The sequence below is a fragment of the Equus quagga genome, chromosome 10, assembly GCF_021613505.1.
Source record: "Equus quagga isolate Etosha38 chromosome 10, UCLA_HA_Equagga_1.0, whole genome shotgun sequence".
In the NCBI taxonomy this organism is placed as follows: domain Eukaryota; kingdom Metazoa; phylum Chordata; class Mammalia; order Perissodactyla; family Equidae; genus Equus; species Equus quagga.
The window spans coordinates 33,417,013-33,561,191 of NC_060276.1; the positions used below are offsets into that span (position 1 = coordinate 33,417,013).

At 41.1% G+C, this 144,179-nt stretch overlaps 1 protein-coding gene across 4 annotated transcripts; it reads left to right on the plus strand.

Moving 5' to 3' along the window:
• Nucleotides 1-9,605: 9,605 nt before the first annotated feature.
• Nucleotides 9,606-69,150, plus strand: AMOT (angiomotin). 4 transcript variants are annotated; one of them, XM_046673838.1, is made up of 14 exons: nt 9,606-10,018; nt 17,578-17,655; nt 24,016-24,164; nt 26,074-27,007; nt 33,370-33,883; nt 37,558-37,702; nt 38,559-38,651; nt 41,176-41,321; nt 55,618-55,767; nt 56,491-56,681; nt 64,341-64,463; nt 65,234-65,466; nt 66,591-67,295; nt 67,658-69,150. In XM_046673838.1, exons 4-14 carry the CDS (start codon nt 26,136-26,138, stop codon nt 67,753-67,755), a joined length of 3,270 nt encoding a protein of 1,089 aa, XP_046529794.1. In that variant the 5' UTR covers nt 9,606-10,018; nt 17,578-17,655; nt 24,016-24,164; nt 26,074-26,135; the 3' UTR covers nt 67,756-69,150. The 4 variants fall into 4 exon arrangements, with proteins under 4 accessions (XP_046529794.1, XP_046529796.1, XP_046529798.1 ...); XM_046673842.1 differs by lacking the exon at nt 9,606-10,018 and adding an exon at nt 17,143-17,202; XM_046673841.1 differs by lacking the exon at nt 9,606-10,018 and adding an exon at nt 17,191-17,277.
• Nucleotides 69,151-144,179: the final 75,029 nt, after the last annotated feature.

Here is a 144,179-nt window from a genome sequence, read left to right on the forward strand (position 1 = left end):
GAGGAAATTGAGGCTCAGAAGTACTGAGCTACTCCCCCAAGTTCACACAGCTTGCGAGTAGCAGCGCCACACTCAAATCTCTCAAGATTCCAAATCCAACGCTACTTTTACACTATTGCTAGTGTTCTTAGTTAGAAAACACCAAGGTGAGAAAACGAAAAGAAGTACATCCCTGGGAGAGGTGACCCGCTTGGGAGCTGGAGAGGGTGGGACAGAAATGAACAATTAGGCGAGGATGGTGGAGTCATGAAAAAACTTAAGGCTTTCAGAAGGCTGGGAATTGAAAAGCCTTTTACATTGAAAAGTTCTGAATCCAGAGTGCACTCCAAGGAAACAGGGAGATGAGGTTTCAAAAGGTTGACAGTAACCTGGGAAAGCTACTAAGATGGGGTTGGGAGGGCTTCGAGGGATTTTCACCTGGGGCAAAGGGATACGCCAAATGACTTGGCCTGCTCAATTGATCACAGATGCTGAGAAAAATAGATTGATTTTGTATTTAAACACAAAGTAGGATGGGGAATTGAAAAGGATTATAAACGACTCATTTACACAAAAACCTGTGTCATGAAATACATGTTTCCTTCACGCAACAAATACTTCCTGCGTACCCACTGTGTGCCAGGTACAGCATGTGCTAGGTGTTGGGAATACAGCAGGAAATAAGACACTGTCCATGACCTCAGGGGAACCTAAAGTCCAGTTGGGAATCCAGAGAATAAATAGCTACAAAACAATGTGATAAGTAATCTGATAGAAAGAGGGACTAGGATGAGAACAGAAGCCTAGGGGAAAAGGGAGGAAACTAGGGATGACGTGCTGCTAGCCCACAGTGCACCATGCTTCCCCAACACCCTGACTCAATGCCTGCCCCACTCCCATGGGAGGGGAGCGGTAATTGAACTGCTGGAAACACGATAGTGTATGAAACATGACACTTTGTGAAATGAACTACACAAATTCTGAAATGTAAGTCATGGCTCTATTGTTCTGTAACAAGGTAAGAATTACGATCTTTTATCAAGCTAGAAACTATAAACCATAAAAAACTATGAGCAGCTTTCCCTTCTTTTCCCCCTTCTGACACTACACTTCTAGAAAGGGGGCTATGGGACTTACGTTAAAAATTTGGTTGGCTAACGTCACCTGGGTAGGAGGAGGACAGGAGTGGGTTGTAGGGGAACATCATGATCCTAGATTTATGCTCTTTGATCTCCTGGAGATAACGAAGGAGGAAAGTTTATCCAAATGAAGGTTAAATCTACTAAATTTTGCCACAGCAGAACTGCTACTCAGAAAACCATAGTGGAGAGAAATATTGCCATTTATGATGGAAAAACTCATTCAAGTCACCCGCTATTACTATATTGCAAGAATCTCAAGTACTTTGTTCAAGCCATCTATTATCTCTTGTGGAGAAATTACCTGGCTTCACCTGAGTTTTCTTGTTTCTTTTTAACAATGCTTTGTATAGAAATTTGAGTTCGTGTAGAAATTACCTGGCTTCAAAGATGGTGATTGCTTTATTAAAAATATAATAGTAATAATAATAGCAGCTACTATTTATTGAGTACTTACCATGTTCCAGGACTGTGTGGACAACATCGTGAGTCCTCACAGATCTTTAAATGTCTACCCACCATTCCCACATCCCCCCAAAATATAAGTTCCATAAAGTCAGGGATTTTGCCTGTTTTGTTCACCAATATATCCCAAGTGCTTAGAACAGTGTTGAGCACACAGTGGATACTCAGCACATATTGGTTCAACCAATAAATTATAAAATTGAGACTTGAGAGCTTAAGTGATTTATCCAAGGTCATATAACCAGTCGAATGTGGGGATCTTAACCAAGTTCTATCTGAGTGAAAAATCTCTCTGTTTCTTCCACTATACTAGTCTGCCTCTTGGTAAATCTATTCCTAGTTTATAGTTCCAATGGGGGTACAAGAAGCAACAGCATCCATAAAGTCATCTGGAACCATCTTCTTGCCATCAAAGGCATTGAGCCAGCCACTCACACTCTATTTAATCTTCTGCCTAGTGCTCATGCCTGCACAGTCTTTCTTCTGATCTTGTAGCACTCACTTGCTACGCATCAAATAAACATATCACCTTCTACTTAAATAGTTAACACCCACATTTCCTCACTACATTTCAAAACTCCCCGTTATACACCAAGATCATGGAACTAGGAGGCAGCAAGTTGTGGATAACACTTCTGATATAGCTCCCCACTTCAGCATTCAGAAAACTTGTCAGCATTCTGACAACCGTCAGCAGTCAAGAGTTGCAGGGAACCCTAAAGGTTATCTAGCTCAATGTCCCCACCTAACACAGGAATAACTCTAAAAAATTACTAACTTGGGCCAGCCCATGGGTATCCCTAAGGTGGTAGGCAAGAGGGTTGCAGGCTGTATACAAAGCTAGAGGATAAGCCTGAAGCTTCTTCCTGGACCAGTAATTTTCTAGATTGAGAGACAAAGTTAAATAATTTACCTGTTGAATAATTTAAATATTATTTTATATTAAAACTACTTCTGATATAATTTATCACATAGAATACACAATTCACAAGAATGTTTAAAGATAGACAGGACACTGGGGTAGAGGTTACTGCTGAGGGAATATTTCTCTGAAGAAGTCACATTTAACTTGAAGCCTGAGAAATAAGATTGAGTTAGTGAGGTGAAGAGTGGGGAGAGAGTGGAGTGAAGGGGGGTATGTATAGTGTCCTTGGCAGAAAGAATAGTACGTGCAAGGGTTCGAAGGTCGGGAGAAAGTGTGGAACTCAAAGAGCTGGAGGCCTGAGTGCCCCAGGCCCACACTCCACAGCGAGGATGTTCTATTATCCCAGGATCTCCTGCAGCACCTTCTAGGAGTCCCTCTTCTTGCTCACATCCTGCCAAAACACTGTGAAAATCTTGGGGGGAGAAGGTCCAACAGCCTGGACCTGAGATGTCTATAGCACCATCCCAAATTTCTTAGCCAAGACCAGGAAGCCAGGAACATATAGTTGTCATTGCTTCAGGATTTTCAGCACTTTTGCTAAAACCATTCACTAGTTTAGATTAGTTTAGATTATACTGCTTGGTATAAAAGTAAACTTCAGTTGGCCCCCTGCATAAAATATTACAAATAACAATATCAGCTAATATTTGTATATGGCTGTCATTTTATCTTCACCACCACCCTGAGAAATAGGTGCTGTTATTACTCTTATTTTACAAATGAGGAAACAGGCCTCAAATGTGTCCAAAGTCATATAGCTAGTGAGTGATAGAACAAAGGCTATGACACTGGGTCCTTTCGGTGCTAAAGCCCATGTGCTTAGGACCACACTGCACTGCTGAGCAGAGTGAGTGGGGAAGAGTGATTATGAGGGCCTTAATCTCTGTAGGCCACTAAGCAAACCCATTGTCCTACCCCCTGGAATTCTCTAAGAAGACTGAATGGAGGGGCATAAAAGAAATAAACTGTGTTAAGTGACTACTGAATGCAGGCATCATGATAGGACCTCTAAATATGTCAGTTCATTTAATCCTCACAGCAACCTCTCATGGTGGAGAAATTATTAACCCCATTTCACAGATGACGGAACTGTGGCCCAGGGCGGTTAAGTAATTTACCTCATTGGAGCTGCAATTGGAATCTAGGCTTGAGTAACTCCAAAAGTCTATACCCTTTCCATCAGAGCACATCAAAGATGGCTTAATATTTAACCCTTCCCAGGTTACCTATTTGCACTTTAATAAGGGTCTTTCCTGTGTGAATCTCATGGGACCGTGGCAAATCTGAAGAAAAGGCTGATTAGGGATCGCAAGGTGGCCCTGCCTTCAATCACACCAAAATGGCATTGACCTACCTTCTTCCTGTAGTTCCTGAAGCGGGGCAGTGTGCCAGAGAAGATAAATCTCTACTCCAGTCACAACCTTCTTCTCCTCCAACTGGGATAACAACTCTCAGACACTCTGGCAACTAGAGAAACAGAGAGCACGCCGAATCAATCAAGAGTTTATTTGCAAAGGGTAATGTCAGAGGATGAACTTCCTTTCAATCCTGCTAACTTTGTACATTTAAAGGACTACTGGCTCAGGAATTTGAGTTCCCTCTGACTTGCTTTCAGTCATTTGTTTTTGATCATTGACTAAATCATATTCTCCCTCTCATCGCACCACCTTTTAGGGTGTAGACTTTGATGTGTGTTCCTCGGTTTCCCTACCTCCTTCTTGCTCCAACTAACTTAAGACTTTGCAAACAAATCCTACTGAGAAGTATGGACAGTCTGGGCCTTTCCAGAAACTCAAGCTGCTGAAGGAGATATGGTATTTAGTTAAGCTGAAGTGAAGCCCTGCATAAATCATAAAGAGGCAAACCCAGGTTACTCAAACAGGACCCTAGGAGGTACTTGGGGAATAGACTTGCAGGCAGCTTTATTTTTCTACAGCCGAGTTACTTCCAAAATGCTGGGGCCCACAAGTACCACAGGAGTAACTTGGCTCCCAAATGCTGGAGCAGGTCTTGGCCTTGGAGCACAGTTCTGGTGCTGTTTCCTGAATTCCCACATTGCTGTTTTCCACACATGGATCAAGCTTCAAACTTCCTGTGTCTGGACCGTGTGTGTGCGTGTGTGCACACATGTGTGTGTGTGTTTATATGCTTACGAAGGTTGGAAGGGGGGGAGGTAGGGGATACAAAAGGAAGAGCATTTAACTCAATACTTTTGCTGCATATATGTCCCTTTGTTCCTTTCCCATTCAGATAAAGCTGATATTTTCTGATCAGCTAGCTTCTGCATGTGCAGAGCTAGTATCCTCGTGAATAAATAGGAAACCGACTTTAGGAGGTATCCTGGAGAAGGCTGCTTTTCAGGGTCTGCCTGATATATTCGTAGGGTGTTTTTTTTGGGGGGAGGGGAGAGTTATGTGGAGCCATAAATCCTTAGGATTTAATGTTCCCTTGTGTATGTGCTTCCCTCTGCTTTTGTTTCTAAATGCATTTAAATGATTTAGTTGTTCACCAGGCAATTAGAGGAAGATGTGCTCATTTCACACTTCCAGCTGACTTGGTGGGTGGGGGAGAATGTCATTCAATACAGAGCACTATGGTTTCGTGGTCTTTCCTTCTAGAAGAACCTAGCTAGGAATTGAGGAATAGACTACAAGCCATGTTCTATTTCCTACTTTTCCTGTATATTGGACAAAAATATTGCATGCAAAGGACAGACTTTTTTTGTTAAAATACTTATTAGTTGACAAAATTAAAAACCAGATTTTACATTAATACATTTGACTTCTGGTTTCTCTTAAAAAATCAGAAGTCCTGTCTACACTGGGCCTGCATTTCCTATGGTGTCGACCAAGTTGCCCTCTTTATGTGGGTCCTGCCTTCTTGGCAGCCTCCATCACTGGTCTTATCTCCTGACACTGAGCCTGAGGGTTGTTACCTTTAAATTTGTTTTTATTGTGGTAAAATATACATAATACAAAATTTACTATTTTAACCATTTTTAACTGTACAATTCAGTGGTATTAAGTACATTCAACATGTTGTACAACCATCACCACTGTTTATTTCCAGAACTTTTTCATCATCCCAAACAGAAAGTGTGCTCATTAAACAAAAATGCCCCATTTCTCCCTGTCTTACGCCCTGGTAATCACTATGCTACTTTCTGTCTCTATGAATTTGTCTATTCTAAGTATCTCATATAAGTGGAATTATACCCTATTTTTTTCCATTTGTGTCTGCCTTCTTTCACTTAGCATGTTTTTAGGGACACATTGATTTTTTTAATTGACTTTTCCTGTTTTTTGAGCACAGACATTGTTTTCTATTGTATGTTAAAGGAGGAATTGCATTTTATTGAAAAAAAAGCCAAACAGGACAGGTAGTTTGGGGTGGAGATTCTTGAGTTCTAAGCTTAAAATGATCATTGTATCTACTATCGATATATGGAGGTGCTTAATGCACTTAGGCAACCCAGTCTCTTTACACAGGTGTTTTACAAGTAGTGGTTAATTCTCCTGGTATCCCCCAAAGGCTTCTCCATATTTTACAGTCAGGATATGAAGACACAGGGATGCTGTGGGGATTAGTTAAATGTGTGTGGCATACTTTGCTGTATAAACTCACTCTCTGGAACTAGTTTTCACTCCTTGCTCTCAACTTCCTCGGCTTTTACTGTCAATCTCATTCATTTAGCACTTAGCATACGCTTGTTAGTTGTCTTTTTCTGGATATACTCTTGAAGGCAGGAGTCAAGTCCCATCCCTCTTTGTTTTTTCAGTCCTGTCCATAATAGCAGTTCAAGTGATGTTTGTTGATGTTGGCCTCCCCCTCCCCCTTCCTTTTAAGTAGAGCTGGCAAAGCATAACTTTAAATTCAAACTCAGTTTAAACAAACTGAAGGGTTTTCAGGGTAAAAACAAAAGGAAGTCTTCTGTGGCAGGAGAAAAGGAACACCTAAAATGCATAGAAGACCTGGGCAAAGCTGAGGTACCAAAAAACCTGTTGTTTGCCCCCTGGCTAAGAAGTGACTCACACACAGCCTGATCCAGCATTAAATTCAGAGCTGTGCTCACTCTACTCCATCAAAATTCAAATTTGGAGGAGAACAGTAATGACCAAGGCAGGATTTGAGGAGGGGGTATTAAAGGAATTAGTGTTTTAGGAGTTCCCATTGTACGAAGGCCCCAGTAGCTGTGGGGAAGGCAGGCTGGAAGTCTTTTGAAGGCAACTGCAAACCTGGGGGCAAGCTTTCTACAAACCGGGCCTTTGCTACTAGGATTTTTTCCCCAGCATCTTCTGTAACGGCAAAAAAATGAGAAATGGCCTAAATCATCTCTCGCTAAGGGAATGAGTAAAAGAATTTTGGCAAATCTATGCAATGGAACACTGAGCTATCATGACAAAGAACGAGGAAGTTATCCTGCGATGGAAGGATATTTAAGAGACACTGTTGAGTAAAGAAATACAAGGTGGGCTGTAATTGATGATCCCACTTGTAAGGGGCAACAATGGAATATATATGTATATGCAAATAATATATTTTGATGATTACATACAAGCATAGAGAGAAAGGGAGAAAGGGACTATTAGAATGGAGTGGTGGAGAGGAACTCTTTATTGTACTCCTTTCAGTACTGTTTTAATTTTACCCCGAGCAGATTTTATTTTTTTTCATTTGAACAGCAATGTTAATTTTACCAAGTATCCTGTTGCCATTGTAATCAGTAGTAGTCTGCAGCATATACGCACCCTATCTAGTTCTGCTGTCCACCCCTCCAAATAACAAGGCTGGAATAATCTTCCCTTGCTTCACAAACCAAGTGTCTCCAGGTCTTTAACGCTTAAAACCTCACCTTCCCTGTGAAAAATTACCCAAATCACTTCACTTCACACATAAACTGAATCGTTCCAAGAATCCATGTTGCCCACGCTCCTGTTTCTGAATGCTTCAGCAGCCCCAGCAGAGCTTTCTGCACACTGGGGCTACCCTCAGCATGCCACCGGCCCACTACTTTTCCTGCACCTGATTATATTCTGAGTCCCTGTTCAGGGTGAGCTAGCATTTCCTTTGAGCACACTTCCTCTTGCCTGCCTTGATACATGGCCCCTCAGAAGGCTCCCCTTAGGCAGGCTTGAATTGAATGTCACTTTTTCACTGGCATGAGTTCATTATAATAGCTCTGTGTTGTCAAGGCCTTTACATTTAGACTTGCTTCCTCCTTGTAGCGTTTTCTAGGAAATATGGATCTGTAGAGAATGGTGGTTTCCATGGTAAATGTTCCCTCATATTTGTTTACTCAAGTTCACTTCGGAGATACACAGCATGATTTCCTCTTTCAGTACCAGCACCACAATAGATTTAGGTTGTGGCGCCACTGCAGAACTGTTTAAAAAGAAATCTCACCCACCCTGGTTAGAAAAAGGGCAATTTATTATTCTAACTGCAGGGAGCCAACTTCATATCCACCACCAAAACTGCGGGAAAAGAGTGGACTTTTTAAAACAAAGCCACAAAACCTACACACCTTGGATGTAAATGCTTAAAACAGATGAGCAGAATATTTGATTCTCAAACACATGTGAGACTCTCCACTATGTGACATACACGAGTAGGAACACATCTATGTGGGGAGTGCTTTGTGGTTCCGAGTTTCCACACACGATTCATTTTATATTCATATACCAGTGCCATTGAGTTAATACATCATGCTTACAGCCTTTCTTTACAGATAGGAAAATTAAGGCTCAGAGAAGTTACGCGACGCAACAGAAGGCGCACAACTAGCTGCTAAGTGCTAGAGTCCGAAATGAGTTCTTCCTTTAGTTCCAAATTTCATGTCACTCTGCTACCCCTACATTGTTTCTCTGTGCTTTCGTTTCCCAGATGTAAAATGGTAGATTTTCAGTAGATTTTCCCAGGATGCTGTTCTCAACCCTCTGTGTTCTTAAGCAATATCAATTTTTCGCAGCCAGGAAATGTGAACACCAGATTGACACTTTACGTACTTTTTTCGCCTCCTGGCCTAATGAATTAAGGGGAGAGAAAAGTTACCTATTACCACCGGGCCAGATAGTGCCATAAAGGTGTACCGGAGCCTGCCGACACACTGTCGCACTCTTAGGAGACTTAAGAAACCAAGCGTCTCATCTTTCTCTTCTCGGCAGTACCTTGGGGGAGAACCCAGAGAGAGACAATAGCCTCTTGTTTAGTTTTATTAATTGCGAGGGCGGTGGAACAAAAGGATCCGAACGACGACGCAAATGACCAATCGCAAGCGAATCCTAGGCTAGGATTCGCCAACCGGTAGCTGCAAAAGAATGGTGGGCGGGACTTACAATTCTGGGCCCGCTCCGCCCAGGCCGGCCCTCTCAGCCCGCCCAAGAGGCGGAGGCTCCGCAGAGCCCGGCCCACGCCACCTCCCCCGCCAGCGCGGCCCGCCACTGGGAGGGGGTCGGGGACGCGCCAGGAGGGGGAGGAAGAGGGAGGCTAGGGGGAGCGGAGGAAGAAAGGAGGGTGTCTCGCAGAGCTGCGACCTGGGTGGGGGCCTGCTGGTAATAGGAAGCAAGAGGGGAAGGAAAACCAAGGAGCGCTGCTCCTTCCTGCATTATTTTAAGCAGGCTTTGCGAGAAGCTGCTTTTCAGCATTTCTATTTGTTTTTCTTCCTCCTGCTGTGGGGCGGGGAGCTGCACTGGCTCTCCCACGCGACTCCGTTCTGCTGTTGCCATAGATTATTATTTGTAGTCTTTGCAAAACCCTTTCCTTCCTCCCAGCCGGTTCTCGCGTAGACTCTCATTGCTAATGTAACCGCGTCGTGCCACGTTAGTAGGAGGACCAGAGCAAGGTCCCCCCGCTTTCGCCCGAGCAGCCGGACTCCGCCGCTCAATTGTTTGAAACTTCCACGCCCCCTGGCCCCGCCCCTCCCCCCCCAGCCGCTCTCTGCCCCCCGCCCCCCCTCCCCCCCCCCCCCCCCCCCCCCCCCCCGCCCCGCCCTTACCCAGGGTCCGGGCAGGCTCCCTCCCTTCTTTCTCCGCCCTCTACTCCGCCTCCCTCCCTAGTCCATCCCCCCTCCCCGCTCCTGGGCGGTCCTAGCCGCACACCGCAAGAAGAAAAGCCACCCCTTCGTCCCCCTCCCCTACCTCCCATCCTTTGCCCAGGAGCTGCCTTCATCGCAGTCACGCCCCTTCCTTCCTAGGAGCTTTCTGGCTGCCCAAGCTGGTAGACCCCTGATTTATTCCTCCATCTCCGCTCTCTTTTGCCTCATCTTCTCTTAGTTCTCACCGCCCCCTCCACCCCCACCTCCAGGCTGTCTCGCCTTCGACCATCCGCTGCTCCACCCTCTGGCCCGGTATCCTGCCTGTCCACTGCCACCAAGAAGAGCCCGGACGGAGCAGTAAGGAGGGGAGCAGCCGGGAGTCGGGGCTTCCCCACTGCCCATCCCTGGCCTCCGGCCCGGGCCCGAAGCCACTTGAACGAGCAGAGAATCGTCACCTTGTCTTCGTTGCCTTCAGGGGTAGGAGACGCGTGGTTACTTTTCGCGGGGAACTGGGGCAGGAATCCATGGTGGCATGAACTTGATCGTGCCCTCAGAGTGAGTGAGTCGATCTAGATGCGTGTGGGGATGCCCCTGTGTTCTACTTTCTTTGCAGCTGGCCATGAGTTTTCTGGGATATGCAGCAAGTTAAATTGGTAAAGAGTGTGCACTCCTTTTCCTTTCTACAGAGATGCTAGTGGGTACCACTACTTGATGGTACTTTTACTCCCTTGCCTCCTGGGGTCCTTGTAGATCTCTAGGTAATTAAGCACAAAAGGAATTAAAGACCCGAGGGAACTTGAGGTCTACATTTAGCTCAGCAGGAATGTCCGGGCTTATCTCAGATTGCTAGATGCGTTCCTCCTAAATGCTTAGGATTGGGGTGGGGGCTCACACTCCCCTGCCCCGGGGGCCGTGAATTCTAGAAGTCTTAAAGTCTGGGAGTAATCTACAACGTTACTCTCTTTTTGGTAGTGGTGGTGGTGTGGAGGGGGTTGTCCCTTATCTGGTTTATAGATGTTAGTAACAAGGTTTGCGGGATCATGCAGGCGTCTGGAGGGTCCCAAGCCTGGGTCTGGGTCGTTGTACGTTGGTGCTTCAACAGCAAGATGGACTGAATATATGAAAATGAAAAGAAGGCAATTTGAGAGAGGGAAACTGACAGTCTTTGTAGAGTGTGAGAAGTCCCTGGTAAATTGCCACTAATAATAGTATTATAATAATTTGCAAGGGACTACATACAATTAAATGAGAGAGGAAAGGGAAAGTTTGTGAGAAGCAGCATTTCCAATCTTTAGCGTGTATTTTAGAAAGAATTTTCTGACACCTTAAAGTGTTCAATTTAGTTCTCACCCCCCCCCCCATGAAGAGTGGAATTTGGGAGGCAGTTTAAAACTTTTTAAAATATAACCCTCTTCTCTCATTCAGAGAGGAATTAGTCACCATAATCTTCAGTAATGGAGGGCTAAGGGTATTTAAGTCTCCTTGAACTAGGCTTTGTGAAAAGCCCTTTCTTGGGCCAGCCTTTGTGAAGTTAGACCTTTCAGCACCCTCATTTGGTAGCTAAGAATAATTTGAAATGCCATTTTGGACTCCAGATAAATCTTCACCCATCTCCCACCTATCTCCACTTGGGCAAACATGGCAAACTTATAAAAATGGGGGTGTTCAAAGACCTATTACCGAGGTGTCCTCAATCCATTGCTTATTTGGGAACAAATCATTTACTTATATTTTTAGATAATTTTGTTGATTGATTTTAATAGGGGAAAGGAAAGCAGGAAAGGAGAAAAGGAACGTTACAGGGTGACAGTTTTAAAGGCTATCATGTTTCAGATCAGCTGGGAGGGAAAAGTTGTCCTGACCAAACTACATTTTATAACTGGCCTGGGACACTTTACTAGCCAGGTGGTTGTAGAGTAGTTGCATCTATTTACAGATGATAACTCAGGTTCCAGCTATTCTGTATGGGTTTATCTGGTGTCATTTACCACCACTTTCTGGCACTACATCATACTTAATTTTAAGATACTTCTTTCTTTGGAAAAGTCTGTGGCTCCCTAAAGTTGAAAGTGCTTTTTCTAACTTCATAGTCTAGATGTGAGGTATACCTCTGACCATGCTTGTATGGAGAGTAACTTTTACATGAAAGTTCTGGATCTGTTTACTTATTTAAAAGAGTTTATAAGGGAATTTTAAAATTTGTATTCAATACTGTTTTGGATTTGGAAGGTGAAATCTCATTGCTGGTTTATAAAGTAGGGTTTATTGGACTAATGCATAACCAAGGCGTTTTGTGGAGTTGCTTTTTCTGATGTGTTATAAAGAACGGATCAGACTCTTTCTAGAATGCCTTAAGAACAGTCTATTCAAAAACCAGAGGGATGGATACTATGACCTTGAGGTCCCATTGAGTGCCAGAATTCTAAGTGGGTACATCTGCTTCTATGCCTCTCTTAAGAGCCCTCTCCCAGGGCCTGCGCCTCCTTTAAAAGGGTGTCTTTGTAATTAAGCAGCCCTTCTCCCCCATCCCCCTTTCTTCCTTTGAGCCAGCTTTTTAAGGCCCTTTTTCCATTTGGAGACAAGAGGAGTTTCTCACACTCTCCTACTCCCCTCTTAAGGTTTCTTTTCCTTTTCCCCCAAAAAAGTCTCCTGAAGTTCTCGGGATGGTTAGAAGTTGTTTTGTTTTGTTGGGGAAGGAGTGTTACCAATGAGCAGGAGTAGAGGATATATTCCCTCTTGGGAAATGCTTGTGACCAGGTAGCCTCCTCCATGGAGACTGAGCATTTGGAATGCATGAGAACAGTCTATTCTTAGGGAATGTCTGGAAGAAATTGTCCTTTGCACCCATTAAGCCCAGCTTAAACACGCTGAAAAGGGTGGAGAGAGGTGTGTGTGGTCATGGCCGAGGCTTTTAGGATAGTAAATGTTCCCAAATCTCCTATTACATCACCTCTTCCCCCATGGATTCGGTGGGTTTGGAGATCTGCTTGACAAGTTAATTAGCTTGGGACTAAACCAATTTGTTTAGGATTGTGCTCCATTGATTTCCTGTCCCCACGAATTTTTGTTGTTGGTTTACTGTGATGCGTTGTAAGAGTCTTGCTCACTTCTTCGTTTCTTGCTGCCTTTTCTGGACTTTGGTCCAAAATCTAGGGATCCACCTCCAAGTCAAAGGTTCCAGTTTGGTCCCAGGAACTAAGGGGGCATTAAACAGGCTGCCCATACTGCATTACTCTCCTCCATGGTGGGCTTCTGACCCCTTTTAACCCAGAGAAAGGAGGGAAGTCACCCCTTCCACACACAACACACAAAATCTGAACTAGAAAAAGGAAAATAGGAGGTCATTTGCTTTGTAAAAGAATCTACTACAAGTTTCTTTGAAAAAAGTAGCTTTCCTAGTTAGTGCCTTTGAACTATAACTTGATATATACAAATTCACTATAAGTGGGCCTTCTCAGAAACATATTTATTGCATAAAAGAAGACAGAATTTTGAAGTAATGATTATTGTTTGAATTAAGTGAGGCCATTATTTGGTCTTTGAATCTTGTTATATGGGATGAAGTTAATTGTCTAAGTCGTTCTAGTTTGTAATGTTGCTGGCTACGTTTAACCCGAGCCTACAACCACTTGTAGAAGGAGGCTAGTATGACTTTCTGGAAATAAATCAGGTTTCACAGATTTTGATAAGTCTAAGGAGAGGACTCTCTACCCCATATAGGTAAAAGATTTTAACTCCAGTTATATTTGAGTAACCCAAGGATTCAGAAAATTGTTTCTGGCAAATAACAGCAACTGATGCCATTTTTAATCGAAGAATCTATAAGCTTTCCTAGTGAGCCTATTTGTGAGACAAACCTGAGCTCTGGAATCACCTCTAACTCAGTTTATCACCCTTGGCAAGTTTCCTCCTCTGTAAATTGTCGGGGGACAGACAGGGTAAATTTGAGAACCTGTTCTGAAAACTTTACGGTGCTCTTCCTAGGCCTTGATTTCTGGTTGAATGTGAATGATTCCTACTAGAATAAGGTGCAACAATTGTTAGAAATACAATCATGTAGTCATCTGAATGTAAAAAAAAAAGCCTGTAAGGATATATCAACATAAATGCATTGTGTTTTGTATTTTAACAACGTATCAAGTTAAAAAGGTAAGACTCTGTCAAAACTTCATCAAGAATCCCATCATCCTTACAGAATGTCTGCTTTCAGTTTTCCTAGTTCAAGTCCTTGTTTCTGTACTTCCATGAATTTTACATAGTTGGGATCATAGAAATGTACAATGCTGCTTTTAAATAAGAACCCACCTATGACTTAATTTTGAAAACCTGTGTGGAGGAATGAAGTCAGAACCTGACTGAATAGGCGTGAAGCATCACATACGTTTTTTCCTCAAATGCCAGAAGAGACTAACAGAGTTAATAAGTAATCCCTAACCTCTCTCTGTGATTTAGAGGTGTTCATGTATCTAGTGAGGCTGTTAATTCTACTCCCTTGACCTTCTGTTACTCTCCCCCATTCTTTTTAAGCAAAAAGAAAACTAGTGTTCACTGTTTACTTTGTCTAAATCATTAACAATGATTCTTAAATCACTATATCATCATATCCTATCAAGAGAGTACAAATGGGTAGACTATGAAGTCTCCCGAACAAGAAAGGAAAAGCAGGAAAGCACAAATGTTTTGTAGCTTTGAAAATATGTTTCAATTAGACTAAAAAATAATAAGGAAATTAAGGATTTTAGACAATTAAATAAAAGACATGTAGGTGTAGCGGAATGACCCGCATGTAATGGGTTCTTCGTTTGAGGCCTTCAGCCTACAGTCAAAGTTCAGTTACACAGTCCTTTAATTTTCCTTTGATAGAGAAGGTATGATATAGATAAGATATCCAAATTTGGATGCACTCATTCCTGGAAACCAGTGGCTCATCATAAATTAGATTAAAATTTTTTAAACAGAATAGAAAAGTAAAGTGTGAGTTTTTAGTACTTCCGGAGTACCAAGTTAAGTACAGGAACATTTTTTTATGATATGTGTTCATGGCGAAAAGGCAGATGGGTATATTTGCTAGCATCTCCTAAGATAATTTTTGAAATCTTTTTTAGCTCTATAGGCTGCCCCTGACATTTGTAAAGTCACTTTCACTATTGCCTCAACTCCATGAAATATCATTAGACTGCGTGACTTGAAGCCAGGATCAGGGTTTCTCTGCCCAGCCCTCTCTAACTTGCCATGTGACCAAGGGTAAATGAATTAGCTGCTCTGAGCTTCAGTTACCCTTCTTGGAAGCAAGGATATTAATACTTCACAGAGGTGTTTAAGCATGCTTCATATTGGGCAGATGCTTTGAGATCCTTGGATGAAAGGTGTCTGCATGATGGCAGAGCAGGCTTATTATAAGGTCCTGAGCAGGTGTTCACTTTTAATGAGCTTTGCTCTCTTATAACATACAGTGCCCTTTGGTGCCCCATTGCCTTACTGACTGTAATTGATTGTCTCAACATTTGTATTATCAGCCCTCTTGGCTTTTAAAAAAAATTAAACATTTTCATTCTCTGTGGTAAGCTGAAGTTCAAATAGGAAGACTCTAGCATCTGCCACGGTGATGAAAAATAGCTTCGAAAAGAGACATTAGTTGGAATGTGCCATAGAGATCAGTGAGTTCTTCAAAGCTCTTCCAAAAGATTAAAAAGGGTAAAGCAAATTTCTGTGTGTGTCTGTGTGTGTGAGTGTGTTTTAAGGGAGAAAGTTTTGAGTAATATTTGCTTGTGACACATACTGATGATAGCCAGTAACTGAAACCCAGCCATTGTAGTGTTTTATACGCAGCTGGTTTTTATTAATGATGGAATATTTATGCTTGCTGTACAATTCGTGGCTCATTTCCATGTGTATGTCAGAACTTAAATACCCCCCAAAGTAACATTAAGATAAGATTAAATATAAATGTGGCCAAGCTAGAAAGGGTGGATTTTGCGGGGGTCTCCCTTGTTCTTATTGGTGTTGCTTCAGATCACAATAACTGCCCTCCAACTTTAGACATAGATGCTGATCTTTTTTTCTTCTTTATATATATCTCATAGCAAACTTCACATTTTGATCCTTTTGATATGGACAATCTTCCCCCCTTTCATAATGCAGATGAAACTGATGTATGTGTTTTTTAAGAGCATATTTTCCCTGCACATGCTTCTCATTATCCGAGAGGCCTGGACTCAATCAGTAAAGGAGCAGAGAAACCACATAATTGAAAGGAGAATGACGGTGGTGCATACTTGGAATATTTGTGGGAAGGGGATTGCTGACATCAGAAAATGTAGTGGCCTGAGTGTTAACAGCATGGAAGAGAAATAAGCTTTCTGTGTTTCTGTGTATTGAGAATTATTTTTAAGGGGATAAAAATATGGGCCAGGTTTGACATCCTTTTATGAAGTTGCCCTGGAAACTTTGATGAAGGTTGTTATAGAATAGTTCAATTAAAACCTTCCCCATTAGGAAGCTAATTAGTACATCACTTACTCATTTTGGTTGTTTTCAAGGGGCATGGATTTGCATTGAATTAATGACATTTTTTTCCATGTGATAGCAGACTAAGATAAAAATCACAGATGGGGAAAATTATTCAGATTGCCTATTTTGAAGAAATCTAATTTCCTCTTTATTACATTTAGGTTTTCAGTTCAGATTTTTGTTTCACTCTGTTTGTATACAGTGATCACATTTTAGTTTAATAGTCAGTTTTACTTTCTGGATCATGGGCTGTAAACCAAAGCTTATTAATTTGAGTTTCCTGTATGGATTGGAGAAATACGGCAAATGACAATAAACCATTTTATTAAGGTAACATTTGGGTTTTTTTCTTCTACAATTAGTTTCTCTTCGCTGTGTGTGTGTGTGTGTGTGTTTGGGAGAGGCAAATTGTTTTTTTAAAGTAAACAATTTTTGAAGCTAAGAAAATTTTGATGACCCCCTTTACCCCCAAGAACATTTTGTCTGCCTCAGGCTCTCATTTAGGCTTCCATTAGGACAATGTGATGACTTTTCTGACCTGGTACGTTTTGTGACTAGGCTAAGCAGTTCTCCCTTGGCAGCCTGAAGGAGAGTGGTTATGTTGGGAAGCAGAATGCAGGCTTCCTAGCGCATTCTTTCTACTGAACTCCATCTTTTTTAGGGGAACAAATACTCGCTCCTGAGATTTCAGGGCCACTTGCAATAGAATAAGTGCTCTGTAGCTAACTATGTAATATGAGTCCGCTGTGGTCCTCCTTTTCCCTGTAACTAGTAGCCAACAGTCATTCTGTGCATATATTTCCTGGTGCTATGCCCATGGCATACACCTGCACTAGTTTTGGAAAGTGGGACGGTTGACTGGGTTATATGATTTGCAGTTTACCTGATTTCACCCTAATCCTTCCAGTGAAGGCCAATTCTAGATTTAGTTTTGCAATGGCAACTCAGTCAAGACAGGTTCCTGGGGCTTGCAAGTCAGCGGGAGGAGGAGGGGCTGCCTTTTGGGGAGTGACTCAGGCCCTTTGGTATGAAGATATGAAATGCTGGCTCCTGTCCATGCACCTGCTGGATGCCACACCTGCAGTCAGCACCTGAGCCCCACTCAGGCACAAAATCCAGACTGAAGGCAGATGGGGCTCCCTTCAAAAGGGGTACAGCAAAAGAGGGAGCTCCCCATTATCTTAGTGGAGCACCACTGCGAATTACATTTAGACATTCCACTGTTGGTATGGGGAAACATCTGAGATATTTTCTTCTAGGTGTAGCACGCTCGCTTGCTTAAGATAGTGTTGGAGTGCTGAGGGAGTTTGTTTGCCTAATGAGTTTCTTTTCTGAACTGTTCTCATTTGTGTAGAAGTTTGTGTCTAGTAACCGAGCACAGGGCAGGAAGTCACAAGACCTGAGTTCTGATTCTGGCCCCGCAGTGAAATCTTGGTCAAATTAGTTATCATTAGCTATCTGTTCTGAACTTGAGCTTCTCCAGTAGTAAAATGGAATTAATCACGTCTGCTTTTCTTTCCTCACAGAGCTGCTGAGAAGGACAAATAAGATAACAGAAGTGCAAGAGCTTTTGTCTCCTTAGAAGAAAGGCTGAGAAATTAAAGGTAATAGTATTGTTACTGCTATTCTGTGTCTTTCATTCCTTTTCTTTTTATTGCCTCTAGCAATGTCTTTGGAAAGTTGTTATTTACTCAGTATACAATTATTAAGCATATTTTATGCACCAATTAATGTTTTATGTGCCAGGAAGGATACAGTGAAAAATCATGCACCCAGCTCATGCCTTCTAAGATCTCACAATCTAGTAACTTCCATTTCCGGCTCAACTCATGACAGTGATTTCTGCCTGGGTATTTAAAAGACAAGAATTAACTTCATTTTTTCTCTCTGCATTGCTACTTGGGACTTTCATCCCTGGAGCAGTGTATTCCCAGGTTTAGATTGAAGGTATATGGGTGGGGGGAAGCCACGAGGTAAATAAAAGAATTTCTTTCTCGCTCTCTCATTTGCAAAGTACCTGACCCTTGAATGATCACTTTTTTCAGGGGTCCAGCCTTGGTAATCTTCTGTTCCTGCTCTGTGTGATCCAGTCCACTCTTTGACTTTAGCTGTTATCCATATGCTAATGATTCCCAAAGGCAAATCTTAACCTATCTTTGACTCCTCCCTTTCCAACTTCCCCACCATCAAGTTGGCTATCAGATTCCATGTCTCCCACTCAGCTCACAGGTCTTTTCCTCTGGGAAGCTTTGCTCAGATGGCCCTGAGTTTTTTGTAGGGTCCTCTGCATTGCCAGAGCTGTCTGCTCATACCTCTGGTTTCTGGTTGGATTGTGCCCCCTCTGCTTGATTGGGAGCTCCTTGAGGGCTGGGCTGTATTTTATTTCTCTTTTTTCTCCACTCTAGGACCTATACAGTGCCTGGCTATAGTAAGTGCTCAATAAATGTTTGTGGAAACTATAGTGTGATAAGTGCTGTAATAGAGATGTGTACAAAGTCCAGTAGGAACACCTGGAAGAGCAAATTCATTTTCCATATTGAGCAGAGTTGGGTACAGGGGGAACATGGAGAACGATTAGGGAGAAACCTTCAAGGAGAGGGTGGAAAGCGGAACTGCCCTCTTCTGAGAGTTCTGACTAAGCAGGCCAGGAAAGAATGCCTGTTGTGTCTGCTCTTGCTAAGCCTGGGGCATCTCTGGCCTGTTGCCTCCCCTGCCTTAGGACTAGATGACTTTTATGGTCGGGTCTGCAAATAAACCTCTGTCTATAATACATTGACCATTTAAGACAGCTGCCACTTAGTCATATAATATTAAACAGGGCTGATCTTAACAGTGCCACCTTAACTGTGGCTGAAAATAGAGGTACACACACAGGCTCATTAGTCATGTATGCTTAGTTCTGTACAGCAAAATACTCTTAAACTATGTTGAACATTGGTATCTGAAAACTAACAAATTTAATTCTCAGAATGTAACAGGTTGGGTCACTGGAACTGAATGTCTTTAGCTGACTCTCAGATCTTTCCAAGGGCGAAAATGAAACATGATATAAGCCATTACAGGCCATGAACCTGTTCTCACCCACCTGATGCTTTTACTAATTAGCTTCTTGGCTGGGTGGCAATTTGGGGCAAGTGCATGCAAGCTGGATTCACAGGGGAGCCCACATTCCACTCTGCCATTTCACAAGCCACTGGGATACTAGACTGCTTCTCTTGGCTTCTTTCCCTCCCAGGAGTCCTGCTCTGCCCTGGTGGAAGAATGGGAGCACGAGAGCTTTTCATTAAATGAAGGAGAAATTTCATGGGGCTTTGGTGTTTTGCTAGTTTTATTTTTTTTAGTGGATTGTCTAAAAACATTCATGCTCCTTGACCCATTAATTTCACTTCTGAGATTCTATCATTAGGAAACAATCCAAAATATTGAAAAAGGCTAAATCACAAAGATGGTTTTATGACATTATTTAGACTAGCACAAAATTGAGAGCAATTTAAATGTCTTAATAATTGGAGGATGGGTAAGTGAATCTTGATATACTCATTTAATGGACTATTACACGGCTGTTGCAATGTTTATTATGAAGTCTATGCCACAACATGGAGAAAGTGCTTTTGATAAAGTGAGATGTAGGATTCAAAATTCTATGTACATTAATATTTCATTACTTTGTAAAAACACAGATACACACAGAAAAAAACTAAAGGAAATACGCTGTAATGCTAGCAATGTTTGAGTTCAGGTGCTGGGATTATGAGTGATTTTTTTCTCGTTATTGTATTTGCATGTTCTGCTTATATTACTTGTAAAATAAAAATAAAAGTGGGTAGTATGCCATCGAAGATGGGAGATTGGTAAAGCAGGTAGCTTCTAAGTATATTCTTAAACTTTTCTCAGTTTATATTCAATCGGATTTCATGGAGTGCTCATACTTTTTCTGAGGCAAGAAGAAATGGGATGTCACGGCATGATCCATTCCTCCCTTCGGATGGGCGTGTGTGGAGGGAGGTGAAAGGGTAGTGCAACAGGATTCTCCTTGTTACCCAGTGTTTCACTGCTCATGTACACTTTATGGTTCATCACCTTCGCTGCTTATTAACATGTTCAAGTTAATTGCTTTAGAATACAGAAAAGTAAAACTGGGACCAAATTAACCACACCTTTGAGTGGCCATCTCAGAAACAGATAACTGACACTGATCCTCAGTAATATTTGGAAATGCCAAGGCTTTACTGTTGTTCTTAAAATAATTTCCCAACCTAATCTGGATAGAGGTGGAGATAGGAGCAAAGAGGTGGGGCCGACTCAAAGCTTTTTCTTAAGCTAGTGCTAGACTTAAGCAAGAGCAAGTGCCAAGTTGGTATGATGTTGACAAGACCTAGAACAGGGGCCTGGAAACATTGATCAGCAGAGGTTCGTGTTACTGTCTGACCTACCTACATATCTTGGCATAAAGAGGAGACATTTTGCAAGGTTCTTCTGCCATGCTTCTAGCTAAATACATCCCTCTTACCTCCTTGAATTTTCCCTCCTGACATTAACATTTTACTTCCAATGGAATTGGGAAATTTGTTGTAGCATTAAACCAAGTTTATAGTCTCTTAAAACCAGAGTCAATTCAATTTAATAAACATTTGTTAAGCATCTTCTATGTACAAGCTAATATGCTAGATAATTATTTTAGTGGAAGGGCTCTTGCCCTAGGTGTAATAAAACCTGCATTCTGGCCCTGCCTCTGACCCCTTTTAAGCTCTGGCATCTTCATTTATAGCAAGAAGGGGTTGGACCACTAGATGGCCTCCCAAGAGTCTTTTTAGTTCTGGCCTTCGCTGATCTAAGGACCCCTGCACAAAAGACTCAGTTGCAAGTAAACGTTTTGAAAAAACAACCTTAGTTCAAAAAATTGCTGTAGCCTTTTAGAAAAAGGCCACTTTGAAATAATATTAATAGCTAACTTTTATTGAGCCTTTACTATGTGCCAGGCTCTTGCTTAGCACTTTACATGGATTACCTCTTCTAATCTTTATAACAAGCCTATGAAGTATAAACACAATTATCTCTAGTTTGCAGATGATGACGTTGAGACTTGGGAGGTCAAGAGACATGTATGAGGTCAGTTAGTAAGCCATAGATCCAGGATTTGAACCTGGGCAGTGTGACTCTAGGCCCATGCTCTTAACCATCATGTTGTTTATGCTGCCTGCCCATTACCCATTGAAAGTTTAGGGGTAACCTGCAAAGGGACCATTGTTTCTTACCTCCCAAAGGAAGTGAATTAGTATCCTGGGTTGCAAGACTGTTTGGAACGGTGTTCTCTAGGACACTTCAGGCCACAATATGGACCAACCTGAGAGGCCATGGGAGAATTCAGTGGGCTGTTTTGCCTCTCTCTTTGTGTGGGAGTTGTGTGTGTGTGTGTGTGTGTGTGTGTGTGTTTGTGTGTGTGTGTTTTATGCACAAATACATGCACATAGATACAGGGAAATCTTTGAACTGGCTCCTGTCCATTTAGCTGGAAGTAAAATTGTATGGAACAAGTTGACCAAGATTTAGCAGAGAAACTGGTTTTCTAAACTTAGATTCTTCATCCTGGTTGGTGGAGTGATGGGTGGGGGCGAATTAGGAGGAGGAGGTAGAAGGGATGGAAAGATCTTAAAGGATATTTCAAAAATTTATTTGAAGGATGGGAATTTGGTCTGCCCTGGCCACCTTCTAATGCTGATTTTCTGGGACTTGGCTTGGGAAACATCTGGGCTCTCACTAATGTGTTTTGGCTCAACCTCCCAGGTATACTGAGAGAGGCCAATGACTGCAAATGGAGTAAGAATTTAGCTTGGCCTTGCTACCCTGTTGTTGTTACAGAAAAGTTGAATATATAGATTGAAATTGCATTTTTAAAGGAAGAACCATGGATATCCTTTCCTCCCCTATTAAATATCTTCAGGGACAGTCTGTTTGTCTGGGAGAAACAAGGTTATTTTATTGATTGAAGATGATGTCAGACCCCTGGCAGTGGCGTGATTAAAGCTGCGAGCAGCAGAAAGTTTGCACAGTTCATACTATTTTAGTTCTTGACAAGGAATCTTTTCCTTTCCTTTCTCTAATGAAAAAATGGAGTAGTGTTTTCCTCCTTCTGTGATTCTTAACATGTAGATGAACATGAGTTCCTTAAGAAAAAAATCAGTAAACTGGAGAGGAATCAGCAAAACTTTTTTCTTAGGCTGATTTCTTTTCCTCTTTTAAACAGAAACAAAAAAGGCCAGGGGGCGGCGGGTGAGGAGGGACAGTCTGTGTCCGGTTGACATATAGTGATTTGGTTTTTGAAAACAATATGGAAGAGAGGGGACAAAATTAAGGGAAGAGAGTAAGACTTCAGACAAGTAAAGTTTTCTTGGTGAGGAGCTGGGTCAGCAGCAAGCCCGTCAAAATCAGCATGAAGAATCTAAACAGTACTGGAAAAGCATTGTATGGTGGTTTCTAGCCAGGGGCTCAAGTTTAAAAGCCTTGGGCTGTTTTCTGAGTGTTTCAGTTAAAAAGAAAAAAGACAACTGTTTTGTTCAGAGTTGGACAATAGAAGTACGGTGGTTATTTACCATAGCTCTGTTAACAGTCCAGCTTTGATTCCAATCAGAAGTTGTTCCTCTGCTTTGAAATTAGGGGAGACACCCTAAAATAATTACTTCGCAGATTGGAGACAATTTTCCTTTTGATTGTGATTATATGTTGGGCCAAAACAAGATGGAAAGACAAATTTCCATGTTTGTTCACTCTATATCTGTTCACTTTATTTTTGGCAACATTGCAAGGAAATAATGTTAAATTAATCACTGTGCGGTTTTGTGGATTTTTTTTTAAACTTGGATGTTTTGGACATGCTCCCAAAATACAGAGACGCTTGTGTGCTTCCTTTGCGTTGCCTCCTCTTCAAATGGCGTTTCTGGTGTGGATTAAAGCTTTTCCTTTAAGTGGTGTGAGTCATGGCTAGGCTGGGACAGAAAATAGGAATGTGGATCATGTGCATCTCACCTAAACACAAACTCCTCAGTTTTATAACTATTTTGCTTGAACCTGCAGGGCCTTTTAGGGGATCAAAGCAGTAATTAGAAGTGAGAACTATCTCAAATCCATATCTGGTGAGCGTTTGCATCTAGCCTCTGTGATATGAGTCTAGTAGTTTCCTTTTGTGGAGATACTGGGACAGTGGAAGTACTGAGAAAGCAAATGGAGGCATCTTCTCCTCGGAGCAGAGTTGCTGCTATATGTTGAGAAGGGCAACCAACTTTGTTACTCACCTAAGAATGGATGAATCATCAATCAGATTGTAAGCTCTGTGAGGGCAGGAACTATATGCTGTGTGTTCTGTATCCCTCATTGCGTCTAGCGTGAGGCTGGCAAATATCTGGGGTAGCCAGCATGCAGTAAGTACTTAATGACTTGGTTGAAAAGAAGTTTTGGGTATTTTCTGCCCATCTGAGGCTGTGGCAGTTAAATCAGGAGCTTCACTGATCATTCTTTTTTTGACCAAAAACCTACCTTCTGATGATTGCCTTCTTTCTGGAATGTGGGGCAGTGAGCCTCACTTGCCTGCCCTGCCACTGATAGCAGTTTAAAGGTTGTACCCTAAAGGTGGCAGTGGTTATGACTTTTGTCATCACCCACCATTCCAACTCAGGATGGAAGCAGCGGCTTTTGGGGGCTGTGAGGCTAGAACAGAGCAATCTTTTCCAGTCTCAGACCTGAACATTTCCATCCCATGGAGACTGACTGACCTCCTAAACACAGCTGCTGGCTAGTGAGGTTTCTTTTTGTCCTAGTGGAAATGGACTCTGCCACTCATTTAAAAGGCAAGCAGATGGGAGGATAAGTCATTCCCTCCGAAGGACTGGTTTGGTTAACTGTTGGCCATTGGTGGCAAAATAGAAACGACGTTTTTATTTCTCCCTCCCTCCCCCTCCTGAACATTTCAGAGTGACCAGTGGTTGGACTCTTGGCGGCGCTTACCCTGAACCTGAGTGTTAGGGGAGAGGGAATCTGCCGTTGCGGTTTCTGGAGCTGCTCATAAGCAAGAATTCCCTATCCTGATCAAGGCTTTAAGCCTAAAAGAAAGCAGAAATAGGTATGGACCATCGATGTGTGTGTGTGCCTGGTGTGTCTGTGAACCTGTGTGCGTGCTGGGTGGGGTGGGTGTGGAATGGGAGGGGGTGGTATACTCTTCATGGTCTGGGGCAGCTCAATGTCTGGATTTCCCTGCCTTGCGGGAGGGGCTTGTAAGTGAGTTTGTTTTAACCATACATGCTCCCATTTCCAGTTTTGTTTTTTTTTTTTGAGAGAGGAAAAGTAGTTTGGCAGTCATCTTTCCAGGTTCAGGCACCAGAAGAGATTTATATGTTGTACTTGTCAGCCTATCAGAACATCCCAATCTGACAGTTTAACTCCATGAGTCCCAGAGGGTCACTGGGAAGGAGGGAAAAGGGACTAGAGGGCAGGTTGCTCAGCCTCTTGGTGTGCATTTCCCCAAAGAATACGATGAATGGGATTTAAAAAGGGCCTGTGGAAGGTTAACTGTGGGGTCAAACTGCTCAATAGAACAGTTGGAAACCGGGTAGCAGTAATCATGCAAGAAGTGCAAAAGGAGAGAAGATGACCTTTCTCCAGCTACCATATACATCCTCTCGGTCAACTCCCTGCAAGACTGAAGGAAATGGGGTCATGTTTCCAGAGAGATTGGAGGCTGTCTAATATCATAGGAAATCAAGTCCTGAGAGCCAGGTTTCCAGGGTTCTCACCTAGGAACCTGAGGCTGTTAAGTTGACCATTATTGTGACTTTGTGTGACATCATGTCCATTCTCCAACAGTACTTCAGATCCTCAGAGTGAAAGTTTCATTATTGAAGATTAGTATTGAATTGTAGTACTTAACATGACAGACACATTCTCTCCAAAGGTTTTATGAGCCTCTAATGGGTTTGTGTATACTATACTGTGCAGAGAGAGAGAGAGAAAGAGGTCACCTACTACTATTTTTCAGGTGAGAAAATAGAAGACAAGAAAAGAAGAATCAATTGCTCAGTGTACTCTGTAAACCCATAGCGTGATTAGAATTTGAATCTTGAGTTTCCTTACTACTGGTACCTGTTTCACTCAACTCATATTACTTCCTTAAGAAGAATTAGTGATGGTGGTGGTGGTTGGGATATGATCATGATACCCTTTTCCAAAAGATGACCTTTTTATTTTTCAATTTCTAAAAGCTGTCAGAGGCACACTTCAAATGAACAAGGGCCTCCCCTTTAATCTCCTTTTACACAAACAACAACAAAATCTCAATGACTATTCCTGGATGGCTGAAAGAGAAACTTTGTCAATAACAATTATCCCAAGCCCTTCTCTTATTAAGCCAAGGAGCATCCAAAACAGACAATACAAAATGGATTTTTTTGGGGAAAAGATTTGTTTCAGAGTTTTATGAGATCAGAGAAAAAGATTTGCATCAAGGAGGGGTCATTCATATCTGGTGCAAGCCAAGCTCTCTTCACCTTTTGTTGATTTTAATTATTATTTGGCACTTTGTAGCTCCCTTGACGTGCTGAACTGCTTTACAGATCCGTCTATAGGGTAGCTTCTCCCCACTGTCCTGCCCCCAGTGCCACAGCCATTAACAGTGGATTTTTCATTTAAATAGAATACAGAAAGATGAACTTTGTAAGGACCTAGGAAAATTACACTCTGATTACTCTACTTGACTGTTCCAGGCTTCCCCAGTCCTCTTAGGATTTAAGTCAAGATTGAATATTTAACCCATACTAAAGGTGAAAGAGGAAACAGAGAGCTCTTACGCCTCCAAGTTCCTCATCATGTCAATGCTAGAGCCAGGAGTCGCCAAGAATTAACCTATTAATTCTAGATTCAATTCATTACTTTGTTTCTCCAATGGAATCCTCACCCCCAAATACCCATTTTCTTGCCCCTTAGAGGAATGATTTATCCATCAACTGAGTGTTAAGCTTCCTGTTTCCCCTTCCCAGGTCAAGGGCAGCCCAGGTGCCCAATTTCTCTCTCTCTTCACAAGGCACCACCAGCAATAGAGATGAGAAATTCTGAAGAACAGCCAAGTGGAGGAACCACGGTATTGCAGCGTCTTCTACAAGAGCAGCTTCGGTATGGCAATCCTAATGAGAATCGCAACCTGCTTGCCATTCACCAGCAAGCCACAGGGAATGGCCCTCCTTTCCCCAGTGGCAGTGGGAACCCAGGCCCTCAGAATGATGTGTTGAGTCCCCAAGACCACCACCAACAGCTTGTGGCTCATGCTGCTCGACAAGAACCCCAGGGGCAGGAAATCCAGTCAGAAAACATCATCATGGAGAAGCAGCTTTCCCCTCGAATGCAGAATAATGAAGAACTCCCAACCTATGAAGAAGCCAAGGTCCAGTCCCAGTACTTTCGGGGCCAACAGCATGCCAGTGTTGGAGCTGCCTTCTACGTCACTGGAGTCACCAACCAGAAGATGAGGACCGAGGGACGCCCATCAGTTCAGCGGCTCAATCCTGGGAAGATGCACCAGGATGAAGGACTCAGAGACCTTAAGCAAGGACATGTCCGCTCCTTGAGTGAACGACTAATGCAGATGTCACTGGCCACCAGTGGAGTTAAGGCCCATCCACCTGTTACCAGCGCTCCCCTCTCCCCACCACAACCCAATGACCTCTACAAGAATCCTACCAGTTCCAGTGAATTCTACAAGGCCCAAGGGCCACCTCCCAGCCAGCATAGCCTGAAGGGCATGGAACACCGAGGCCCCCCACCAGAATATCCTTTCAAGGGCATGCCACCCCAGTCTGTAGTGTGCAAGCCCCAAGAGCCAGGGCACTTCTATAGTGAGCATCGTCTGAACCAGCCAGGGAGAACAGAGGGGCAACTGATGAGGTATCAGCATCCCCCTGAGTATGGAGCAGCCAGGTAAGAGAATTCCCTTTCTGTCATTTCCTGACCTCATCCCCAACCAGCTTCTGCTCTGTGTTGGGAATCTTAAAGGAAGGAATGGGCAGGTGTTTGGTGTAACAAACTCTGCAATGCATGGCTGGTCCCGGCTTAGTGAATTTTCTGCCAACCTGAATTTCTAGCCTCTTCAGCCATAATTAGCACTATATTAACATTCCCTTGACTTTAAAGGTTGAGCATGGCTTCAGCTGCCTAGTGGATGAACAGGAGCACGAATCTGGATTTGAGCAGCTATTTGCTGTCCTGCCTCCTAGGATTATTGAAGGAAGGGTCAGCGTTCCTCTTCTTGTGAGTTATTAAGCCCTTCCTTGAGGGGCAGAAGCAAATTATTTTGGACTTTAATCTGGAATATCCTATCACTTCCATTTGTTCCCCTCCACAAAACTCTCATCACTTATTTTTGTGAACAAATCTCTCCGCAGAATTACTGTTATTCTTTCGGACACTGAACAAACACCCTGATATTACTGTGGGAGAAACTGTATATGTACAGGTTCAGAATATTACTTGCCTTGTACTTCCTTGCAGTTCATGAAGTCTGGACTGTTTCATCTTTCTTCTTAGAGAGTTTCTTCTTAGAGAGTTCGGTGCCTGTCACATTTTTAAACATCTGAGTTAAATTCGTATCATATATAGAAGTTTTGGTCAGATGCTAAAATACAGAAGGAAAATTATTTCTACGACTTCTGTACCACTTGCCATTAGTCTAGGAGGACTGTTTTATATATTCAGTTGTTCCTAAATATACTTCTGAATTATTCAAGGGTCCACTGTCCCGTTGCAGTATCAACCTGACCTTATGATTCCATGATTTTCTTTATTGTTCCTGTTGTTACTGTTGGGGCCATGTCTCTGATTAGTGGTATTTCAGCATATGGGGCAGAGCAAAGGTTTTAATTGTGGGCAACAGTGATGGCAGTTATGTGTGGTATTCCTGCCCTCTTACCCTGGGTACTTATGGGTGGCCATGAGGTTTGAAGTCCCTGGACATAGGGTGGCCTTTTTCCATAGGTGGCGCCCACACTAGGCCTGTAACCTCTTTGATGTCTAACTCTTTGCCTCCTGTCCCCTTCTCACTCATTTGGGGAAGAGCTTCTTGGCTTGAAGTTTACTGGTGACTCAGGGGAGAAGGCAGTCAGGGGGTGGAGTAGGGTGAAGGTAAGAGAATGCACCTGGTGTTTCCTGGTATTTCATTTTTTCCCCCTTCCAGGTCCTGTTTATTTAGCCAGAGGCAATTCACTTTGGGCTCCACCCCTAACTTTGCCAGTTTAGGATTTTTTTTCCTTGACCCAGGTTGGTTTCCTAACCTTTTTCAACCTCTTCTGTGCAGCTTTCACAAGGCAGGAGCCTAAGTTCTGATAAGTCCCTTGGAACAGGAAATGGGGTAAGGGACAGGGCCCTTCCAGTTTAAATGAGAGCAAGAATCCGATTCCCATCTGCCCAATGAAACGGAAGACCCAGGGAGGGGCCGGTCTGTTGGATTGCTTAGCTTAGTGGAAACCCATCCAAGCCAGCAAAATGTCAATGAAGCTGGGGGTTTTATTTTGCTCTTCCCATCAGCATGGAAGAGTCTGTGGGACTCCCTCCCGTACGTGGATGGGCTGACGTCTGTTGCCTTGTGGGAGGGGAGTGTTGGCTGGGGTGTGGAGCAAAATCCAAAGCCCCGCTCAGCACATGGCCCGCCTTCCCAGGAAAGCTATTTTCAGAACTCATTCACCAGTATTGTTTGTGATGTGAAATGACTCCCACAGTGTTTGAAGCTAGATGGAAAAGCCCTTTGATCTGCCTAAATAAATAATAAGGAGCCCAAAGAGGGATCTTTTTTCTTCCCATACTGATTAAACCATCAGAGAAATTTAGCTGTGTATATTTTACAGGAAGATATTTGTATTTTCTCCTCCGTCCTGCATTATCTGTGGATCTCTATTCCTATCTCCCAAGGCAGTAGCAATCCCCAAATGCTGATTACCCTCTCTTGAACAGTATTTTAGTATACAGGTTTGCTCCGTTTTTTTTTTTTTTCCTCTCAGTGGGAGAGGAATAGGCTGCTTGATATGCTCGATGAATAACCAACCCTAAAACGGTCCTAATCAGAAGATGCTCTGAGTGAAGTTTGGGTCTGCATCAGACAAATTCTGGCAGCAAAATTTTTGCAGGGCCTGGGCTGAGGGAGTGGCACCTGTTGACAAATTACTGGCAAGGGGAGGTAGTTGAACTGCTTTCCAGAAGTGTACCGCTTTTAGGTGGTGACACATTTTTCCTCCTTTATTTCCTTTAACCAACTAACTAGACAGTTTGTGAGTACCTTTCCAAGTAACTGCTGCTAGTACCAAAGAATTAGAAGACTGAATTCTTAGTTCTTAATCCACAGATTACAGATCAGGATGCAAAGCAAGGTCTTTGAACAAATTGCTGTTCACAAAACTTTTGTTTGCCTTTAGAGGTGCAATAAAATGTTAGAGATTTGCTGTTAAAATGAACAAAATGTTATAAACAATCTTTTTATTACTTCATCTACCCTATGCCACTTATATCTTCCCCACTTAAAAAATAAATATCCTGAATGCCCAAAACTCCAGATGGGAAACAAGGCCAAGCCATCTGAAGAAGTGAATCTTTTTTCTGAATCTTTGTCTTTCTAAGTGCTAAGCCTTTTCTGCATCTGGGGTTTAGACATTTATCAACTGCTTTAAAAAATTAAATCCTTTCCGTTTGTAAAGCAGCCACCTCCTTACAATTGTTGAAATCGTGCCCAGATCTGAGGTTTCTTGAAATCATTGTTTAGTGGAATCTAAGGGTGACCTAACTCTGTAGTTCAGAGCAGAGCTGGTTGTGCAAGAGAAACAATCAGGAATTTGCAGCCCTCTCCAGGATTCACAGATTCACCATTACAGAGCCTGGGAAAAGCACAGTTTCTGTGGGGAGAATAAATTGAGATCCAGGCTGTTGGTGGCACCTGCTCTGGTGAGAGTGTGCGTGTGCGGGCTTGCACATGTATGGACCAGGAGTGTGTAGTGTGTGTGTCGGGGAGGCAGTTGGGTAGGTGGGTATGTGGTTGGGAAGGGCGGGGGCTCCCAGTCAGTGAGGTGGCAGGGTGGAAGGTGCTGTGTCAGCTGGATGGACCGCCTTTTGCTTTCCCTTTGTGTCCTCACAAGTTGCCTCTGGGAGGGAGTTCCCCCGGCTTTGGCAGGGATACTGATTTTGGTCATTGGCCTCTGTCCTGTATGTATGCCATATCCCCTTTTCCGCAGGGCACCACGGGCCCAGGTTGTCTTAGGAAGGAGCAGGATGAGGGGAGGGAAGGGGCAGGGAGGCAGGTCAGGGCTTCCATGGGATCATGTGATTCTATTGTCTGCAGGCGGCTTGTTGTTCCTGGTTAATGTGTCAGTTGGGAGCGATTCCTGCTGCTGTGCAGTGGAAGGACCTGCAGAGTATGCCGCTTACCCAGCTGCCACCTTTGTTATTACTATTACTTTTATCATTATTTAGTCTTGAGTGTGTTTTTGCATCCTCTGGCATCCTCCCAGCCCTTCCCAACTTCTGCCGTTCCTCAGTCCCTTCCTCTCAGGGAGAACTTCCCTCCAGTATTAATACTGTCCTGCTTTTTTTGGTGGGTGGATGCAGGAGCCCAGATGGAGTTCGTTGGCTGGAGGGCTTTCTCTCGTTTTGCAGCTGCCCAAGCCTTGCTTTGTGTTTGCAAACCTGCCAGGGATGGACTGCCTTGGTTTTCCCAACATCACAGTGCACTGAAATCTGCTTCCTTTTCCAGCCTGGGGAGCCCCAGGAGCAGTTGCTTTGTCTCCCCTTACCTCCAGGCAGAGCCCAGAGTGATGGCCAGGGCCACTGCTGTCCTGGGCTTATCTGACTCTGGAGACCTCCTTCCGGAGACTTTGTGATCTCCTCTTTTCTGAGGCCTCTGGGAGGCCATGTTCTGTCCAGGGCATGGTGGGGCTGCTCAGCCTCTAGGCAGGAGGGAGGCCAGTGGCTGGTCTGTTTGAGAGAGAAGCCTGGGGTTGATGATGGGGCAAAGGGGAGCTGCGGGGAGAAAGCCCAGTTCAGAACTGGGCCTTCAGTCTTTAAAAGAGAACACCTCCAAGGCCTTGGGTTTCCAAATCCTGGCAACGAAGATGAAGGTTAATATGGTCATTTTTTCCCCTAAATTTTGAGAGCTGGATTGGAGAACATGAAATTTAAGCTCCTCTTTTATGCCCAGAATATCCAAAAGCCCCAACAAATCCCAGGATATTATATTTTAACTCTAGAGTTTATATATATATATGTAAATTATAATAGCTCTTACTCAAAGAGGAAAGAGAGCATCACATAGTCAGTTTTACCTCTGAGGACATTGAAGATCCACAGTATGGAAAATGGGGAAAGGCTCTTCCCCAAATAAGTTTATAAACAGATCCCCAGCTTTTGATTGGGTACTTTGAGCTCTTGAAAAGAAAGGTTATGTATGGTAGCAACTTTCCAGTTGTAATCATGATAACGATGTAAATTCTTCTGTCCACAAATAGTTTGCAATTTTCAAACTCAATATTCAGCAATTATTTATAGTGACATGTATGAAATTGGAAGAATGTGGGTACATCAGAGGCATCAATAGGGCTGAGAGACAACCTAGAGACTGAGCAGGTTTGAGGGCTCTGGCGAACACCTGGGTTACTGGGTATCCATGAGCAAGTGTTTGGAATGATTTTGTGGTTGTAAAAAAGCCCTGATAGTGAGGATCTCTTGTAGGGACAGGTAAATGAACAATAATGATAACTGGAGTATGGTGTGAGAAGGATGTGCTTTAGCATCTGGAATGCCAGTTAAAAGTCAATTCCTTCTGGTGATTTGTCCCAGTTTCACCATGAATTTTATGCAATTTAGTGCAAAGATTAAATGGCTATCCCATAAGTAAAGTCACTAACAGGGTCAACCTATCTCACTGGGAGGTAGATAAGAGACTCTTTGTAATTCCTACTGAGCACAAAAATGAGAAGAGCCAGTATTTTTGTAATTCATTTGTGACCTCAGGAGCAACTGAAAGAGGCTCACGCAGATTAAGTAACTTGAGCAAGGTTACACAGCTAGTAAGCAGTAGAAAAAGGTCTCCAAACTCTGTTGGGATCCAAATCCCATTCTCTTAGCCATCTGTCTTCCCTGGATTGAGAAGTATCAACTGTAGGACAAGCATCCATGGGATGTGGGAGTAAATGAGGTTAGCTGGGCATGGGCTGGGGGTGAACAAGCTTTTGTCTTCAGTGTATACTGACAGATCTTCTTCCAGGTAGTGGTGATGGTAGAAGTGATCCATCCATTCACACACTGTGAGTGTTTCCCTTAATGGCTAATAGTCTGGTATATTAGGTACAAAAATGGTGAAGCCACATTAAACAATATACCAAACTTCTCTTTCTGGAACTTTCTATAAGCAATGGTCTGGGAATCTGAATATCAGTGTGTGCAAATCAGTGCATTATGGTAGCGGAAAGAGCCCGAAAATGGGAATTGGGAAACAAGGATTCTACGCTGGCACTGCCACAACTCACTTTGTAATATTTAGCAGATTGCTTCCCCTCTCTGGACCTGTTTTCCCTCTGTCCAATGACAGTGTTGGACTAAATTATTTCTTTAAAGTCTTTCCAGTTCTTACATTTTGTGATTCAGTACATCAAAAATAGTATGATAGTGTTGACTGTAATCCTCTCCAAGTCTTGATATTATTGCTGCTCATAGGCATCATTCAATTACTAATAACTGTAATCAACAATAATTATTTGGTGTCTCTAATGTAGTAAGTATCTACATATCCTCAAGTAATTTTTTGTGAATATGTGAATCATCTAAGAGCTGCAGATAGCAAGATAAGGGGTGGTTTTGACTGCAGTTTGCTGTTTCCTTCTGGACAAGTGGAATCTAGTTTCTAAATTTGACTCTTTACGTGTGCTGGCCCACATAGAGAATGTTAGAAGAGGTTTAGTTTAGAATAATGAGGTGAAAATTACTTTGTAGAAGACTCATTTACAAGGCTTAGACTTGAGCAATGGGTGCACAGACATACATCACTTAAATTTTCACAAAGCGACCTTTGAGATTCTGGTTCAGTCTTCCATGGGATCACGCTTCTGTCTGTCAGGCAGTCACAGAAGGTCAGGCCGGGAAAGGACTGTAGAGATCTTTGCAGAGATCCTGTAGTCTAACTCTGCTGGCCCTCCATTTTGCAGGTGTCCTAGGGGCAGTGGAAGCCTCCTTGTCTCACTTTCTTGTGCCCTTCTTCCCCAGTACCTTCAGAGAGAGCTTAACCTGAGTATGCCTTCCATGTTTTACAGGCCAACGCAGGACATCTCATTGCCGTTGTCAGCCAGGAACTCTCAGCCTCACAGCCCTACTTCTTCCCTCACATCTGGGGGTTCCTTGACCTTGCTGCAGTCTCCACCGTCCACTAGATTGTCACCTGCCCAACACTCCTTGGTTCCTAACCAAGGAGACCACTCAGCTCACCTGCCTAGGCCGCAGCAGCATTTCCTTCCTAACCAGGCTCACCAGGGAGATCATTACCGTCTCACCCAGCCTGGCCTGAGTCAGCAGCAGCAGCAGCAGCAGCAACACCACCACCATCACCAGCAGCAGCAGCAGCCACAGCCACAGCCGCAGCAGCCAGGAGAAGCCTATTCAGCTATGCCTCGGGCTCAGCAGTCATCTGCTTCTTATCAGCCAATGCCAGCAGACCCTTTTGCCATTGTTTCCAGAGCCCAGCAGATGGTTGAGATTCTCTCAGATGAGAATCGAAACTTGCGGCAGGAGTTGGAAGGATGCTACGAGAAGGTGGCGAGACTGCAGAAGGTGAGGCCCCTGTTTTGGGGTATTAGAGTCTCCTTTAAATCTTATTTGCTTAATATTGATGTAAATTACAGTCTCCACTTGCCGGTGCCTGCAGGACTTATGGGCAGGTCTTTAGGATTCTTATATCTGAAGGTTAGATATGGATCAAACTTTGGAAAAGCCTTCTTCCTGTCTTTCTCAGAGAAGTAACATTTTACATTTATGTGAGGAGAAAAAAACATATTTGTACAGTTTTCCCAGATACCATAGCCCTAAAGAAAACTGAATTGATCGGTTTAGGATTCCAAAGGTAGAGAAGCTTCTTCATTAAGTCAAGATGTCAGTGTCTGTGTAGGTGAAGGACCTAGCAGCTTAAAGACTTTTGATCTTGATTATATTTTCCCAAATCCTGAATTTGAATCTTAAATAAAGACCCATAGTTCCTAGAAGAATCTCACCACTGAAGTTAGATCTTGCCCTGCCTTGTTCTGGAAAGGGCTTCGAGTACTTTGCTGGGTGGGAGTTCTCATAGTAACTCTTTTTCAACATTCTTTCCTTTTCCCCTTTCTTGCTTTGGTTCTTCCCAGTTCAAGTTCTACATCTGCTCTTTCTCTGGTGTGTGTGGGGTGCAGGAGGGGCTTAGCACTACAGCTGGGTGACAGGTGATAGCCCTAGGCTGAGGAAGTAGAAAAAAGAGTGTATGTACCCAGTTCAGTTCTTCCCTGGGCCCCTCCTGTCTCCTGCAGCTCTTGAGTGCCCTGAGCTAGGAACCTTAGCTCTTGGCTTCCAGTGGCTGTTGGTGAATAGGGTTATGCCTTTGGCAGCCTCTTTGCAGCTTTTGTCAATCTGGAGCTCATGTGGTTTGATCTTCTGACAAGACAATGCGAACTGTTTAGGGAGGTGACCGTGAAGGTCGGGGAGGGAGAGGAGGTTACCTGGTATTGTTCAGCAGCTCTGTCCTTAGGAGACACCCAGGAGTGGAAATTTCAGGGGCCTGAATGAAGCTGAGAATTTGTAAATGCCAGATCTGGGTTCTAAAGGGGAGAGGAGAGCTTACTATCAGCTAAGTATTTTTATGTAGCAAAAATGCTCCCCCTCAGTGTTCCCCAATCTGGATGCAGGTTGTTGGGGCTGAGTGAGAATTGTTTCTCCCTGGTTTTTCCCTCAATTTAAAATTTTCTGCCTCCTCTCTTATTAACTTATACCCCCCTTCACATTGGTGCAATAAATTAATCATACTCACACACTAGAAGCAGACTGGCCCAGTTTGGCTGATTAGGTTTAACAGCTGACATACCTCCCTAGACTCCCTGTTCAGGATGCCCTCTACCCTATCTTTGATGCAATCACCAAAGGATGAACCCAGATATTATATTGGCTTTTTTCCACAGGATCCATGGTGATTTTTTTTTTTTGGAAGAGGAGGGTGGTGACAGGGAAGAGGAGCAGAATAGGATTTGTGTTGTTGTTTGTCCTCCAGTATGGGGAAAGATGCCTAAGCCAAGTGTAATTGGCACAGCTTGAGTGTTGGGAGAAGTGAAGGCCACCCAAGGCTGCAGTGGCTCAGAGGCACAGGTAGATTAGAAGAGGAAAAGGAAAGTGAGGAGAATGAGGTAGATATCAGCTGGTGCTGGAAAAAATAAGAAGGCCTGAGGCTCATGAGGGGAATTAGTTGACAGAATAAGTCTGGAAACCCACCACCACCCTTCCTCTCCCCTACCCCACCACCACTGAGACCAAGCCAGTGGATATGCCTTTCTGTGATTTCTTTTCCTGAAAGGTCCTGTTGATGGATGTACAACTTGCCCTTTTGGAGGGTACAGTATCTACACAGGGGGTAGGGAAAGGATTGGTATGACATCTTGAAATAGTACTCTGAACAACTTGAGTAAAGGGACTGCCTTCCAGGTATGGCATTGTGTGGAGAACTGAAAAGCCTTGCGCTCTAAATGCGGCCCAGAGCAGACCAACACCAAGCCTGGTCTTTCAAGTGCAAATGTTTATTTTCTCTACCCACCACTTGAATTTCATGCAAAAGCTTTCTCAGGCTCAGGCCTTGCAGATCTTGTCTCTAAATGCCATTCACCAGTTTTCACCTTCTGTGCTGCTATCTTGGTGCCATCTGCAAGAAGAAAAACACTAGCAAGTCTGCTCTTTTCTGTGGTATTAGCCTCATTTGTTTGCAGGCAGCTCTGCCTCAGGCATAATTCTGGAGCTGGGGCAGGTGGAATCTGAGTTGTTTGATATCCCTACCATTCCTCCGGTCTCCTACTGGGGGGCTGACGTTTCCCCCCCCCCCCCGCCCCCCCGCAAAGTACCCTGAGCTTTGTTAAGGAGGATAGTGGAAAACTGAGAAGGAATGCCGAATGGTTGCAGGAGTCAAATTTAATTTGAAAATTGTTTAATAGATCATGGGGTTTATTTGTCTTATACAAATTATATGCAAATCTCTCTGTGGTTATTGTATGTGCAACGAAGCTATATGGATTACAGAAGAACTCTGGCATCTAGTTTCTTGTTTTCTTCCTGATTTGGGCTGATTTGGGGCAAGACCCTTTCTCTTTGAGGTTTTGTGGCTTTTTCTATTTTACAAGGTTTGCAGGGGTGTCATAAAATACAGCTCTGATCATGAATTTTGGTTCAAAAATCTGTACTGGCTTCCTACTGACTACAGGATAGAGTCCAAATACCTGGTATTAAAGCCCTTTTATGATCTGACTCCAGTCTATCTTTGCAGCCAGATTTCACCGGCTTCCCTCTGTGTACTCCACAGTGTCCAGCCAAACAAGACTACTGGTCATCGTGGGAATGCATTCGCTCACTTAGAATAGAATACCCTTCCCCTCACCTCTGCTCATTGAAATCTGACCCAGCTTTCAGGATCTGACTCTAAATGCTGCCTCCTCCATGAAATTTCTCTCTTCTCCCCTCACCCCCAACCAGGAATAACCTCTTCCTCCCCTGCATTTTATAGCACTATTCCTACTTTTCTTAATAAAGTATCTTTCCCTATATTCTTTCACTTGATTAGATTGAATGCCCCTTGCAAGCAACCAGAATGCACTCCTTCATTTTTATACACCCTACGGTGTTTTAAAGAGTTCTTGTAAATATCTGGCCCTCGGTAAATGTTTGTTAAATTGAAATGAACTGCTACGTAAGGCTGAGGCTTAGAATTTTTAGGGTTCGCCTCTGCCACTGACTTATTCTCAGAAAAGGCAATTTAACTCTTCTTTTTGTTAAAATGGGGGGAGGTATCCTTGTGAAGGCAGATATCAGGGTGAATTGAAATAAACGTGAAATCCCTTTGGATGCTCTGGAATAATGTTATCTATATACTGTATACATTATTATTAATACTTTCAAAATTAAGAAAATTCTTACTCAGAAATGAAAATCATTTATAACTATACTTAAGGTATTTATTCTCTCCTACCACCTTCTCTGAAGGCAGAAACTGTATTTGTTTTTAACCTGAGGAAATCTCATGACCCTGTGAGTTAATTACTGAGCTTAAGATTGAATTTAGAAATCCTCCCGGGAACCTTTTCTCATCTGACTGTGTTATGCTTGCCTCCTGGCCATCTATAAAGCCCTGGGAGAAGCTATCATTAAGGATTTGCATATATGTTTTCAGACCATTTTCCCCATCAATTTTCTGTCATCATTGCTATCTTTCTTTTTTTTTGGTCCAGGTGGAGACAGAAATCCAGCGTGTCTCAGAGGCGTATGAGAACCTCGTGAAGTCATCCTCCAAAAGAGAGGCCCTGGAGAAAGCCATGAGAAACAAGCTCGAGGGCGAGATTCGGAGGATGCATGACTTCAACAGGGATCTGAGAGGTGAGGGAATCACTTCTGAAGCATCTGCCAAAATGGTGAAGGGAAAGGTTAAGAAGTATACATCGAGGCTCTTAGGGCTTGTCCAGCCCACCGTATGGTCAGTAAATTGCAGGGCACAGACCAGGCTAAGTTTTCGTAACTGCAGTAGTACTTAGTCCCAAGCTTGCCTAAGCAAAGTGGGATGAGCTGATGTGTTAATCACACAGCACCCCTCCTGGGACTCCTGGACTCCCGTGGCCTGCCCCCACAATCCATGCTGCCTCTCTTCCCTTATAGGTTTCTCAGAGGACTGTATTTTGGCTGTGTAAGCTTGAAATAGTGATATCCTCCATTGTTTCTAGGACTCCCTCCTTGTACTTTTACCTTGTGATAATATAGAAGATGGTAAGAAGTGACCACCTTCAACACCTGCAAAACTGATGACGCTGGGGGTGTTATTTTCTATTTTTGGGTTTAGGTTATCTTATCTATAAAATGAGGGAACTGAACTAGATGCTGCCCATAATCCCCTTCCAGCTTTGATATTACATGATTTTGAAGACTTTATAATAACTCCGATGCTCTTTTTCCTGGTGAATGAAAGATATCATATGTTCAGGGATAGATTGTTTCGTTGAAATTTAGAATTCTGCACTTAGGTTTTGTCAGTGAGCAGTGAAAGTGTTAAGTCATCCTTCCCTGCCCTGGTCTAATATTGTTTTAAGTTCCACATTTGCAAACCTATGTCTGTGTCACCCATTCATATGTAACAAGAAGAAGCAGGCTTGTTTTGCCCAAGGTCAGTATTTAGAGGGCAAACAGCATGTGCTTGGAAGTTTGTATATGAGGCCTTGTTGATTGTCTCCGAATTTCACAGAGCGTCTAGAGACTGCCAACAAGCAGCTTGCAGAGAAGGAATATGAGGGGTCAGAGGATACCAGAAAAACCATTTCTCAGCTCTTTGCAAAAAGTAAGTCTGAAAACTTCAGCAGTAGGTATTAATGTGTGAATGGGAGTGAAGTGTGTGAAAAAGTTACGTAGTTCTATTTAGCCTTCTAGAACAGCTAGCAGCATCTAGGGATTCTCTTCTGTTTAAGCATGAAGTTGGGAGATTTTTTTTCTTTTCCTTCTAGGCCAAGAAGGTTGCTTGTGACCACGTCTGGTCACATCAACATGGCTCCTTCTGTATTAAACCAGAGAAGCCCCTTGAAATCCCTGCTTTTGTCATGGCTAGCTGAAAAGGACCTTAGTGAGCATGGGGTCCCTTACTGGTGAAGGGATTTGTTATTGAAGGCACAGGTGCTGGCACTGGTAGAGGTGGGATTAACATTCAGGACTAATGATGAGTGTTTGGAATGCCTAACCTGCACCTGGGGCTTCCTTAGTTAAGCATTCTGTAAGATATATCATTACGCGTTGGCTGACTGCAAGGGTCGCTAGAGGGAGACCACTGCCATGGCCTGAATTAGTGACTCTGATTGTGGAGTTGGATGGTGTAGGGGTGGATAGAGCTATGTCTTCCTCATAATAGTGTTTCCTTTGTCTGGAAATACTCCTAGGACCATGACAATGAATTAATCCTCTTCTTTATCGGTCCATAATGGACTCCACCCAGCTAGACAATGCCTCATTCTTTCCACTTGCCACAGTAAAACCAGCAATAAAGACTACAGAGTGGATTGAGTCCATAGGAAGAATGAGTTTGGGGGGAAGCAGATGAAATACCCTCTCTTCTGCAGATGCCCCTTGTTGGAGTCCACTGCCCCCAGCCTCCCTCATTGCACCTCCCAGCTGGAGTAGTGCCTGGTGGGAACTTATCAGGCCCCATCTTTGCTGGGCCTCCACATGACCCTTTCAAGTCATTCCATGCAGCTTCCAGTTAGCTTTTACGTGTTTATTTGATCTTCACTTACAATATCCTCCTCCCTTCCTGGGTTGCTCTGTTGTGCTCTGGCTTCAGAACTGGGGCTTTTTTCTTGCTTGTTTCTCTGAACCTCCTGTTCCTTTGTCAGTATGTCTTAGAGGAAGGAATCTCGTTTTTCTGGTGTCATCAGTGCCTAGTGTAAATTGTTGTCAAGTTGCTTTCATGGTGTCACGGTTACCCTGGAAGCTGGTTCATTGGTGGAGAGGGTGGCAGCCTCCCAGGAGAAAACAAAACCAAACTAAAACTGTATGGATTCGTGCCCTGGATCTGCTAGTTCACACTTCTCCCTGTGTGGAGATGGGATTTCAGGTGTCCTCAGAGCTCTGCATTTATAAAATGCAGTAATTTAGTGGATAAAACTGTATGAATAGCAGGGTGAAAGACTGTCAAATGGTTCTAGAAGGTAAAAGTGGACTCCACCTAGTAGGCAGGGAAGAGGGCATGGCTTGTGGCTTCTTGATTTCTTTTGCCTTTGGACATCGACAGGGTGCCACATGGTTGGAACTGTGGCAGGAGCCAGGAAAGCCCTCTTGAAAAGCCTTCCTGGGTAATGTGCTTCAGCTGCCCTAGAGAGGCTAGACCAATTCAGCCCTACAAGAGGCAGTCTTGTTTGGTGGAAAGAGTTTGGAACAACCTAGCCTTAAGTGTGAGCTCCACTATTCCCAGTGTGAGACCTTGTGCAAGCTAGTCAAGCCCTCTGAGTCTCTGTTTTCTCATATGCAAAATGGAGAAGAGAATAATACCTTCCTTGTACGGTTATTCTGAGGATTAAGTTAGTGTGATACTTGGTATGCATTAAGCATTCAACAAATGTTCATTTCTTTCCAAAGTACATCTGAATAGATACGTAAAGTCAGAGTGGGAAGGAAGGCGAGGCTGCCCTATTAAAGTTTCTCCTACAAACTTTAAGTATCAAGGTCTCCAGAGGAAGGACCGTCTACCTCCAAATGAGAATCAAAACTGCTCATTTGAGTTTCTGGTGTGAGTTCTGTCCTAGTTAAAAGGAGAGGGACCTAGAAAGGCATGGGGCATAATTGCATGTGTCATGGCCATCTGTAGCTACCATGCAATCCTGAATTGATCTCAGTTAGAAAATAATGTGAGTAAAGGGTGAGATTTGAGGTTTTATATGTTTTGTGAAATATCATTTTTAGATTGATTTAATATACTGTCACGAGGAAACAATGGAGAAAATTGAAGGGGGCTCAATTGTTCCTTTGCCAATACAAGACCGTTTGAATAAAATTGAAGAGACAAGCCTACTTGTTCTGATGTGTGTGTGTGTGTGTGTGTGTGTGTATTCTCCTTTATGTAATACTTTCCATAACACTTTTTATGTTTACGTTCTTATTGCTTCTGCACAACAACGAATCTTAGGTGACTTTTCTGAATTTACACAGTAAATTAGTGGTAGAGCCAGTGATGGAGTCCAGATCTTGGGCATCCTGGTTCTTGGAGCTGTGGATTAGAACACTGGAATGTCTCATAATGGGTATGATTGTCAGTTTTGCTCAGGTAAGGTTTTGAACCAGCTTCAGAATGGCAGTATTGATATTTCATGTTCTGATAGATAAGGAAAGCCAACGGGAGAAGGAGAAGCTAGAAGCAGAGCTGGCTACTGCCCGTTCTACCAACGAGGACCAAAGGCGACACATCGAAATCCGAGACCAGGCCCTGAGCAATGCCCAGGCCAAGGTGGTGAAGCTGGAAGAAGAGGTAAGTGTAGTTTCCTCAGCTAGCATATGAGCCTTAGGGTGGGAGAGCTGAGAAATCAAGGGCACTGGGGACCTCCCCATTTTGGTGAACTGTCGGCTACACAATCCCCCAACAGCAAGTAAGGTACCATCTGCTACTTCTGGTTATAACTATGCTGACGTGAGTGGACTTTGATTTCTCTTCTCTTCTCTGCAAGTTCCTTCTTTATGTTCCTGAGTAGAAAATCACCAAGGTCAAGGAGCAATTTCCATTTGATCATTCTTATAATAAGCTAACCCCTCCTCCCAAGTTCTTGAATGAAACTAGCCCTACCTTAAGCCTGTGAGATATATATATATATATATATGTTTTTTTTTTAATTCCTGCCCTTACAGGGCTTTAAAGCTTTATTTGGAAGAGCAAGAAAGTGCTTCCAGATATTTTAAAGTACTCCAAAGATCTTGAAATCAGAGTGGTCCTTGTCTCCCCATGCTCAGTGGGAAGTTGGTCCCTTTTCAGGTAAAAAGTGAATCTTGAGGGCCATGCCTCTTGTTGTTGCACTTATTTTGCAGATTGGTTTTGGAATAGAAGTAATCTTGGGGGATCTGGGAAAGGATGGGACCCAGGGACAATTCACAGTTTATGGCAATCCAAGAGCTGTGCCCTGGCTTTTACTTGCTAGGTTCTAGAATGTAGGTATGTGTTGGGGTGAAGTTGTCAGTTATTTGTGTGAAAGAATGGATCCTTCCCCTGACAAATGCAAGGGCCCACAAACTACTAAGCATGTTATTAATGTATGTATCTGATTAGTCTTGATGTAGATGTTACTCAATTGCAGCACTAAACCGTTCATGTGAAATAGAGGGAGCTTTGCTGCTGGCTTGTCATTAATTAATCTTGGATGTCAGTTGTCACTGTACAGTAATTCCCCCCTTATCTGCGAGGGACATGTTCCAAGACTCCCAGTGGATGCCTGAAACGACGGATAGTACTGAACCCAATGTATACTGTTCTTTCCTATACATAGATACCTATGATAAAGTTGAATTTATAAATTAGGCACAGTAAGAGATTAACAACAATAACAAATAATAAAATAGAACAATTATAGCAATTCACAATTTCATGGGTAGAAGATTCATTCTTACTGTAGATCATAGCAATTGCGACATACAATTTTTTTCTTTCCTTAAAAGAACTTTTCTTAAAAGAACTTTCGCCTTTCACTTCAAGGAAGCGCTTTATGGCTTGTCTTTGGTGTATCCAAATTGCCAGCATAACTACTCTTGTGCTCTGGGGTCATTATTAAGTAAAATAAGGGTTACTTGAACACAAGCAGTCAATACCATGACAGTTGATCTGATAGCTAAGATGGCTACGAAGTGACTAATGGGCAGGTAGTCTATTCAGTGTGGATACCCCGGACAAAGGGATGATTCACATCCCAGGCAAGATGGAGTGGGATGGTGGGAGATTTCATCATGCTTCTCAGAACAGCACGCAATTTAAGACTTATGAATTGTTTACTTCTGGAATTTTCCATTTAATATTTTTGGACCGTGGTTGACTGTGGGTAACTGAAACCACAGAAAGTGAAACTGGATAAGGAGAGACTACTGTATTGGAGTATTACTAACTCTTAGACATTTTGCACTTCAGGGACTGGATATGTTCCAGCAAAAATGGATGCTAAACTGTAACTTGGTAAAGAAAATTTCACATCTCACTGCCTTCTCTGTTCTAAAATTTGAATTGTTTTAAGAGAAAAAGTAGATTCCATTATAACAAGTTGAAAGCTTTATGAACTTAAGGCAAAAAAAAAGCGTTTAGTGACCAAGCCCTCAGCATGGTGGCTATTATACGCTAGGTATCTTTCCTACCTTCGTTCACTGCCTGCCTCCTCTCCCTCAGTAAGAATGGTTGCAGTTCCTAGACATCTCCTGACTTACAGATAACCTTTACTTTCTTTTTTGAGTATTAAAATGCTTGTTGAGGGGCCGGCCCGGTGGTGCAGCAGTTAAGTTCACACATTCCGCTTTGGCAGCCTGGGGTTTGCCAGTTTGGATCCCGAGTGTGGACCTACGCACCACTTATTAAGCTATGCTGTGGCAGGCATCCCACATATAAAGTAGAGGAAGATGGGCATGGATGTTAGCTCAGGGCCAGTCTTCCTCAGCAAAAAGAGGAGGATTGGCAGATGTCAGCTTAGGGCTAATCTTGCTAAAAAAAACAAATGCTTGTTGGAGCTGGATTGTGGTTTCATAATTTTCTGGTGGGTAGCGCCATCTAACCTATGATGTCTTTTTAACCTGAATTGCTTAATTGTTCAACTTCAGGTTGTATAAGATTAGGTAAACGTCCTGCTTCATCAGTTGCCTACATCAGAAATACTGCTAAGCTGCTTTATTGAAAGTGAGGAATACTTGTATATGCCTGGTGTCCAGGTCTAAGGAGCTTAGCATGCCCTTTGGCCTTTTGCTATACTTCATATATTCCCATCCTTTCCCTTTTTGTGAGGAAATCACAGAATAAATGACGGGACAAGGGTAAGACTGTATTTTTTTAGAGAAGGGAGAACTGAGAGACCCACTAAGAAGAAGTAGCTTGCTGGTAGTCACATGGCAAGTCTTGGAGAGAGCCAGGAATAAAACTGGAATCTCATGACTCTTCATTCCCTAGACCCTGCTGCCTGTCTCCCTGTCTGAATCATCCTTTGGTTCCACTCCCAAAAAGAAAATGTGGGCGCTTGTTCAGATTTAGTAACCTCTGCATCTTTTAATTTAAAAAAAATTGCCTTACCCTTTGGGCCCCTCTTTTTCAACAGACTATGAGGAGCTTGTCCAGACTCCTTTGAGATTGGGGTGTATATACACCCCGCTGCCCCTCCAGGAAGCGTGCTCATCCAGTTGGAGATAAATGGGGACAAAGACTGCAACCATCTTGGTTTGCAGTGTCTGAGGGCTCAGTGGTAACTGGTTGTTAATCATGAAAATAATATACATGTGTGGAGAGGATGTTACTCTGTAGTTCCCACTGGGCAGCCCTCACTGAAACAGTTGCCTGAAATATATTTCTGGCTTCAGACTTCTGAGGCTTTTCTGGGCATTTGTTCCAGAGACTTTTAGTCGTTTTCCAGGGCCCTGCCCCCAAATACATTGATTTATAATTAAAGAAATTCTATATATTGGACTAGGATTGAATGATGGCATCCAGGGGCCAGATATCTCAAAGGAGCTCATCAATTATTGTTAATTTCTTAGTCCTCATTCAACTTGTACTTTTGCATGGAGTCTGGTTGTTGGAAAATTCTGAGCTGCTGTTCCTAAAGGAGGTGGAACATTTGACGGGAAGAACAGGCTGGGAGCCTTCTACGCAGTGCAATCACAAAGGCAGAGGCCATGCAGTTTCTTCCAGGCTCTCAAGCAAGATCATTTCTAGCACATATAGAGGCTTGAACCTACATCTCAGGGAAAATCCACTGATTCTTATTTTCCTTTTTGTTTTAACAGCCTCTCAGAGCTAGGTTTGCTCCTGAGTGGTGTTTGTCTTATCTCCTCTACAATATTTAAAGGAAAACATTCCTTTCCCTTATCCTCAAATACAGGAATTGATAATTGAAGTTTTGCTTTTCTGCTGTGACTCAACCCTCGTTAGGCCTCATTCTTTCTGTGGTAAACTTTTTAAGTATGGAACATTAGGGAGATATTTAAGATGAATAGGTAGCTCTGGAACTAAAATAGTAAGGAGTCTTCATTGTGATTCCTTCACAAAATTAGTGAACTTTTCTAAATCAAGAAGGTTATTCATGAATAGAAACTGTATCCCTCTCTCTGTTGGGGATGGCTCAAATAAGGTCATGTTTGAAGGTAGAGCGATATGATAGATGACCTGCTTATGTCTCGTATGAATAGATAATTTAGTTATGGCTTATAAGTGGCACCATGAATTTTCCTTAGAGGTTCTTCCAGGGAAAACCTCTCTAGTCTACTTAGCAAATGAGAATGAGGGAAACTTTCCCCAATTAAGCCTTTTGTCTAGGGAGTATTTTCTCAGCCTATTAAGTGCAAGGTTGCTCAAGTAACTATTTTTCGTTGCATCAGGATAGTCAGGTTGATACATATTTTGAATCATTATGTTGTGCACCTGAAATTAAGGTAATATTATATCTCAATTAAAAAATGTGGTCAGGGAAAGATTATGATTACTTTAATGGTCTGAGGACCCATTCATGGATTTATGTCTTTCTCTACAAAGTGTTCATCTAGATGCTTTTCCTGAAATCCATTCTATCTTTCTAATCCCATTAAGTCTCTTGCCTGTGATAGTCTACATTCACTCTGCTGTACGCTCTACATAGAAATGGTACCTCAGGCTTAGAGAGAACTTTCTCCTGCAATCACAACTTCCTTCCTCTTCCAAGTTTGGCAGATGTTCTCTCACGGACCCTGCTCTGCTGCCATTGAGGGAGGTATCTTGCTAGGAAGGGGATAGCACTCTAACTAAAGAGCAGATCTGTGTTTTTGGTGAGTCGCTATGATCCAGGTCTTGCTGCCAATCTGCAGCCTATGCAGCAGGCAGCCAGCTGAGGTAAATAGTGCCTTTCCATCCTTGCCCTTATCTTTCGGGACACGTAGGTCCTATTGAAGTGGAGGCTCATTAAACTTCAAGTCAAAAGAACTCAGTGTCCTACAGCCACCGTGGTGTTCTCCCATTTAATGAGACCTCTCCCTGCCCCCCACTAATTTGACCTCACTGGAGAGTTTCAACAGATGCCTGGCGTATCCACTCACAAGACTCAAGACAGCCTAGGCCTCTGGCTGGCTACTGTCTTATGACGATCCAGAGCTGAACCACTGCTTGGGTAATTGTTTCAGGGATGGTGGGAAAAAAGCCCTGGCAAGATCAAAGAGGGAAGATGCTGTGGGTGGGCTGCTTACTGAGCAGAATGTACAGGAAGGGACAGAGTGAAATGTGGGAGGGCTGGCAGAAAGAGCCAGCAAGCCTTGTTCTTTGGCTTTAGGCTATAATGACAGCCGCAGAGATTCAGGCAAAAGGAGCCCAAGTGTTACTTTTTCTGAACTGCAATGGCTGGTGATGATTTAGACATTACAGTGATAACTCTTGGTGGCAATACATTTTTCAGAATCATCTTGCCATTACACTCAATTATACAAAACTAAATTCATATTGTCTCACTCCATTTCCACCATTATTCTTCATGGCTGATATTTTCTCTTATTTATGGATCCCTTGACACTTATTTGATTTGTATTTTTGGTTTTAGAGATGTATAATTTTCTGCTATCACACTTATTCACACGTTATCGTAACTAGTCTCTTCTTTTCCCAGTATTAGAGGAAGATGTCCTGGGCATAGACATTTATATGTCTAGTTCAAAATAATCTTCAAACAATAGAATTTTGTTTGTATAGATAAAACTCACAAAATAGTTATGATGGATTATAAATGTTGATGGGAGATCTGAGCATGTGAATTATGTGTACATTTAGAGTGTTAATAGGAATTCACATAAAGTACATATTCACCTAAGAGTCTTCCAGAGTATTCTGTTAATGAGTTGTTGACATATTTGAAAGACATTTCATCTAAGGATGACATTTTTCATATTCATGACAGTGTATTTTCATTGAAGTAAGTGTTGCTCCATCCAGTATGTTAAGATATTATGTCCCCATCCCAAAGAGAGATGGAGTGACCTCTCGGAACTTGATTATCTCAGTTTTTCCTATGATTTTGCCTTCTTTAAATTCCTAAGTTGGAAACCTTGTGTAGTTTTCTTTAGTCTCCTTAACAGAATGAACTCCATTCCCTTGGTAGCAAGTTTCTAGAGGTGGTTTCTACTCTTCAATTCTTTTAATATCTACCAGTGGATCACAGTCTCTTGGCAATGAACAGAGGCAGCTTGCTAATACCAGGGTAGTATTACCAAATTGCTTCAGAGGGAACTCTTACTTGGAGCCAGGCGCTCCTGGGTAAGGCTGAATCAAATCAAATGGAAGTCACCGAAAGCTCATGGAGCTACATATAACTAGCTGTATAAAGGAGGGGAGCAAAGAAAGTACACTTCAATTGTGACATTCTGACACAGTGAGTGTTTGGAGTTGGGAGAAATAGAAGGGAAGAAGAAAATCAGACATAATGAAGGATGTCCTCTGTAGTATTGTACTTAGTTTTGTATTATTAGTTTCAATGTCCTTTAGCCAATGGAGTGTGTGTATATGTTGATGTTCATCCAGCTAGCAATAATAGTCCACCTCCTCTACCTATCCATCTGCACATTTTTTATTATTTATTAAGATTTATTTCACAGTTTAATGTTCACAGCAAAATTGAGGGTAAGGTACAGAGATTTCCCATATACCCCCGTTCCTGTACATGCACAGCCTCCCTCACTATTAACATCTTTCACCAGAGGAGTATATTTGTTACAGTTGATGAACCTTCAGTGACACATCCTTATCACTCAAAGCCCATAGTTTGCATTAGGGTTCACTCTTGGTGTTGTACATTCTGTGGGTTTGGGCCAGTGTATGATGACATGTATCCATCATTATGGTATCATACAGCATATTTTCACTGCCCTAAAAACCCTCTGTGTTCCACATATTATCCCTACCTCCTCAATGTATTTTTTAACCTTTTGAAAATATTTAGAAATATATTATATCTCTACTATGAACCTTGCAAGTTTTGTCCTCTTTCAACAGATGAGGAAATTAAAGCGCAGATTATACAGTTAGTGATAAATCTAGGAGAAAACCCAGATCTCTTAATTCCAAAATATCCCACCCTGTGCTTTGTCCACCAGTGATTAAATGGAGGTTAATGATTAAATCACTTCCTTGCAAATGGCCAAGACAAATGGGTAACTTTAGGGGCCCTAGAAGTAATTTTGTATATAGCCATCCTTTAAAAAATAAATTTGAAAGACATCCACAGTTGTTGGAAGGAGGGAAGAGATGCCATCACGTGGTATTCATTTGCAGGGATCAGGTTTTCCTGAGTCAGAAGGGGGTTAAGAAATCTGCCAAATGCTTGGGAACGGGTTCAAATCATTGCAGAAGTGCAATGGAAAAATATGACTGATGGAGCTGAAGAGTATTTGCCCTATTCTTCAATAGGTGGCCTGCCTGCTTTTCTTTCTCCCAATTTTATGATTCCCCTTTAAAAACTTCTCTCTTAATAGGGATGATTTGAAATCCTTTTCTTGACTCACCAAGCAAATACATTTATGAATGTGTGTGTTTATTGTTTATATATTTGCAATGTTATAGCTAAGCTATGCTGTGTCATTTTTATTCTTGTATTTGACAGTTATTTAATATGGATGGTCACCAACAATGTAGTGAACAATGAACCAGAACTAGAACCTAAGAGAGGTATGAAGGAAAATAGAAGGACCCTGCCCTTAAGTGGCTTATGGGATACTGCCCTCCAATGGGGCAGGGGCTTTCTCTTGCTTCCCATTGCATCACTACTGCACTCAAATGTAGAATAGGGCCTGGCACATGATAAGCATTAGGTAAATATCTGTTGAATGAGTGAATGAATGAATCGATGAATCTGCACATGACTGCTAATAAAGTATACTTTATGAGAGGCTGTAGATAAAAGCAGGAACCAGGGTCAGGTAAGATTATTCAAGGAAGAACTCCTGGAGAATTTAGTGATATGGTGAGGAGGGATAAAGATATGCTCAGACTAAAAACAAAGGTTGGTCATTTGTGTAGTAGGCCTGGTAGAATTTTAAGGCAGTATGAGCCTAAGAACATTGATAATGGCACTGTCTATTTTGGTGAGGAAGATTCGCTTTGAGATAACAACTCTTGCCAATCTTCCTCTGTTTTGTTTGAGGGAGATTAGCCCTGAAGAAACATATGTGCCAGTCTTCCTCTACTTTGTATGTGGGTCACAGCCACAGCATGGCTTGACAAGTGGTGTAGGTCTGCGTCTGAGATCCAAACCTGCGAACGTGAACCACTGAAGTGGAGTGCACTGGACTTAACCACTATACCATGGGGCTGGCCCCAATAAGGGCACTTTTAAAAGCCATATCTAGGCTGGACAGGAGACAGTGTGACAATAGATGGGGGCATGGAATTGAAAAGCATCAAGTGGTTTGAGATATGAATGAGAGAAAGGAGCTCTGGTGTAAAGAAGTGAAAGAGGAAGTGTAACATTGCCTTGGCTATAGTAGGTACCTAATCTATACCAGCTGAATGGATATGCTAGCACTAGACTGCTTTTGTTCTTAAATAAAGCAGCACCATAATGTACTATGTGAGGAAGTCTGTTATAGCAACTGTATGTAGGGTGGACTGATTGAGTGTGTGTGTGTGTGTCTGTCCGTGTGGATGCACATGCTTGTGTGCAGATGAGAGAGGGCAACTGAAGGTAAAGAGATCTTTTAGGTTATTATTATAATAATTTAGTTGTGAAATAAGGACTTAAAGTATGGAGGTTATGAAAATATAAGGAAATGAATGAATATTAGAGATGTTAGAGTTAAGACATAGTGATAGATTGGATATAGTGGACAAAGGAAAGAGGGAAGAACAATAATTTCAATATTTGAAGACTGAAAAAACAGGATAAGTGATGATGATGACTAAGCCATTAAGAGGATAGCATTTTAGGGAAGGATGAAGGCAGTCCCGGGCATGTTAAATGTCAGAGTGAGAAATCTTGTACTCACCTAGAGGTCTGTGACTAAAGAGAGCATGATAGCATTAACATATGAATATAAGCAGCTGTTGAAAGTGTGGCATGAAGGAGATCTCCAGTAGTGTTGAAACATAGAGCAAGGTTTCTCACCCTCAGCATTACTGACATTTGGGGCTGGACAATTCATTGGTGGTGGTTGTGGAGGGGGCTGTCCTGTATACTGTGGGATGTTTAGCAGTATTCCTGGCTTCTACCTATGTGATGCCAGTAGCAACCTACCCTCAGCTGTAAAAATTGAAAATGTCTCCACACAGTACTAAATGTTTCTTGGGGGGGAAATCACCCTCAGTTAAGAACTGTTGGTATAGAGACTGAAAAGTAAACTACCATAGATTGGACCTTTGGAGTACAGCAGGAGGTGGGGGTGGGGGTAGGAGGGAAGGTGGATCTAAAGGATCAAGACAGAAAGTAAGAGTGATTTAAGGAACTGCATTAGGACGACATAAAATTAGGAGAGCTTTGACAAGTTTTTGCAAATTGGCATTTGGTAAGAAAACTTGAATGAATGCAATGATTTCCTCCATTCACTGACTATCCAGGGGGAATGTGGTTTAAATGATGGATTTACCTGGCTGCTGCTTCTGGCTTCTAGGGGCCCATGGGTCCTGGTCTCTAGACCCAAGCCACTACTTGGCTTTGGGAACTTTTCCAGTGAACTTTCACTTCCTTGAACACTGAAGACATAGCAAAATAATTCATCTAGGATCCTATGGAGGGTACACACATTATATGTTCTGTCTCTTACATGTACATACACACAAACTAAGGCAGCACTTTTATTTTGTTTTTACCACCACAAATGTACCTATACAGAATTGTGAGATCCCATTATGCCTAGCCCTCTTAGTGATTGGTCATTGTTGAAGGTGGAAAGGAGAATCTTAGATTTATAAAATATTTGTGAATTAAAAGACTATTAGAGATCTTCTGAGATCATCTGTCTAGCCCAGTGTTGTTGTTTTTTTCTAACTTCTTAAAACATAGTGGGCAGGACATTCCTAAGAGAGAGAGTATTGTATCCAAAGGCAATGAGGGGTAAAACACCATGGGGTTTTCAGGAACATTACGTTTTTTAACCGAGCTGAAATGTCAAGTGTGAAAAGATGATAGAGCGGGGTAAGGTGAGAGGCACGTTCTCTAGGGAAGACAGACAACACACAAGAACATATATAGGGAAGACAGACAACACACACACACACACACACACACACACACAAGATGTGGCGATTCTTTTGGAAATGAAGTTTACTGCAGAACCCAAATATATAGCGTACATAAAAGAGGAACCATTTGATACAACTCACCCATACAACTTTGTACAATTTGTGTGAATTTGATACAACTTCACCATAGTGGCCTGTGAAGCACTCCACCTAACACTAGGACTCTGGAACACAATTTGAAAATCACTCCAGGGGCTAGCCCACTGGCGCAGCAGTTAAGTTCACACATTCTGCTTCTCGGCAGCCTGGGGTTCTCCGGTTTGGATCCCGGGTGTGGACATGGCACCGCTTGGCAAACGCCATGCTGTGGTAGGCGTCCCACATATAAAGTAGAGGAAGATGGGCATGGATGTTAGCTCAGGACCAGTCTTCCTCAGCAAAAAGAGGAGGATTGGCAGTAGTTAGCTCAGGGCTAATCTTCCTCAAAAAAAAAAGAGATACATTAAAAAAAAAAAAAAAGAAAATCACTCCAGCAGCTGGCACTTTATCTCTAAAGGACCGGATAGTAAATATTTTCAGTTTTGTGGACTATGCAGTTTCTTTTGCAATGGCAACTATTCAACTCTGCCCTTATAGCAGGAAGACAGCCATAGCCAAGATGTAAATAAATGGGCATGGTGGGATTTTGCCTGCTGCTGACCATTTTGGTTTGCTGACTCCTGAAACTCCCCTCATTTTTTACAAGTGGGGACTCTGAGGCTGAGAACAGGGAAGCAAGTTACCATTAAGAGCAGTGCTAGGATTGCCACCTTATTTCTTTACCTTTTATTTTGCTGTCAAATAGAAATTTCTGATGTGTATGTGTGTTTGTGTGTGTTTGTGTTTAGATGAACTCTGTCTAAGGGTCTTTAATTAAACAGTGCCTTCGACCATAGGTGAAGTATTTCATTCTCGTAAATTGGAGGTGCCCCCCACATCATGTCATTTTGAGAGACTAGTGTCTTTGCACTACTCAGTGCTTGCTTCTGTTTGTATCTCTGATGAATGGCTTTTCCCTATAAAGATATCTATACTCTACTGCGTGAAGCGTTTCAGGCCTCGTGTTATATGTCTTCCTGGGGAAAAATGGCTGTGTTTTTAATATCTTAATTAGACAATGATGTGATAATTAAAGTTACTGAGAGAATGAGACCCATGTCAAGGCTATCTGGAGTGAGTGTTCAAAGTTGAGAGATTTAGAGCATGCATGACTTGGCATTAACTTTTTCTTTGAAAAAGAAAAGCAACCTTAGTACTTTTTGTACCATTCTGCTAAGCACTTACGTGTTATCTCATTTGATCCTTATAGAGGTATATCACGTTATCTCCATGTTATTGATGAATGAGTAAATGGATGCTCAGGAAGATTAAGTAGCTTGCCTAAGGTTGCATACCTAGTGAGTGGGAGAGCCAGGATTTGGACTGTGGGCAGTCTGAGGCCAGAGCTCATGACCTTAACCATTTGACTATATGGCCTCTCTCTTCAACTAAGAAGGAACTACTGACATTTCTGATGGCATTGGAAGGTGAATTTGGGGACCCAGGATGTCCTAATTACTGATCTAACATTTTTAAGGAGCTTAGCACAGGAGATAAGTTTGTAGAGGAAAGGCAGAAAAGAAAGGGGGATTTATCATGATGAAGGTAAAAGTGAAACATAAAAATTTCAGGATAATAGAGGGGTTAACAAATCATATAGACCCTTGGTTCTTTCTACATGTAGATGAAATATAGAAAACAGTATGTAAGTTAGTAGATAGCTGACTTTGTTGATTGCATCTGAAAAAGTTGTCCTTTTCTATCCAAATTTATCTAGGAATTAAGGACTTACTAAGTGATCATGGTGTTTATGGGTAAACTGTATTCTTTCTTCTTTTAAAGGAGGTAGGAGAATTATGCCAGCAAGTGGTCCTCGTACCTTGTGGAAAATCATCCCAGTGGCAAAGCATAATAGGATTTTTCTTGACCTGCATGCCTATTTTCAGCCAACTCAGAAAACTCCCTGGGCCCTTATTGCATTTCCCTTCCAGAGGGTTGGCTCAGTGACTTCTATTGCTGGGGATACTTTTGCTACAATATTGAGGTTTCCTTTCTGAAGAAAGTTAGGGCATGGAGAAATCCACCTGGCCTTGAACTGCTTAGTTCTCAGCTCTCTGAACTTACTTTGCACACTTTGCCATCAAGGAAAGAACTGCATGCTATCTAACTTTAATTGCCTTTAAGTATAACTGCTGTAAGCCTCAGTAATTATAGTTAACATTCTCTGCATTAACATTGCACTACTCCCCTAGGGTTTTCAGAACGATTCACAAATAAATGCATTCAACTTTAAATGGGTTGTGGGGATTATAGAACCCAAAACGTGAAGGATAGAGGATGTTTCCTGCTCTCTGATTATTCAAAGCTTAGCAAATAGGAAGGCAGAGGCATCCATGACCAAAGGTCGTGATTACCCTAGTCAGTGTTGTTACAGATAGTCATGCAGCTCAGGAAAGAAAGGTTTAAGCTTATTGAGAGAAGGAAAATGATGATTTTTTTGTTTATTTTCAAGGAAAAGTTATAATGGATAAAAACATGTAGGCTTTTAACTTGCCTCAATTGGTTTACAAGGCTAGATTGAAGTAGGCCTTGGAATGAAGGAAAATGTCAAGAAAATATACAAAAAATTTTAAAAGTTTTCTTTTCCAAGTCACCTAGGTGAAGCATGCCACAGGTCTGGTAGGAAAATATCATAGATTTTCTTCCACCTAGAGAAAGTTCAACAATTCTAATTTAGGAAGAGGGCAGTTATAAGACAAGGGGAGTTTCCCCATCAGCACATGCCAGTGCTGTCTGTCTGGACATTCTAGAAAGCAGTGACTTAGACACATTACCATTAAGGAGTTACCTGGTTTCTGCAATGGGGAAGTCAGGTTGGTCCTGCTGGCTTGGCCTCAGTTAAATAGGTGTAGGCAATGCTGATAGGATGGGTAACCTCTTATATAGCAACTGTCTACATAGCTAGCTCAAGGGCTTGGGAATTTGTTGAAAAGTTAGAGTTGAGCTGAATTCCTCAATTTCCTATTGACCAGGTTATCAGTGATATTTTCAGATTTCAATCTTAATAGTGAAAGTATTCCTAATACTTAATAGTGTAAGTATCCCTCAGCTTCCATGAAAATGGTAATGACAGATGTGACCAGCTTAGAAAAATTTCTGCTTTAGAAAGAATCCATGGGTTGATTTTATTAGCAAGAACAACACCTCATAAATGTTATGAAATGTATAATCTGCTCATTTACTAAGTTGAGAAGGCTGAACTTTCCCCTATCTTCTTAGGTTTGAGGGTATGTGTGCCTTCTTTAAAGAGCTCTGAAATCCTCCTCATTCCTTCTTTCCCATGGAGCCAGGATTTGGCTTGTAAGTTACAAGGGTACAAAGAACTCATATTTTCAGTTCCAACTTGCTTCTATCTTTTCTTTTGGATATGGCTCATAGGCTTACAAAAAGGAAGAATTGTGTTTGACTCATTTAGTCTTAGATTTGATTCGTTAGTTTGAGTCTTTAGGGATCTTTAAAGGTCCCAGAATATAAGTTGAGGGGACCAACTTTTATTGGGAATACAGCCCAATGATATCAACTCAGGCTTATGAGTGAGGCAGAAATTGCAAATAACTTGTGTTCTTCTAGTGAAGAACTAGTGAGGCAGCACTGGACAATGAGGAAACTAAAGACTTTTGAACTAATGCATGGCAGCTTCACTTGTGAGAAGCAGAAACTTTCCAGGAGAGCAGTGATGATTATGTTGTGTAATTACCAGGACTGTAGACTTCAAAAAAAAAATTCTAGCTTCCTTGTTCCTTCCGCAGTTGACCACCTTTTTTCTCTCACTCGGATAGGAGATAGCTATTTAAAGGCAGGTAGGCTTCCTTTCCATGCCAAATTAAACTTTTCTCCCTGGAGAGCCTTCCTTTTTATTTTTTAGCATTTCTCTATTGTAATGACTAAAATAAGATATACCTTCCCCCAGAATGTTCCAATTTATAGTGAAGAAGAGCAGAGGTGAGGACATCCATAAATGGGAATCTTAAGAGCTTGTCATCTACGACAGACTCTACTGATGGAAATAGACTTGGGGAAAACACAGAGATGGGGAGGGAGAAAGGGATTAAAAAGGCATTCCTAATTCCTATCCCTCGCCGCATTCTCTGTATCATAAGTACAAGGCAGCCTGCTACTCGTCCGTCATGAAGGACCTTCTCGCGATTCATTCTTTTTTTGGAGCTGGACAGGAAGAGATCTAAAGACGAGGCTGGATTTGAGGGCTGCATAACTAACCCTAATGTTCTCTTTCCTTCCATCTCACAACTCTCCCAACCTGAATTTTCAGCTGAAAAAGAAGCAGGTGTATGTAGATAAGGTGGAGAAGATGCAGCAGGCTCTTGTACAGCTCCAGGCAGCATGTGAAAAACGTGAGCAGCTGGAGCACCGTCTTCGGACACGACTGGAGAGAGAACTGGAATCTCTCAGAATTCAGCAGGTATGGAGAACTCAAAGACAGTGAGATTATTCCTGACTGCTTATTTTTCAGTTGGTGTTTGACATGAAGACAAAAACCACACTCTTGCTCATCTTTAGGTTTTTTGCCCCACTTGATCTTACTCCAGAGTGCCAGCTTCCTAACCCAGGAAAATCTTTAATGCCTTTTATCTTGCACCTTTTATTTTCATGTGAACCTTAGCAACAGCAGACCCTATAAGAAGTGAAGATGCTATATAAATAGACTACTAGACATTTTAGAATTGGAAATGGTCTTTAGAATCATCTGGCCATACTCCTCCTCATTCTTAGATGAGAGAAAATCAAGACCCAGAAAAGGTTGCATGACTCACTTAAGGACATACAGTAAGTTAGGGGCAAGGTAGGAATCAAATCCTAGATTTTTTAAATTCCAGTTTCTATTGTGTACCGTGCTGCCAGGCAGGGATAGTGGTTTTTAAACCATTGATCCACTTTCTGAGCAGCATGACAATTTGATATGGCAAGTTCCTTTCCTGATCAAGGGAGTCTCATATTTGAGCCCAAGATAGAAAGTCCTGTGGCCTTAGGAGGAAATCTGAATTCTCCTTGCTTCTGAATCAGAATGCAAACTGAGGCGGCTTGGGCAGTAATCCTTTCCAAGTATAGGGGCTCTTCAAATGGGACTCGGCCACCATGGTTCTTCTCTCACTAACCTGAGGGGTCTCGGCATCTCTCCCAACAGCGCCAGGGCAACTCTCAGCCCACCAACGTTTCAGAATACAGTGCCGCTGCACTGATGGAACTTCTTCGTGAGAAAGAGGAGAGGATCCTGGCCCTGGAAGCTGATATGACTAAGTGGGAGCAGAAATATTTGGAGGAGAATGTGATGAGACATTTTGCTCTGGATGCTGCTGCAACTGTAGCTGCTCAGAGGTAAGTAGCTGGCTGGTCGAGTCACTGCTTGAAGGGCGTGGGCTGGGGGGGAGAACAGAAAGGTGACTGATTAATAGATGTTCCAGTGTTTTGTGTTCTGTAATGTTCTGTTTTTTTCCCCAAAGTTTCTGCTTAAGTATGTTTTCTTTCATCTGGTTATGCAGAGACTGCGTAACTGTGGGGACAGGGGGTCAGGGATTTGAAAATTTAAGTTACTTATGAACTTAATGGAATCATAGTTCGGCTTTCCTCAGGAGCCAGAACCATTGCTGAGGAGATCAACTGAACATTTGCACACCTCCTTCGCCAGAGTCACAGATTTCTTTCAGCCACATGTGTAGCTTTCTTTGTTTAGCCCCAGGTCTAGAGTTAAAGCCTCTCCAGAGAAATGCCACTCAGAAACTAAATGTCACTCAGGAGTGGCTGCTGCCATTTGATAGCTCTGGCTCATCCAAGGGATGCCAAAGGCTGTGCTGAACATGAATCCATCCCTGCCCTTTGAGAAGGTCTATATTTGAAGGCCACATTCTCTGTGTCCATGAGTTCATCACATGTAAGCAGTCACATTCCATTTGGTAAGGAGGAGAAAGGGACAGGAGGAGTTTTTATTTTTTGCTTTCTTATATGTTCCCCTTTTCACAATATAAATTGTTCATTAGTCTTTGAAGGAAACAATGCTCTTGTCCAGTTTGTCTGTCTCACTGCTGTTCGTAATCATCAGTTGGGAAAGAAAGAAAAAAATAACAACAAAAACTAAATTCAGATCAGGAGATGACGTAGGTTGTTGGAGATACAGACAGAGCCTTGGTCTGGAGTAGAGTGTCTAAGGCAGGCTATGGCATATTGTACCCAAATAGGTCTCTATCCAGAAAGTTATTAAAAACCACGGTGTTGCCTTTAACATTCTCCTAAACACAGGGAGCCGACAGAGTCTAGAAGTGCTTGCCAGACTTTGGGCCGGGATGTGTGTGTGGAGGGGGCAGTAGATACATTTATTTTTGAGTCTTTCTTATGCTAAATCAGAGGGAGGTCAGTGCTTAAGAGCTGGACTGATGGTTTGTAAACCTCCTCACATCACAATTCTTCAGGAAGACATCTTATGTTTCTCTAACGTGCTCTGCCTGTCAAGACATTGCCTATAAACCTTACGCAGGTTGAAACTGCCTGTGCCTTGATTTTGATGTCCTTGTGGGCTTAAGCTTACCTGTCTCAGTTTTCTGAGAACGGTTTGCGTAGTACATGCTAGTGTAGTAATAGAGTACACAGACACCTCAGCTCTGCTAGACGACGGCTGAGAAGTTTGTAGGCAGATTAGAAGCAGAATTAAGTGTAATTTTAGCTGCTAGCTCCCAAGAAAACACCTGTGCCCAGTGCTTGTTCAGAGGTTATTCAGGAACTCTGAACACTGAAAAGGAGATGCAGGATAATTTTCTCCTCTTTGGGCAGATACTTAGAAAGATAAAGCTCATGAATATGTGCAGTGTGAGAAAATGTTGGAAACCCAGGGTTCTTGGTGCTGGGAGGTTTACTGCTGTAACTGACTTCAGAATATACTCCAGGTCAAAATGCAGAAAAGCTAGGGGGTTGTCACTGGGGGCTTCCTATAAAGAAACTACTCCCCTTCCTTTCTCCCTGGGAAGTTTTGAATATTGGGGGAACTCCCTTTCACATAGATTTCTTTCCAGAATCTGCTGACTCCCATAAGGTAGATTTAATTTGAATCGAATTCCTTTAAATCACCAAGTAGAAAGTTTCCATGTAATCACTGTTTTCAGTAAAATGTGCATGCTTATCATTTAATATGATAAAAACAGCCAGTTCCCACCTACTAGGAACGTATTATGATAATTCCTCAGGCAAACATTTGGATGTGGACTGTGTACCTTTTGCACGCCTATTAATTCAGCCTACAAGAGAGATTGAGAGATTGCATTCAAATTCTTGTAAAATGAGAGAATTGGACGAGGCAACTCCTCCAGACCCTTCTATTTCTAGGGTTATACTATATTTCCAAAGATAGTGCTTCTTCTGTTCTGCCACAGAGATCGTTTTCCTTCTTCTCCTTTCTTTCTTTATGAGATTTCAAATTTGGAAAGTAACATTCAGAAAACTTTATTTCAGAACCTGTGGGCTCTTCTGCCTTTCCTTTCCACATCTCTCGCCATTCTTTTTCTGTCCAAGGGTTTCACTCTCCCTCCTCCCAACCCTAAATGTAGGTATTGACCAAGGCTCTGCTCTTGGCACCTTTCTCTGGTGAAAGCTTTATATTCTGTTTTCTTCCAAAATAATTTTTAAGTGTCTAGGATATTGGCTGCAGATGCAAAGTGCTCAACATATATTTGATTGAAGAAGGAAGAAATAGAAGAAAAGAAAAAGGAAGGAAGGAGAAAGGAAAAAGTGAAAGAAGGAAGGAAATGATTTCTGACTCTATAACTTAAATCCCTAAATCTGCCACATTTATGCCACATTTTAACGGCCTACTTGGTTTCTGTGTGCAGATGTTCCTTGACTTATGATGTGGTTATGTCCCGATAAACCCATCATAGCTTGAAAATATTGTAAGTTGAAAATGCATTTCATACACCTAACCTACCGAACATCCTAGCTTAGCCTGGCCTCCCTTAAATGTGCTCAGAATACTTACATTAATCTACAATTGGGCAAAATCATCCAACACAAAGCCTATTTTATAATAAAGTGTTGAATATCTCATGTAATTTATTGAATACTGTATTGAAAGTGAACAACAGAAAGGTTGCCAGTGTATCGGTTGTTACTCTCGTGATCATGGGCTGACTGGGAGCTGAGGCTTGCTGCCGCTGCCCAGCATCATGAGAGTATCATACTGCGTGTTGCTAGCCCAGGAAAAGAGCAAATTCCAAAGTTCGAAGTACAGTTTCTGCTGAATGCTTTTGCACCATTGTAAAATTAAAAAATCATAAGTAGAACCATTGTAAGTTGGGGACTGTCCGTATTCTGCAGTATCTGAAAATTAATGTAGTCCCAGCATAGTAGCTCATAGGTAAGTAACAGCTTGCACAATTAGGAAATGTTGCTTGGGTGGTATCACTGGTAGTTTTAGAATTTTTTCAATTAAGGTATTATTTGAATATTAAAAAAACACCTATTTTAGGTGTATGGTTTGATGAATGTTGGTAATTGTATACAGTAACGTAGCCACCACCACTATCAAGACGGAAGACACATTCTAAAGTGTCCTTGTGCTCCTTTAACTTGATCCCTTCCTTGCACACCTGACCCCAGGCAACTAATCTGCTTTTTGTCATTATAATTTTGCCTTTTCAAGAATGTCATATAAAAGGAGTCATATAGTATATACTCTTTTTGTTTGAATTCTTTCACCCAGCATAATTATTTTGAGATTCATCCAAGTTGATGCATGTATCAATAGTTTATTCCTTTTTGTTGCTGAGTAGTGTTTCATAGTATGGATGTACTGCAGTTGTTTATCCATTCACTTGATGATGGATATTTGGATTGTTTCCAGTGTTTGGTCACTGTGAATAATAAAATACAGATTTTTAAGATAAGAATAGACAACTGTCTTTTCTCAGGTGAGAAGACATATTTATACCCCTTCCAGCACTTTGATTCTATGAAGCACCTCTTATCAAAGGGAAAGATGTCAGGGCAAGAAATCATATGTAGTGTTTGTATATGAGGTGCTCCCCTAAGCACTTTATAATTATTGCTTGTCCTCACAATAGTTCTTTGAGAGAAGTACTATTATGCATTCTACAGATGAGGAAACTGAGGCATAGACAGGTTAATTAACTTGCGCATGGCGACACACAGCTACTAAGAGGCAGAAGTACCAGGATTTAAATCTACATTTTTGACACCTTAACCACTATACTCTGCTGCCACCCAGATATGATGATTTCAAAGATGGTGAAATAGGGATTATTAACTGTTCAACAGTTAGTATTTGAGACTTATTCTTTAGTCGCTTAAAAATATTTTAAATAATCACAATAATGTGGCTTATACTGTAACTCCATATTATTGTGTCCCTGGAGATTCCTCTCTAGATTCTTAATATAGACGATGGAAATTACTACCAAGTAGGAGTTCAATCCCAGAGGAAGCGATTGGCAATGCAGATTTTTTGTTTCAGTTCACAAACAGTGAATTTATTTCTGAAGAGCAGAAAAAGGATAAAAAGATAACATATCCAATCAACCATGTAATTTATTAGTTTGCATTTACTAAATCAGGTTGTTATCTTTCTCCAAATGTGCAATATTTCCTTTTTATTTGGGGCGAAGTAAATCTGGGAAAGAAGGAAGTGAAGAAAGGCAAAGTCGAAGGTAGAAGCTGGTCATATGCATTCCCCATACCCAGTGCTTCATTTGTAGGCCTTTCTCAGTTTCCATCCTCAGCTTTCTTCTCATTCTGCATTCTGTCTTAGTGATCTTACTCTCTACTATAGCTTCAAATAGTAACTCTGCCACCTCTAAGATTAAAGTTAGAATTTTCAACAACTTGTTGGATATTCTCATGTGGCCATTCATAAGACACTTTAACTCCAATGTAACTAAAATCAAAACCCACTATAACATCTTCCCAAAAAATCTCTCATTGGTTTCCTATCACAGAAAATGAGTGGTGTGCCATCTTTTCTAGTAATTTGAATTAGAAACAACAAAGTTCTCATTCATTCTTCCCTCTCCCTAACGCTCATATTTAAATAGTCTCCACGTTCTAGAAATTCTGCCTCCTATAACCTGTTTGAATTTCCCTTGCCACTTCACCAGTTCATGCTTTCAATATTTCTTACTGGGATTATTACAGTAACTTTTCTGACTCATCTGCTGATTCTGTCCTCTATCACTCCTCTAATCCGTCCATCACATTTCAGCAAGAGATAATGCTATCTTCCTACAACGCAGCTTAGATAATTCCATTCTCCTTGAAAAGCTCTAATAATTTTCACTGCCTATTGGAATAATGTTCAAACTCATTTCTGTAATAGTTAATTCTTTACTTTTTTTGGCCTCCCCTTCCAAGTTTCCTGCAGTCAGAGACTTGTCTTATCCATGTTTATCCACTCTCCAGCCTCCCAGTAACTTCAAACACAGTGTTCCACTCATGGTCCAGTTCACATATTAAATAAACAAAAGGATGCTACCAATAGGAAAAGATGGACTTGAACTTTAAAAGGCCACTAGATGTTTTAATTAGGAGGTCATGGGTGATGTTCTAGAAAGCAATGTAAGTAATGTGATGGGGATAACTTCATCGGAGAAAGGAAGGAGAGAGAAGATGATTGGAGGGATAGTTGCCAGAAACTGTTTACTTAAGAATTTGAGATGTAGGATGTCAAATTCAGAAATATACAGTTTGGAGTTTGTAAGTTGTATTTTTAAGCCCAGCATCTATTTACTGATGTGCTTAAGGATAGCCTCAGAGAATTGGAAGTTAGGTCAAGTTGCTCCTTCACTGTTTTTGCTTGCTTTTGCCTAAGCCATTGGCTTCTGGAAGGAAAATTGATGTTGAAGGCCCTCCTGGCAGCTCTGTAGGAATTCACTAAGTGCCCCACATTTTCAGGCTCCATTCCTGAGGAGCTCACAGTGTCCATATCAATTAGCTGGCAGGGCTCTGAGTCCCCTAAATGGTCTTTTATGCAATGAAAGTGGCAGTAAGCCAGCACTGGCCCCCCCAGTGACAAACCGCACGCTCAAGTCCCCAGTGTCCATAGACACCATGCACTTTTTAGAGAGGCCTGGCTCTGAAGCCTCAGCCATCATATTGGAACTCTGCACTGCAGGACTTGCCGCCAGTATTATACCACGAGCTGGAATTCTTTCAAGTCATGCTCTCTTGTATTGTATTCTCCTTCTACCTATACTTCTCTCTCTTAATGAGAGATAACTTTGTTGAACCTGAACCTGGCATTGTATGTTTTACATGCCTACTTTTATTTTATCTTCCCCAAACCCCATGAGATATTGCTACAATTATCGTTTTCATTTTGCATATGAGGAGACTGAGGCTGAGAGCAGTGAACTGACTTTCTGAGCTCATAGAATTTGTTAGTGGCAGCGTACTTGGGAAAGTGGGACTTGACCCTGGTGCAGTCTAGTCAGAGCCTGTGCTCTCAACACTATACAATGCCACTTCCTCTGGGTACTTCAGAACACAGGGGCCATTCCCAGTAGGGCTATAAGCACGTGAACTTCAGTAGAACAAGTGTGGAATTCTGAGATGCTAAAATATTTTGAATTTAGCAAATGATGAGAACTATTGTCCTTCCCTTTCTTGTTCTCCAACTTGTCACCATTCAAATAAGTTGTTTCAGCCTTGCATATACGGTGCAAGCCTTTAGGGGAACAGTGGTTTTGCAGAAGCTCACCCAAATTCCCCAACTTTAATAATGACTTTCTGCCTCTTCATTCCCTGCCCTTTCACGCCCATCTGCACAAGTCACAATCTCTAAGCTAAGAGAACATAACTAGCTGCTAGCAGAAAATATTCCTGAAGTTCTCCCACAGATCCTCATTCTCATAGAAAGTATAATGAAGCAGTGCCAGTTTGTTGTTTTCTCGGCCTGTCATCTGATTTCCTTTAAGACCAAAATAATTACATCAATATTCTTTCTAATCCCTTTTTCTTTTCCTCCAAATTACTCGAATAAGATCCATTTTATTCATTCTGTTTCCTCTTTTCTCTACCACTAGTTCAAAATGGACCAAAGAAAGACACATGACGTCACTTATCAGGAGGATATAGGATTCCCACATGTCTTTGACTTGTGCTGTTTAAACATTAGCCTTGCTTATGGGCTAGATCCTCTCCTTCTCTCTCTCTCTCTCTCTCTCTCTCACACACACACACACACACACACACACACACACGCACCCACACACATACTTTTCTCCTTATTAATTAGTCTTTGAGTTAATGGCCTGAGACACTTTCAGATGGAACATGATGGTCTCTCATGCAGTAGGGACTCTGGCAAGAGAACAGTCACTTAGTTGAAGAAGACTCATTGATTTGGCAACAGAATGTTTCAGATGTAGGTTAGATAAGAATCAAGTGGCACCGACTCAAAGGCCCTGCTTCTCACTCAGCTCACACACCCTACCTGATCTTCACTATCGACATGTCTATAGTTTGTTTCTAGCACTCAGATGTAGTTAATGTTATGCATCTGTAGCAATAGTTATTTAGTACATTCTCTGATTTCCTTTAAAGTCTAGCCTTTTTCCTCTTATGACTGTCATGAGAATCAAGTGGAAATATATAATATCTTATAGATAATATAAATAATAATATAAAGTAGAAATAGAAATATCTCCTTGTTGCCTGGCCATGGTCTAAAAACTTGAAGGGACTCTCTGCCAGAAGGTTTTGGAAGGATGTCTGTCTAGTTTTGAAGGCAAGCCTGTGCACCTCTCATAGAATCCCTCACTGACTTTTGTAGCTATGTACATGCCAATAACCTCTTCTAGCTCTGAAAGCTGAACCCTCCCATCTTGGAAGCTCTTATGAGAAAGTCACCAAGAAACCAAACATTCATACTGAGTTTAATTTCAGCTTAGGGCTTTCCAGCAATACCTTTGACTAAGGAGGGAAATAGGATTCATTGATTTTGTTGCCCTCCCGTCATCATCACTGCCATTTTTTCCCCAGGGACACAACAGTCATCAGCCACTCTCCTAATACCAGCTATGATACAGCTCTAGAAGCTCGCATCCAGAAGGAAGAGGAAGAAATTTTGATGGCAAACAAGCGTTGCCTTGACATGGAGGGCAGGTAAAATGTCAATCTGCACCCTAGTGGATCTGAGAAGTTGGTATGAAGACCAGATAGGTCAGTAAGGAAGGGCAACCATCTTCATTCACAACTGGGAAACCTGATAATGAAGCTTCCCCCTACCCCTGCACCCCTGCCAGCCTGTTACTTAGGATTTGAGGTGCAAAGATCTTTACCTTGATCGTTCCCTCTAGCTGTGTAATTCCAAGTAGCATTGCTTTCCCCATTGCTCTTGATAATTGCTTTCCATCTGCCCTCTGCCAGAACTGAACTGTTTGCATTTGCATTCTGGGGTATTCTTTCTGTACCTCAACCCTGTGGTACAGCAGAGTGCTCGGTAAAAGAACCTCCACTCAAACTGGGAGATAGGGTACCTGGTGTCTCTTATAAACTCATGATCATTGACTTATTAGCTGAAATTGTAGCCCATTCACAGAAGTTCTCACCTTCTCATTGAATACATGATTTCCATTGATTCAGATTGTTCATTATGGCACCCACTACATTGGTTTACTCTCTCATATACAGCCTTTCTTTTCACTGATACTTTCCTTTGGCTTTTTAAGGAACAATGCCTGGATATTCTGCTGTATCTGCCTGGATGTGCAGACAGGCATTTTAAAAATGCCTTAAAAATGTCTTACAATTCAGAAATAACTAGATCACTCCTTAGTTGAAAAGATAATGGAAGCTCAAGTCCATGTAGGCAGTGAGACCAGACGTGGAGGCAACAGCAAGGTCTTTATATGGTCTTTGTCTTTGACTCCTAGGATCAAGACCCTCCATGCCCAGATTATTGAGAAGGATGCCATGATCAAAGTACTCCAGCAGCGTTCCCGGAAGGAGCCAAGTAAGACAGAGCAGCTGTCATCCATGCGGCCAGCGAAGTCTCTGATGTCCATTTCCAATGCTGGATCAGGCTTGCTCTCCCACTCTTCCACCCTGACTGGCACTCCCATCATGGAAGAGAAGCGGGATGACAAGAGCTGGAAGGGGAGTCTAGGTAATGACAGTAAATAAGGAAGATTAAAGTAACATATTTAAAGAGAGCCCCAACTTAGATACAGGCCCATGCAGCAAGGAAAAAGTATGATGGTCCAGATTCTAGAGAGTGAGATTCACCAAGTTGGGTTTTTCTCCTCCTGAGAAGCTAGCTGCATATTCAGGAGCTCCTGCACACTGTGAAGTCTCACTGAGAAAACATTGGTTGAAGCCAAGACCTTAGAAGATAAGAATCCTGAGTTCTATTTGGGTGGGAAGGAAGTAACTTCAGTTTTCTCTAAGAAATTCTCAGATTTGGCCTTTGCCATATGGGACCTTTTGTCTTTATCCAAAGCTCATGTGGCCTTCATGTCATTCAAAATTTCTAAATTCCAGTTTTTTCTATGTTTGTTCTTCCCATATAATAGGAGGACTCAGCGTTCTACTTAAGCTAAATAGAGCTCGGTGGCAGGTTTTTGTTACCAGAATGTTCTGAGATCAGAACAGAATGTACTTTTTCATTCCATTCCTGTCCATTCCTTCCCCTCTAATCAAAACCCCAGAAGTATTGTGGATACCACAGGGCACATTTTTAGAGCCTGAGGAAGCAAGCTATGTATATTTTTATTTAAGGTCTTTTTGGTGCTTCTAATATTGTTCTTGGTCCTCTGTCACTCACGTTGTCCTTTGATTAGAGTAGGCATTTGGGGGACCATGACCATCACCTTAGATTGCACAATTATTATCACACTCATCTGTGACTACAGACTTCTTTCCCTGATCCTTTCTGGCTTTCTGGTAATGGATAGTGTTGGTTGTAAGTGGAACTGAGGAGGAAGTGGAACTGAGAAGCATTCTGACAGCTCAGTGTAAATCAATAATCATTGGAAAACTAAATCAAAACAGATGCCCAGGACACTTAAAGGTTTAATATGCTGTGCTGGGGGTTGGAGATTGAGGACCAGAAGCGATCTGCCAAGTCTGAAAGAAAGTTTTAGCCATGCTCAGAGGTACCTCACAAACCGATTCCTGGGTTCACTGGAGGCAAAAGTCAAGAATTTAGACCCGTTCATACTTCTCTTGAATCAGATGTCTGTATTTGAATAACCTGTAGTTTCCTAACCTTTTTCCCTCTTTCCTTTGTAGGTATTCTCCTAGGTGGAGACTACCGTGCCGAGTCTGTCCCTTCCACACCCTCGCCTGTGCCACCCTCGACTCCTCTGCTCTCAGCTCACTCTAAGACAGGCAGCCGAGACTGCAGCACCCAAACTGAACGGGGAACGGAACCCAACAAAACTGCAGCTGTTGCTCCAATCTCTGTTCCTGCTCCAGTTGCTGCTGCTGCCACTGCTGCCGCCATCACTGCCAACGCTGCCACCAACACTGCCATCGCTGCCACCAACACCACCACCATGGTAGCTGCTGCTCCAGTTGCTGTTGCTGCTGCTGCTCCAGCTGCTGCTGCTGCCACTGCCACCCCGTCTCCAGCAACTGCTGCTGCTGCTCTTGCCGCTGCTGTTTCTCCAGCTGTTGCTGCTCAGATTCCAGCTGCTGCCTCTGCTGTTGCTGCTGCTGTTGTTGCTCCTGCTGCTGCTGCTGTTCAAGTTGCTCCAGCTGCTCCGGCTCCGGTTCCAGCTCCGGCTCCAAATCCGGTTCCGGCTCCGGCAGTGGCTCAGGCTTCTGCTCCGGCTCAGACTCAGGCACCAACTTCAGCTCCGGCTGCGGCTGCTACTCCAGCTCCAGCTCCAACTCCAGCTTTGGCTCAGGCTGAGGCTTCTGCAAGTCCAGCTGCCGGTTCTGGACCACGTCGTTTGTCTATACCGAGTTTGACCTACAATCCAGATAAGACAGGTAATAATAATTATTCATAACAGGTAGCTTTTGGTTCTGCCCTCAATTACAGATTTGTTTGTTGGTGCCTGCTGTTTAGGTATGGTTAGTCATTTGGACAGAATGACTGTCCAAAGGTCCCAAAGGGGATTAATCAGAAGAGATAAGGGCAGAGAGTCTGTAAATGAGTTTCTGGATGCCAGGATGGGAACGGGGATGAGTCAAGGCCATTCTCTTAGAAGTAAATGCTCCGGTGAACGAGGCAGGGTGGCAGGCAAGTCTCACTTTACCATTGGCTTCATTGGCGCTCTAGAGCTGTCTATTTCTAGAAAAATGAGTTTTTACCTTGTCCCTAAAAGTCCTAACCCCTTATTTCCATTTAGATGGCCCTGTTTTCCACTCCAATACTCTGGAAAGAAAAGCTCCCATTCAGATCCTGGGACAAGAGCCTGACGCCGAGATGGTGGAATATCTCATCTAAATGGCCTAATCAAGAGCTGCAGTTTATCAGCAAGAATGCTTTTAATCATTTTTCCCTTTTGTTTGTTCTTATTTTGAGGGTGAGGACAAGGGTTGGGGGGGATTTTTTTAAAGGGACTTTTTATTGAAACGATATAGTACTTAAGTAATACCATATGAACTCCAGTCTATTCTGGTACACATAGAGAGTACCTCTAAAGACAGATTAATCAGAATGTGCTCTAAAGTTTATTGTTTGGATTTATACAAATACTGGGACTGTTAATAGCTGGATATACATCAATGTTTTCAATGTGCTTAAATTTGTTTAGCATTTCTATATTCCAGATCATTCTTTTTTGAAGAGCACAGTATGTTTGGAAGACAGTGTATAACATGTAGTTCAGAAGTGGGAAGCCGGAGAGAATTTGTGCGTCTGCTGTTTTGTATAGTTACCATCTAGGCAGCATCCAGAGAGAGCTCTCATCGTGGGCTCGTGAAAGGGAATAGTTTTAGGAGCTCTGTAAGCTGGAGAAAAGGTAGGGAGTATTTTGGTGTGGAAGGGTGCCGGAGCTAATTTTCCCTCCCAATTTCCCAGCTACCCTTTGCCAGGGGATTGTGTTTATCTTCATTTCAGTGGTGCTTTGGAAGTGGATTATTTTGGTTCCCTTGTGGAGGTTCATACATTCATATATATACTCTGGAGTAATTTATGCATTTGGATAATTAATATATTGCTTTCAGATGCTAGGAGAGTAAATTAGCTGAGTGATGTACAGCTTCCTCTCTCTTAGGGAGTTAGACCATCAGCGGCCTTGATGGAGAGTTGCGTGAGGTGCTGTATGCAGACTTTTGTCGTCTGTGTATAGCCATGAACACAGCTTGCTTGCCTTTCCTGAGACCAATCTGTTTAGTGTCTGTTTCTTCTCCAGCACAAGTTCACTGGTTGTGTCACTATTCTCAAACTGCCTACCATTTGCAGAATGAGGAAGCATTTTTGTTGACGGGTTGAATGCTTTGAATTTCTGGTGAACTTTGAAATAACTCATTTTGTTTTCCCAAATTCTTAGCATACGTCTTAAAAGGCATATTTGACTATAACCTCCAAGGGAATAGCATCAAAAGCCCAAAGTACGATGCTGCAGTCAGAGGAGAGGTGGGCTGCAGCAGTATCCTCAGCTACCTCTTCTCACTGCCAGTGACTCCATCTTAGAATACCTTTGGAGAGCAGCAGGAAATGCGCATGTGGGCAGGGACCAAGGAGGCCATGGCTCCAAGCTGTGCCATAGGGCTGCCTCCAGGGACACAGAAGGGCTGGCTGCCTATTGCCACAGGTCCCTGCTCTGTGTCACCTTTCTGTCCTTCATTAAGGTGACAAATCCACAGACAATGTCATTAAGATCAGTTTTCAAGGGTATAGGGGGGTGAGGGGAGTGGGGGGTGATAGCTAAGGGTGGGGGGTAGAGGTTTGGGGATGTTAGTTAGAAACCAGATTAATAGAAGTGTAGGCCTGATATATTATGTTGTGAGGCATAGTGGCTGGAAGGAACTTTAGCAATATAGCCCTGCCCCCTCATTTTAGTACTGAGGAATCTGAGACCTGGAGAGGTTAAGTGACTTTTTCGAGATCACACAAGACAGCTTTCCACTCTGCCAATTACCGTGCTTATTTTGGGAAACCCTTATATACAAAAAGCCCTGTTTTAAGAAAAGGCATCTTCATGATCCAGGGCATATGTGTTTTGTAAAATGTCCCTGGCTTGAGTAGTTTGTTCAGGATTCTGAATTCCTATCTTGCCTCTCCTGTAGTGCCTTTTGCAAGGTTTTCCCTTTCCTGATCCTCATTTCAACATTGAGTCACATGAAACATCCCCCTGAGAAATCAACCTCCCTTCTTCTCTTGCTATGGGATTGGCTGTATCGGATCAACTTACAGGGTTCCTCTATGAGTCTAGGAATGGCATATTTAACAGTATTGTGTCATTCCTAATTATTTTCCAAAGGAATTATTTTGTGTGTGTCGGGGGAGAGACAAGAGGGAGGGTGATGTGATTTTCAGCCAGTCTTGAGATTTTCAGTAATGAAGTGATCATCCTAAACATTAGTCCTCAGTTATAAGCGAATCCCAAATAGAAATTAAAAGTGCATAATTTAAAATTGAATTAAAAGCGTGAAAAGTTAATACTCATTCATACAACCCTTTAGTCATAAGGAAAAAAACCCTTGAATGGTAGAAGCAACGAGTAGCAAACTTCAGGACTGCTCTTTTCTATCTAAGTAAATAAGTAAAAATGAGAAGAAACCTTTCATCTACTCCTTTCATGGTTATAACACATTGCCAGAAGTTTTGCTAGCTCTGGGAGCCATGATTTTAATCACATTCTATAAGGTGACAGATGTCATACATTCCACACTGTGTGGCAGCCATCTCTTTAGACTCATGTATTTTCGGGAAAGGAGAAAGTTCTTGGCAAAGTAATATTTTGAACTTTCCACAACATCTCTGCTCCCTCACACCAGAGGCAGTCCCTTTTGGCTCAGTTTTTAATCCCAGATAATTTGCTAAAATAGTATCGTACATCTAAGAGATGGAAGAAGTCCATGTCAGTGTATTATGTTTACGAAGAAGATAGATTCAGTCTTTTCAGAAAATCTCTAATAGGTGTCATTTTACAAATTCAGGTTTATAGGAGAAATCTCAAGTTAGCCACCTTTTCACTATCGTGTGGATGTAACATTTGGGGGATCTTTCTGGACTCCCACCTATCTATGCATTTTACTGGCACCTCAGGACAGAAGGATGACCTTGTTGTCTTAACTTGTACTGCCTGGTGGTCTCTGGGGACCTTCTAAGTCAGTTGTACCCCAATGTCCCATGTACAGAAAAACTCCATTAGAACAAACTTTACTTGATATAAAATTTCTATTAACAATTTTTTATTAAATAAAACTAGCTTGAGCTTTCTTTTAAAATCATGTATCTTGATTGTTGTTTTAATGAAGGATTTATTTTCAATGCTGCTTTTGAGCTTCGGGATGACAGGATAGCAGGAACCTGAAATAACTGCCATCATCTGCTATAGGAAACACCAAGAGACCCATTGTGTTCTCTTTTTCTTGTTACACAGTTGGGTGGGTACAACAATCGGAAAATGAACAAACTGATTGTGCAAACTACTTTTTATGAAGAGCCTAAACACTCATGATGCGGCAGCTTAAAGTGTATACATATGCACTAACTTTTATAAATTATATTCTCATGTCTGTTAGCCATGCAATCTCCTGTTATCTCAATTGCTCATTCACATATGGAATGTGTTACTTAAAATGTGTGCATTCTTACTGAACATGTTTTCAAAGGAAGGCATCAGCTATGGGCTAATTGCCACCAATTTCAGCCCGCCATGATCCTTGGAAATATATCTTCCAAGTGCCATCCATCATCAGTAGGACAAGTGTCGGGAGTTTGTTTATTTTTTTCCAGTAGCAACGATGGGTTACATGGAGCCGTCAAACCTCCTTCTGGCCTCCTTTGTGATTAATGGCATGTGTTGTAAAATGGATAGCTGGGGTTGGCAGTTGGCTAAAGAAGAATCACCTTTGGTTTAAAATGTATGTGACCCCATAATGACTGAGACTCCATTCTGTAATCAACTGAGCTAGTTCCAATAAAGTTAAGCAGGTTTGAATCCACTTTGTGCCTATCTTTTCACTGACAATAAAGTTAGCTATTTTAAAATGTAGTACTGTGTGGAAAATGCTTTGGTGTTTACCCAACAGAGGCTTTATTTGTGCTGTATCAGTGATTACTTTCAATTCAGTATGCAATGAAATTGCCTTTCAAGGGCAGCATGCAGAAGAATTTGCGTTTGCTTAAAGTATAGAATGTGATTATAAAGTATTAAGACAACCCCACGGGCCACATGCTCTAATCGGTTCCTTTATATATTTAGGCAGCATATGTTAAAAGCTTTTCATCTTTTTATCTCTTGGTTCCGAGGGGTAAAATGATGGCCACCCAAAGCAGAGAATTTATCCTTTGGTTAGCATTTTGGAAGGCCCTTGATGTTTCTTCTGTACCCTTGTTCTCATGCCAATTCATCAGTTTTGGTTGAGGGAGCTTGTTATTAAAAGCAAATCAAAACCACAAACAAGTTGGCTCTTTTCACTGAAAATGTTACAGCTGCCTTTACACTGCCCTGCCTGTGCCTCTTGTTTACCACTGAGTCCCAGCCTGATCGGGGAGGATGAGAACCCCACAGGCTTTGCATTGACATTTTTTACAGTGGAATTGGCTTGATGGGTGTTGCAAAATGGATGGGGAGAGGGTATAGAATTCATTCAACTCTAAATTTGATTTTTTTAGTTAAATTGGGCTACGTTCCCTCCATATTTATGATGAGTGCTTTGAAAACTGTGTGTGTGAAAGCCCACTCCACTTTTTCAAGACAAAGAAGATGATATTAAGTTAACCCCACCTTCTTAGAAAGCTTTACGAAGCATTCTTTTCAGAAATATATTGTGCTCAGTTCTTAATGAGCAGTCGCTAGTGGGGGGAAAAAGCAAGTGTTCCTTCAAAAGTAACAAGATTGCAATGTAGGAACATTTCTAGTTATATAGTATTATAAGTGATCTGATTATCTGTGTGGTACTTCATCTCCCTTCCTGTGGGCCTCACCTACTGTGATGAGCGATCTGGAAAGTCTATGTGAATTACACAGTTGCAGAAAAAAACACCTCCTGCTTCCCACCTGCATCTTATTTTGCAGAAAGATTTTTATTGGAGAAAAAAGTGTAAGTGATTTGGTCTTATAACACTTTCTACATTGATGATTGGCAGTCACCCTGGTATCTGAGTGAAGACCCCTGAGTGATAGGACTTAGTTTCCAAAGAGAAAAATCTTCTCCACGACATCAAAATTTCATACCACATCACAAGTACTCACTCCTCAGATGCACAAACTAGCCAAGCCCAGGATATTTATTTTGGCTCCCATGTTTTTTCATTTGTCTCTTGCCTCTACCAATGGTTTCAGGAATGTGTGAGCTGTTGACTGACTACATATTAGATGTTGCCGTTATGTAAAATGCCCCAGAGTTAAAAAATATGGTCCACGATTCTAGTTTACTAGAGAAAACTACACATACATATGCAGATACACACGTTTACAATTCATTGTGATGTATTAAATGGAAAAGGTTTGAACAAGATAGAGAACTAGTGCAAAGGAGGGAATGATTGTTGGGATGGCACAGAGAGTGTGTATATGTTGGGATTTGAAGGGCATGTAGGTGTTAACTTGGTGAACTAGGGGATGAGGAAGAACATCCCAGGCAGAAGGAATAGCATGTGCAAAAGCAATTTCACTTTGTCAGACCTGCAATCAAATGAAAACTATGTTTCCAAGATCAAAGTCCCCAGAAAAGTATTCTGAATTTTAACAATCTCTTAAAGGAAGCTTACAAACTCACTCAATTAGGTGGTAGAACATACTGGTCCAGAGGTCAAAAGAACATGGAATTCTAGTTCTCAGTCTGCCTCTAAACAGATGTTCACCTTTAGATAAGTCCCTTAACAGGATCAGAGAGTTTATTAGTAAAATGGGGATAAATACCTATCCCTCATGGACCTCATGGAGAAGGGCTAAGAGAGTTTCAGAAAGTGAGAATATAAAAAGATGCCAGTCCAAACCATGGGCTGAATCTATAAAGATGAAGTGATTTCTTTAACTTTTATTCTGAAGAAAAATTCAAACATACACACAGCAGAATAGTGTAAGGCCCCTCCATGTGTTCATTACTGGGCATCAACAATTATCAATGAATGGCAAATCTTGCTTCATTTATCACCCCCACCCATTCACCTTGCATTATTTTGAAGCACATCCTGGGCATCATAGCACTTCATCCATAAATATTTCAGTGTGCATAAAGACGAAATTCTTAATAGTGAAAAAAGTAAAGTGCTACTCCTGGAACCAAAATATATAACCCCACCAACCCAACAAAGCAATAGCATGTTTCTGCTTTGCCACTTAACAAAGCTTCTTTGTTTGATCCCACAAGTCCTGCCTTAAACCAAAACATACTGTCTCAAAAATGGAGGAATTCATTCTCCCACAATCCACATATCAAAGTGGAATATATTTTCTTTAAAGGCTCCCCAATGCAGGTTCTAAGCAATTATTCCTTCTCCACTCTTTCAAAAACTCTAGCTCTTTTAAAGTCCCTGTCATCCAGCTGGTTTTGTTTTTTTTTGTTTTTTGTTTTTTTTGCTGAGGAAGATCAGCCCCAAGCTAACTTCTGTTTCCAATCTTCCTCTTTTTTTGCTTGAGGAAGATTAGCCCTGAGCTAACATCTGTGCCAATCTTCCTGTAATGTATATGTGGGTCTCCGTCACAGCATGGCTGATGAGTGGTGTAAGTCTGTGCCCAGGATCCAAACCCGTGAACCAGGGCCTCTAAAGTGGAGCATGCCAAACTTAACCACTACACCACAGGGCCAGCCAGCCTCCAGCTGTTTTTGTTTACCCTCATCTACTGATTTGGTCACTATCCCAAATGGACTGATGATTTCGACCCCTGGATCACGGTTGTCTTCTCCAGGCCCAAACAACCCAGTCAGCATCCTGGCCTATAATGTCGTTGCCCTCTCCAACTCCCCTAATCTCCACATCCACTCCACTTCAGCCTGCTGTGCTCATGGCTAACCCAGACCTGGTCATGCAGAACTGTTCCACCATGGAAATCACATACACCAGTATCCCACTATTTGGCGAGAGTCTCCCATCCTCCCAGTTCTACTCTGACTCTTATCTGCACTTTGATTTCTGAGAGACCTCAAGTTCCTTGATGCCCACATTTCCTCCTAGGTTTTTACCCCTGACCTACCAGATCTGGATCTCATGCTCAACCACCTGAACCCTCAGATCATTCATACGCCTTAAAACCTCAACCATTCATCACAAGCCAGAAACTTGTGAGTCATCCTTGACATGTCTGTCTCCCTCATAGCTGATATCCAATCCATCACTGATCCTAACAAAATAAATTGCAAACCCATTCACTACTTACCAACTCTACTGTCAACAACCTATTTGAAGCCACCATTATCTTTCACCTAGACTATTTCAATAGCATATTAACTGATCTGCCATGTCCACTCTTCTCCTACTTTTTTATTATGTTTGTTCAGCAACAAATATTTATATTTATTCAGCAATGAATATAATTCACGTCATGTCATTTCCCTGCTTTAAAATCTTTCAAAAGCTTCCTATTGCAATATGAATAAAATGGAGCCACAAGAGGTAAACAACTAACCCGAAGGCTTATAGTTGATGGATTTGAAACTAGAACCCGAATATCTTGGATTCTTATTCCAGTAGAATCCTTTTCATGCCTTATTCTGAGTATCATCTTTTTCTTAGGCTTACAGGTTACTACTGCTATGGCATCATTATTTTCTCTGTTATTAACCTAGAGCAGTACTTCTTGAAGTCCTCTCCAAACCATCTGTATCAGAGTCACCTCAGGTGTTTATTCAGTGCACGCTCCCTGGCCTCGCCCTCAAAGAAGCTTATCCTATAATTCTAGGGTAACACTCAGGAATTTGCATTTTGACAAGCTTCCTGGGAGATTTTGATGTAGCTTGTCCTGAGACTACATACTTTAAGCAACACTGGCCTAGGATTTCCTAGCATTTATCTTACTTTCTTTCCCCTCCTCAGTTCCCCTGCGATGTAACAGCCTCCCAACAGCACATAGTTAAATGAGTAAGTCCAATTTGGACATTAGCTATCACACACACCCTTACTTCAGTAGGGAGCCATTTTATTTTCTTTATTCACCCTTAGTACCTATGGTGAAATAGCTGCCTATTCTCCTCAGATATGACTCTTAAGTGGTTGGATTTACTGCTCTGATCAAACAAGACATGTTGTTGGTTACTTCTGTTATTGGTTTACATGGTTTGTAATCCTTGAGACAACCACAACCATATTTATGATCTTGACCAGCTCATTGAGCTCCAATGACTGTTCTGTAATATAAGGTCACTAGATTATGATCTCTAAAGTCCCCTCTGACTCTTACATTCCTTGATTTCACGAGACTAAATACTACCTCTGAGGTCATAAATTCTTTCACATGGATCCAAAATTGGCTGTGGCACAGATAAAAGACGTTTTAAAATCTGAATATACTGAAAATATTCTACAGGCCTAAGCTGTATTCATCAAGCTTCAATTTTTTTCCACTGATTCTGCCCACACTTGACATTTTATTCTCCCATCTTGGCTATACCTACTCCATTCTCCTATTATGCGTGTCATTTTCCAAAGAGGACATGTCCACAAGAATAAGTCTCCCCAAAAAATCTGAGGAGATCAAAACAGAGGGAAGGCAGGATAGTTTACATTTCTTTTAAGCCATGAGTCTATGGTAATTTGCTATTATCCAGTTGTAGGGGACTGAGTGGCACAAACAAGGGCGGATAAAAGGGAAATAATCAAGGCATGTGTCATGTTGCAGTAGAGGGCCAAGAGAAGGATGGCAGTCACTGAGCCACCATGATGTCCAAGGGATTAACTAGAGCTAGAAAAAAAATAAAGGGAAATAACATATTTGTAACCTGCTAGGTGTTATAAACTAGTTGTGTGATAAACATAAAACATACGTATTCTTCCCCACAATAAAATTAAAAGATCCAAAAAACAAAAAGCACGTATCTTCCAAAACTCTTTTCTTTCTCTCATATCCAGGGGCAGATGCACGTCCTGTGAGTCTTAAAGGTTAGACAATTTAGAAGGCCTTATTTATGAAAAAGAATTTCAAAAATTATGAATAGACAGCCATATATTAAAGTATTTATTTAGAACGAGAAACTGTAACTAATTACATATTTTTAAAAGCTGACAAATACCACAAACAGGAAAATTTTTAAAAAGTACAATATTTTTTATTAATTAACTGCCCAACACACCTCCGTAGTACTTTTTTTCGTATACTTTTGGCTTTATATTTTTGTTTGCCTCTTCACTGTAATATCATTTGTTGTTTTTTGGAAGATTAGCCCTGAGCTAACATCTGCTGCCAATCCCCCTTTTTTTGCTGAGGAAGACTGGCCCTGAGCTAACATCCGTGCCCGTCTTCCTCTACTTTATACGTGGGACGCCTACCACAGCATGGCTTGCCAAGGGGTGCCATGTCTGCACCCGGTATCCAAACCGGCGCACCCTGGGCCGCCGAAGCGGAACGTGTGCACTTAACCGCTGCACCACCAGGCCGGCCCCTGTAATATCATTTTTTTATTGAGAGAAGAAGAGGATAATTTAGTCTTTCCACTAGCATGGTTGATCAAAATGTGTTGTTATTGATCGTAGGAAAGCTAAAGCACGCAACTTCACACACCTGAAATAGAACTGATGTTTGTGGAACTGATTCAGATTTGTGCTCTACAAACATAAGAGTACTGATACATTATATTTTGTGCAATTCCCATCACAGTATAAATAAAAGTACTATGCATAATTGTGAACACTGTATTGTTGAGTATATTCCTAACAGAAGAAAACTTCCTCCATGTTTGGGCATTAGTGAGAACTAAATACTCTGCATACCATTTTACACAGCAGGTAATTGAAGGAATTTTCCACAGATTAGCTTCTGGATCCATACATTTCAAACCTTATTTCAGCGCCCACATACTTTCAGTATAAGTACATTCATATAGTGATAAGACCTCTGGCTTTGCACCTTTTGTATTACCCTGCTGGATAATTCAGCAGAGTGAGAAGGAGGGGTATTTCTGGAAGCCATTTTCTTACCCAGATGGTTGAGCAAAGATTTATCTATACACAGGACTGACTGCAAACCACATAAATATATGTCACTAAACACAAACTAAATATATCTCCAACTGGGCTTCCCCTTTGCTGGATCTCAAACACAGTAGAGGGAAATTGGAGTGAAAGGAGATAGCAGTTATAGTAGTCAGGGTTCTCCAGAGAAACAAAACATATATACAGAGAGAGAGGGAGAGAGAGAGAGAGAGAGAGAGAGAAGCTGGCAAGTCTGAAATGTAGAGGCAGAATTGCTTTTACTCTGGGAAACCTCAGTCTTTGCTCTTGAGGCCTTCAACCGACTGGATGGGGCCCACGCATATTATGAAGGGCATTGTGCTTTACACAAAGTCCACTGATTTAAATGTTAATCACATCTAAAAATATCTTCATAGCAACATCTAGACTGGTGTTTGACCAAACGACTGGGCACCATAGCCTAGCCAAGTTGGCACATAAAGTTAACCGTCACAGCAGTCATAACCAATTTTAACCAATAGGATAAGCTCTCCTCTTTTTGCAAATATGATAGAAACACACTTTCATGTGAACCCATTGCTAGGAACCCTTCCAGGGTGTTGGAATAGGCCTATGCAATTCAGATCCCACATCCAACCCATGAACATATCCCTTCAGTTCTACCTTAAAAATATATCCAGAATCTGATCACCTCCACTGAGTTCTGCTAGTTTCACCTTCTGTTGTATCACCATCTCTTCCAGAGTCTGTTCATCTCTGCTTTGTGTTCTTCATTCAGAGAGTGGATTACCTCATTACTTGCTAATTTTATGGAGGAATTTTTGGTTATAATCTTCATCTACTCAGTGGCAAAAATTTTTATGGTGTTTTGTTTTTGTTGCAATTTTCCACCTTTTAAAAGATAGTATACATTTATTAATACTGTGTCAGTTTCTTTTTTATTATCCATCCTTGAATGGCTGGGATGATCATGTCTCAGCTATTTGCACGACATTCCAGTGATGGAAAGTGGACTAGGGTAGCCTTCCATGTTTCACTATCCAAAAATTCTATTCCCTGCAGGCAGAGACGGATATCTTGCTATAAATATGGCTCCTCTGTGTGGTTCTTTATCTAGTCCCACCTCATCAGTCTCTCTGAGCTGAACCTGGTCTAGGAGGACATCTGCCCCTGCTCTACTCATCCCAGTCCCTGGACCTATTGTTGCAAAGTAGGGAAATAGCCTTTACCACTCATGATGTACCAGTCTCCTTCAGGAAGTATATTTCTGTTGAAGCTTCCTAAGATCTTCTGTGTCCTTTCTATACTCTCAGAGCTTCTTCTCTTCACTTCCAACACTTCTTCCCATTCCTTTCCTATCTCAGATTCTTTTGGCAGCTGCAATTTTAATTTTCAGTCTGTGAATTATATCGTCTTAGCAGAGAAATGGAACTTGTAGGGTTTTTTCATTCTCCTTCTTGTTCTTGAATGATTTCCAGGAAGTAAAAGGGAAAATGCTGACTTATGCAACCATTTTGATATTGTAAATGACTGTATTTTAGTACATTATTTTATCCTCAGAGACTAGAACAGTGCCTGATATAAAGTACGTGCTCACTAAATATTTTTTGATAAATGAATAAATGATCAACCCAGCAAACTGCATCCTTCACTTTTGTATCTGAAGTATTGTGGTTGCTGGGGAGAGATGAATACATTGGTGCCACTACACATTCAGAGGCTCCAATTTCAGCTGGGAACTTCTGTATTTGCCCTTGGCCACTTTCCTGTTCCCCTCAGAAAGTATTCCACACATAACACTCTTCTCACACAGGCTGCAAATACCCACCTTTCTCACTCACAGGTCGTCTGAACTCCCACTTCAAAGTGAAAACAGAGTTTTCAGTTGGGAACCCGAGGTTCATATGAAAAATGTGTGACAATAGGTAGAGCACTGCCACTGACCACTCAGAAAGTACTTCAGCTGTGAACAGCTGCTATTGCCATCTTGGTGTTAACCAGCTCAAAATCAGCCTCAGGGACAACCTGAAATTCCAGCCGTCTCCAACAGTGCTTCCCTACAGCTCCATCAATTCACCTTTTTCCTCCAGTCTCTGAGGATAAGGCATGTTTCTTCCAGATCAAGATCAACCCCACTACCTCCACCTTTATTCTGGACTTCACTCTCATCTTCTCAGGCACTTTGATCCACCCATAAAGTCCCTTCTTTTCCTTATCTGCAAGCTCTCCCCTCCTCCCCAGTTCCTGCTCCTGATCTAATTAATGTGTTCAAGCTGCAAGTTCATATTTTGTTTTACAAACGAGGGCGCAGGTAGGGAATAAGCTGGGATTCAGAAACTATCAAAACAAGGAGAGTGCCCTAACGCAGAGCCCCAGTGATTGTAATTTGGAATGGGGGAGGCTGATGCTGGCCGCTTGAGCAGTCCCTTCTTCAAGACTCTCTTGTTCTTGAAACCATGATAGGGCTGAGTCCTTAGGGTAGATCAGGAGGCCCGGTAGTGGAGGAGTTGGGGCAGGCAGAGGCAGAGACAGGGAAGCTGAGGAGGGGGTGGCTGATGATAACAGTTGCCTTCAAATATTTGAAGGGCTGTTAAGTGAAAAGGAAGATTTACATTATGTGGCCCCAGGGCTAGGTCTAGGAGCAAGGGGAGGAACATTTATTCAAGGTGAGAAAGATCTCTATCAGAACTATCTGAAAATGGAATGAGTTGCTTAGAGGATGATTAGATCCTCATCATTAGAGCACTACAGTCCAGAGGCCAAATGATCATTAACAGCCCTTCATTAAACTGTATTATAATTATTTATTCACGAAACTCCTTCAGGGCAGGGACGCATATGATTTATTTTTGTAGCCTTAGCATTTGGCACAGTGCCAAGATCAATGCCCGTTACATAGTAGGTGTTCAACGAGTGTTAGGTATTAATGATAAAAATAACAGTAAGTTCTCAATAAAAGTTTCATAAAATGAATGTGTTAAAATAGAATTAAAAGAAGCATCATGAGAATGAGCAGACAAAATGACATTTTCTAAAATCATATTCTGGTGGTTGCCATAAAGATGAAATAAAATAGTACACTTGAAAGCACATTGCAAACTGTAAAGTGCCATACCAACATTTAAGTCTTTTCAGTGAGTTCATCTTCTTGGGCCAGCACTATACTAGGCCTCATGGGCAATTCAATAATATACAAACCTAGGTCCCTGATTTTCAAAAACTCACAATTCAAGAAGACCAAATAAATGCATACAAAACAATAGGAAAGAACTTCAGTGCTAAATTGTGTGGTGCCGTCTATATATCAGCACTTCTGGTGCCCAGGGGGCCAGTGTGGTTCTGTTACTTTATCAATGACTGCTGACATTCTTTGAGACTTCACTATTGATTCCAACAGTAACTTCTTTTGTGACCTTGGGCACTGTCATAACTCATTTTTATCTGTTTCTTCATCGTCAAATGGGAGTAATAACTCCTGGTTTACTTTAAGGATCAAATGGGGTAACATACCAGAATGTCCTTAGTCAAAGTAAACCATGCTCTACACATGCAGTTATGATCATCATTATATAAGCATTCCCTATCTCTGCTCTTGTGATACATAGCTAATATTCATTTTTCTTACTTATCATGCTGGTAATTGGTACCCAACTTCCCCTTCTCCTTGGAGGGAGGATAATTAAGCCTTAGAGATCGTGAATCTACTGGCCGGGGTACCTGTTGAAATGTGGGTTAAAGCAGACACTTCTTGGCAGAGTGTACACATCTAGCCATTGGGCATGGCAACGGGGTGGGGTGGGGTTGGAGGATAGGGGTTGGGTAGTGCAGACTGACTGGGCCCTTGGCATTTGAGTTTGGGCTCTTTCCCTTGTCTGATATGTGCTTCTCTTTCCTGGTTGGGCCTTTCCAGAAAGTGCTTGCAGGCTGGCCTATGTGTCTGCTTTCAGTTTTCCTGCACCGCCTTCTTATTATGGACTGAATTGTGCCCCCTCCCCCCAAAACCATATGTTAAAATCCTAACCCCCAATATGATTGGATTTGGAGACAGGGCTTTTAGGAAGTAATTAAGCTTGAATGAAGTCATAAGAATGGGGCCCTAATCCAATAAAATTTGTGGCTTTATAAAAAGAGGAAAAGAGAGAGACATGTCTCTTTCTCTCCATGGGCAAGCACTGAGGAAAGGCTGTGTGAGCACACAGTGTGAAGGCGGCCGTCTGCAAGCCAGAAAGAGGGCTCTCATCAGAAGCTGAACCCTGTTGAACCTTGATCTTGGACTTCCCAGCCTCCAGAACCGTGAGAAAATAAATTTCTGTTTTTTGATCTACCCAATCTATGGCACTTGTTTATGGCAGCCTGTGCTGACTAAGACACTTACCACCACGCTTCAGGCACATGCAGACTTGCACACAGGGGCAATGGGGAAAAGGGCTACAAATCAAGAGGAACAGAAACTCCACCCTGATTTGAGGTCCCGAAACATGGGGAGCAGTGGTATGTGGTGTATGAGTGAGTGGTGCCTAGATCCCCAGACAGGAGCACTGAAATTCAGTGTTGGGTTGGTGGAAGCAACAACTGTTTTCCAGCAGGGGGTCATTTGTGTTTTAAACTAAAGCCACATTTCTGAGCAAATTGCTGAATTTTTCTGTAGTACGGCTGGCTCGATTGAACCGTGAGAAGCTGAGTTGTCGAAGCAAGAAACAGCGTGTTTCTTTTTTTAGCGGTCAAGTTCTGCAGAGGATGTCTGCAGCAGATGGGATTATTTCTGCACCTTCTTCAGCTATGTTTTTTTTCCTGTTTTCTTAGCACTAGAAGTAAATTAAAAATTGAAGTCCATTTAGAAATTAAGCTATTTTTCTTTCCATTTTGTTTTTTAAGTATTGCTGTTGCTGCTTCTGATTCTGTGCTCCATTTAACGGATCTATTTATTTCCAGGCATCCAAAGGAAGAGTGGCTCCTTCAGACTATATCACCTTAGCAGTCAATGCATCAAGATAGAATGAGAAACCACAGACTTGGGGATTGCTTCCTGCAAGAGGCTTCACCAAGCTTGCTTCCCCAAGCTGCCCAGGAAAACATTTGGTTTCCAGATACTATATATGACAAGGCCCTTGTTCTCTCTTGTGGCCTATGTGACCTGAGCTATGGATGCTTCTGGGGTATGGTCAGAGGTACTTGCTATGGACAGTTTTCCAAGTAAGTGTGTAAAGTTTAGAACAAGACAGGTGGGTGATGTAGGCTAGGAAGGATTCAGTGACATCTACTGGCCAATCTTGACTATCTTTAAGGCACTGCTTTGTCATTTGAGCAGATTTTTAAAAATACGGGGTCCTGGACCTTTGTTCCAAGAGGATATGATTGAGTAGGTCTGTTATTGGGCCTTGGTATCTGCATATTTAACACACTCTCAAGTTATTCTGATGCACAGTCAGGATTGAAAACTCTTGCCTTAGAAGACCTCCAAAATTAAGAGGTGGACATACTGCACAGAAGCCAATCTCAGCTTTCCCTAGCTAGACCAGTTCCAGACCCTCAGGCTGCCATGGTTTGAAAAAAGGCAGCTACTTCACGCTGATGCTCCATACGTAAGGTGAAATGATCTGTCGTGCTTGTTTTCAGATGAAGAACTATGAAGTAGCACATTTCATTCCATAAATGAAATGGAATATGCCATTTGCATATTGCTATTACAAATCATTTATTAAATATTTAATAAGTCTTCAGAGTGGAAAGGAAGGAATTTTGCATTCCACTGTTTGGTCAGAAAAATTGGTCCTACCTGCTGATGTTATAACAGACCCAAAACTTCAACCCAATTTTTCATTCTTCTGTTTATTTACTCATGTTTTGATTCAGACCCGTTCATTCATTCATTCATTCATCAGAGCATGTTCCGGAGACTATACTGGCTTTGGGGATAAAGTAAAGAAGTAGAGTCTCGGGGCCGGCCCAGTGGCTCAGAGTTTAAATGCGCACGTTCCACTTCGGCCGCCCGGGGTTCGCCCGTTCGAATCCCGGGTGCAGACATAGCACCGCTTGGCAAGCCATGCTGTGGTAGGTGTCCCACATATAAAGTAGAGGAAGATCGGCATGGGTGTTAGCTCAGGGCCAGTCTTCCTCAGCAAAAAGAGGAGGATTGGCAGATGTTAGCTCAGGGCTGATCTTCCTCCAAAAAAAAAAAAAAAAGAAAGAAAAGAAAAGTCTCTGCCTTTAAGGATGCTAATGGTTAAAAAAGAAGCAGCAGCAGTTTGGCAGATGTTACCAAAACAAAGTTGCATATAGGGTGGACCATACACATAGGCAGAAGAGGCAAAGGGCTCAGAGAAATACATGTGTTATCATAACCTGACAGTTACGTAGTACTTACTAAGTACCAGACACTGTTCTCAATGTTTTACATCTATTAACTCATTTAATCCTCAAAATAATCTTAAGAAATGGGTACTACTATTATCCCATTTTATAGATGAAGAAACTGAGACACAGATTAAGTAACTTGCTGAAGGTCACTGAAATGCAGAGCTAGGGGTTAAAGTCCTTCTCTTAACCACTTTTCTACATTTCCTTCACTTTGATTTCTGAAATCTCCACCACTAAAGAGTCATTGTTTTTATTCACTATAGCAATCAGCAATGGTAGCATTTATTAAAGACTTGATATGTATCAGGTACTCTACTAAGCACTTAACATATATTGCTTATCTCATTTAACCTGTACAACTATCCTCATTTTAAAAAGAAGAAGCTTAGAATCAGAGAAGTTAATTCACTTACTCAAGGTCACACAACTAGTATGTGGCAAAGCTTTGATTTGAAACAAGTTCTGTCTGAAAAGCCCACACTCTTAACTACTATACCATACTGCCTTCCACAAAGTGGTGACACAATTATGGCAATGTGACACCGAGAGCCGTGGTTAAGAGCACACACTCTGGAGTCAGAATGCCTGGGTTTGAATCTGCTCTACCGCTTATGAGCTGTTGTGAACACGATTCAGTGTTTTCATCTATAAAACGAGGATGATAGTAATACCTATCTCATAGAGCTGTCATAAGGATTAAATGGGTTAGTATAAGAAAACACTTAAAAGAATGCCTGTCACACGGTAAGCACTATATAAGTGTAGGTTATTATTAGTACTATTCTTTGACAAGAAGCAACCACCAGCCACCTCATTATGAATGTCTGTCAGATGTTAGCTAACTTGCCACCTAGGAAAGCTCTGACAAACTGTGCTATAGGATTTGTACCGGGTGGGGAGGGTGGTTTATGGAGAAGGGCATTCCAGGAAAAGGCACGAAGATCAGAAATAGCGTGGTGTGTTTGAAGATGAGGAATGCAAAGTGCTCAAAACAACTAGGGCAGGAAATATTTGAAGAAGAATATCCAAAGTAGAAGTGACATCATACGGAGTCTTACATGCCACGCATAGGGATCTAGACTTCACCTTCTGCAGAGTTATAGAAAGTTATAGCAAGAAAAGGACATGGCCAGCTTTGAATTTTGGAAAAATCTCTTTGGCAACAGCCTGGAGGATGGATTGAAAAGGGTCAGATTGGAAGCAGCTTGTTCCCATAGCTGTCATTGTTGTGGTCTTCTTTTTTGATGTGTAATAATGAATGCCTGAACTAGGGCAAGTAGTAACCATAAGAATGGAGAGGAGGGATGGATTTCAGAGATAATTAGGAAGCGGCATTCAAAGGACATAGTGAGTGATTGAATGTGGTAGGGGAGGGTAGAGAGAGGAATCTAAGATGACTCCCTGGTTTCTGGCCTGGGTGTCTTGGGGAATAGTGGGGCAACACACGAAGAGTACACAAGAAGAGAAGAAGGTTTGGGGGGCGGAAGGAGGGATAATTGGTTTAGTTTGGGACATGTTGAGTTGAGGTGGCTTTGGAACATCCAAGCTGAGCTGACCAGTAGACAGATGAATATATGGGTCTGAAGCTCACTGGAGAGATCTATACTGAAGATAAACCTACATGTTGCATTTAAGGCCACAGGAGTGGTTGAGATTGCTTAAGAAGAGTGTAAACAGTGCACAGAGAAAGGGGGCAAGGAAAGGACCTTGGGTCACAGCAGCATTTAAGAGGTGGGCACAAGAAGAGGGGTTAGTAATGGAGCCTGGGATGGAATAGCCTGAGAGTAAAGAAGAAAACCAAGAGAGAAGGTTTCTGTTGGGAATCGGGGTGAAGTTTGGCTAGTATTTAGATGGTGTCTGCCTATAGTACCTGGGAAGGTTGAAATCCTTCACTGCCAATCGGTCCTTTCCCTTCATGAGATTCTCTAGGGAAAGATTTGCAAAAAACAGTAACCAAATGGGGGAGAAAGTCTCACTTTAATAGAAAAGATGAAAACTCAATGCATGGCTCTCTAGGAAAGTTGAGCTGGAGTCCCTCGATCTTGGACTTCCCAGACTCCAAAACTGCGAGAAGTAAATTTCTGCTATTGATAAGCCACCCGGTCTATGGTATCCTGTTATAGCAGCCCAAAGAGACGAAGGCACTTCCCTTCTAGCTAACTTAAAAAAAATAACTTGGTCCCAATTATCAAAACAACGCAAGCTTACTGCAGAAATTTAATAAGCACAATATAGAAAAGTGTTAAAAAGCAGATAAAAGCATTCCTTATTATTCCTCCACCTACATGCAGCCATTGTTCCTGCTTTGGTCCAGTTTTGGTCCAGTGCCTTTAAAACACCTCTACATAGTTGAGAATTGTATATATGATTTTTAGCTTGCTTTTTCTTTATTTGATCATACATTTTCTCCATATTATAAAAAATTTTGCAAACCGCACATTACACCCCAGCAGTGTTGAGCATTTAGGCATTCTCAAAGGTTTTACTATTATGAATACTGTTCCAACTGGCATTTTTATTCATAAATCTCTATCTACATTTAAAATGATTTCCTTAGGGAAAATATAGCTAGGAATGGAACTATAGGGTCAAATGCTATGATATTTTTAAGCTCTTGCTACACATTTTTGTCTGATTTTTAAGATCTATATGAGGACCTTCATGAGGGTTTTCATTATCTTCTTTTTTTCATTGTCTTCATTTTTTTCAGTATCTTCATTATTTTTACTCATTTAACAAGCATTTACTAGCACTTACTATATGTCAAAGCTCTCAAGTGAATACAAAGAATTTAAAGATACAAACTGCCCTTTGGAGGTTGTGGTCTATCCACAAAGACAAGACCCAAACACAGAAAAGGTTACCAGATTCTACGGGTATGAATTTCCCCTCAGACAGACTTGAGAAAGTTCTCCATGAAATATGAGGAAGGATAGCCACTGCGACGTTGTAATAGCCAAACAAAACGAAACACACACATACACAACTCACAAAAACCTAGAAATTACCAACGTGTCGACCAATAGGGGACCAGATAAATGAATACTGGCACAGGCATACATTGGAATGTTGGGGGATACTATTGAAAAGAATAAGTTAGAGCTGTATGGGCTAATAGGGAAAAATCTCTAATAGGTGTTATTTAGGGGAAAGGGAAGCAAGGGCAGAACAGTGTGCATAGTACCCTGTGTGTGTGTGTGAAAGAGAGAGAGAGAGAAAGAGACAGAGAGGGAATATGAATATAAAGACAATGTATCTACTTTTCCTTAATCCTAAATGCTCTGAAAATAGAACAATTTTTTCCCAAAACTTAGCACAAACTCATTTGGGGAAAAGCCTAATATTAACTGACACGTGACTGTTTGTAGTCTTCGTTTATGCCAAATAGTGTGAACATTCAAACACTTTGCTCCATAAATTTTAATGTTTGATTAACACTGAACATGTCTAATTTATATCTTTGCTATCCCAAACCTTGTTGAGGGAGTGACACACTAAATGTCATAGGCACTATATCACCATGTTGAAATCTTAAAAATGTTGAATTCCAAAATATGTCTGGCCTGAAAGGTTTACGATAAGGGATTATGCCCTGCAATATAGATACACATATGTATGTCAGTGGATGTTACTTTCTTTTTTTTTTTTCTGCACGATACTCCATGAAATATTTTATAGTGATCTTTGGGAAAGGACCTAAGAATAGCGGGGAGAGGTTTTTGCTTTTCATTTGGTACCTTTCCATAGTTTGAATTTTCTAACATTTACATATGTATTACTTTTCTATAAAAACATTCAACAGAGTTAGAAGGGAAGATTATGGCTTACTTTTGTTTCCTTCTTTGAATCTCTCCATATTTAAAATCAATATGAAAGTATTTTTTTCAGAAGTGTATTTAAAACAGTAAAAATAAAGGTAGCTAAAATGGGAAAGCAGTCTATGATATGAATTTGGAGGTGCACATCTCAAGAGCCACAAACATTCAGAAGTGTGGGTGATCCCTGTAGCCTGAGAGAGCTGCAAAGAGCCTTCATGGGGGTGATGGGACTCAAGCTAGGCTTTACAACATATGTGGAATTTGGTTGGTAGAGATGATAGTGGGTTCAGATGGGGAAAGCGGGCCACATAAAGGCAAGAAAGTGAGAATGAGCTCCTGTAATCTGGAAATTTGGCAGACTGAGTGAAGTGAGGGATACCACCTATCCAGAAGGTACAAAGGACAGAGGAGGGAAAGGTGGCTCCATTTCCACTTACATTTGACCCTGAGTCTTCTTCCAGCAAACCAAAGGGTATGAAGTTACAGTCTGTCTCCTACTTCTAGCCATTCTCAACCCCTCATCTATTTCCTTGCTCCTGCTCCTTTCACAGGCCTTTCAGTAATAGCTTCTTTTTTCAAATTCTCAGGACACCAGCTGATACTCTAGAAACAGTTACCATTGGCATTTCTGTGCATGTTAAAGATACGCACAGAGTCATTTTGGGGAGAGAAAAGCCTTTGAAAATCAGCTAGTCCACCCCCCTCATATACTAGAAAGAGAATATGAGGTCATGAGAGATGAAGCATCTCGCGAAGTTGCATAGCCCACTAATGCAGGGCTCCAAATAAAACCCAGCCTTCCAACTTACAGACAGTTTTAGCCTACTCTTCTTTTTCCCTTTGTGTTTACTGGTGGTACATTTGTTTCTCAGACTAGCTTGTGATCCACTAAGACTCCAGCATGGTATTGACATCGGGAAAAGGTGAAACAAACATAAAAGCTATGGAACTGGGTGGTCACTAGAGAAGCTTCACACTTATGTAGACTGGAGCCTGACTACTAGTGAGTTACCATGGCAACATCTGGGCATGCATTTCTGGCTCGAGGGAGAAGATAGAATTCCCACATACTGCCTGGCCTCTCATTGCTGTCAAGATGGGATTCATCACTCCAAGGGAATGGGCCTCCAACTGTCAAGTGATGGGGGGAGGGCGGGGGGTGATGGCAAGGTGGACACTCTTTTTTCTTTCTGTTTGCAAAATGCTTACTTTTGAAGGTGAAGGAAGTGAAAGAGAGAAGGAAGAAAAAAAAGGAAGGAAGGAAGGAAGAGAGGGAGGAAGGGGAGAGGCTTTTCTTTTCTTTGGTATTTTGCTTGCACTATAAAACACTGTGCTGCCATTAACCCTTTCTAGTTTGCAAAAAGTTGTTCTGGCTATATCTATCTATCTATCTATCTATCTATCTATCTATCTCCTATATAGAAAATACAACTTTTCTTACTCCTCTCTCCTGATTCTATATGCTGTAATAGGATTCCACCAATGGTCTAACATGGCTGAGAGATTCACAGGCTTTTGTAACAAAAATAAATATTTTTCTTAAAGGGCTCTCCCCATCTGGAGCAAAACCAGAGAGTAAGGGTCAGCAGTGAAGCAAGAAGTTCAAATGAGGACAGGTATGGGATAGTGGTAAGGTTCTGGTATGGATGTGAATTGCTTTAGGATCCTAAGGTAGGGAATGGATCAGACCTCACAAGGCTCCTTCTCCTGCCCCAGCCCATACACTTTGCCAAATCTCAGTGGGGTACTGAGAAGGAGTGATTGTGGCCTTGAAAACTGAGGGTATACTACATGGCTATGGAGCCTATTTCGAGGTGAGTCTAGAAGGATGATTCAGAAAACATGATCACCTAAAGTAGATACAGGAGGGCAGGGAAGCAAAAGATTGCTGCTTCTGGATCTGAGTGGCCGAGTGTTACTGTTGCAGTACCAAGGCTCAGTTGTTCAATCTGTGAGATGGGAAGGATATTGCTGTTAGCCTGAGTCCCTACCTTTCTCTATCATTGGCCTCTGGAGCAGTCTGGATAGTCTATTCTCTTTACTCTGCACACACCAGGCTCATCTCCACTTTTCATTTCTGTAGTTTCCTCTACTTGAAATTCCCCCTCGTTTTTCCCTCTGCTTATCCAAATTCTAGTATGTGATTCAAAATCAGAATTCTAGCTCCTCTATAGAACATTCCTTTATTACCCAAGCCAATGATAATTACCCTTTGCACAAAGCTCACTTAGATTTTACATTACGTAGTTATTTAATCTCTCTGTGCCTTGATGAAGTAGACGAGGAAAACGATAGCATCCATCTTCTAGGTTTCTAGTGAGTATTAAATAAAATAATGCATGTGAAGTGTTTAGGGCAGGACCTGAAACATAGGAAGTGCTCAATAAGCCTGCTATTATTATCATGGCAGGGCATTACACAGACACAAGTTAAGGGCACCACACATTGCTCTATGTGGTATGTAGTAATAGCACTGAAAGCAGCAGCGAAGGTATCTACTTGTGCTATAGGTATACAATAGGATTCCATGCCTCTCAGAATAGGTAAAGAATAATAGTTAACATTTGCTGAGTGCTAACTATGTGCGAGACAATGGTCTAAGTGCTTTACTTGTATTAACTTGTTGAATCCTTATAACACCAAAAGTTTAGGGCTATTGTTACTATCTCCATTCTGCTGATGAGGAAAGAGGTCCACAGAGCTTGGGCAACTGGCTGGAGGCCACACAATTCAGCTAGCAAGCAGTAGCAGAGCTGGATATGAACCTAGACAGTGTGACTCCAGAGCCTGGACTCTTAACCACTACGCTATCCTCTTGCAAATTGGAGGCTATGAGGAGCAAGAAGGCCATTTAGAAAAGTGAAAGAGATTTAGCTGGAAAGTGTCCAGACTCTCAAGAGATCACAGGCTTTGGGGTGGCCCATATCTGTGGAGAATGAGGAAGCCTTGCATGTGAACTGGGTGTACTTACTCTCTCCTTGCTGTCTGACCCAGAGTAGTTTCAGCTGTACTCAGGAAGTCCAGCCTGGGAGTCTGTGGCTGTCATAATGACTCACTGTGAAGAAGAGGATGGGAGATAAGGGAAAGGGAGAGTAGGATTCCAAGGCTGTGGGCACCAGAAGAGCCCCAGCAAGCCCTGGGGCAGTGGCAGTGAAGCTGGAAGAGAGAAGTCTGCCAGCTGCTGCTTGGCTGCTGAGGGACATGAGCACCTTTCAGAAACTCGACTTCATAAATCAAGGCCCCAGGTCTTATCTCTCACTTCTTTTTTGGCTCCTTCTTGACCACAATCCTGTTGTTAATCTGGAAGGAATTTCAAGTGTTACACAAAGCTGAGAGGGAACATAAATACTTGGTTTCGATGAAATAGTGCTCAGAGGAGGATCGGAAAGCTCCTCAGAACCAGGGCTGGTGAGGGTTTTTGGAGAAAGGGAAGCTGTCACAGCTCCCAGACTTTGAACCACAGGAGCTGGGTTGTTAGAAATCCTGGCCTACCTCAAAGTTCACAACTTTGTGGTGAGCTTTTGTTACTCACTTTGCTTCAGGCTATTCTCAAATCTCTGGTGAGTTTACAAATACTTGGCCTATTGTGTTCTTCCGGAGGAACTGCTACAAACCTACAGGTTCCACCAGTAGGACACTTACATAGTCTTCAATCATAGGAAATCATAGAGTTTCATCTCTAAAATATTGGCTGCCACCATACCTATCATCTTTCTATTGGCATTAAATGTCTTTGAGTCTTGAAGTTTTTCCCCCATCTGCAGGAATGCCCAGCTAAGAACTAGAAGGGCATCTGAAGCTCATCTCACCCAACCCAGATACCTCTATTAGACTGTGACTACCCTTTGATGCAGGTTGCATTTAAGTTAACCTGAGGTATATGAGTTCTCTGAATTCCCTGAGATTGTATGCAAAGTTTCATGTGCATGTGCCTATGTGCAGTTTCTTCTTTTACCCATTGTGAAGGTTTATCAGGCCAGAGTGTAGTTGATTGTATTAATACTCAGGAGTCAATGTGGCACAGTGGAAGGCACAGGCTTTACTCGTAAAGAACTGGCTGTGAATTCTGGCTCCATTACTTACTAGATGTGTGGTCTTGAACAATGTACATAACCACTCTAAGCATCATCTATCTATAGAACGGGAAAAATAATAGTGCCTAAATTGAGCTGGTATTGTGAGGAGCCAACGAAATAAGGTAGGTCAAGTGCAGAACATACTTCCTGGCACAAAGTAGGTGCTCAGTAAATTTCATTCATTCATTCAATGACTATTTCTTGAATGCCTTCTCTGTGCCATTCATGCTTCAATGTTCCAGAATTACAACAATGAACAAAAATCCCTGTTCTCATGGGGCTTATGTTAAAAAGTGAAATAAGTAGAATAGCTAAAATTATGATAAAGGTCATGAAGGAAGCAAACAATGGGGCTGAGAGGAGAATAATGGGGATGGGGGAAGGAGATTCATTTAGAGGAGGATGGTCAGTGTAGGACCCCAGATATGGTGACATTTAAACTGAGATCCAAAAGATAGAAAGGAGATAACCATGTAAAGAGAAGGATGATATATTAGTATCCCATTGCTGCTATAACAAATTACCACAAGCTTAGTGAATGAAAACAATGCTGATTTATTGTCTCACAGTTTCCATGGGTCAATAGTCCAGGCAGTGTGGCTTGGCTAGATTCTCTGCCCAGGGCCCTCCAAAGTCAAAATCAAGGTGTAGGCCAGATTACATTTCTTAGTGGAGACTCTGGGGAAGAATCCACTTTCGAGCACATTTCCTTTTTGTGCTTTCCACATGGCTTCCTCCATCCTCAAGCCAGCAAATGTGGCTTGAGTCTTTCTCATGCTTCCAATCTCTCTGACTTCCTTTTCTGTATCACTCTGTTTTTAAGGGCTCATGTGATCACGTTGGGCCTATCTGAATAATTCAGGATAAACTTTCAATCCTAGAGTCCACTTATTACTAACCATAATTATATTTGAATAATGCCTTTGCCATGTAATGTTATATTAACAACAAGTGTAACACCAGGGGGTGAAGATTATGGGGGACAAATCCTGCCTACAACAGATAGAAAAGATATTCCAGGTAGAGAAAACAGCATGAACAAGTGCAATGAGATGGACTCCAGCTTGGCATATTTGAGGAACTGAAAAATCTGGTGTAGCTGGAACATTGTGAGCAAGGAGGACAATGAGGCAAGATAAGGCTGGAGAGGTGGGCAGGGAACAGCTCATGCCGGGCCTGTGGGCCGTGGTAAGGAGCCTGCATTTTAGTTTAAGGGCAATGAGAAGACATTAAAGAGGTTAAAGCTGAGAAATGACATGATCTGGTTGACATGTTAGCAAGATCATTCTTGCTACTGCATGGAAATGAATTGTAAGGGAGCAAAAATGAAGGGAGAAAACCATCATGCAAAATAAAAGTAGTGACCCTTAATTCTAGAGCTCCTAAACCTACTTCAGTGACACATCACCGGAAATTGCAGAGCTCTTTGTAGAATACCATGAAATATTCATATTTAAATAATAAAATATCTATAAATATAATTCCACGCTAACTTTAATATTCTAGTATAGATATACCAAGGATGTCAGCAAAATTTTGGGGAATACATTCTATGCATTAACTTATTGCTTTTCCTTGAAAAATTTAAGGGCAAAGACCTTTATTTCATTTCATTTCACTGTTAGTGGCAGAATATCGTGGTTTTGTTCATAAAACACAGTATTCTGAGAGGACAGTTTGAAGAACTGTTAAGAGCAACTTACTGGGGCATAGACTCTGAGGTAGGCTAGATGCAAGACCAGGGGCTTTCCTGTGTCCTTTCAGTCTCCTCCGGTCCTCTTTGCTAGAGTTTTTAGTTAGCTGTTTGAAATGCATTATTACAGAGGGAAGAAATGCAAGGCCTGAAGGTGACGCATAGGAAAAGCCCAGGTTCACAGTCTAGCTTAACTCATCAGTCAGAAGCAAGACACTTTTGGCCTGATTCCTAGGTGGGTCCTTTTGTCCCAGGTTGAAACTGCTCTGAATCTACCTGGTAGGGTATCAGACAGGCTCCCGTGGCCTCCTGTCCTGAAGCTCTTTGAGCACAAAGGCCCCAGCTTTAGGCACTTTCCTACCCAGGCTCCTCCTCTCCTTCTCTGGCTTTCAAGATTTCTCTGATCTGTGCTCCTTGCAGGCGCTCAGACTTCTTTCTCCTACTTTCTAATGCTGTCTGTCCATTTACACACCTCCCATTGAGTCCTTCAAATGTCCCATTTTTCTAAATAATCCTCATGTTTCCTTTCATCATTTCTCAGTCCCCTACTCCCAATATCACACATCTGGGGCTCTGATGGCACTTGTTCATTCCTCATGCTCAGAACATAGATTTGCATGTCTAAAGTCCCATTAACATTATGATTATGCCTTCTCCATTCATCCTGCAGTTTTCTCAACATCACGTAAGTTGAGAATAGGGAAAGAGTTTCTATAGGAGCCAGGATGCAGGTGTCAGAATTGTGAGTGAGGCCTTAAAGGTGGCACTGTTGGATTTCAGACAGCCTGGGCTGAAGTAGCTAGGAGTGGGCTGAAGAGGCGCTGGAATGTCCACTTAAGGATTTGTGGGAGATTCTGGGATCTGAGAAACAAAAGCAATATTGTCATCCTTCTTGGGCAAATCTACCCAGCTTCAAATGAAACGAGGCCTGTGTACTGCCACATCTTTATATCTATTTGAAACACTGGGGGCTTCTTTGGTGGTGGCAGGGGAGGGGGGGTGTAAGGAGAGAGACAGACAGCACAAGAGAGCATGAGAGAGCTGGAGAGGGTGCTAAGGCGGGAGAGAGATTGATGAAAGAAAAATCTTTTCAGTATTTTGAGAAAGCGTTTGAAAAAGTGTGGAAGGTATGGGCTGGTTTGGTTCTGGTAATCACTCTGAAAGAGATAAGACATTTCTGTGAAAATATGAGTCAGGTGGCAGCTCTTTCTTGTACCAAATTATTATGGTAATGTTGAACATTCACTGAGTGCGTACTACTGGGTCCTGGGCCCTGTGCCAGGCTTTTGATTTGTCTTAACTCATTTAATCCTCACAGTAACATTAGGAGACAGAAGTTATTATTATGTTTGCATTACCTGTGAGAAAACTGAGGCACATAGAGGAAGCAACCAGTTCAAGGACACATATCTGCTAAGCGGTAGAAGCAGGATTCAAGCTCTGGTCTGGCTAACTTCGACGCCCATGCTCGTAACCACTATGCTATATTGGCATCCTTGGCCTGTCAAAGGAACCATTGCAGAGACCAGGAAGCCCCTTCTTATCCAGCTCATCTCTATTCTGAATCCCTTTCCCCTTCGCTGCTTCCCTCCCCCTACTTCCAATACTTTCTGAGAGGCCCAAAGCTTAGGGAAGGGGAAAGACTTGGAGAAAGAGTACAGTGAGTTCACAGCAGAGAAACACCCTTTGGTGCCTGTACTCCGGCAAGCGTTGATGACTGAAGAAATCACAAGCTATCTTCAGGTGAGCCAAATGCTTATTTTGTATTTTTCGCAGAGGAAATTAAAAATCTGTACACTCTTCCATGTCTGCTCTAGGGTCAAGCATCTGCTGAACGTGTTAAAGCCCAAGCCTCCCATCTGGATTTCTTCAACTCTTTGTCCTTCACCCTGCCTTGCTCCCTTTTGCCTCAGCTCTGTGTCCTGCCTCTCTGTTGCTTTATCTGTTTTTGTCTCCCACTTCTCTCACTCCCTTTTCATATTTACTTGCTAAGACATGGCCAGAAAAGACAGTTGTATTTTCACTCGTCAGGGTGATTTCCTGGCCAGTCACATCGTCTTCTACTAACTGCCTCTGATCATTATATTCTCTCAGCAGCTACCCATGCATATGTTTAAGACTTAGCAAGTGAACAGGGCCTACTCATGTTCAGTATGGTCAAAGCTGAATTCTAGTCCCTCCATTGAAAAATAGTGTGGAATGTCAGTTAAAAATAACAGTATCACTTTGTTAAAATACTACTTTTAATTTCTCAGAATATTTTTTTCACTTTTTTTTTGAGAAAGATTAGCCCTGAGCCTTATAACGTCTGCTGCCAATCCTCCTCCTTTTGCTGAGGAAGACTGGCCCTGAGCTAATATCCGTGCCCATCTTCCTCTACTTTTATATGTGGGACACCTGCCACAGCATGGCTTGACAAGCAGTGTGTAGGTCTGCACCCAGGATCCACGGGCCGCTGAAGCAAAACGTGCGAACTTAATCGCTGTGCCACTGGGCCAGCTCGTATTTTTTCACTTTTTGATACTACACGGCATAGTTAACATGTGGCCTGTGGAACTAACTACAGAACTTTATATTCGTACTACTCTCTCTCTTTTGGGCTCCAACTCTGTGAAGTAGACTAGGCAAGTATGATTAACCCCATATAATGATAGGCAAGTAACTTGCCCATGGTCATACTGCAAGACAGAGGCAAAGCTAGAAATAGATTCCAGGCATCCCACTCTTAGTTCCAGAGATCTTTCCACTGTTCTGTACCCAGTGAATATGTTCCTTCCCCTGTGCACTCTGGATTTTAGGAGGCTGCAGTTGGAAGTAGGTTGTGGATGGTGTTCTTGAGTGACAGGCAACATATAACAATAGCACTAATATTTTGTGGAAGTTTTCCTGTGCTTTACATGCATTTTCTCATTTAATTACCACAAAATCCAACGTGGTAAGTATTATTATTGCCTTATTTTATAGATGAGAAAACTGGATTACAGAGAGGTTGAAGACTGTGGTACTTAGTGGAAGTATCCCTTGACCAGTTCAGGCTGACGTTAGCGATGCCTGATGGGAAGTATCACTTACTTGAGTTATAACTTTGGCATTTGGGTCATGGCATCAAATGTCGCCCTCTCTCAATTCCCACTTTCCAGGCAGAAGCACCCAATCTTCATCTCTCAAACTCAGATAAGAAAACCCTATTCAGGGGCCAGTCCCGTGGCCAAGTGGTTAAGTTTGCGCATTCCACTTCAGCAGCCCTGGATTTCGCCGGTTCGGATCCTGGGCACCGACATGGCGCTGCTCATTAGGCCATGCTGAGGTGGTGTCCCACATGCCACAACTAAAAGGACCCACAACTAGAAATATACAACTATGTACTGGGGGGCTCTGGGGACAAAAAGGAAAAATAAAATCTTTAAAAAAAAGAAAGAAAAGAAAAAACCCTATTCAATTTGAACCATTCCCCCAGACAAAATGTGGGAAGCATGAAGTGTACAATTTTAGTAACAATACCAACAATCCTACCTTATAGAATCTAGGAATGAAATGCTCTGGAGTCAGTCAGAGCTGGGTTCAAATCCCTCCAATTATTGGCTGTTTGACCTTGACAAGTCAACCTCTCTCTTATTCAGTTTTCTCATCTATAAAATGGGACAATAATAATAATAATAATAATCACATCAAGTTTTATGGGAATTAAATGAGAAAATGCATGTAAAGCACAGGAAAGCTTCTAGAAAAAGTTAGTGCTATTGTTATTATACTTTCACCTATTTTCTCTCGTTACCTCTCTTGAAAGTCTCACTACCCATTTTGTAGTGAATGGGAAGAAACTGGGACAGGGTGTGAAATGACTTACTCAGGACCACTCAGACTTCTGTATACTCTCCTGACAGGGTGGTGGTGGCTCTGGTGGCAACAAGAGCTCCACCTCAGGGCTGCAGCCCCAGCTGCCTGCGGATGTTTTAAAGGACTCCATTGAAAACATATGTGCTGTGTTCACCAACCCCCACTCCTTTTCATTTTTTTTTTCAGGGAGGAGAAATGAAACCAGATGCTATAAGACCAGGGAAGAAATCCAAGGAACGTCTTGTTTTCAGTTAATTTTGTATATTTTATTGGCACAGTTTATGTCTTTCTCTCTGTCCCCTTTGCACCTACATTCCCTTCATCTGCCCTGAAAATGGCCCAGGGGAACAGTGTGGTCTAAAGGCAGTTGGGGTGGGGAGGTCTCCTCTGGGTTTCTAGGTCCAGGCTGGGATAGATTCTGTGTCCTTGGAGAGCAGCTTCCTTTTCTGTGAGGCTTGGAAATATCTCAGTCTCTTGGGCTTCACACAGTCTCAAGTTCCTTCCTTCAGATTCTCTGGGCCTCTGTTGGGGGCAAGGAACAGGCCGGCCTCCCGCCCTAGTCCCCTCTCGCCTCTCCTCCAAACACCCACTTCCTTAAAAGCAGCTGCAGCTGCTGGGTCAGCCTGGGAGCCCAAACCCCCTCCCCACACCCCTTTTCCCCAGGTAAAAATAAATAAAATGTCAGCGAGCTGATTGCTTTTTGGATTACACCTCACCTCTTTCTTCCTGTTTTGAGCTTTCTGGTTTCTTAGTGGGAACTACAAACCTTGCCTTGACTCTGGTGTGGGTGTGATTTCCTTCTTCCTGGCTCCTGTCCCACTCTTCCCCGACTCCCTCCTTTCCTGGCTTGACTCTCTTATCTTTCTAATTGGGATTTCTCACCAGCAAAGGGTTTCCATCTTTTCCCAAATTAGTAAGTGTCTGGAAAGGATGGTGGAACTAAGTTTTTTGTAACCCAGCAATCGGAATCGAGAAGTGGAAACTTCTAACCTATCTTACCCAAGACTCACTCTGTGACTGTAAGCCATTTTCAGTGATAGTGCCATTTGGCGTGAGGAAGGGGTGTTAGTCACCCTCAAGTTACCCCAAATAAGCTTACAAAAAGTGTGCTTCCTTGCTTTACAAATACACCTTCAAGACAAATTCCTTAATCTTTATCAGCCCCACCAAATCTCCTCGGGTAAGTAGAGAATGTGAACACAAACAGTAAAAGATATATGGGGGAAGGGGAGGCGACTTCCCAGTATAGAAATTCTGGAGCTACTGCTGACCATTCACTTTATATGCTACTCTCTTTTTCAAGACTGCAAAACAATATCAACATTTAACCATCTTTGCAATGGATTTTGATGTTTGTAGAATTTAGCTGGTGTATATGTGTCCCAGATTCTGGCCTGGACGTATCCATCAGAATAGTGGCCTGTGTGGTGGTGCATTTGCAGGTTTTTTTGAAATCATTATAAAACTATACTCAATAAAAAAGTTAACGAACATTGATTGAAATCCTTATGCAGTGTAGAACCCTATTCTAGTCACCTGAAGTGCACTTGGGCCTCCTCAGGTGGATCTGGAATGCATTAAAGTCTTTGAGTCAGCGTGAAGGGGCAAGGCAGCAGCTGGAGACAGGCTTAGAAATGTGTAGCACGTTGTTTTAGGGCAAAGTAGCTGAAGAACGGGGGCAAGTGAGGAAGGAGAGGTAAAGTGCTGGTTGTCTACACAGAGTTAAGGGCTGGAAACCTGTGTCCCTATCTCCTCTTGAGAGCAGATCTGAGAGAGAGAGAGACTGTGAGTCTAACTTTGGATGAAGGGAGGAGTAGTTCCTATCCTAGAGGAGTTAACATTTAGTAGGGATGAGAAAAGTGTACACAGATGTATAATGGTAAAAAGCATGGCCCTGATGCCGGGCCATATGGATTCAACCAGATCTTCCACTAACCAGCTGTGTGACCCTGGGCAAGTTACTCCCTTCCCCACAGTCATTGTATCCTCATCTAGATTATGGAGGCAATTGTCTTGAGGACCACAAAACGAGCTCATACATGTAAAGTGCCTGGCATATATTGAGAGCTCAACTGATGTCAGCTACTATTTATTCACTGTTTACTATGTGCCAGGCTCTGTGCTACATGCTTTATGTGCATTGTCTCCGTTACTTCTTAAAACTACCCTATAAAGTAGAAACTATTACTTTCCCTCATTTTCCAGATGAGAAAACTGAGGCTAAGAGAAGCTAAGATGATGATTGTAATTGAGTGTAGAAGGTACTATATTAGATAGGTGTAATAGGAGAACAAAGATGGACATGCCTAACCCTGGGGAAATTTGGGGAAGGCATCATGGAGGAGGGCATGTTTAAGGTGCACTCCGAAGGATAAATAAGGGTTCATCAAGAGAGGCAGAGAGTATACAAAGGCAAATGCATGATAGTTGAGTACAGCTGGAGTGCATAGGTGGGTAGGGTAGATACTGGTGGGAAAATAACCTGAAGATTGGCTAAGGCCCTGTTTGTGTATGCCACACTTAGGAATTTGGACTTTATCCTCTAGAGAATCATCAAAGACGTGGAAAGTCTGCGTACAGGGAGGGAGCTTAGGCAACTGATAATAAGGGTTTGTACTAACATAGTAGCAGGGAGAATAGAGAGATAAATCCATTTGCAATGCGGCCTCTACTCTCACCTCAAGGGGCTCACAACACAGTGCAGAAGACAGACCCCAAACCAAAGGCAAACCAAAAGTTATAATATGATGTGTTATGCTCAATGAGAGAGACACACACACAGAGTGCTGGAGAAGCACAGAGAAAGAACATTGCTGTGTGTGGCGGGGGGGCTGGTGAGGAAAGGTTACTCATAAGAGGGACCTCTGGAACGAAGTCTTGAGAGGTGAAAAGAATTATCCAAGCAAAGAAAAGATAGGAATAGGGTTTTCATTCCAGTCATAGAAATAACACAAACAAAGGGGCAAGAGTATGCAATGGCATGGAATGTGGGAGGAACCACAAGTATTTCAGTATTGAGGGGGCAGAAAGTGCATCAAGGGTAAGGGGCTGGCGAGTGGTAGGAGATGGGGCTGGGCAGAAATGCAGAGGCCAAGTTTAGGGGTCTTTATATGCCATGCCAAGGAGTTCAGACTTAACCTGGTAGGTGAAGGGGAGTCATTGAAACAATTTAATTAGGGGCCTACCAGATGTACAGATGCACCTATTAGACTAGTAGTAGTGTGGAGTGTGAGACTGGAGGGTGTGCAATTAGAAAAGGCAAGACAAGAAGCAGGAAAACCTGGTAGGAAATTATTGTAACAGTTCACACTAGAGATGATGAGTGACTCGACTAAAGCAGGATAGGAGGGATAGAGAGGAGGTGAGTAACTGGGGAATTAAAAGTGGTGGGACTTGGTGACTGGTTTGATAGGGTGGTTGAAGGAAAAGGAATTGAGGACTCCGTGGTTTTGGGACTTAATGATGAGTGAATTTTGGTTTCATCAACAAAGAGAAAGAATGGAGAATAAATTCTGGAAGAAAAATGACAAGTTTAGTTTTGGGCATCTTGAGTTCCAGATGGTTTTGGGGCATCCAAGTGGAGTTGTCCACTGGAGATTGTTTGATACGTAACCCTAGAGTCCAGGGAGATATCAAGGTGGGAGATTTAGATTTGGAAAGCATCAGAAGAGATGAAATCACCTAGAGAGAAGATGTATAGTGAGAATAGAGGAGAACCAAAGATAAAAACCCAGAGGGCTATCAGTATTCAAGGGGCAGAGAAGAGGACCCAGGAAAGGTTGGCACTTGCCCTGGACTATATGTTTTAGGAACTGTGGGATTGAATGAGAAGCCCCAACATGTAGCCCCAAATTATTTTGTGGTCTACACTATTGAGGATGTTAATAAATTTTAGGATTGCATATTTTCCAATTTCTAATATAGTACCTTTTTTGAATGTTGTTGCAAATTTCTTTGCAACAACGCTCATAGTAAAGTTTTTTGAGTTCCTTGACTGAAAACCTTTTTAAGCAGAAAGTTGTATTCATTTTCTTTGTCCCATTTACCTAAAATGCTTTTGAAATATCACATCCCTTTTGACCCAGGAGGTGTTTCTTCCTCTTAGTTTTAACTTATGTAAAGCACTAAGAACCAAGCACAGTGCTTAGGAACATGAGAGGTGGCCGACAATTCAAGTGGCGTTACCTGAATCCATTGTCTTTACTGAAATATGCACACGCTATCCTGTAGCTCCAGAAACATGTGCAAGTAAGTTAGGTCTTTCTAAAATAGTGATGACTCAATTTAAATCATGCCTTTCAGGTTTTTGTTTTAATTTTTTTGGCACCAAAGGGCAAATTAGAAAAAGAAAAAAATTGGTATGTAGATTCCAAGGACTGTTTCCCTTTAGATTATTACAGCATGTTAAAAACTGATCACAGTTGATATACAGCAGCTTGCCCAAGTCTCTGCAACATGCCTCAAATACAAAAATCCTTGGTGATGGACGACTGTGGGTAAAAACATACATGCATCAGATTTCTTCTCTGATAGCTTCCAGACCCCATTTTAGTGGGTTTGGCTCTCAAGGCAAACTCCATTCGACAGCCCAGGAGTAGCACTCAGTCATTTCCCCCACACTTGGCCTCCATTCAGCAGGCGGGCCAGACTAGCTGCTTACATCCTCTCCCTCCTAAGGGAGAAGGGAAGATAGAGAACTCCCTGGTGAGTAGTGAGTTGCCATCTGTGCTTAGGGTTTTATAGGAGAGAACCAAAGTACTCTGCTTTCTCTAGACGTAATTGTAATAAATCTCTGAAGAGGCTCTCTGGTTGGATTTCCTCAGAGAGAGAGAGGGAAAGAGAAAGAAAGGGAGAGAGAGGGAGAGAGAAAAGAGGAGAAACAGAGAGAGAGACAGAGAGGAAGAAAAAGAAAAAGGAAAGAGAAGCAGGAGGAGGAGGGGGAGAAAGTAACAGAGGAAGAGAGAAGAGAACGCATTGCCACTGACATGCACTACTTTTTTGTGTGCGCTTTGTATTTGTAATGCTTGCTACCCAGATGCGTCCTAAATCCCACAGAGCTATTTCCTTCTCAATGACCAGTAGGAACAAGCTAATTCAAACATGACCCTTGATTTTTCATGAGGAGAAGCTAGAGTTTTTTGTTTCTTACATACTTTTTTTTTCTAGTACATTGTTGAGTTAAAAAAAACAAAACAAAACTCTAGTTAATGTTCCAGTAATCTTCTGCTCCCTGCCTCCCCCTACAAAACTCCTGCTCTTCGCTGCTCCACAGGTAAGCCGTGCTCTCACCCAAGGCAGGTCCTCTGTGATCAGCGCAGGTGAGCTTCTTATCCCCTTGCCAGGCTACAGCTATCACACCCGACACACCAGCCCTCATCACCACCAAGTCCCTATCACTGTTGCCGCTCTATTGACCTATCTCCAGGAGATGAGGGTAAAGAAAATTGTCTTTTTTTTGGTAAGCCTTTGGCACAAAAAGAAAAGAAGAAAAGGAAAGGTAAGGTAAAGAAAGGAAAGAACAGAGGGTGGGGGGAGGGTGAAAGAGGTAAAGGGGCACACGTGTAGGTGAAGGATGGAAAGTAGACTTTTTGTGGTGAACACGATGCGATCTGTATAGGAGTTGAAATATAATGTACAGCTGAAACTTATACACTGTTATAAACCAATGTTGCCTCAATAAAAAGAAAATAAAAAAGGAAGGAAAGAACAGGAAAAGAGAAAAAGAGAGAAAAGAAAAATAAAAACCTCCGTAACAACTGTCCCCAGGCTCTACGCCTACCTCATGCGGTTTTCCCTGCTTCTCTGCTCAGGAATTCATCAAACAAATGTTATTTCTTTGAGCCACAGCCTTTCCATTCCTTACTGTTGGGTCAAGGAAAGTATATGATATGATGGAGAGAGGACAGGCATTGGAAGCGACTCACCCTGGGTTCTCATTCCAGGACCTAGCATAGTGTCTGAGCCGCAGTGCCAAATCAGCTCCCTTTTTTGAGAAGTTTGTGTTTGAGTCTCCTGTAGCAATGTCAATGCCCCTGGGCTGTATATATTTTTCTATCATTACGTGGTTCCAGTAATATCTCACTGGGAATCTACTTTTCTCAAATGTGTTGGCTATGAGGGAAATGGATTCCATTCGACAGGCAAGTGTGTTGTTGCATAACACACATATATGGACACACATTTGTACTCACACAATGTAAACAATCCAAAACTGTGCACACACAACTTAAACTTGTACACACACAATGTAAACAATCTGAACCTAACAGTAAGTATATAATAAAAGGTCTCAACTCCATCTTCCACAACAACCCTTGGTTCCTCTTGTAAATGTAACCGCAGAACCACTGTTAACTGTTTTGTCTGACAGGTAAACTACCATGGAAAGGAAATTGGTCCAGTTTGCTCCTGGTTTGCACAGGGTGCTGAAGTAGAGGGTCTTCAGTAGTTTAGGGTGGGAGGAATCAGGTCTTGGGCTCTTGTGGGGATAATAGCCCTGAAAACAGGTAAGATGAGAGGGTGGGAAACATCACCTGCTTTATAGTCTTGCTTCCTTTGGGGTGTGACTCTTGGATCATGGAATGGAAGGGTTCCATCAAAGGAAAATCTGAGGTCCAGAAAAAAATGGGCCTTGTTCAAGACCACACACATACACGCACACACATACACAGAGACATTTAGAGGTAGACATGGGATGCTAGCCCTTAGGCCTCCAGCTTCCCAGGACAGTGTTCTTTCGTTAATTCCCCAGTGCCTCTACCAGTGGAACAAACCAGGCTAGGATCCCTGCTTCTGTCACCTTCCAGTGCTATTCTGTTCTTTGTGTCTGGACTGAGAGGCTTACAGATCTCCCGGGTCCCTCAAAGGGAGATTTTTTTTCTTTTCTTCTTTTAGTGGAGACGTGATAGTTTGGGGGCCTAGAGAGACAGTTTTCAAATCTAAAGTGAATCTGAATCACCTTTGCTGATTGTTAAACATGCCAATCTTTCCTAGCTGTTGTTGAATCTCAACAAACTCTCTCTGCCCCTTTGGGAAAGGTATACCACTCAACAAAATGTTTTGTGTTTACACAATGACTTTCTTTCCAAGGCAGTCCTAAATCTGGAGGAAATACACTGTCTTGTCTTTTCCTTTTAGTATAATGTTTCTGTTTGACTATAACATTAATTGGAAAGAATGAATATTATGGAAGAATATTAGGAAAAACATAAATCTACAGCTGGCTGTTCTTAAAATCTTTTGCCAGTTGTCAAGGAAATCCCTATTCTGGACACAAGAGGGAGCTTTTAGCTAAAACGAAGATAAAGGCGGTTTAATGTAGGCTCTACCATCTTTATTTTATTTTCCTTAAAAAATGTAACTTTGTTATCCTTGAAAACATATTAGTTAACTGATCATGGAACCATGTTAATGATAGAGCTGACAGGCTCCTTAATTACTGTGACCTTTTTACAGAGGTTGATATGGTTGCCTACTCTTTTCTTTAAAGGTTCCCCTTCCTTGGCCACTAAGACACCACTCTGTGCCTGGCTCTGCTCATAACTTTTTGACTTTTTTTCTTCTGCCGCTGTCCCTTTCAGTGTGGATGCTATCCTGAGCCCCTCGGCCCTCTTGTCTTCTCATTTTGCAGTACATACACACTTTCCTTGGCTGACCTCACCCATTCCCATGGTTTCAACTCCTATTATGTGCTGATGAATGTCACCATGCCTATCTCCTCCTATTAATCTATGTTGAGGTCCAGATATGCCTATTCATTTAACTACTGAGCAAGCCCAAGAATGCGAAGGTTGCTCAGAGAAAGGTCAGCTGGCCTGACACAATGGGTAGTAAACTTCAAGACTACATAGCATGTTGGTTAGGGAGTCTCTTAGTTTTCAGGGTCCACAGAAGATCACCTTGGATGACCATATGAACTGTGATATTGTTGAAACAGAAAAAAGAAACACAACAACAACAACAAAACCCCTCTGAACATTAGAGCACAACAAAAAGTATCACTTAGAGCTGGGTTGTCCAATATCGCAGTCACTGGTCACAAGTGGCTATTGAGCACCTGAAATGCGGTTAGTTTGAATTGAGGTATAGAGTGGGTGTAAAATACATATCAGGTTTAAAAGAAAGCAAAATATCTAATTAATATTTTTTATCTTTATTCCAGAACAGCTCCTAGCTCATATGAAGTGCTCAATAATTGTCAGATGCTACAATTACTAGACACTCTCAATTCTGGTCATTCAAAATTTCTTGATATTATCAACACCAACCAGGCACGTTGATGCTCCTCTACTCTTGTGAATGCTATTTCTCCCACCTGAAATCCTCTATCTTATATTTTTCACCTGTTAAGCTCCTATACATCCCTTAAGACCTAGCTCAAACCTCACCTGCTTTTTGAAGCCTTCCTCACTACTAGGAATCATTTTCTCCTCTGTGGCACCATGTATATATTGCTGTTATTGCACAAATTATAGTACAGTTACATTCGTAGCATAATTTATGTGTCTGTGTCCTCCATTAGACTGTTAAACTGGAAAGGGATAAGGGCGTGTTTGCCTCCTCCTGGATCTCCAGAGTCTAGCACAACATTTGCCATATAAGAGGCATGCAATAAATGATTTCCAAAGAGAAAATCGAATTATCTAATCAAACCATCTATCTTTACAGACGGAGAATCTGAAGCTCAGGGAAGTGATGGGACTTTTTGGAAGAGATCACACTTTGGATGCCAGTGGACCGGAGATCTTTTTCTCTTGCTCCTGAAAAAAACAGGCAAAAAAGTGACCCTGAGAATACTAGTGTAACCTGAAGTGGAACTTAGATTAACCCAGATCCTTAAGTTTCTCTACATGGTGAGAAAATATCATGAGAGTGAATCCCAAACCCTGGTACTGAATTAAGCATATAACCTGTATCAAAACTCCAACTAGCTTCTGATCTCAGGCTGATGATGAAGAAAAGTTTCTTCATTTCTTATCCCTCTTTGGTTGGCTAGACAGCAAGACCTGCAAGTGATTATAGGGTCCGATATTGATGTGCCCTTGATGGGAAGAATACTGTGAGTCAAATGACCTGGTTACTGGTCCTTACTCTGTTGCTAACTTCTTATTGGATACTTAAACTTTCAGCAAATATTTTCACATCTGTACAATGAGGGTGTTGGATAAGATGATCTCTAAAGTCTAACAAACTCCTCTGTGATGGTGACTGTGACTGTGATTATAATAGGATCCTTCATAGACACTAAGACTCTCTCTGGGGGCCGGCCTGGTGGCACAGCTGTTAAGTGCACACATTCCTCTTCCTGGTGGCCCAGGGTTCACAGGTTCGGATCCCAGGTGGGGACATGGCACGGCTTGGCAAAAACCATGCTGTGGTAGGTGTCCCACATAAAAAGTAGAGGAAGATGGGCACAGACGTTAGCTCAGGGCCAGTCTTCCTCAAAAAAAAGAAAAAAAGACTCTCTCTGATTTTTAGAGTTTCCAGAACCATACTTTTTCCTCGGGAATGCCTTTAGTTTTCTTACATCTCTGAGGTCAGCAAATGATCATGGAAATAACATCTTAGATTGGAACAGTGTTTATAGATTAAAAATTACTTTCACATGCAATATTTCAATCTGTAAAACCTCTGTGAGGAAAGTAAACACAGGTTATTATACCAATTCTGCAGATGATGGTGATGATGATGATGATGATAAGAGCTAATATTTTATTGGATGTGCCATATGTTGTTCTTAGAACCCTGCATGTACTACCATATTAGGTTATTCTAGATGAGAATTCTAAAGCTCCATAAAATTGAGTGACCAAGTTGCTAATGACAGAATGAGGATTTGAGTCCAAATTGGCTCTAATTTCTGGTTCTATACCAATTGCCCATCTTCCTGCAATAGACTGTTTCACTTGTTTTGTGCACCATTGAAATAATGAATGAGGAAACATCGTCTTTATGATAGCCCTTCACATTTGAAAGCTACTATTCTTTATTCTTTATAACTTTCTCTTCTCTTCTGGGTGAATTACATTTCTAATTACAGAGCTGGAGCTGGCTCACATCATCCCCTGAGAGCTAATTCTGTGCATCTCTTCCTGACTCCCCATTCAGTGACATGACTTTGGTAGCTCGAAATCAGCCATGGTGGAGATTTTTACACCGTGGACATACGTAGATACTACAAATCAAAACCTCTTTTCTCCCTGGAGAGCCATTTGTTAAACATTTACCAGTACACGTCCGGTTCTGGATGAGAGACAGAAGTGCCTGAACCTTGTTCTGGATTCCATTGAGTAAAGTGATCATTTGTATTTGAGTAAAGATAGCATGTAGACCATAGCATCTTTCTTAGTCTGGAGAAAGAGAGGAGTTATTCCTCCTTTGAGATGCTTTTGCTATTTTTCCAGATATACCTAGACTTGAAGAGAGCCAATAGAGCCAAGAAATAATTTACTGCTCCAAATCGTTACTATTCTTCCTTCTGTTGGGTCATGAAAATTATAAAGGTCCAGGCTCTGATTCATTGTGCAATAGTCAAAGGCTTTTAGATAACCTGCTTCAAGCAACTTATATCGGTTTAGGGTAGCACAGCTGGTGAATGGTAATGCCTGGGTTTCTCGATGACCAGTTTGCAGCTCTTGTCACCCATCACTGTACCTGTACAAGGCATTATTTGGAAATACTTGCAATATGTATTGATTGTCCATCAGTGTATATGAACAAACTTACATTTTGTAAGTAATCACTCTGAGCATGTTTCCTTAGTGTTCACACTGTTCACTCATCAGAATCCCTGAATGGCAAGTTGTTACACAAACTCAAATTTAACAAGAGTTCTGTGCCCCTTATAACATTTTGGAGCTGGAACAATCTCTGTCATTCTCTTGAGGGAAAGGATGGTGGAAGATCTGATCTAAGAGTGCACAACATTGACCACATGAGCACCTCATAAAGTCCAGTTGACTGAGTTATGTTCATTTTAGTGACCTGGACTTGAGATTCCTCCAAAACTCGAGTCTAGACCTACTACTAGAAACCAAAAGCCCTGGATCCCCCAAGGTAGTCTCAACTCCAAAATCTCAGTCTGGCTCTAAGTCCTTATGCTAGAAAATGTGCCCTCACTTTTTGGTTCACGAAAATACCATCACTGCATACATTGGAAATGAGACTATTTTGCTGGAAGAGGATGAAACAATTCATCATTATTTATACATTTCATTAGGATACTATTTTGGAGAGCTATTGTATGGTCTGGATGACTGAGTAGATCCCTTGAGCTGGACTGACGGATACATGAGGGAAATCAGAAGAAAGTCACTAGAGTTCAGGCTTCAGGCATGTCTCTTCTCAGCAGCTTCCCCTGTGGAACTGTGTCCATGGCCCACTCCCCTGGACTTGCATGTCTAGCCACACGTGTCCTGAGGGGAAGGCCGCCTGTTGGAAGCTGGGCAGGCAGTATTCACAAGGCCCCTTGCTCCAAACCCAGCCCTCTATTGTCAGTGCTATAGCCCCTGAGTAGGTTTCCCTCAGGGCCTCGTCTGGGCTCAGAGCTCTGAAGGAGAGACCAGACAACTTGGACTATGGGACAAGGAGAAGCCTGAGCAGGATGCTTGTGAGGGCTAGTTGAGGAAGGTATCAAAGGCAGGCTCAGAATGTGATTGACTGAAGGAGAACTGAGTAGAACTCCCCTCCTCAGGAATTTCTACAAGGGCAAGGGCATGAAGACAGAACATTCTGGAAGAAGCAACAGTGAGGGGTGAGGTCAGATGTGTTCGGTTGAAGGATAACTGAACTAAGTTCCCTCCCTTGGGTGTTTCTCTGAAGGTGAAGGAATGAGGATAGAAGTTTCTGGAAAAGAGCTTTGTGATAAAAGGCAGAGCCTATGGAAGGCTGTTCCTGGATATAGAGACTGATTACCATATATGATCATGACTCTCAAGGTCTAAATAGACAATAGACCAGTTTCTTTTATTATGTGGATTTTCTCTCCTATACCCAAGCTGGCACTCTTTAGCTCTTTCTGATTGTAAACCATATTATGCGATAGCTTCTTTGTACCTGCTCTCCTTCTGCTTCTCCTTTGTCTCTCTTTATATTTTTAAGTATTGACTTTGTACATCCCATCCCAAGGCTAGAGTGTATAAGCCTCAGACACTCCTTAAACCAGATAGTCAAATAATTTATAGATACCAAGTTGAAGAATCTTGTACTCTTCTGGGGAAGAGTACAATAGAGTGCTAAATAGAGTGGAAAGAACAAGAATGGTACTAGAAAAAGGGCAAGGCTTGAGGTTGGGGCCAGGCAAAGAAACTGACAAAACCCCAAAGACCAGAGGAAAGCTTAGGCTCTAGTGTACACTGAAATTAATTCCAGTGATATCTGACACTGGATGAGATAGCTGTGGGGTCTGAAAAATATATTTAAATGATTACCTGAAGGAAGAAGGGATTAAGAAATCCTTGTCAAAATTATGTCCAGCAATGTTTGTTTCCTTCCTAGCTGTCTATGTCATCTGATCCATAGAAGTAAATGCTTATTTGAAGGAGGAGGGGGAAGATCATTGCTACCAAAACTAATGCAAGTGATACTGGCTTGTGGCTGAATTAGTCATGGGGCCTAATCCATATAAGTAACCCCTTCTTTGAAAAAGGAGAAGGAAAAAAGCTACTCCCAAAATTATGTGAAGTGATCTTTGTTTCTAGATCAGTTATGTGTGTTGTCTAATCCTTATAAGTAAATGCCTATCTGAAAGAGGAGGGGGAAAAACACTAATACCAAAATTAATTCCAGTGATATAGGATCCTGGCTATGGGGCCCGATCAATATAAGCAAATGTTGATTTGAAGGCAAAGGGAAAAAAGTGTCATTCCAAATTAACTGCAATGACTTTTTTCTGGACTAGTTATTAGTGTTGGCTGATCCACAGAAGTAAGTGCTTATATGAAGAAAAAGGGGGACAAAAGTCACCACCCAATCCATGGCCAGATGAGCTATATTATATACCACTTGTTTACTGAAAGGACTAAGTGGATGTGGCTGGCATTGATTTTTTCCCCAAAGTGCAATTTTGGTGAAGAAAAATAGGTAGGAGCATGAAAGAGTCTCCTAGTACGATGAAAATACCAGGGTGTGGTGGAGGCAGGCTGTAATAGAAGTGGTGGGAAGTCTTGTCTCAGAGTGGGCAGGGAACTCTAGAATAGTGGCAACAAGTTATCTTGGGTCATAGTGGAAAAGAAAGTGGACAGCTGAAATGGGCAGGAAACTCCAACTACAGCGGCAGCCAACGAGAAAGCTGTCAGTGGATAGGAAATTCCAACTACAATAGAAAGCAAATCTGCTTTCTTAGTGGAAAGGAAAGAGGGCAAGTGTACGTCCAGGGAATCCCGCTTGTGGATGAGGAGCCTGGAATCTTAGTGGTAAGAGCAGCTAGGAGAGGGCAGGGAATTCCAGGTAGTCAAGAATCACTGATCAGGCCTTCAAGGGGTTAGAAATGTGTGCAGACAGTGGCCAGCCAACCACGATCTGCAAGGTCAGCAACGTAGAGGCAGAAATCTTGAAGAATGGACTGTTGGACTTTTGAGAGACATGCCAGTGGGCTGCGGAACCCTCCACCCCCATTCCCAGTGGAGAGCAGCAATAAAAGGATCAGAAGCTGAATTGAAAGCCTAAGCCTTTCTCCAGATGGGCAAGGCATCAAAAAGGAAGTTGAATCAATGATAATGATTTTAGTGAGTATCTGGAGGGGATTGGGAATTGTATTTCATTGATCTGAGCAGTATGCTGCCATGTGATGGCAGTTGCAATGCACTAAAGAAGAGCATCCAGAGCGCGCTCAGTCATGCCACGCTCCAGGCTTTTCTCGTGAGGGTAGGAGGGCAGGTTTGGAACACTAATAATGCCAACTGATGGTTAATAGGCATTTTCAATCCAGAATATTTTTCCTATTAGGAAGCATTTTTTAATTCAATGCTTTCATAGAAATGACAATGCTAATCATATTTTGAGTGTAAACATTATTTCAAGAGGTCAAGATTGGGGTAAAAATCTAGTCCTGAAATTTTTCTGAAACAGAATTTTGGTTTAAAACACTTTTTTTTCTTTTCACACACTTCTTAGCTGAGCATTTCATTAAATAGCAAGTTAATGCTTTTCCAGCTCTTTAGAAAACAATATCTCATTATATCTCCAAAACTATGCTAGAAAAAGATCTTGGGAATAGTAGCTCCTTGGAATACCAATGATTGCATATTTAGTTAAAGCTTATATCTAAAAGTATTTCTTAAAGTGCTGGTAGATCTTAACCGCATTCCTCCTAGAGCATTTTTCTACTACAGTTAACTCATTGTGAAGGGATTTTAAGCTTTATCTTCTAACTTCATAAAAAGATAGTAGTACTCAAAATCAATTTGTTAAGAACTTAGGGATACAGAGCTTCAAGAACATTTTGGTATCACTTATCCTCTGAGCAGATAGACTCAAAGTTTTAAGTGGTTTGATTTAAAGCGTAGCTGGGGCTAGCCCAAATCGTGCTTCCAGGTAAATTCTCCTTCCATTATCCATATGGATTGAACTTTAAAGTACAGCTGTAATATTGCAAACTTAAAGTTTAGTAGGATATTATAAAATTTCCAGACACAGTTGTTGATTGTGTTGGCTTTGGTCTTCTGTAGGCAATGGTGTTAACTGGCGATATTCGGCTGTTTGTGCATACTGTTTTCTTAAACAGTTCTCTGTTACTTACTTTGTTGAAAGCATGAGGGAACTCCACTTGTAATAGAAATAATGGAAGTGATGAGACTTCTTGTGGACAAAAGCTGGGGAATATGTTTGTGATATCTGCCTCATTCTCCCTCTCCCTCTCTCTCCCCTTCCTTCCTCTCTCTCTTTCTTTCTTCCTTCTTATTTTTCTTTTTTGCTACAGGATTCTTCTTTTTAATCTTTTTTTATTGGGGCATAATTGACATAGAACATTAGTTTCAGGTATACAACATAATGATTCCATATTTGTATACACTGCTAAAAGATCACAGCAGTAAGTCTAGTTACCATCTGTCACCATACAAAGTTAAGAGGACTTTGAAGACCTACTCTCTTAGCAACTTTCAAATATTGCCGCAAGATTCTGAATAAACCCTGAGTCATTCTTTATTTCCTGAGCAACTAGATCATTCTAGACATGCCTTGCTATGTAAAATTCTGTGTATTTTGGGCTGAATATTAATGCCGCACTGCTATAAAATGAAAAGATAACCAATATCAAAAAACATATAGTGTTTTTTAAAAAATATTTTTCTTTATAAAATCTAATAGGTATAGGAAACTCCATAAAACGAATGTATAGTTTAATCATATAAGTTTATGAGGCAAAGAGCCTTATAATCACCACCCAGGTTAAAGAATAGAATTTTGCCAGCCACCTAGCCTAATCACAACCTCTTTCCTCTACTCAAAAATAATCACAGTCCTGATCTTTATGGTAATCACTTCTTTATTTTCTTTATAAGTTTATCACCCAAATGTTCATCCCTAAGCACTAGTTTAATTATGCTTCCCTCTCCCCCATAAGTCTCTTTTAATCTAGAAGTGATCCTGTTTTGTTTTGTAATTTATTTGTTGAAGAAATGATTTCTTTTGTCCTCTCGAGTTTCTCGCAGTCTTGATTTTGCTTGATGACATTCTCTGTTGTAGTTTAATATGTTGCTCAGTCCTGAATTTCCTGTGAATTGGTAACTGGCTCCACAGGCTGGATCAGATTTGTGTTTACGTATTCAGTTTTTCTTTTGGCTTCATAGGTGGTGGTGTGTTCTACTTGGAGGTACATAATGTCTGGTTGCCTTTCTTTTCTGTGATGTTAGCTGCCATTAATGATCAATGCCATCTTTAGGTTGATGATGTCTCTCTAGACATTTTGGTTGTTAGTAGGAGGAACTTGTGGGAACAATAGTCCCTGAGTTCTCACATGCTGATAAATTTGTTTGTGGCCTTTTTATCTGAAAATCAGGCTGGGTATGTAATCTTTGGCTCACGTTTTCTTTCCTTGAGTATATTAAATATGCTACTCCATTTTCTGCTGGCATACAGATTTGTTGTCAAAGTCTGACAATAATCCGTTTTCTTCTCTTTTAGGAGTGATTTTGATCCTTTCGCTGAATTCTTTTCCTTAAAGCCCAGTAATTTTACTAGAATATATCTCTCTGTTGGTTGCTTTTGCTGGGTTGATTTCCTTTTTTAATATGCAGTTTTAATTCCTACTTCAGAGACATTCTCATGAATTATACTTTTTTGAAATTGTTCTGTTATCTTTTCTTTGATTTTCTTCTTTGAGGATTGAAAGCCTATGAAAAGTGAAACAATTTTGAACAGCTGCTTGAGGGGCATCAACATAGGGATGAATCAAGAATTTCCAATCAGTATTTAAGGCTGAACTGAGATTAAATGGCGTGGATTTGTAGTGGAGCCAACTTTCTATTGCAGAACTCAGCAGATACAAACAGAACAGATGTTTGGGTATGGTGGTGGGGCAGATAACACGGAAAGGCGAGGGATTGGGGATTCTAGGATGGCAACTGCAGTAGAGGTGAAATAGTTATCAACATATTAATTGTGCAAATAAGTAAAAGAAAATGCATGCAGGCATTTCTGGAACGGTTTCAATTTTTGACTATTTAATTTTAAATGAAAGAATGTAAATGTATGACTAAATATGGTTTAATTCCTATTTATTTGTAAGAATGTTCATAATACATTAGCAAATCAGAAAAGAGAAATTTCGATAAAACATCTGTCCCAATTTTTGGTTTGAAAAAAATATATGCCATATCTGTATGTTATCAGCCAGGCCATGGAAATAGTCACATGTGGATTTTTGTTAGGCAGTCTAGTGTCAATGAAAGCTGCCCAGGACTGAAGACCCTTTCATTGGAAACTCCTTTTTATCAGTCATATTAGCAGGTTTCAGGGGTCTCAGTAATATCATTTCTGCTAAATTTTAGCCGTGTGGAACTGAAGTTACCACCCACTTAGAAAATGGGTAAAATTGATCTTTGTCCATAGACTTCCTTTCAGAAGTGGGAATGCATCAGTTTCTGAGTATTTTCTATATTTATACTCAGCTTAATGTAATATACATTACTATACAAAATTGTAAAGTTGAAAAGTATATGGTTTTATTAACATTTTCCTCAAAGAAGTGGCAAAAGCGCCCCTTGGTCAAACCCCTTTTTACTCTCCTTTAAGTTTCCCAGTGTTCCTCTTGTCACATCTGACACCCTTGATGCTTATTGACTGACTGGCTTTCTTTACCACTTCCCCTAGGTTCCTGTTAAACAGAGGCAATGTAAGGAGTAGAGATACTGACGTTATCCCAGAAAAAATGTTTTTATCCATATGGTCTTGCCTTTAAAGAGGAGGAGGGAGGGAGAAGCTAGATATACATCAAATCCTACCCATAAATCTAAAGGAATTCTGCAGTCAACTTTAGCGTCTCATATGAAGTTTTAGTACTTCTAAGCACTCGCTCCTTCTTCTTCTGGTTACTACAAAGCCCCTTCTCCTTTGTTGATCCCCTTCCTTGCATTTGTCTAGTCAGTAGCCATTCCTTGCTTGACTTGAGTAAGATGGTGAAATGGAGTTGGAATGCACTGGGATAAGCCAAATAGGATCTTAATGTGAGATTCTTGACTAGTTTACCCAGCTTGCAGCCCTCGCAATAATCTCTTTCTAAAGTATTTCAGTCAATTTCTGTCCCTCTCTACTTTTAAGATGTCTTTTGCTGCTACTCTCCACAGCTGGCTTCAGAATGCTGATGCTTTCACCAGGAACACTAATGCCTAAAGTTTTTGTTGGACCAAGACAACATTACAGATGCTGAATCTCTCCTTGTGACAATGCTGCAGATGCCTGCACTCAGACTATGACACTGCCTCAAAGATAGTGCATCATATTACTGCCAAAGCTGTTGGCACCAATGCTGCTGATTCTTTGGCTTTCAATGTCCTGTGGAGATTTTCTCTGTTTACTGCAGCCTCCTTGATAAAGGATTTGGGCTTAAGTCTGAGTCCTGGCTTAAAATACAATCTGATATAAACTATGCTATACTTAAAGTCTACTTTCCCCCATCTTCAAACACTGGTCTATTTTTACTGAATCAAATTTGTTCATCTTGGTTCCTCCCATACGATTTTTTTCCCAGAAGAATCCTTAGATCCTGGTAAAATATCCTTCCCAGCCCCACAAATTATCCTGATAATGTTCAAACTGTGTCTGGAGCCCCTGCCACATTCTTCCCCTCCCTGTTCCACACCAGGGTTGTTTTTGCCCGCCGCCCAGAAAGCCAAACACTGAGATGATGAGATTGCAGCAGAGAGAGGGTTTTAATCACAAGACAGCCATGTGAGGAAGCAAGGGAATGAGTCTTAAATCCACTTCTCTGAAAATGGGGACTCAGGGATGTTTATGGGATAGGGGGGCAAGGTCATCTGAAATTTGGAGATAGATGATTAGAGGTGAGGAGAGATGAGGTAATTGATGATCTGCGCAAGCGTGGTCAGACTCCATGCCTCTTCATAGGATGCATGTTCACAAAAATGGTGGCATTAGCATGATCTGAGGTTGAAGTTTTTAGCCTCTTAACATCAAAAAGTCACTTATCGGACATCTGTGCAGGCCAAGTTGATGAGTTGGTGGTTTCAACCAGCCTGAAGTGGACAAGGGGTTCTAATTCCTAAAAAACAGCTCACACACCCAGTACTATGGTGACCCAGGCTCCAGGGAGATGTTATCCATAGTAACATGGTGGGAGTCAGATAGCATGTTGCCTAAGCAGCACAGTTAACCATGGGCAGGTTAAACAGCTAAAAGCTATAATTAGTAATTGCGAAAAGGAGAAAAAACTTTAGTTCCTAGCTATTTAATCATCAATGGCTAACTGTTCGTCAGTCTCCCCTATTCTTTGGTCATTCCTCATTCTTGAGGGATTGGGGGCAATGACCCACCTAGCTACTTCCTGCTGAATCAAAGTGTAGATCCGAGTTAGAGGAGTAAAACTGTTTAGCACTCATTTGGAAATATTCACTTGTTCCAGGCTTCAGGTTGACATTTTGCGTTATTAGAATTTTTGTACCTTGCTCAACAGTTTTGGAACAACATCTGAAGGCACATTTTGCAATCAAGTATCCAACCAGAAAGATAACAAGTATAGATAACCCAAATTTTAACAGTCCCTAAAAAATAGACCTAATCCCAGTGCGGCCTCCATCTGGTCTCCAGATGGGGGCAGGCATCTGGTCTTGGTTCCTGATAGTCTTTCATTTTACTGGATATGCATCAGAGACCAGAGCAATGCCCTATACCCTGATCTTCCAGTTGTCATTGATGATGGCTATCAGCACAGACTCTCTGCCCGGGGGGTCATCACATTCCTAAGGAACTCAAAAGAACAAAGTTCTGAACTTATAGCAACTGGGAGGGGCCATAAAATCTACAGAGCGTGTATGGGTTAGTTAATCAGAGGTCATTTGAAGTTATACTATGGTTTCTTTCCTACAATACCGCTTCCCTTATGTCAACCTTGTGTTGAGCCGGTATCATCCCCATTACCCTCAGTAAAAATTTCGTTGTCTTTATTAAGAGTTTACCCCCACCCAATAATCAGCCTAAGTAATTGACAGTCTTTCAAGTGAGATCTTACACAATAATAAAGCACTGAGGAGAGAGAGAGGTGGAGCCATCAGGTTCTTGTCTATTAGTTCACACAAGTTTTCACTGCCTTGTTGCTAGGGTCCCTGTCTGATGACTCATGGGGCCCAGCAGAGAGCTGCTGTTCAGTGCCTGCTTGGGACATGATAATCTTTCTATTGCCTCTATTTTCACATTTGGGACACTGGTATATTTTATGAGATTTCTTATGGTCCTATCTTAGACACACATCCCATAGCCATTTCCTTTCTGGAGTCATGAGACCTCACTATTCACACTGCCAAGAATCAGGATATGGGCCTTTGTTTTTTATCTACATACTTTTTTTTTTCCATTTTCCCTATCTCTTAGCCCAGAGCACGGTTCAGTCTGTGGGAAAAATCCCAATCTCCCCACCATTCACTACCCCTATGAATTAATTTAATTCAACATATCCCTCACATATAGCTCAGCTGGGGTGGAGGTGGGGTGAGGTTCACAAGAGCAGTTTAAATATCTGTTCGAAAGCCTTGGAGTGGGTGTCTAGCAGCTGCTTGGTGCTTTTTTTTTAGCACATGTATGTGTGGAGAGGTAGTTCACTCTTACTATCTTCAGCTTTGGGATTTCTAACTGAAATTGTGACAAAAAAGTCCCATTTAAAAGTCTATAAATTTTCTTCATTAAATATCAATCTTCTTCTTAAGTATAGCAAAAGTACATGTACTTCTGTCTTACCTGTTTTCTTACAGACATTCCTCTTCAACACTGGAAAGGGCACTTTCCAGCACCCTGAAACAGGCACACTTGATGTGATCTGGGATGGATAGCACTGTGGGACTGCCTCAAGGGAAGTGCTGGGCAAAGGTAATGAAGAAAATAAAATAAGGGGCATTTTAGTTATTGTAAAATAGGACCAACCAAGGCTATGTGCTTAAGTTTCTCTCACTGATGTAGTCACCAGTTAGTATAAATAAGTCAGTTATTAGCATACGATTCCAGGGGAGCAAGCAAACTCCAGTGGCCCAGGGATAGAAACACCTTGATATCTTGCTGGGAGTAGTTAAAGAAGGGCAGGAGATTAGCACTGTGGAGAGTACAGGCAATAGGCTGCTTTGAGAGTAGCAGGTTACCACTGTGGCTACCTTACTCATTAGAGGGCGGGGTTACAAGGTAGAGACCATTCTCACTTCCAGTTTGGGATGCTATGAAGCACCAAGTTCATAGGAAATGTGGGAATTAGAAGATGTGAAATATGTAGAACAGACTTTCTGGGTAAGATCCAGTGACTGAGGTATTTGCACGTAGCAATACTGCAAATTTTTGGTATTTTGAAAGAAGAGAGGGTTGTCTGAAATACCACTCAGAGAGAAGACAGTTTGAAGAGGTACATTTTCTCCAACGTACGGTGACCCTCACACTTCTTTTTTCTTGATAGACTCTTCTTTTCCCTAGCACCACCTGAAGTCATGTGGCCACCCAGTGTGGAGACTCCCTAGCCGACGTCTCCCTGTGCTGCAATCTTTTCATGGCAGTACCCTGCAGCCCTTGAGAGCAGCTGACTGGCCCTCCTTTGGACAGCCTCCTTAGTTTTAGGAGCAAAGCCAGAGAGAGAGCAAAATACCAGGATCTCAAGGGAGACCATGGCAGTATGTGGAGTGCTTCCATGGATGTTTTCTATTACAGAATGACCAAGTTGGGAAGGTTGTCTTTTGTTATAATATGTATAATATGTAATTTAATATACTTATATGTTTTCAGCTAAAACCAGGGTCTTATACTAGTTCTTGGGTACTTTCCTTTCTTAGTTGGCCAATGTAATGCAATATTTTTCTAAGAATCAACCTATCTGACAATTTTTTTATTTTATTTTTTATTTTTTTGAGGAAGATTAGCCTTGAGCTTACTGCTGCCAATTCTTCTCTTTTCGCTGAGGAAGACTGGCCCTGAGCTAACATCCACGCCCATCTTCCTCTACTTTATATGTAGGATGCCTGCCACAGCATGGCTTGCCAAGCGGTGCCATGTGTGCACCCAGGATCCGAACTGGCGAACCCCGGGCCGCCGAAGTGGAACGTGCAAACTTAACTGCTGCTCCACCGGGCCAGCCCCTCTGACAATTTTTTTATTTTCATCCCAGGTCACACCTGAATATTTTCTATGGTCTATGCTGGCAACAGTAGTTTAGATTATAAAATGTGTCTTAGATACTGGGTGCATTGCTTTTACCTGGGAAATGTTTTCTATAAGGGAGTAGGTCCCTAAATTAAGCTAATTCTCAGTCACACTTAGTTCTTGGTTATGGTTGTGTTTTCTGGCTTTTGTGGGTGTAGGCATAGAGTAACATTTTTGCTGCCTAATGTTTAATTATAGCTTTTGAAATGGAATCCTGAGAGATTTGGGGTGGTAGTAACTTAACCTCACAGGGAGTTTAAAGAGCTCATGAGTTTACCCTGGGCTGCAACGTTACTATCCTTTGATCTAGGACAATGGGACGAGTAGGAAATGGGAGAGGATAATGCTTCTCACACATTTTGAGGAAGTATTTATTTGGCTGTATATTTTATTTAATTTTTTAGTCAGTTAGTCATGCATTTTGATTATTAAGTTGACTCATCTTTCGGGAGATTCAATTTGTTAAAACTTTAAATTTCAAGCAAAAGATTGAGCTGACAAAGGGATAGATTTTGCAATCCTACATTTTACAAAGAAGCTAAATTTCAAAGTAGTGCATCACTGGCACTGTGTGTGTTTCTTGCACACATTATATATAGCACTCTGTAAGTCTGGACAACATAGCTATGCATAATTTGGAGTAGGAAATAGAATTATAAATTAACTTCTAGGATATCCTTTGGGCTTGAGGTAAATCATTTCCTGCCCCTTCCAGGGGCAATAAATCACAGAAACATACACATTCAACATAGTCCAGTTGAATTGAATCTAGGGTTTAATTACTCATTTCCCAAGTCATTCATTCAACACATTTATCGAGCACATACTATGTGCCAGGCGCTTCAAGAAACATCTGTGAGCAAAGGACAAAAATTTCTGTTCTTGTGAGACTTATGTTCTAAGTCCCAGGAAGATACATAAGAGCAAAAGCAAAGACTGTAAATGCAGCTTCCAAGTGCAGACAGGATTTTGACAATCTACTAACCTCTCTTGATAGGAGAAGCAGCACCTCTATTTGACCGTAAGTGTTGTTATTAAGCCCTACGATGTCAAGATGTTTAGAGCAAATGTCAGTTATATTCTCTAACCCCTGGAAGAAGACAGGAGTTCAAAGCTTAACCTTTTTCTTATATCAGCTCCCTTAATGAATAAGAATTAAGGGCAAAAGGACGGAATCTTTAAGGATAAAATACCCACCTATGGAGTAGATGGGGTTATGGAGAGAAAAGGTTAAAGTGGTTAAAGTGCCTCTGTTTAGTTCTCTTGAAAATCTTGGATCATCTAATTTAAAAGTAGAGAGGCAAGATGACCCGGGGCTTTCTCCTGCTTTGTAAGTGGAGTTCAAGGGATAGATGCTGTCCTGCAGGCTGCTTAGGTAAAAGGAGCCCAGGTAAACACATAGCCTTCTCTCTATAGTAGGAGGTGACTTAAACCGAAGTTCTAATTCATAATAAAGTGCATGTCCCTCAAGTTTCTTCTTTGTATGTATCCTTTGTTATTCTCATGAGTTAAATATGAATTGTAGTTACAGTGGCAAAGCGAAGGGTGTACACAGTGCATGACAAATCATGCCTGCAGGTCACGTTCAACCTGAGGGACCCGCAGGTCACGGCCCCTGTGGGTGCCAACAGCCCTAGGATCTCATTTGCCCTTATCACAATCTGTAAGGTCTGCATTATCATCCTCCTTTTACAGATGAGGGTGCTGGGGTTTAGAGAAAGAAAGTGCCTTGGGCTACCTGCTGTTGTGAGTTCAAGTAGGGGGATCAAGCCCGGGCCAGTGTCTAGAGGCCTTGTTTCCTGCAGATGCAGAAAATCTAGATTTTATTTTATAACTGCTGACAAGCAGAGGAAGGTCAAAGAGAGAGACTCAGGATGACTGAGGGCGTGGATGAACGTTGTTTTGTTTTGCCATGTTTCCAATACATACCTTTGATTTTTAGAATATCAGGGCAGAAAAAGAAATCTTAAAGACCCTCCAATTCCACGTTCTTTAAATTACCAGTTGTCACCCTTACTGGACTGTAAAGTCAATCTCATGGTCTGCAAACAAATGTTTTAGTTTTCTACACGAGAAACCCGGACTCCTTGTAAAATGTATTTTGATGTAGCTCATACTCAACAAAACTTAAAAGTCACTTTTCCAGTCCAGAAGCTCCACTTCACTGATGAGGAAACTCGGTGGGACAGTAACTTCCCCAAGGTCACACAATTAGTCGATTATACAAATTAAGGTTGTAGAATATTCAGCCAGCAGGACGAGTCTCTAGAATGACTTAATGCTTACAGGTGCTTTAACTACAAGACACCATTCTTCACTAAAGATAGGAACTCCAACTGTAAAAGGACGGAAAAACAGTCAAACTACCATAGGGAAGCTTCTTTTTCACTTATATCTTCATGTGACTGACATTTTATTTAGTTCTCTAATACAATGATTATTTTTTTTTCTCTTGAAGCAGAGTACTTGTAATTATGAAGCCCAAATTTTGAAGGCTGCACCTTCTATCTTGGACACACCAGAAGACACTAGTCAGGGCAGATGGGATTTTGTTACTTCCTTTCTTCTATAGAGAACTAGTGGACCACACATATTCTACCTGGGAATCTGGGTAAACACAGTCTGAGTCCAGTGTACAGGGTACAGTGTATAATGGTGTATAGTGTACTATAATGGAGCAAAAGGAGACTGCATTGTCATTGAAAGAAATCAAACAATGAGGCTGAGTTCATTCTGTCCCACCGTCAGAGACCGAGAATACAAGCAAGGGAGACAAACCTTTAAAAGGAGAAATATAGGTTGTTGGCCTGGTGCGAGCAGAGCCTGGTCCCAGACAGCCTGTCTCCCCAGAGCATTTGTGGTTTTCCTCCATATCCAGCATCACTTTGTCCCCCACACAGGCATGGAACAGATGGGGTCTCTTAGCATGATGTGTGATTATTCTGTCCCTTCTCGTGGCCCCGATGGGTCTTCCCCCTGAAGGCCATCCTTTTCTATAACTTTCAGGAATTAGTTCCCTTCTCTTCTCCCATCAGACTTTACTGGGTCCATGGGACAGGTGGGCCTCCTTTGTCAAAAAGGTGGGGCTCCTAGGTGCCTGAGGGACACATCCCCAGAAGCACTGCCCTTGGCTGCCCTTCCTGTGGGAATTGGTCTTCTTGACAGATCTATGCCTGTATCAGACTCTGCCACACTGTTTGGAATGTATGTCCTAGTGTTCAGGGGCTATTCACATTCTACATCACTCTCCAAACAATACAGGGCTTCTTTAAGACAGGTCTGGAAGTTCTGCTGCCTTCTAAATGATAACTTCCTCCCACGTAGGCATTCATCTTGGATTTAGTCACAGGAAGGGTCTGATCTGCTCATCCTCAATGAGGAATTACTACAAATTTGGGGAATGCAAGCAAGAGTGAGCACACAATGTAAAAGGCTCAGAGAGGCTCCAGGTTCCATCTCAGTTCACAGAGGCAGCTGAGGCCTTGGCCTTGATCATTATCACATGCGTGGTATATGGAGACAGACTTGGTGTGTGTCTTCTCAGTCAAATGGCACCCAAAAGGCCTCTCCTTGAGACCCTGGGATTTTGTTCCTTCAGTCTTCCTCCAAAAACTGAGAAGGCTGTCCAGAGAAAGGTCAGTCAGCTGGACCCAAATGCTGTGCGTACTATCATTAAAAGATTGCAGCACAGATAGACATTGATCAGGGAGTCTTCACCCTGGGTGACCATATGACTTCAGGTGGTGCTAGAGAAAAGGAAAGCCTACTAAGGAAAATGAATCTAGTAAATTAATTTTAAAAATTATTTTGCATACTAAATGTAGTCCCCATTCATTTGTAGTGGTGGTATGCTCCATTTCCTGGACTTTATGGCTGTCATTTGGTCCTAAGGGCAGATACTAGGAAGAATATACAAATTAACAGCGCAGGCCTGGGGGACCCATAGTTGGAAGAGAAATTAAACACATATTTACCTAAAAGGACAAGTGGGACGGAGGTTCAAGAGAAGGACTCAGCCAAAACACAATGTTGCAAAATGCTCAACCATTAGAGAGAACACATTTAAACTTTCTAATGATGCATGCTTGGTGCTTGGTCTGATTAACTAAAAGACATTATTCTCTGTTAAATAATAGGAATTCTTTCCACTCACCATGAAAAGGAGGAAAATAAAAACAAGCTTCTACATGGAACCCTCCCAGTCACATATGGTTTGTCAACGACTATTTAGTTAGTTCCTGAGGATCCATGTTTCTTTTTTCATTTGAGGTGAGATCTTCTTTATTAGGGAGCCCAAGGGTGTGAAAACTGCCCAAGAGTGTGAAGAATGCCAGGAAGAAGGTCAGTTGTCTTGACCAAGGGGAGTATTAGGATAGACAATAGAAAGGGAGTCTCTGAATTTACAGAACCCACAAGGAGTTGATCACCTTGGCTGATCCCATGACGTGTGCTATTGTCCAACCTGAAGAAACAAATAAGCAAAAAAACAAAAACCTGTAAAAACTAAATAGCAGGGTAAGGTTGGCAAAAATGACAAAGGATCTTTGAAAATTCTCTCCTTCATAAAAGCAATGGACAAACAGGCAAAACTTGTCAGAATAAACTTTTTCAGAGCTCTGAAAATCAATAAAGAGCTTATGGCAATTTTAGAAGTGTTTATTCAAGAAAAATGGCTGAATTTTTATTAGAACAGTGAGCGTTATGGTGTTTTAGCTTCTCTTATTGCCATCCCATTTTCTCCAGCTCTGTGGTAGTCTTAAAAACCAGTAGTTCACAATCACAGTGGAAACCAACATGGGGGCAGCACTGGAGGGAAAAGGACAATTTTGGAGATCCTTCAAAGCCTCAGTCCCAGAGAACTGTTATTATTTGTCCTATCCTGGAACACCTTTACTTTCGAGGATGTACTCAGAGCTCACATAGTGCTAAAAGTCTTTTTCTTGGGGTTATTTGTCAAAAACATTTAGAGACAATTGTTTAATTGCATGGTTGCCTGAAGTGGTGGATAGCAGTTGGGACAAAAAATAGGCTAACCAAAAACTTAAAATGAAAGGCTGGGAAATGTTATGTCCATATGGACTTTGAAAAGCTCTCATATATTCTTGGCAATCTAGAAGGCCACACACATGCCTATGCTGTGTGCATGTTCAGCAAAGATTGATGAAAGCCCTATGCTCTCATCTCTGGCTAAACTGGTGGGAATCTTTGCAAGCAGGAAGATAAAATTAAGGCAGAGTTACAAACTGCCTGGCTGAATGTTGAGGCATGCTCTGCAACACACAGAGACTTTTGGCAAAAGATGGGAGAATTATTAGTTCCAGGCATTTAAGGAAATCTGTCTGATCATTAGCTGGTCACTAAGTTAAATGAGCAGAGATTCCAGTCACCACACATAACAAAGAATATAGACTCTACAGAATTAATTCAGAAAAGTCAATAAACAGGGGAAAAACAACAACTGCAACAAAAAGCAGCAACAGAAAAACCTGGGAAGGAGGGTGAATATGATTTCTACATTTTTTACATTATATTATTTAAAATTTCCAGTTTTTAACAACAACAAAAAAACACACAAAAGGAAACAAGAAAGTATGGCCTATGCATAGGAAAAAGAAATCAATCAATAGAAAGTCTGGTGAAGCCCAGTTTTTGCACTTATTAGACAAATATTTTAAATCAGCTATTATAAAAATGTTCAAACAACTAAAGGAAATCATGTCTAAAGAACTAAATGAAAGCATGAGAATGATGTCTCACCAAATAGAGATTATCAATAGAGACATAGAAGTCACAAAAAGAGGCAAATAGAAATTCGTGAGTTGAAAAGTACAATAACAGAAATGAAAAATATAATAGACACAATATCACATTTGAGCATTCAGAAGGAAGAATCAGCAAACTTGAAGACAGGTCAATCAAGATAATCCAGTCTGAAAAACACAAAGAAAAATAATAGAAGAGAACCTCAGAGACCTTTGAGACACCATAAATCATACAGTATACTCAGATGAGAGTACCAATTAGAGAAGAGAGAGAGAAAAGAGTAGAAAGAATAGTTGAAACAGTGACCAAAACCTTCCTAAATTTGACAAAAACCAATAATATATACATCCAAAAATTTCAACAAACTACAAGTAGGATAAACTCAAAGAGATCCAAAGTAGAAACCTCATAATCAAACTGTCAAAAGCCAAGGCTAAAGACAGCATCTTGAAAGCAGCAAAAAAGAAGTGAATCATCGTGTATAGTGGATCCTCAATATGATAAACAGCTGATTTCTAGGCAGAAATCATAGATGTCAGAAGGCAGTGGATGAGAAATTCAAAGTGCTGGAAAAAAATACAGTTAACCAACAATTATATATCTGGCAAAACTTTTCATCAAAAGTGAAGGAGAAATTAAGATATTCCCAGATAAACACAAACTGAGGATTCATTGCAAGAAAATCTACTCTACACGAAATAGTAAAGGGAATTCTTAAGGCTGAAATTCAGTAACTCAAATCCACATGAAAAAATAAAGAGCACTGGAAAAGGGAACTACACAGGTAAATATAAAAGATCACTAAATGAAATTTTTGTTTAAATTTTTTTCTACATGATTTAAAAAACAAATGCATAAAACAATAATTATAAATCTGTTCTGTGGACATACAATGCATAACTATGTAATTTATATGATATTAATAGCATAAAGAAGAGGAAGTAAATGGAGGTATATAAAAGCAAAGTTTTAGATAATATTAAAATTAACTTTAGGTTAATCTGAACTAGACTTTTACAAGTTGTTATTAATTATAATCCCCAGAGCAACGAATAAGAAAATAACTAAAAAATACAGTAAAAGAAAATGGAATTAAATTCGTATGTCAGAAAATATCTATTTAGCACAAAGAAGGCAGAAATGGAGGGATGGGGAACAAAAAAGATATAAAACCTACTGAAAACAAATAGCAAAATGGTAGAAATAAATTCTAACATATAAGTAATTACATTAAATGTAAATGGATTAAACTCTCCAATTTAAAAGCAGAAATTGGAAAAATGGATTCAAAAAACAATCATATTAAAAATATGATTCAACAATATGCTGTCTACAAGAGACACACTCTACATTCAAAGACACAAAAAAGTTGAAAGTAAAAGATTTTACAAAATATACCATACAAATAGTAACCAAAAGTGAGCTGAAGTAACTATACTAATATCAAACCAAAAAGACTTTAAGACCAAAAATTTTACTAGAGACAAAGAAGGATATTTCAACATGATAAAAGGGTCAGTCCATCAAAAAGATATAATAATTATAGTCATGTGTGATTAATGACAGGGATATGTTCTGAGAAATGCATCATTAGGTGATTTCACCATTGTGCAAACATCATAGAGTATCCTTACCCAAACCTAGATGGTATAGCCTACTACACACCTAAGTTATATCATACTAATCTTATGGGACCATCTTCATATATGTAGTCTGTCATTGACCAAAATATTGTTATGCAGTACATGACTATATAAACATACAGGTCCTACAAAAGAATCTGAAAATACATGAAGCAAAATTCTCAGAATTTAAGGGAGAAACAGATAACTGAATAAGAGTTGTAGGAGATGTAATACCCTATTTTCAAAATGGATAGAATAACTGAACAGATGAATAAGAAAAGAGAATACTTAAACACCAAAAAACCAACTGTACCTACCAGACATTTGTAGACCCCTCCACCTAACAACAACTTAATGTGTGTTCTTTTGCAGCATATACATAGCATTCTCCAGGATAAACTATATGTTAGACTATAACACAAATATTAATAAATTTCAAAGGATTGAAATCATGCAAAGTATGTACTATGACCACAGTGGAATGTAATTAGAAATCAATAACAGAAGTAAATGGAAAATTCACAAACTTGTAAAACTTCAACAACAAACTCCTAAATAACAAAAGAGTCAAAGAGGAAATCATGAGAGAAATTAGAAAATACTCTGAGATGAGTAAAAATTAAAATACAAATTTCCAAAACTTATAGGATGCCATAAAAGCAGTACTTAGAGGAAAATTCATAGTTAAAAATGTATATACTAAAAAATAAGAAAAATCTCAAATCAATAACCAAACTTTCTACCTTAAGAAATCAGAAAAAGAAGAGCAAACTAAATCCAAAGCAAGCAGAAGCAGAGATAATAAAGATTAAGGAGGAAATAAATAAAATAGAGAATAGAAAAACAAGAGAGAAAATAAACAAAACCAAAAGTTGGTTCTTTGAAAAGATCAATGAAATTGACAAAACTGTAGCTTGACTGACCAAAGAAACAGAAAAGGGGGGCTGAAATTATTAAATCAGGAATTAAAGAGGGGACATTATTAACATCCTTATAGAAATAATTATAAAGGATTTTAAGGTTATACTATGAACAAGTGCATGCCAACAAATTAGATAATCTGGATGAAAAGGACAAATTCCTAGTAAGACACAAACTACCAAGACTGACTTAAGAAGAAATGCAGAATCAAAATGGAAGTATAAAATATAAAGAAATGGAATTAGTAGTAAGAAAGAAAGTTCAGGACTAGATAGCTTCCCTGGTGAATTATACCAAACGTTTACAGAAAAATTAGTAACAATTCTTCAAAAAGACTTCAAAAATTAGAAGAGGAGAAAACACCTCTAAATCATTCTACGTGGCCAGTATTACACTGACACTAAAAACAAGACAAATATATCACAAGAGAAAACTAAAGACAAATAACCCTTATGAATACAGACACAAAAATGCTAAGCAAAATACAAGCAAACTGAATCTAGCAACATATGAAGAAGATTATACACTATGAGCAGGTATGTTTTATCTCAGGAATGGAAGCTTGGTTCAGCATATGGAAATCAATCAACATAATACACAATATTAAAAGAATAAGGGGGAAAGCACATGATCATTTCAATAGATGAAGAAAAAGTATTTGACAAAATCCAACACCTTTTCTCAATAAAAAAAACACTCAACGAGTAGGAATATAGGGAAACTTCTTCAACTTGATAAAGTACTCATATGTAAAACTCACAGCTAATATTATACTAGATGAAGGAGGACTGAAGCTTTCCTCTAAGATCAGGAAGAAGATAAAGATGTCTGCTCTTACCACCTCTGGTATTCATTGTACTGCAGGTTCCAGTCATAGCCATCATGCAACAAAAAGAAATAAAAGCCATCAAGATTAGAATAGTAAAAGTAAAACAATCTCCATTTGTGGATGACATGATTTTGTATATAGGAGATCCTAGAGAATCCACAAAAAAGGCCACTATAGTTCAGCAATGTTGCAGGATACAAGATCAATATACAAAAATCAACTTTATTTCTATGCACTTATAATGAAATTCCAAAATAGTGTTGGGAAAACTGGACAGCCACATGCAAAAGAATGAAAGTAGACCATCACCTTACACCGTGCAAAAAAATCAACTCAAAATGGATTAAAGACTTGAATATAAGACCCAAAACCATGAAACTTCTAGAAGAAAACATAAGAAGTATGCTCTTTGACTTTCGTCTTAACGGCATATTTTCAAGTACCATGTTTTACTGGGCAAGGGAAACAAAAGAAAAAATGAACAAATGGGACTACATCAAACTAAAAAGCTTCTGCACAGCAAAGGAAACCATCAACAAAGCGAAAAGACAACCTAACAATTGGGAGAAGATATTTGCAAACCATATATCAGATAAGGGGATAAAATCCAAAATATACAAAGAACTCATACATCTCAACAACAAAAAAACTAACAACCCAATCAAAAAGTGGGCAAAAGATCTGAACAGAGATTTCTCCACAGAAGATACATGGATGGCCAACAGGCACATGAAAAGATGTCCAACATCATTAGCTATCAGGGAAATGCAAATCAAAACTACAATGAGATATCACCTCACTCCCGTCAGAATGGCTATAATTAACAAGACAGGAAACAACAAGTGTTGGAGAGGATGTGGTGAGAAGGGAACCCTTGTACACTGCTAGTGGGAGTGCAAAGTGGTGCAGCCACTATGGAAAGCAGCATGGAGTATCCTCAGAAAATTAAGACTAGATCTACCATATAATCCAGCTATCCCACTGCTGGGTATTTATCCAAAGAACTTGAAAACACAAATGCATGCACCCCTATGTTCATTGCAGTATTATTCACAATGGCTAAGACTTGGAAGCAACCTAGGTGCCCATGAAGGGATGAATGGATAAAGAAGATGTGGCATATATACATAATGGAATACTACTCAGCCATAAGAAATTATGAAATCCGGCCATTTGTGAAAACATGGATGACCTTGAGGGTATTATGCTAAGTGAAATAAGTCAGAGGGAGAAAGTCAAATACCATATGATCTCACTCATAAGTACAAGATAAAAACAATGACAAACAAACACATAGCAGCAGAAATTGTATTGGTGGTTACCATAGGAGAAGGAGGGAGGGGGGAGGGCAAAAGGAGTGATTAGGCTCATACGTGTGGTGATGGACTATAATTACGTTTTGGGTGGTGAACATGATGTAGTCTACACAGAATTTGAAACATATTATGATGTACATCTGAAAGCTATGTAATGTTATAATCCAATGTTACTGCAATTAAAAAATTTAAAAAAACAATTTTATTTAAAATATCATCAAAAAGAATAAAATGCTTAAAATGCATTTGAGAAAAGAAGTACAAGACTTGTATACTGAAAAGTACAAAGCATCATTATGAGAAATTAAAGATCTAAATAAATGGATAGACGCTCCATGCTCATAAGTTGGATGACTTAATATTTTTAGATTGCAACACACCCTAAATTGATATACAGTTCCAATGCAATCTCTATCAAAATCCCCACTGCCTTTTTCATAAATATTAAGAAGCTGATCTTAAAATTTACATGGAAATGCCAGAGACCCAGAATACCAAAGTGATCTTGAAAAAGCACAAAGTTGGAGGACTCACACTTCTTGAATCCAAAGCTTACTACAAAGATAAAATAACCAAGTCAGTGTGGTACTTACCTAAAGATAGACGTATAGATCAATGGAATGGAATTGAGATGCCAGGAAAAAACCCATACATCTATGGTTAATTGATTTTTAACAAAGGTACCAATGCCGTCCAATCGGGGAACACTAGTCTTCAACATATGGTGCTAGGACAACAGGATATCCCAATGCAAAAGAAAGAATTTGGAGCCCTACTTCGCTTCACAGCATATACAAAAATTAACTTAAATGAATCAAAGACCTAAGTGTAAGAGGTAAAATGATAAAACTCTTAGAAGAAAATTTAGATGTAAATCATTGTGACCTTGGATTAGGCAATGGTTTCTTGGATATGACATCAAAAGCAAAGTGGCAAAAGAAAAAAAAACAGATGAATGGGAACTTCATCGAAATTAAAAACATTTTGCTTCAAAAGACACCTCCAGGAAAATGAAAAACACATTTAAAGAACAGTTAATAGCTTTCCTTCTCAAACTATTCCAAAAAACTGAAGAGGAAGGAATGCTTCCAAACTCATCCTTCTGGTATGGCCAGCATTATTCTCATATCAAAACCAGACAAAGATGGTACAAAAAAAGAAAATTACAGGCCAATATCACTGATGAACATAGGTGCAAAAATCCTCAACAAAATATTAGCAAACTAAATTCAACAATACTTTAAAAAGATCGTACATGTAATCAAGTGAGATTTATCCCAGGGATGCAAGGATGGTTCAATATCTGCAAATCAATCAATGTGACACACCACATTAACAAAACGAACGATAAAAATCAAATGCTCATTCAATAGATGCAGTAAAAACATTTGACAAAATTAAATACTTATTTATGATAAAAACTGTCAACAAAGTGGGTATAGAGGGAACCTACCTCAACATAATAAAAGCAATATATGACAAACACACAGCTAACATCATATTCAGTGGTTACAAGCTGAAAGCTTTTCTTCTAAGTTCAGGAACAAGACAAAGATGCCCACTCTCACCACTTTTATTCAATATACTATTAGAAATCCCAATCACAGCAGTCAGACAAGAAAAAGAACTAAAAGGCATACAAATTGGAAAGGAAAAAGTAAAACTGTCACTATTTGCAGACAACATGATACCATATGGAGAAAATCCTAAAGACCCGACCAAAAAAATATTGTAACTAATAAATGAATTTTGTAAAGTTGCAAGATATAAAATCAATATAGAGAAATCTGTTGTATTTCCATATACTAACAATGAACTATCAAAAAGAGCAATTAAGAAAAAAATCTCATTTTTCAACTGCATCAAAAAAGAATAAAAATCCTAGGAATAAACTTAACCAAGGAGGTGAAAGACCTATACTCTGAAAAATATAAGATATTGATGAAAGAAACTGAACATGACACAAATAAATGGAAAGATATAACATCCTCATGGATTGGAAGAATTAATGTTGTTAAAATGTCCATACTACCCAAAGCAGTCTGCAGATTCACTGCAATCCCTATCAAAGTACCGATGGCACTTTGCACAGAAATAGAGCAAATAATTCTAAAATTTTTGTGGAAACACAAAAGACCCTGAATAGCCAAGGCAATCTTGAGAAAGAACAAAGCTGGAGAAAGCTCCTTGATTTCAAACTATACTACAAAGCCATAGTATCAAAACAATATGGCACAGCACAATAACAGACACATAGATGAATGGAACAGAATAGAGAGCCCAGAAATAAACCCACACTTACATGGTCAATTAACTTATCACAAAGCAGGCAAGAACATACAATGAGGAAAAGACAATCTCTTCAATAAATGGTGTTGAGAAAACTGGAGAGCTACATGCAAAAGATTGAAAATGGATCACTTTCTTACAGCATATACAAAAATAAACTGAAAATGGATTAAAGACTTAAATGCAAGTCCTGAAACCATAAAACTGCCAGAAGAAAACATAGGCAGTAAATTCTTTGACATCAGTCTTAGCAATATTTTTTTGGGTTGTCCTCAGGCAAAGACAACAAAAGCAAAAATAAACAAATGTGACTACATCAAACTAAAAAGCTATTGCACAGAGAAGGAAACCATCAACAAAACAAAAAGGCAGTCTACTGAATGTAAGAAGATGTTTGCAAATGATATATCCAATAAGGGGTTAATATCCAAAAAATATAAATAACTCATACACCTCAATATCAAAAAAACCCCAATCTGATTAAAAAATGGGCAGAAGACCTGAATAGACATTTTTCCAAAGGAGATATACAGATAGCCAACAGACACATGAAAACATGCTCAAAATCACTAATCAGCAGGAAATGCAAATCAAAACCACAATGAAATATCATCTCACAACTGTCAGAATGGCTGTTATCAGAAATATAACAAATAACAAGTGTTGACAAGGATGTGGAGAAAAGGTAATCCTCATGCACTGTTGGTGGAAATGTAAATTGGTGTAGCCACTGTGGAAAACAGTGCGGAGTTTCCTCAAAAAATTAAAAATAGAACTGCCATACAACCCAGCAATTCCACTTTTGAGTATTTACCTAAAGAAAATGAAAGCATTAATTCAAAAGATATATGCACCCTATGTTCACTGCAGCATTATTTACAATAGCCAAGAGATGGAAGCAACCCAAGTGTCCATCAATAGATGAATGGGTAAAGAAAATGTGTTATATATACACACAATAAAATATTACTCAGCCATAAAAAAAAGAATGCAATCTTTCCATTTTTGACATTTTGGCTTCTCACCTAGGGCTGCTTACCATTTCGATGGACCTAGAGACTACTATGCTAAACGAAATGTCAGACAGAAAACGACAAATATCATATGATTTCACCTATATGTGAAATCTAAAAAACAAAGCAAACGAACAAACAAAGCAGAAAGAAACTCATATATACAAAGAACAAACTTGTGGTCACCAGAGGGGAGGTGGGTGAAGAAACGGGCAAAATAGGTGAGGGGATTAAGAGGTACAAACCCCCAGTTATAAAATAAATAAATAAGCCACAGGGATGTAATGTATGGTATAGCGAATATAGTCAATAAAATTGTAATAACTTTCTATGGTGACAGATAGTTACTAGACTTATCCTGTTGATCACTTTATAATGTATATAAATGTTGAATCATTATGTTGTACACCTGAAACTAATATAATATTGTATTTCGAGTATACTTCAATAAAAAGTGAAAAGACAATGTACAGAATGGGGAAAATATTTGTAAATCATGTATTTGTTAAGGGTGAAGTATCCAGAATATAAAGAACTCTTACAGCTCAACAACAAAAAGACAAGTAATCCAATTAAAAAACAGTCAAAAGACACATATAGAGATTTTTCCATAAAGGATATATAAACGACCATTAAGTGTATAAAAGGGTGCTTAACATCATTAGCTATTAGGGATATGCAAATCAAAACCACCACGAGATACCACTTAGTAAATTTTGTTTCTTAAAGATAAGTTTTTATTTTCAAACATTTTGGGGAAAGACTTGAAATAAAAGCTAGTACTGAGAAGAGATAGAAGGTCTTGAGAAAGAGGAAGGTCAGCTTTGCTGGAGCGAGGAGGACAGCATGCGCTGCTCTTTTAAGATGACAGAAGATGGAGGCACCAGTGAGGACATTTCAAAAGAGGCAACAAGAAAAACAAATAACTAACAATAAACAAGCAATGAATCCCCCCCCACCCCGGACATATACATCCCACACACAGTAAAAAAAACATCTCAAAGGGCTTTCATATGCAGCCCTTTAAGTCATGTTCACACTGAGCAAGCACAGCACCTAAAGGGCACCCACTTAAACTGCAAAGGGGCAAAAAGCAAACAATAGAAACAAATATGAAAGAAACAAAAAGCACAAAAAGAAGAAAACATCTAAAAATATACTTTAAAAAAAATCCAAGAAGACTCTAGAAAATAGCAGATGTTGTTTAGTTGGATGATAACATATGAAGCCCACCAGTCTTGGGTGTAGTGTAGTGCCAAGGCATGCAATTATGGCTCAAGTGATTTAGGAGACCTTGGAACAGGGTGTCAGTCAACATCACTATGTTCCCCACACCAAGCAGATGGGGAGCACTTGGTGTCTTCTAGCATGATGTGTGACTGTTCCGCCTCTTCTCGTTGCCTCCTGGGCTCCATTCACCTGAGGATTGTTTTCTTCTAAACCTTTCAGCTATCATTCCTCCTCAAAGTTCCACATTAGACCCTGCCAGATCAGTTGGGCCTGATTTGTGTGAGTAAAATCAAGATTTCTATGTATCTGCTGCCCATGTCCCTCTTCAGAGGGCAAAAGGGAGCTGATGCAGGGGCTTCCCTCAATGTGTTCATGGGATGTCTCTTCTGGCTATCTCATTCTCTTTTTTCTAAGTATGAAAAAACCATGAGCTTCATTGTCTTTTCCTACCCTCTGCACCAAATCAGTTCTCCTGACTGGCCACATTCACACTACGTTCTGCCTGCAACTTAAAACTTTGTTATTCCCCCACCAAAGAGGTGGAGATTTCCTTACCAGTCAGTGTTGCCCTAGCAACCTCCAGACCTCCCTCTCAGGTTCCTCTCAGCCTATGCTCAAGGTGAAGGATCTGATTTTCTAACTTCTGATGAAGGCTAGGGGCTTCCTCTGAGATCCTGGGCTGGAGGAGAAGTAAGGAAAGCCAGTACAAAATGCCACTGAGTTACAGAACCACCTCCCCTCTGTATACTTTAAACTGACCTTGGCCTCCAAAATACTCTTACTGCAGCCCAGGCCTCAGTCACACCTGTTCTCCACATCTCAACTGATAAGCCATGGCCATGGTTCCTTGAGGTTCCTCATACACTATCTACGACTTGCGTGTCCAGCCACATGTGTGCCCAGAGGGAGAACTTTCCAGAAATAGTCAGAAGGCTGAACATAGGAGGTAGCAATGCACTGTTATTTAAAGATAACAGAACAGGTGGACATTGAGGAGGAAGAAACTTTTAGGACAAACAAGGTTTTACCTTGACCAATCACATGACTGAAGTTCTGCTTTTTAAACAGAAGTTAAATATATATATATATATATATATATATAAAAGTTGAAAAATATACTGACTATAAGTATCCCTTCATATGATAACACCTGAAAGCCGTCATTCCTTTTGGTGGTAATGGGCCACTTAGAATAAAACTTTATGACTTAGGTGGATAATGAAGTGAGAGTACTGATTTTTGTTATGGTGTGAGGAAGAGGTCTGCCAAAGTTCTGGCTTCCAGTCAATAAAAAAAGCCAAAATGCAGAGAACCTCTTGGAAAGGCAAACTCCTTGTTTAGGGAGTCCACTGGCTAGACCTGAGGCTAGGGTTCAAGAGGGAGCAGAATGCTCAGATGAAAACATTTAGGACTCTAGAATATACAGTCATCCATGAGAAAATCTCTAGGCTGTCATGAGGAAATATCTCTAATGGATGCTGCACACTTGCTGTAGCTAACTGTGTGGTACTGTTCTCTGTTTCAAAGGTAAGAAATCTGTCCCTTTGCCCAAAAGGGAAAGAATGAGAAGAGGGGAAGTCTACCACATGGAGTCCTCCCAGTTGTTCAAACTTTAAATTGCAAAGCCCAAGAGTGCCAAGTCTGCCCCAAGCAGAGTCCCTTGGCCTGACCCAGGAGGTGGAGTGTGCAGTTACTGAAAGACTAAAGAATAGGTAGACACTGGTGGAAAAGTCTTTAAGTTTTTAGGAGCCACAGGGGTTCATATTGGCTGATGAATCAAAGGGGATATTTTTTAAATAAAAGAAGAAAAGAAACATTTTCAAAACTGAAAAGATAGTAACAAGAAGTATTGATTCCAGAGAACACATGTGAAGGTCATCACTCCTTTGTGTGATGGCAAGACCTGTAAGAGAAAACTTTACGACTTAAGTGTCTTACATGACGAGGCCTGAGGAGTCTCTCAGGAGTACTGATTCCTGCATGCATGTAGAGGGGAAGGAGGTAGATGGAAGAAGTTAGCCAAGAAGCTGGTAAAAGTTAAGACACAGAAGGCCATCTGGGAAGGCCAACCCCCTATTCGAGGGTCCATTGGCTAGATCCAAGGACAAGGTGAGCTGTGGGCCCAGAATAGGCAGTCATCGATGTCCTTGATGAGGAAGTCTCTTAACTCTTCTGATTTGTCCTGAATGCTTGCCTTAGCAAAGCTGAATTGGTCATCCTCTATTAAAAGATAATTATAGCTTCCTCTTGTTAAAAAAATAAAAATAAAAAAATAATTGAGCAAAAAACACTGTACACTACTAAAAACTCACTAAAATGGGGACTACCACAATGAAACCTGCCAAAGATGTTTTTATTTCATGATGATGTCTTTTGTTTGTTTGTTTGTTTGTTTGTTTCTTGTGGCAAGCCTACCAATAGTTTATTTTCAGGATGCAGTTTTGTTATTGAAGGTTTCCTTTATTCCTAAGGCAAAACACCAGAAAGCATTACCTACCCTTGTCCAAAGGAAAAAAACAAAACAAACAACAGTAAGAAAAGCTGGGAGGGGGGAATCAGGGCCTTATACGTAAGCGGTTCAATAAATCCTATACTTTGTATACACTCTATACTTTTTATATGCTGATGTATATACCAAAAGGTCAATTTTTATAGAAATTTCTTGGAGTAAGAAAAAGAGCACCTGGAGACCGGAAATTTGGGAATCCCACAAAGGGGAAAATTAGGTTATATGCATCAAGGATCAGCTGCCCTTTTGGGAAATGTGACAAAAAGCTGATGCAAGCCTCAGTTAAAGGTACAGTCCATCTGTGAGTCAAAAATATCATTGTCATCTCTTATTCTCGGCTAAAATGGAAGCTCTAAAGGGGCAGCTGTGACTTTGAGTAACAACCCACATTTTACTGATTTCTAGCCAAGCTCAGACCAGATGACCTTCAGGACAATTGGCCCATTAATCAGCAGGATGCCTCATGATTATTTGATGTCATTCAGCTCTCTATTTTCACACAAAACTCTATTATTAGCCATATTTCTATCAAAGAGCCATGGGCACAAAGCCAGCTATGGCAAACCTGAATATTTGCATTTACAGGAAGATGTTGTTCTGCAAAGGATAGAAGTCAGTGAGAACTGAAGCTGTCTGTGTTATGGGGAGATCAAAGTGGGAGTGCATGTCCCTGGAAGAGTGATAGTTGCAGCAGCTAGTTTGACTGCCACTGCTGTGGCATGTGAGCAGTCGTCCCTACAAGCAGTGCTCTCAGAGATTACTTTTAAGAGTCTCATTCCATAGAAGGGCCCAGGAGCAGCCTTGGAACCCAGGCACTCAGATATGGGCAACAAGGTTCACTCTGGAAGCAGACTCATATGTTAGCTCAGAGGACTTGACTTTCAGAGAAGTTGATTACAGATTTAACAAGTATCCTTATTTTATACTTTCCCTTTTCTGGCCTCATAGAAAAGACTTCAAATGCAAACTCTGGATTTTAAGGTCACAGAGCATTCTTGGCAGAAGATGAGATAAAGGAGGTTTAGAGGGTTGAGAGTTCTTTAAACTACACTCCATTTCAGTCATAAGAAATATCAGAGACCCTTAGAAAAGGACCTGAGTTGTTGAAGCACAATCTCATTGGTCAGAGGTGGTTACATAGGAACAGTGGGAGGTTTTAGAGAAGTGGCCTCATGAATATACAGATAAGATTCTGTGATATTCTAGACTTCCATCTCTGAGGGGGCAAGCCCCACTGCTGAAGGACCATACAACTTGTTCATTAGTCCACTGGATTTACAGGAAAAATAGTAAAATATCTTAATAGCACACACCTAACTTCTAGAAGGAACCCAAGGCACCTTTTCTCACTCCACAAAAGGGAAGCACTGAAGGGCCTGAAGGGAGACAATACAATGTGGGGGGGCTAAAAATAAGGGCTCTGACGCAAATGATAAGCAAAAGAGAGCAGGGATGACTATACCAATATCAGACAAAATAGACTTTAAGTCAAAAACTGTTACAAGAGACAAGGAAGGACATTGTATAATGCTTAAAGGGTCAATTCACAAAGAAGATATAGTAATTATAAATATTTATACACTAAACCTCAGAGCTCTTAAATATATGAAGCAAGCTTTGACAGCATTGAAGGTAGAAATAGACAGGAACACAATAATAGTTTGAGATTTCAATACCTCACTTTCAGTAATGGATAGAACAATCAGCAGCAGAAGAATAAGGAAATGAAGGAGTTGAACAACACAATAGATCAATTGGATCTAAAAGACATAAATAGAACATTTCATCCAACAACAGCAGAATATACAGTCTCCTCAAATACACACGGAACATTCTCCAGGATAGGCCATATATTAGGCCACAAAACAAGTCTTAACAATCAAGAAGATTGAAATTATACAAAATATATTTTCCAATTACAATAGAATGAAACTAGAAGTCAACAGCAGAAGGAAAACTGGAAAATCTACAAATATGTGAAAATTAAACAACATATTCTTAAACAACCAATAGGTCAAAGAAGAAGTCACAAGGGAAATTAGGAAATACCTTGAGACAAATGAAATGAAAACACAACATACCAAAACTTATGTGATACAGCAAAAGCAGTGCTAAGAGGGAAGTTTATAGCTATAACTGTGTGTGAAAAAAAAAAGAAAGATCTCAAATCAACAGCCTAACTTTACACATCAAGAAATTAGAAAGAGATAGGGAAGGCAGAGCAAAATGGCAGGGTGAGCTGACCCTGGATTCTCTCTCCTCCAAAATACAACAAAAGATTGGAAGAACAGAATTTCAGAGAATAAACATAATGCCAACATGTTAGAGACCTACAATACCAAGAAGGCGGAGATCATAAACCCTACTTACAGCCTCGGAGGCACTGAAACTGTAGGAGAGAACATCGCTCCCTCCCCTAGAGTCTGCGATCACTGCTGCGCGGGTCGGGAAGGAGCGGGGGAGGGGCCGTGAGACCCGGGATCATCCAGGACTCCTGCCACTGATTCAGTGGAGACCCGCTGATGGGGGGAAAGCTTCCGTCCGCGGGGACCCCATAAATCAAGGGCCTTGGGAGACCAGAGAACAGAACTGATCTGAACCCAGACCGGGGCGTGTGAGTAACAGCCCCTCCCCGCCAGCAAAGCCAGTGGGCGCAGCCATCTTGCCCCAAGGCGGAGAGCTAACACGCCACTCTCGACCCCCATCTAGTGGCGACAGGCTGTAACTGCAACCGAATTCTACCACCGTGCGAAAAAACCACTCCTCTACCATCCAGCAATTTATAAAAGCCCCAGACCAGAAGGAAAACAATAAAAACATAGAATTAAGTCCTGAGGACTTGGAATTAGGTAAACTAAGTGATAATGAATTCAGAGCAGCTATAATCAAAAAACTCAATGAGGTAGAGAGAAAGATAGAGAAACAAGCCGAGTTCTGGAGTTACTTCACAAAAGGGATTGAAATCATAAAGAAGAATCAAACAGAATTACTAGAGATGAAAAACACAATGGACCAGATAAAACAGAATACAGATTCCCTGAATGCCCGTGTAGACACCATAGAAGAGCAAATTAACATAATTGAAGATAGACAGGCTGAATGGCTCCAGACAGAGGAAGAAAGAGAACTAAGAATTAAAAAAAATGAGGAAAATCTCCAAGAGATAATGGATTCAATGAGGAGTAAGAACATAAGGATCATAGGAATTCCCGAGAATGTGGAAAAGGAAAATGGAGCAGAAAGTGTGCTTAACGAAATTATTGAAGAGAACTTCCCAAATCTAGGGATCGATGGAGAAATGTGTGTAGAGGAGGGTTTTAGATCTCCTAGATTTGTCAATGTAAAAAGAGCTACTGTAAGGCACATAGTAGTAAAATTGGCAAAAAGGAAAGATAAAGAAAGAATACTCAGGGAAGTAAGAAAAAAAAAAGAGAATAACCTATAAAGGAGCCCCTATCAGACTGTCAGCGGATTTCTCTACAGAAACCTTACAAGCTAGGAGAGAATGGAGTGACATATTCCAAGATTTAAAAGATAAAAATCTTCAGCCAAGAATACTCTATCCAGCAAGAATTTCCTTCAGATGTGAGGGAGAAATTAAATCTTTTCCAGACAAACAAAAGTTAAGGGAATTTGTAACTAAAAGCCCTCCATTACAAGAAATCCTCAAGAAGGCTCTCATACTTGAAAAAAGAAAAAAGGGAGAAAGGGGACACAAGCCACAGACTAGGGAGACTGATGGATAGAACCAGAACAGGATAGCAAATATTCAACTATAGCATTAGGGTAAAGGTAAGGAAACCACCAAAGCAAGTACGATCTTATCACTCTAACTACAAATTCATAGCACGAGTTGGAATAAAAAATGAAAATAATTATTTAGGAGGGGAAGAGCAAAGGGTCTAAATCAGTATTGGTCAAGTAAGTAACAGACCACCAGAGAATGCACTATATTATACACGAGATTCTAAATACAAACTTCAAGGTAGACACTAAAATAAAGTACAGAACAGAGTCACAAATCATAAATAAGGAAAAATCTAAGAAACCCAGCATAAGAAATTGCAGTATTAAATGGGTAGTCTAAAGCAAATAGGAAAAGAAATGCAGGAAAACAAGATAATGAGCGACAGATTGACAGCATTGAGTCCACATGCATCAATAATCACTCTCAATGTAAACGGATTGAACTCTCCAATAAAAAGACACAGAGTGGCAAAATGTATTAAAGAACAAGATCCAACAATTTGTTGCCTCCAGGAAACACTCCTCAGCCCCAAGGACAAACACAGACTCAGGGTGAAGGGGTGGAGGACAATACTTCAAGCTAATAGCAAGGAAAAAAAGGCAGGTGTTGCAATTGTCATATCAGACCAAGTGGATTTCAAAATAAGACAGGTAAAGAGAGACACAGAGGGACAATATATAATGATCAAAGGGACACTTCATCAAGAAGAAATAACGCTTATAAATATCTACGCACCCAACACAGGAGCACCAAGATTCATAAAGCAACTATTAACAAACCTAAAGGAAGATGTTAAAAACAACACAATAATAGTAGGGGACCTCCACACCCCACTCACATCAATGGACAGATCATCCAGACAGAAAATCAACAAGGAAATAGTGGAGCTAAATGAAAAACTAAAACAATTGGACTTAATAGACATATATAGATCACTTCACCCTGAAAGAGCTGAATACACATTCTTCTCAAGTGCACATGGAACATTCTCAAGGATAGACCATATGTTGGGAAACAAGGCAAGCCTCTATAAATTTTAAAAAATTGAAATAATAAGAAGCATCTTCTCTGATCATAGTGCTATAAGGCTAGAAATTAGTTACAAGAAAAAAGCTGAGAAAGGCACAAAGATGTGGAGACTAAACAACACACTACTGAACAAGCAATGGGTCATTGAAGAAATTAAAGAAGAAATAAAAAAATACCTGGAAACAAATGAAAATGATAGCATGCCATACCAACTCATATGGGATACAGCAAAAGCTGTATTAAGAGGAAAATTCATCGCAATACAGGCACATCTTAACAAACAAGAAAAATCCCAAATAAGCAACCTTAAAGCATACCTAACTGAACTAGAGAAAAAAGAACAAATGAAGCCCAAAGTCAGCAGAAGGAGAGAAATAATAAAAATCAGAGCAGAAATAAATACTATTGAAACGAAAAAGGCAGTAGAAAGGATCCATGAAACAAAGAGCTGGTTTTTTGAGAAGATAAATAAAATTGACAAACCACTAGCCAGACTTACAAAGAAAAAAAGGGAGAAAGCTCAAATAAACAAAATCAGAAATGAGCGAGGAGAAATAACAACAGACTCTGCAGAAATACAACAGATTATAAGAGAATACTACAAAAAACTATATGCCAACAGAATGGATAACCTAGAGGAAATGGATAAATTCTTGGACTCCTACAATCTCCCAAAGCTCACTCAAGAAGAGGCAGACGATTTGAACAGACCAATCACAAGGAAAGAGATTGAAACAGCAATCAAAAACATCCCAAAGAATAAAACCCCAGGACCAGATGGCTTTCCTGGGGAATTCTACCAAACTTTCAGAGAGGATTTAATACCTATCCTTTTTAATCTATTTCAAAAAATTAGGGAAGATGGAAGACTTCCTAACACATTCTATGAGGCCAACATCATGCTGATACCAAAACCTGACAAGGACACCACGAAAAAAGAGAACTACAGGCCAATATCACTGGTGAACATAAATGCAAAAATTCTAAACAAAATTTTGGCAACCAGAATTCAGCAATTCATCAAAAGGATCATACATCATGATCAGGTGGGATTCATACCAGGGACACAGGGATGGTTCAACATCCGCAAATCAATCAACGTGATACACCACATCAACAAACTGAGGAATAAAAACCACATGATCATCTCAATAGATGCAGAGAAGGCATTTGACAAGATCCAACAGCCATTTATGATAAAAACTCTGAACAAAATGGGCATAGAAGGAAACTACCTCAACATAATAAAGTCCATATATGACAAACCCATAGCCAACATCATACTCAATGGGCAAAAACTGAACGCCATCCCCCTGAAAACAGGAACGAGACAAGGATGCCCTCTATCACCACTCTTATTTAACATAGTACTGGAGGTCCTGGCCAGAGCAATGAGGCAAGAAAAAGGAATAAAAGGAATCCAAATAGGGAGGGAAGAAGTGAAACTCTCGCTGTTTGCAGACGACATGATCTTATATATAGAAAACCCCAAAGAATCCATTGGAAAACTGTTAGAAGTAATCAACAACTACAGCAAAGTTGCAGGATATAAAATCAATTTGCATAAATCAGTAGCATTTCTATACTCCAGTAATGAACCAACAGAAAAAGAACTCAAGAACACAATACCATTCACAATCGCAACAAAAAGAATAAAATACCTTGGGGTAAATTTAACTAAGCAAGTGAAGGACCTATATAATGAAAATTACAAGGCCTTTCTGAGAGAATTGGATGACGACATAAGGAGATGGAAAGACATTCCATGTACATGGATTGGAAGAATAAACATAGTTAAAATGCCCCTTCTACCTAAAGCAATCTACAGATTCAATGCCATCCCAATCAGAATCCCAATGACATTCTTTACAGAATTAGAACAAAGAATCCTAAAATTCATGTGGGGCAACAAAAGACCCAGAATTTCTAAAGCAATCCTGAGAAAAGAGAACAAAACAGGAGGCATCACAATCCCTGACTTCAAAACATAGTACAAAACTACAGTAATCAAAACAGCATGGTACCGGTACAAAAACAGGTGCACAGATCAATGGAACAGAATTGAAAGCCCAGAAATAAAACCACACATCTATGGACAGCTTATCTTTGACAAAGGAGCTGAGGGCATACAATGGAGAAAAGAAAGTCTTTTCAACAAATGGTGCTGGGAAAACTGGAAAGCCACATGTAAAAGAATGAAAATTGACCATTCTTTTTCACTATTCACCAAAATAAACTCAAAATGGATCAAAGACCTAAAGGTGAGACCTGAAACCATAAGGCTTCTGGAAGAAAACGTAGGCAGTACACTCTTTGACATCAGTATTAAAAGGATCTTTTCAGACACCATGCCTTCTCAGAGAAGGGAAACAATAGAAAGAATAAACAAATGGGACTTCATCAATCTAAAGAGCTTCTTCAAGGCAAATGGAAAACAGGATTGAAACAAAAAAACAACCCACTAACTGGGAAAAAATATTTGCAAGTCATATATCTGACAAAGGCTTAATATCCATAATATATAAAGAACTCTCGAACTCAAGAACAAAACATCAAACAACCCGATCAAAAAATGGGCTGGAGACATGAACAGACATTTCTCCAAAGATGATATACTGATGGCCAATAGGCACATGAAAAGATGCTCATCATCGCTGATCATCAGGGAAATGCAAATTAAAACTACACTAAGATATCACCTTACACCCATTAGAATGACAAAAATATCTA

Coding starts and splice junctions, on each gene's coding strand:
- AMOT (XM_046673838.1), top strand. CDS start 26,136: ATGAGAAATTCTGAAGAACAGCCAAGTGGAGGAACCACGGTATTGCAG. Junction 27,008..33,369: donor CCTGAGTATGGAGCAGCCAG/GTAAGAGAATTC, acceptor CATGTTTTACAG/GCCAACGCAGGACATCTCAT. Junction 41,322..55,617: donor TGGTGAAGCTGGAAGAAGAG/GTAAGTGTAGTT, acceptor CTGAATTTTCAG/CTGAAAAAGAAGCAGGTGTA.